The sequence below is a fragment of the Mesoplodon densirostris genome, chromosome 2, assembly GCF_025265405.1.
Source record: "Mesoplodon densirostris isolate mMesDen1 chromosome 2, mMesDen1 primary haplotype, whole genome shotgun sequence".
Lineage (NCBI taxonomy): Eukaryota > Metazoa > Chordata > Mammalia > Artiodactyla > Ziphiidae > Mesoplodon > Mesoplodon densirostris.
Window position 1 is genome coordinate 167,555,253 of NC_082662.1, and position 144,179 is coordinate 167,699,431.

A 144,179-nucleotide genomic window follows, 5' to 3' on the forward strand; every position below is an offset into this window, starting at 1 on the left:
TAGTTTTCAGAGCACAGGTCTTTTACTTCCTTAGGTAGGTTTATTCCTAGGTATTTTATTCATTTTGATGTTATGGTAAATGGGATTTTTCCCTTAATTTTTGATTTTTCATTGTTAGTATATAGAAATGCAACAGATTTCTGTGTGTTACATTTGTATCCTTCAACTTTATCAAATTCATTGATGAGCTCTAGTAGTTTTCCGATAGCATCTTTAGAATTTTCTATGTATAGTATGTCATCTACAAACAATGACAGTTTTACTTCTTTTCCAATTTGGATTCCTTTTATTTCTTTTTCTTCTCTGATTGCCATGGTTAGGACTTCCAAATCTATGTTGAATAAATGGGGAGACAGTGGACAGCCTTGTCTTGTTCCTGATCTTGGAATGCTTTCTGCTTTTCACCATTGAGAATGATGTTAGCTGTGAGTTTGTCATATATGGCCTCTTATGTTGAGGTTTGTTCCCTCTATGCCCACTTTCTGGAGAGTTTTTATAGTAAATGGGAGTTGAATTTTGTCATAAGCTTTTCCTGCATGTATTAAGATGATCATATGGTTTTTATTCTTCAGCGTGTTAATATGGTGTATCACACTGATTGATTTGTGGATATTGAAGAATCCTTGCATTCCTGGGATAAATCTCACTTGATCATGGTGTATGATCCTTTTAATATATTGTTGGATTCAATTTGCTAGTATTTTGTTGAGGATTTTTGCATATATTGTTCATCAGTGATATTGGCCTGTAATTTTCTTTTTTTGTGGTATCTTTGTCTGGTTTTGGTATCAGGGTGATGGTGGCCTCATAGAATGAGCTTGGAAGTGTTCTTTACTCTGCCATTTTTTGGAAGTTTCAGAAAGTTGTTAACTCTTCTCTAAATGTTTGATAGAATTCACCTGTGAAGCCATCTGGTCCTGGAATTTTGTTTGTTGGCAGTTTTTAAATCACAGTTTCAATTTCAGTGCTTGTGATTGGTCTGTTCATATTTTCTATTTCTTTCTGGTTCAGTCTTGGAAGGTTGTACCTTTCTAAGAATTTGTCCCTTTCTTCTAGGTTGTCCATTTTACTGGCATGTAGTTGCTTATAGTAGTTGCTTATGATCTTTTGTATTTCTGTGATGTCCACTGTAACTTCTCCTTTTTCATTTCTAATTTTATTGATTTGAGCCCTCTCTCTTTTTTTCTTGATGAGTCTGGTCGAAGGTTTATCAATTCTGTTTACCTTTTCAAAGAACCAGCTTTTAGTTTCATTGACCTTTTCTATTGTTTTCTTCCTATTTCTGCTCTCATCTTTATGATTTCTTTCCTTCTATGCACTTTGGACTTTGTTCTTCTTTCTCTAGTTGCTTTAGGTGTAAGATTAGGTTGTTTATTTAAAGGACTGTTATCTTTCTCGTACAAAGAACTCTCAAAACTCAACAATAGGGCTTCCATGGTGGCGCAGTGGTTGAGAGTCCGCCTGCCGATGCAGGGGACACGGGTTCGTGCCCCGATCCCGGAAGATCCCACATGCCACGGAGCGGCTGGGCCCGCGAGCCATGGCCGCGGAGCCTGTGTGTCCGGAGCCTGTGCTCCGCAACGGGAGAGGCCACAGCAGTGAGAGGCCCGCGTACAGCAAAAAAAAAAAAAAAAAACTCAACAATAAAAAAATGAACCCAATTTAAAATATGTTCAAAAGACCTTGAGAGACACATAACACACTTTAAAATTAGATTGTCTCTTTATTGTTGAGTTGTAAAAGTTCTTTATATACTCTGTACACTAGACCTTGCTAGATAAATGTAAATTTGGGGTTGGCCAAAAAGTTTGGGTTTTCTGGTAACATCTCATGGAAAAACCCAAATGAACTTTTTGGCCAACCCAATATTTTCTTCCATTCTGTGGATTGTCCTTTTACTTTCTTAATAATGTCCTTTAACACACACAAGGACACTTTTTCTGGACTTAATTTTGATTTAGTCCAATTTATATATATTTTCTTTGGTTACTTGTGTTTTCGGTGTCCTATTAAGAAACCATCGCCTCGGGCTTCCCTGGTGGCGCAGTGGTTGGGAGTCCGCCTGCCGATGCAGGGGACATGGGTTCGTGCCCCGGTGTGGGTGGATCCCACGTGCCGTGGAGCGGCTGGGCCCGTGAGCCATGGCCGCTTGGCCTGCGCGTCCGGGGCCTGTGCTCCGCAATGGGAGAGGCCACCACAGTGAGAGGCCCGCGTAACACACACACACACACACACACAAAAGAAACCATCGCCTCATCCAGTCATGAAGATTTACTCATATTTTCTTCTAGGAGTTGTATATAGTTTTAGCTCTTACATTTAGGTCTTTCATCCATTTTGAGTTAATTTTTGTGAATGGTTAAGGTCCAAATTCACACTTTTGAATGTAGATATCCAGTTGTCCCAGTACCATTTGTTGAAAAGACTATCATTTCCCCCATTGAATGGTTTTGGCACTTTTAAATTAAGTTAAAAGTCAATTGATATAGATGGTTTATTTCTGGATTTTCAATTCTATTCCATTGATCTATGTGTCTACTACTTTTAGTACTGCATTAATTGTTTACTGCCCCTATGAAACTGAGTTTCTCGAAGGCAGGGGCAACATCTTTAGTCTTAGTATTTTTAACCCAGCTGTCAGTAAAGCCTTAAAATATGCTCACTAAACAAAGTTAATCATTTAGTTTTGAGGAAAGGAATGGGAATGAAGTTCATAAGAAAGGTGGGCTCCTTTACTCATGGAATACTTTATCATTTGATGTGGAAATGAAATTCTGGCATACCTTCTCCATTACTTCCAATGACAATTATTCTAACATGTACTGAACACTTTTCTCATACAGAAATATGGGCACCACAAAGTTTGTGATTGGGTTAAAGATGATAGGTCATGAACTCAACAGTAATTAAAAGCTGTAAGTATTGTCAGATAACACAAAGAAAATGCTACTGGAGTTGCAGCAGAAATCACCTTCAACCAGAATATGTTATCATTCATCAGGTCTTCTTGAAGGGTAGTTATTACTTTTGAATTTACTGCCAAAAGAATTTTGAAAATACAGGACACAGGAGTTTGAGAAGACAGCCATTTGAATTTTACTACTAATATAGTTTAGAGTTTTAATTATCTCTGAAGGGAAAGACCAGTTATTCTTCTAAAATAAAGACGTGGGGCCTACTGAATTGTTTTGGTTTGACATATTATAATATACCTCAAAAGTACAGCACAACCAGCAAAATTTTTAAAATACAAGTTGAATGATTAACACCAGATTAAAGTCATATGGCACAGCACAAGTCTTAGGTACCGGAGGCCATAGCTCTGAATTATAATTTTAGGCTTTCCCTCCACTTTTAAAAAAAATAGATTTATTTTATTCATTTATTTTTGGCTGCATTGGGTCTTCGCTGCTGCACATGGGCTTTCTCTAGTTACGGCAAGCAGGGGCTACTCTTCCTTGCAGTGTGCAGGCTTCTCATTGCAGTGGCTTCTCTTGCTGCTGAGCACAGGCTCTAGGTGCACGGGCTTCAGTAGTTGTAGCACGCAGGCTCAGTAGTTGTGGTTCACGGGCTTAGCTGCTCCACAGCACATGGGATCTTCCTGGGCCAGGGTTTGAACTTGTGTCCCCTGCATTGGCAGGTGGATTCTTTACCACTGCGCCACCAGGGAAGCCCTTTCCCTCCACTTTTGAAGCCAACCCAATTACTGTCATAGTGATTTTGAAGAAAGATAAAATGGTCTCAAAGCTTATATGTAAGATTTAAAAACAATCTGCTAGTAGAAAATGCAGTAAATAAACTTACATTCAATGAGCTATTCTTTGTTTAAAGATCTGATTATCAGAAATAGATGAACAGGAGGTTAAAGTGTGGATATGGGTAACATGGTCTTTGGAGTCAGACCTGATTAACAATTCCTCCAGAAAGTAACTATACGGCCTGAATCTGAGTTCTGTATGTGTCTGTAAAATGGAGGTACCTCCTTCCTCAGAGTGGTTATTAAGGATTTTACAAGATGATGTGTATGTGTGTGTATCCACAAATTAGGTACTCAGTAGTTAGTAAAGGAGAGTATGGGTATTAAGATAAACCAGAGTCCTACGACAGACACCAAGTGATTCTCTAGGGTTTTGAGCCAAACAGACCTAAATTGGAATGCTATCTCTTCCACTGCCATGTATGGTCTTACTGTGGTTCCAAGTAAAAAGCGTTACTACAGCTCTTCTCCTACTCCAGGGCTATATAACAGCATGAGTGGCGAACATGAGCCAGTTTAAGTCAGTCACAAACAGGGCACATACTTGACTCAATATACATCTGCTTAGTATATGCAAAGAGCTTTTTGGTCAAGTGGACCTGGAATCTGGTCACTATCTAGCCATGTTATTTGGGGAAAATTACATAATCTCTTTTTGGCTTCTCATCCTTCAAATGACTTTTGCCAAAGTCAGCATATTTCAAAGACTAAGTAGCAAAACTTTATTTTTGTTAAAGGCTGATTTTCTTAGATATTTGCAATGAAAATAGCTGCAGGTCTCAAGGGTACAGTTCCACATTTCCATACTGGAAAGAAATAGATTAAAACTATTTTAAAACCTTTCATAACAAATACTTAATACTTTTATTGTGGAGAAAAGATACCAAAATATAACATTCCCAAAAGCACAACTCTGAAAAAGCTAGTTTTATTCTTATAGGACTCAGAACTTTAATGGCATTCCCATAATACAGTCAGAAAGTAGAACAAGCCCTCAAGAAAAAAGCAAAAATGCCAAGATCTTCTCCAACCACAATTATTTTTAATCTATGAAACAGAATTTCCTTACAAATTAAGTAGTTTTTATAGTAGTGACATTTATTGTTGATATGATCTGTTTAATATGACTGTAGTCAGAAGGGAAGTCGGGTCCGTTGTTCTTCCAGAAACTGAAAAAAGTATCATCATTAAGATAAGGAAAAGAAAGATTTGTATCCATCTTTTTGGGACATGTAAGGTGAGAGTGAAGTCTCACAGTTGGAGAATTCGTGGATATTGCTGGAGGAATTGGAGATGCTCTCTGGTAAGCGGGTAATCCCTCTTCCCTGAACACTGCTGTTTTGGCCAGAAATTTTCACCCCAGATGGGGAGTCACCTAGGATATTAAAAATACAAGAAAAGAAATATAGCAATTTTATAGTCTTAGAGATTCCCTCAACTGACTCATCCTACTGCAGGCCTTTTCACTAAGCTATGATTAAACGGATCGTCAATAGGTGAGATAGTTCTTAGAGTAAAGGCAAAAAGGCTGAACAAGAATATTCTTTTTAAGTCCTGGAAACCTTAATTGAAGTTCTTCAGGGACCACGTGAAATTTCATGTCACTAGCTTTTTTAAACTTTCCCATTTCCCCCAAAGACACCCTCATATCAAAACTATAAAACTACAGCTGCTACAAAAGTAACAGGTTTTATTTTAAATGCCCTGAACAAAATTCTGAAGAATAAATTAAATTTTATCAAAGTGATACAAAAATCTACATATCCAAATTAAGTGCTTATGCCAAGTAAAACTCCCAATTCAACAAGATTTTTATACCCTAAAGCCAACTTAGATCATCTGTTTTAAGTATCATACCCCAGGATCGTAAGAAGACCCTAAACTCTTTGAGGTGCCTTCTTATTAAATATAAGATGCTTACCAGTGTTTGATCTCTGTTCCTGATTAGAAGAGCTGAAATGAGAGAATCCTGGACTCTGAACCCTTAGCTTCTGTAAGTAACAACAACAACAACAACAAAGACCAGGGGACAACATATTTCTTATTATTGGATCATCTACTTCAAATTACTCTTTAAATACAAACTAACACCCCCTTTTCCAATGTCTAATCAACTTGTGAAGAGCGCTGCTGTGAAGGGGAGCAGAGGGCAATCTCTGAGGGGAAATTACAGGGTCAAGAAAGGGTTGGTTTTTTAAAAAAAAAATACATGAGATTATAGCAGGTTTCCTGATAAGAATGACTCAGAACAGAGAGAAACCCTGATGAAATTATTAGAGCCATGTCCTTAGGTAGGTAAGAGAATGAGATCTAATAGAGAAATATAAGGATTGGTCTTAGAAACACAGACAATTCATGCATTATTAGAGTATATGGTAGATGCAATGGTAGGAATATATGGAAAACCTCGATTGCTTCTATTTTCTCAGAGAAGGAGGGGATACAAGCATCAGCTAGAACAAGGATGAAGGAAGAGGTGATGGAAGTTTGAAGTGAGAGAAGGTGAGAAATAACTATCTAGGAGAGTGGGAGATTAATCAAACTAGAGAAATGGACAATGCCAGGCAAGGTTAAGGGCTCACCTGAGGTTGGTGGTGATGAATATTTAATAACACCAGTCAGTATGGTAGTCTCTTTTCAGCCTCGGTTAGCTTCAAATGTGTAACAGAGTAGGTGAAGAGTTGATTTAATCAGGGTTAGTGTTTGTCAACCAACTATGAAGAAGAATGAAGGGCCAGTGGAGTTCATAGTGCAAGTGAGTGAAACTAATGGAGCAAGGACTCTAACCTGGGAAGGAAGGAGGTGAAGGGCAAGGTGGGGAGAGGAGACACAAGGCTGAAGCACCTGTCTATGTGTGAATGGTACCCCTGGAGTTGTGCCATGCAGTGACCCTGTGAAGGAGGGCAGAACAGTGGAGGCATACAATGAATTGAAGGTCCCAGGAGAGATCAAAGAACTGTTGGCACTGTTGTACCAGAGAAAGACAGTGGTAGTCAGAGAGTAGGATGCTTGAAATTGAGATTATGGGGAGATGCCATTGGGGCCTAGAATATGATCACGGGAGTGGATACTTGATGTATGGCAGGGGACAGGATCACTGGAGAAGGGCAAATCAAGGAACTGAAATGTCAGGCAGCTGGAAGGATCATCTATGGGGAAACTGAAATCAAGAATTCTGCCAGGAATATTGTTTGATCTCCTGGCTCAGTGTTGCTCTAAGGATGAGGATGACCAACTCAGGGGCCTATTGACTCCAAGAAGGGGTTATCAGGTACTACAGCCTGAATGGCATGTGATTCAAAGCCTAGGGATTTTAGGGAGAAGGCAGAAAGAAGTCTAGAGGCCACAAACTTAAACAAGGACAACTACTTCAAATCTAAGCCCGTGATAAATGAGGAAAAAAAAAAAAGTGTTGCTAACAGGGAAGCAGTATCTTTAGAGGACAGCCAAGTTTTAGTTACAACCAAGGAGGAAAACAGACCTTCCCAGGAGGAGGTTGAAGACATGAGATTTTGCTGATAACTGAGATTGAGAAGACCCACAAAGTTTTTCAGGAGTTGGGGAAGGCTGAAAAACAGAATCAGCTTAACAAGATGAGTGTGGGAGATGAGCAAGGATCTAGGTATCCTGAGCTTCCATAGTGACTGATGTGAACAATGAAAAGAGGGGTAGTGAGACTAAATCTGGTAGTCTCAACACAGATGGTGACGATGGGGCTGAGGCAGTGTTTCCCATCCTGGGTACTACTGACATGTTAGGCTAAATAATACTTTGTTCAGGGGGCTGTCTGTACACAGTCAGGTGTTAGCAGGCTTACTGGTATCTACCTGCCCGCTGTATGCCAGCAGCACCCCCTCCCCAGCTGTGACAACCAAAAATGTATCCAAGTGTTGCCACATGTCCCCTGAAGGACACAAAATAGGTCCTAGTGGAGAACCACTGGGTTAAGGGTTAACAGTAGACAGGAGAGAGAAGAGTCTTGCCCAGAGATTATAGGGAGAGCTCTCTTTTTTATTTTTAAAATTATCATGGAGTAAGACAGACTTCTTTGGTGTGTACATTTCTACGAGTTTTAACAAATGAAGAGATTCGTGAAACCACCATTGCAATCAGGATACAGAGCCATCCTATCACCTCAAAAACTTCCTATCCCTTTACAGTCATACCCTCCTCCCCTAACCCCTGGGAACCACTGATATGTTCATCATTATCATTTGTATTTAACAATGTCATATAAACGGAATCATACATTACATAACCTTTTGAGACTGCTGCTTTTGCTAAGCGTAAGTAATGCCTTTGAGATTGATCCTAATAGTTGTTTTATCAATAGTTCATTCCATTTTGGGGTTCCCTTTTCACTATTCTATTAACTATTTAAAAATAGAACATAGTAGATAATAAATGTTACTAAGTCAGAGATCTTAGTACTCTCATATACTGCTGCATTTAATCCTACGATGACTACTAGACCTTATTATTATTCTTGTTCTACAGATAAGGAATCAGCACAGAAAGTTCAAGAGAGTCACACAGCCTATCTCTAGCAGAGCCTGAAGTGAAATTTAGGAATTCTAACTTGAGAGCCCATACTCTTAATTGCTATGCTCTCAGTAGTGTAGAGAGGCCTACTAGTAAGTAAATACCAAGGAGGGAAGAGGGGTGGTAGGGAAATTAGATAGCCTCTAATCAAATCCTGAATTAGGTCTTATATTTAAAATATCTACTTCAAAAATGTGTATCACATAATTTTTGGAATAAATGTTTGGATGTGTTTTGTATAAACACTAATGCTAATTTTAATTTTCTTTGTTAAGTACAGTAGGAAAATATACAAGGAAGAAAAAGGATTTTTTGTAAGATCCAACTGGATTAAAAACTGACATTCCATGAAGGATCAAAAAAAATTTTTCACAGAAGAGAGAACCAAACAAAGGCCTGATCTTGAGAGACTAGCAGCCCTGAAAAGTCAGCTCCTTACCTGGTAACGCCCTGCATCCAATACAACCATTTTGGGTGTCACACTATTGCTGGCCTCATAATCTTGAAGTGGTACATGAGCCACTGTGAGCTGGATTCCAAAGAGAGTGGCCAGAGAATTACTGATGCAGTAGCTTTAAAAAGGAATTTAAAATGCTTATTATCAGAATCTTATCTAATTCATTCTAAAAGCATTCACATTTAAAAAATTTCTGAAAAAGCATGTGAGATGTTGTAAATTGGGAAAAAAGAAATTTAGAGATTTGGAGAAAAAATGGGAATAGGTAGCAGTACATATCATAAAACGAGTCATTACTGGTAAGCAATACTTGGATTACCAAATAAACTTTCAGATTCATTATAAGTGAATGGGAATGAGGGTAAAGAGCAACAGAATTCTCAAACATTTCAGGCAGGGGGAGGCAACACCAGCAATAGGGCTAAAACTCAGAAACACGTACTCATCCTCAGAACCAACTATCATCAGCTGTGTAAAGGGACTACCAGAGCTTCCCCAGAGCTGAGGCTGCAGGTACTTTCCCTACAAAACGAGGAGAAAAGGGTCTATATTTTTGGAGCACCTTCACAAGGAAGTGCTGTTCTTAATGACAGTAGGGAACTTTGCTTTCCTACAGGAATCCTAGAAGAAAACATTTTCAGTAAGTGCTTCTGAAGGCTCAAACTGCTCAGGTGGTAACCGCCAGACAAGTAGTGACATGGGCAGAAGAATACAAGTAACATGATTTAAAAAAAACCTGCTTTAAAAGACAGTTGTGGAAATAGAGGTAAACAGGGATGCACCCTGAATGCCGAAGCAACAACAAGCCAAGTTGCAAAGAATTCAGTGCAGAACAGAGCATTAGGAAGAAACTCCTTTCTCCAACTTACGCAATTTTCTTGCAAACAGCTAAAGCACAGAGGAGAATATCATTTTCTTCATGCCACTTGCACCTGTACGGAAAAAAAAAAAGACTTTAATATCCTCATCTAACTGAAGCAGCACTGCTTATGGGTTTTTATGTGCCAGATTTCTACCTTAGTGTCAGTTTCTTAAATGATTTCAACTATTACTCAAAGATTAAGGTTTCTAATTTAACATACAAAAAGATTTTTTAAAAAACAAGTTTTTAATGTTACCTCCTCTGATGCAAATTCATGATGCATTGCAAACACACAGCTATAACAGATTTTACCTTGAAAATCTATATATAGATTTATATATATATAGAAAATCTATATATAGACTATAGTTAACATATACTCATTAAACACACATTTACTGAGGATATACTACTTACCAGGCACTGTCCTAGGCATTAGGGATACAGTACAGAATGAAACACAAACTCTTATGCACACAAAACTTACTTTTTAATGGGGAAATCAGATCAAAAGACATGTAGGTATAATAACATAGTAAGTTAGGTGAGTTCTAAGAAGGAAAAAAACAATAAAAAGACATGAAATGCAAGAGAAGGGTGACATTTTAGATAAGGTAGGCAGGAAAGGTGTCACTGAGGAGTGGATGTTGAGGTGAAGACCTCAAGAGGGGATGTTGGAGAGGAAATGACCAACAACATACTTTCATGATGAGAGCCACTATAAACCTGTATATCTTTCCCCTGAGTGCATAAGTTATTCGAGACTCAGAACAGCACTACCTGCATAATAGAAACCTTCCCTAAACTTAGCAAAAATTTTCACTTAGAAATTATAAACATGCTAAACAGTAAGTGTAAAAAGTCCATTATCTGCACTTGTTATTTAACTGAATGGAAGGCTATCTAAAAATAAGATTAAGAATTTCCCACTGCTTTTACAAAAAGTGATTCAATAAATATGATTAATGAAACTAACTCTAAAATGAAGGCTTAAGTTAAAACTAAACCTAAATCAAGGCACTGGTCCCTCCCACTGGGAGGCCTGCACAAGCCTCTTAGACCAGCCTCACCCACCAGGGGGCAGACACCAGAAGCAAGAGGAGCTACAATCCTGCAGCCTGTGGGACTACAAACACAGAAAGTTACACAAAATGAGATGGCAAAGAAATATGTTCCAGAGGAAGGAACAAGATAAAACCTCAGAACAACAACTAAGTGAAGTGGAAATAGGCAGTCTACCTGAAAAAGAATTCAGAGTAATGATAGCAAAGACAGTCCAAGATCTCAGAAAAAAAATGGAGGCACAGACCAAGAAGATACAAGAAATGTTTTAACAAAGAGCTAGAAGATAAACAGAGCTGAACAATAACTGAAATGAAAAATACACTAGATGAAATAAATAGCAGAATAAATGAAGTAGAATGGATAAGTGAGCGGGGAAGACAGAATGGTGGAAATCACTGCTGTGAAACAGGATAAAGAATAAAAAGAATGGGCTTCCCTGGTGGCGCAGTGGTTGAGAGTCCGCCTGCCGATGCAGGGGACACAGGTTCGTGCCCCAGTCTGGGAAGATCCCACATGCCGCGGAGCGGCTGGGCCCGTGAGCCATGGCCGCTGAGCCTGTGCGTCCAGAGCCTGTGCTCCGCGACGGGAGAGGCCACAACAGTGAGAGGCCCGCGTACAGCCAAAAAAAAAAAAAAAAAAAAAAAAGAATAAAAAGAAATGAGGACAGTTTAAGAGACCTCTGGGACAACATTAAATGCACCAATGTTTACATTATAGGAGTCTAGAATGAGAAAAAATTTGCAGAGATAATAACTGAAAACTTCCCTAACGTGGGAAAAGAAACAGTCACCTAGTCCAGGAAGTGCAGAGAGTCCCAGGCAGGATAAACCCAAGGAGGAGCATGCTGAGACATAGTAATAGAACTGACGAAAATTAAAGATGAAAAGATGCTCAACATCACAAATCAGAGAAATGCAAATAAAAACTACAATGAGGTACCACCTCATGCCAGTCAGAATGGCCACCATTAAAATGTCTACAAACAGTTAAATGCTGGAGAGGGTGTGGAGAAAAGGGAACCTTCCTACAGTTGGTGGTAATGTAAGTTGGTGTAGCCACGGTGGAAAACAGTATAGGATGTTCCTCACAAAACTAAAAATAGAATTACCACATGATCCAGCAATCCAACTCCTATATCCAGACAAAATTACAATTCAAAAAGATACATGTGGGCTTCCCTGGTGGCGCAGTGGTTGAGAGTCCGCCTGCCGATGCAGGGGACGCGGGTTCGTGCCCCGATCCCGGAAGATCCCACATGCCGCGGAGCGGCTGGGCCCGCGAGCCATGGCCGCGGAGCCTGTGTGTCCGGAGCCTGTGCTCCGCAACGGGAGAGGCCACAGCAGTGAGAGGCCCGCGTACAGCAAAAAAAAAAAAAAAAAAAAAAGACACATGTACCCCTGTGTTCAGAGCAGCACTATTCACAACAGCCAAGACATGGAAACAACCTAAATGTCCATCAACAGATGAATGGATAAAGAAGATATGGTACATAAATACAATGGAATACTACTCAGCTATAAAAAAGAACGAAATAATGTCATTTGCAGCAACATGGATAGACCTAGAGATTATCATACTAAGTGAAGTAAGTCAGAAAGAGAAAGACGAATACCATATGATATCCCTTATAGGTGGAATCTAAAATATGACACAAATGAACCTATCTATGAAACAGAAAAAATATCAGGGACATAGAAAATAGACTGGTGGTTGCCAAGGGGGAGGAGGGTTGGAGAAGGTAGGAGTGGGAGTTTTGGATTAGCAGATGCAAACTGGTGTATACATAGAATGGGTAAACAACAAGGTCCTACTGGATAGCACAGGGAACTATATTCAACATCCTGTGATAAACCATAATGGAAAAGAATGTGAAAAAGAATGTGTGTGTGTGTGTGTGTGTGTGTATGTATAAAACTGAGTCACTGCTGCACAGCAGTAATTGACACAACACTGTAATTCAACTTTACTTCAATGAAAAATAAATTACAGTGCTTAAAAAAAAAAGCAACAAGGGCAAAGCAACAAATAACATAATCCCCATAAGGTTATCAACTGATTTTTCAGCAGAACTCGCAGGCCAGAAGGGAGTGGCACGATATATTTAAAGTGATGAAAGGGAAAAGCCTGCAACCAAGAATACTCTACCCAGCAAGGCTCTCATTCAGATTCGATGGCAAAATCAAAAGCTTTACAGACAAGCAAAAGCAAATAAGAGAATTCAGCACTACGAAACTAGCTTTACAAATAAATGCTAAAGGAACTTCTCTAGGCAGAAAAGACCACAACTGGAAACAAGAAAATTACAAATGGGAAAGCTCACCAGTAAAGGTACACAAACATACAGTAAAGGTAGGAAATCATTCACACACAAATATGATATCAAAACCAGTAACTGTGAGAAGAGTACAAATGCAGGATATTGGAAATGCATTTGCAATAAGGGACGAGCAACTTAAAACAATTGTGTATATATATACATACTGCTATTTCAAAACCTCACGGTAACCACAAACCAAAAGTCTACAATAGATATACACACAAAAAAGAAAAAGGAATCCAAACATAACACTAAACATAGTCATCAAATCACAAGAGAAGAAAAAGAGGAAGGGAAGAAAAAAGACCTACAAACACAAATCCAAAACAACAAAATGGCAACAAAAACATACATATCAGTTATTACGTTAAATATAAATGGATTAAATGCTCCAACCAAAAGACAGACTGGAGGAATGGATACGACAACAAGACCTATATATATGCTGTCTACAAGAGACCCACTTCAGATCTAGGGACACATACAGACTCAAAGTGAGAGGATGGGAAAAGGTATCCCATGCAAATGGAAATCAAAAGAAATCTGGAGTAGCAATACTCATATCAGACAAAATAGACTTTAAAGACTGTTACAACAGACAAAGGAGGACACTACATAATGATCAAAGGATCAATCCAAGAAGAGGATTTAACAACTGTAAAAATATATGCAGCCAACATAGGAGAACCTTGATGTAGCAGCCATAAAAGATGAAATTGACAGTAACACAATTAACAGTGGGGGATTTTAACACCTCACTTACATCAATGGATGGATCATCCAGACAGAAAAATCAATAACGAAAGACAGGCCTTAAATGTCACATTAGGCCAAATGGATTTAACTGATATTTATAGAGCATTCCATCCAAAAGCAGCAGAACACACATTCTTCTCAAGTGCACATGGAACATTCTCCAGAACAGATCACATGCTGGGCCACAAAGCAAGCTTGGGTAAAGTTAAGAAAATTGAAATCATATCAAGCATCTTTTCCAACCACAACACTAGGAGATTAGAAATCAACTACAAGAAAAAAACCTGTAAAACAACAAAAACACACAGAGGCTAAACAATATGCTACTGAACAACAAATGGATCACTGAAGAAATCAAAGAGGAAATCAAAAAATACCTAGAGACAAATAAAAACAAAAACAGGATGATCAAAAACCTATGGGACACCACAAAAGCAGTTCTAAGAGGGAAGTTTATAGCAATACAATCTTACCTCAGGAAATAAGAGAAATCTCAAATAAACAACCTTAACTTACACCTAAAGCAACTAGAGAAAGAAGAACAAACAAAAGCCAAAGTTAGTAGAAGGAAAGAAATCATAAAGATCAGAGCAGAAATAAATAGAGACCAAAAAAAAAAAAAACCCAGAAAAGATCAATGAAACTAAAAGTTGGTTCTTTGAAAAGATAAACAGAATTGATATGTCTTTAGCTAGACTCAAAAAGAAAAAAAGGGAGATGGCTCAAGTCAATAAAATTAGAAATGAAAAAGGAAAAGTTACAGTGGACACCACAGAAATACAAAGGATCATAAGAGACTACTACAAGCAACAGTATGCCAATAAAATGGATAACCGAGAAGAAATGGACAAATTCCGAAGAAAGATATAACCTTCCAAGACTAACTAGAATAGAAAATATGAACAGATCAATCACAAGCACTGAAATTGAAACTGTGATTTAAAAACTGCCAACAAACAAAAGTCCAGGACCAGACGGCTTCACAGGTGAATTCTATCTAACATTTAGAGAAGAGTTAACACCTACCCTTCTGAAACTGTTCCAAAAAATGGCAGAGAAAGGAACACTCCTAAACTCATTCTATGAGGCCACCATCACCCTTATACCAAAACCAGACAAAGATACCACAAAAAAAGAAAATTACAGGCCAATATCATTGATGAACATAGGTGCAAAAATCCTCAACAAAATACTAGCAAACTGAATCCAACAACACATTAAAGGGATCATACACCATGATCAAGTGGGGTTTATCTCAGGGACACAAAGATTCTTCAATATCCACAAATCAATAAGTGTGATATACCACATTAACAAACTGAAGAAAAACCATATGATCATCTCAACAGATGAAGAAAAAGCTTTTGACAAAATTCAACACCCATTTATGATAAAAACTCTCTAGAAAGTGGGCACAGAGAGATACCTCAACATAATAAAGGCCATATATGACAAACTCACAGCTAACATCATTCTCAATGGTGACAAACTGAAAGCATTCCCTCTAAGATCAGGAACAGGACAAGGCTGTCCACTGTCTCCGCTTTTATTCAACATAGATTTGGAAGTCCTAACCACAGCAATCAGAAGAAATAAAAGGAATCCAAAAATGGATTAATTATAAAATTAATACACAGAAATCTGTTGCACTTCTATATACTAACAATGAAAAATCAGAAAGAAATTAAGGAAACAATCCCATTTTCCATCACATCAAAAAAAGAATAAAATATCTAGGAATAAATCTACCTAAGGAGGCAAAAGACCTGTACTCTGAAAACTGTAAGACACTGATGAAAGAAATCAAAGATGACATGAACAGATGGAAAGATATACCATGTTCTTGGACTGGGAGAATCAATATTGTGAAAATGACTACACTACCCAAGGCAGTCTACAGATTCAATGCAATCCCTATCAAATTACTAATGGCAGATCTAGAACAAAAGATTTAAAATTTGTACAGAAACACAAAAGACCCTGAATAGCCAAAGCAATCTTGAGAGATGAAATGGAGCTGGAGGAATCAGGCTCCCTGATCTCAGACTATACTACAAAGCTATAGTCATCAAAACACTGCTGGCAAAAAGACAGACTTATAGATCAATGGAACAGGAAAGAAAGCTCAGAAGTAAACCCACACACCTATGATCTATTAACCTACGACAAAGAAGGCAAGAACATGTAATGGAGAAAAGACAGTCTCTTCAATAAGTGGTGCTGGGAAAACTGGACAACTACATGTAAAGGAATGAAATTAGAACATTCTCTAACACCATACACAAAAATAAATTCAAAATGGATTAAAGACCTCAATGTAAGACTGTATACTATAAAAGTCTTAGAGGAAAACATAGGCAGAACACTCTTTGACATAAGTTGCAGCAATATTTTTTTGGATCCATCTCCTAGAGTAATGAAAATAGAAACAAAATAAACAAATGGGACCTAATTAAACTTAAAAGCTTTTGCACAGCAAAGGAAACCATAAACAAAACAAAAAGACAACCCACAGTATGGGAGAAAATATTTGAAAATGAAGTGATCAACAAGGGATTAATCTCCAAAATATACAAACAGCTCATGCAGCTCTGTGAAAAAAGCAAACAACCCAATCAAAAAATGGACAGAAGATCTAAAGAGACATTTCTCTAAAGAAGACATACAGATGGCCAAAAAGCACATGAAAAGATGCTCAACACCACTAATTATTAGAGAAACGCAAATCAAAACTATAAGGTATCACCTCACCCTCGTCAGAATGGCCATCATCAGAAAGTTTACGAACAATAAATGCTGGACAGGGTGTGGAGAAAAGGGAACCCTCCTACACTGTTGGTGGGAATGTAAATTGGTACAACCACTATGGAGAAGAATATGGAGGTTCCTTAAAAAACTAAAATTAGAGCTCTCATATGATCCAGCAATCCCACTCCTGGGCATATATCCAGAGAAAACCATATTTCGAAAAGATACATGCACCCCAATGTTCACTGCAGCACTATTTCCAATACCCAAGACATGGAAGCCACCTAAATGTCCACCGACAGAGGAATGGATAAAGAGGATGTGATACACATATAGAATGGAATATTAGCCATAAAGAATGAAATAATGCCATTTGCAGCCACATGGATGAACCTAGAGATATCATACTAAGTAAATAAGCCCGGCAGAAAGACAAATATATGATATTGCTTATATGTGGAATCTAAAAAAATTGATACAAATGAACTTATCTACAAAACAGAAACAGACTCATAGACTTAGAAAACAAACTTATGGTTACCAAAGGGCAAAGGTGGCGGGGGGGGGGGATAAATCAGGAGGCTGGGATTAACATTTATACATTACTATATGTAAAATATATAATCAATGAGGACATACAGGGAACTCTATTCAGTACTCTGTAATAACCTATATGGGAAATAGAATCTGAAAAAGAATAGATATATGTATAACTGAATCACTTTGCTATACATCTGAAACTAACTCAACATTTTAAGTAAACTGTACTCCAATAAAAAAACAAACAAACAAAAAATCTAAGTCCTTACATGCCCACATGAAATCAAGTAATTTTAAATTTCCAGTTAGTTTTGCTCCTTGTTCAGAACTTAATCCCCAAGAGTACCTACTTCATACACACATTTTCCATTGGAGATCATATTTTAAATGAAAGCAGTTAAAAAACTAACAATGTATCACAGTATTAAAACAAACTACAACAACAACAACAAAAAACCCATTCAAGTCTGACTCCAGGGAAAAACGTCTCCAAATCTAGTTATACTATTAAAAATGACGTTATTTGGATGTGTTTTCATTTATACTTATTGGTCCTCTTCCTCCAATCATCCCAAAATATGAGTGTATTTTCTAGCAAAGGAAGATTCATATTCTAAAAATCTAACGATTATCAGAACAGCTCTGTGCACTCTGTTACGCTATTATGCAGCCTGAAATATAGCTTCAACTTGAATGCATTTCCAACGTTTCTTTTATGAAATTCCACTCCAAAGTAGAAACATAAGGTTGTAAGTGAATATGTCTGCTAAGTTCGCAACTTACTCCCAAAGTTTCACCACCACCTCATTCACTAAAATAATGTGCAGCACAAAGGTCTTTTACACGCTTTTCCTCTTGACTTCCAAAGGTCTCAGTGATCTCTTTTCCTCTTATTTCCGGGTTAAGTTTCTTCTCCTTTTCAAGGATAACCCTGCCTTTCCCTTTCTCAGGAACCACTGTCATCCGACAGTTACAGATGCTCTTTGCTCTAGTCAAACTGACTCACTGTTTTTTTCTTAAACCGTCTCTATGCTTTCATTCCCGAGTCACTGTTTTGGCCATTTTCTTCTCTTGGAGAGGTCCTTCCTTCAACCCAAATCTCTGCTCACAGGGACAGAGGAGATGCTCAATAAATATTCGTTGATTAAATAAAAGCTGCCTTGTTTCAGTCAGCAGGTCACAGTGAATTAATCCAAGGACAATTATGACAGGAAGCAACAAGGAGAATGGGGTATCTATAAAGCTTATACTCCAGCCTTCAAAGTAACATGACAGGGGTATCTATAAAGGTTATAGTCTAGCCTTCAAAGTAACATGACAGTCATTAACAGCCTGCTTATTTAAGATTCTGATACTTTTTGTGTAACTGTATTCTATTTCACCAATATAAAACCCACCCATTTCTCCTAGAGCTAGAGACAACATTTACCAAAAATTTATTACAAACTTTAATATCCTTTAAGTAGAAGTTTAAGAGCAGTGTTTGAAAAGAGTCCTATCTGCTTATATTAACTAACAGATTCTAACAACAGTTCCTATTGTCCGCTACAACCAAAACTCCCTTGTAAAATACTATATATTGGAATCTTACAATATTATGAAGCTCAGGAAAAGGTAGACCCATCCTTTCCAAAGCAGTTATTATTAAAGTTCTTAAAGTACTATGTAACAGGTTCTATCTTTAATAAAATTCCATGGCACAGACCTCCAAAAATGTCTTAACACCAAAGCTACTCTACCCTTGTTGCAGTCTATACGTACTCTGAGACTCAACACCATTTCTTCTATTCTAAAACATGATTTTTTCACATTTTAACTGAATGCATTTATTGGACTGCATCATACAATTTAAGGTATTCTACAACTGCTATTGGTCAGTCTAGAAATAGCTGCCATTGCCTAAACATGTACAAATTTATTATTTTTTAAAGCAGTGGTATGTAGTATTTTATTTTTATTTTTGTTTTTATTGCAGTATAGTTGATTTACAATATTATGTTAGTTTCAGGTATACAGCTTAGTGATTCAATATTTTTGCAGATTATATTCCATTACAGGTTATTACTAGATAATGGTACAATTCCCTGTGCTCTACAGTATACCCTTGTTGTTCATCTATTACATATATATTAGTTTGTATCTGTTAATCCCATATCCCTAAATTTGTCCCTCCCTCCACCCTCGTCCTTTTGGTAACCACTAGTTTGTTTTCTATATCTGTGAATCTGTTTCTGTTCTGCATATATCTTTGAGTATTATTCTGGATAACCAAACAACTGTAATCCTTCAACATTTTAGTCAATAAACCATTGAGAAAGTATTGGTTTGTCTCTGAAACCTTCTACTGGTATCATCTGATAAGATCAAGAAAGAACCAGCATCAAAACTTGCAGAAAAGGTGTCTGTCAGTGGCTCAGGAGAAAATCCAGAGACAATAGTACAATTCCCTTTTAAGAAACGCCACATCACCACCCTGGATGGCACAGAGACAACAATGTATGAAAACATGGACAATGAATGATTTTGAATGTGAAATTTTAGGAATACTTTAGCCAGTAGCTGAGGCAATGGTACATAAATCCAAATATCCTAACACATCATCCATAAACTTTTAAGCCTAACAAGATTAAACAAAACAAAGTATATACCCGCAGCATAACTAAGAGAAGCATAACTACAAGACTACAAGACTCAATTACCAAAAGAAAATCCTTACTTTCCAATGGAGTCATTTCTCAAGTTCACACCCAAGCCTCTATATAGCTTTATAGAGAGGGTGGAGCCCAGAGAACATGGGGGAAGAGAGAGAAGGGAAATCGAGAGCCCAAGATTAAATTACAACCATTCCCACAATGAGATGGTTGATAAATATTTAGAATCCTGGTAGATCAGGGCACTGGCTACAGGAAACTGACTTAAAAGTGCCTGAAGACTCTAAAAGGCAGCCTGGAAGGCATTGTTTCTGGGCAGCAGAGGGCAAGAGGAAGGGAAGGAGTCCTTTAGAGACTGTGTGAAGGGGGAAAAAAGCACAGAGGGGGAAACTTAGGATTCTCCAGGACAAAGAAAGCAGGAAAAAAATGGAAAGACCCACAACCACACCGCCACCACTCTGAAAGCATTCAAAGAAACCATACTTTGCAACACTGACAGAAGAGGAAGCACTTGAACTACAGATCTCAAACCACCCCAAATAAGCAGCCCTGTCCAAGAAATGCAAACGAACAACAGAAAGCCACTGCAAGAGGTAAACAGAAAATGAGAATCACTATAGTTGATAACTCTCCCCATCCCCGACCCCCCCAAAAAAACATGGAGATGAAAATTATAAAACAACACTAAAACATAACACTCTACATTGTTATTAATATATGAATTAAATATCCTTAAACAAAAATTCTGAAGATACGAAAACATGGCCTGAATAAGAAACTTCAAAACTAAGAACAGAAAGAAGAAAAGAGTTGACAAAACTCAGGAAAGAAATAAAAATCATATAGGAAAAGAACTGAATTACAAACTGCTTAAGGAAGAACAGATTCAAATGAGAAGTTAATAAGGGAAACTGAAGAAAACAGAAAACTACCATGAGAATAAGAGAATAAAGAAAGAAGAAATAAGGGTCAGAAAAAGTGACCATAAATAATGAAAGGTAAAGAAGACCAATCATACATATATTGGACACCCTTAAGAAAAATTAAATGGAATAGAATATTAAACTACAATCTAAGAAAAATCTCCAGAAATTAGACCTGATTCTGCATACTAAAAGGGCCTGCCAAACACCTGGGAAAACTGACCTGCAGTAATATACTCAGAGAAACATTCCAGTAAAACTATTAGACTTTAAAGATGAAAAACCATTCTTAAGGTCTCCAGGCAAAAAGAGCAAAAAAACTTAAAAGATCAAGAGAATTAAATGAACAGACTTCTAAAAAGCAACATAAAGCAAAACAACAATGCAGCTGTACTTTCTAGAAACTCAAGGAAATAAAATGTAAAGCAACAGAAAAAATTTTAAACATGCAAGAACAGAGTTCCTGCCATTCCCAAGAGCCCTTGATCAATCTACTAGATCAAGATTCAGCAAACTTTTTCTGTAAAGGCATCAAATAACACAGCCACTTATAGCTGTAGGAGATATAATGAGACATACACGGAAACAGTAGTAATGAGACTTCACAGCACTGTCAATATAACACAGACCAAGTAGACAAAATATAAAGAGATAAGGCAATTTAAACATAATAATGTAGCGCTTACGGATACTTGTCAAATGTTGCACCCTGATAAACACATATTCTTCTCACATACCCACAAAACATTCACAAAAATTGATTATATATTTAGTTACCAAAACAAAACACTAGTAACACTAGTAACTTCCATAAGGTAGAAATATTATAAACAATACTTTGATCACAATGCAAAGATGCTAGAATTTACTAACAAAAACCAAAAAGGCTTTCCATCTGGACATTTAAAAGCCTCATATTAACTCATGGGTTAAAGAGAGCTGAAACTACAGAATTTTTTTTAAAAATGACAAAATACTATGTCAACAACTTATGGGATGCACTGCAAGACATGTTTAAGAGAAAATTCACTCTACTAAACACTTACCAATTTAAAAAAAAACCCAAATTAACTAAATACCGAGCCCAAAAATCTAAAAAGAAGAACCACAAAGTACCAAGAATATATAAGCAGAAATGAATGAGGAACAGAAAATTAGCAGATCTAATAAACTGTTGTTTTGAAAAAATAGACAATACACTACGCTAGCATGATTTAGGGGAAAAAAGTAGAAGCACAAATATATAAGAAACAATGAGATAAATAACCAGTGAAATAAGGAATTTTAAAAAATATAAAAGACTACTTAGTTTGCAGACTTAATTTTAAACAAATTTGGAAACGTATATAAAATGCATAATTTCCTAAGGAATTACAGATTACCAAAATTGATTGCATTAAAGTTAGAAAGCCTAATCAAATCAATTTTCATAGAAGAAACAGAGACATTTTTGTGGGAACTGCCTCACAAAAATTCACCAGTCCCAGATAGGCACAATCTGTGTGAGAAAAATTTTAAAACAGACTTGAAAGGCCCAAAAGCAGATCTGAACAATGGAAAGACACCTCTTGTCTTTGGACAGAATTCAACATTATATAAAGATTTCAGTTTTCCAAGTTAATTTATAAAGTTAATGCAATCCAAGGAACTTTATGGAGCTAGACTGAAGATACTTCTGAATATACTTTGTTTGAACTATGCTAATACATTCCACATTCAAAATATAATAAAACCAACAAAGATGGGCAAAACCAAAAATGGAATAAAACAAGCAAACAGACAACTATATTTCAAATGAATAAATTAACCACACTGAAGGAGAAAAAAAGAACCAACTCCAGTAACTTCTGAACAAAGTATTTTGACTACCTTCAGACTAAAACAACTGAAAGAAGATTCTAAACTGTTAATATGCCTTTTTTAAAAAGTGGTATCACTTAATTCTAAAACAACTTAATGCATTCTAGGACTGGACAAACAAAAATGTTGAGCACCAGGTTTTTCCACTCAGAAGGGCAATACAAAAATGGAAAACTGGAAAACTCTATGGTTTTAAATTCTAATTGTAGGTTCAGCACAAACTCATGGTGAGATAAAGACAGGGGGAGAGAGAGAGGAAGGAGCAGGCTGGTGAGCCTAGCTGCATAAAAATATTTATGAAAAGTATGTATACACATATTTACTAGCTCTTTACACCAAGGGGAACTAGAATCAATGACAGTCTAATAGGAATGAACACCCAGCACCCAGATTCTATCTCCTAAATGCACACACTTCCACTAAAAGGGATCAAGGCTCCTTGGAGAAATGGCTAATTCAAAGCTGAAGCAGGGAAAAGTACAAGATGAACCTGAAATATATGGAGCTGGAAAGCAAAGAAGCACTCAAAGAATGAGGCAGCAATGTAAAAAACAACAACAACAACAAAACCCAAACAAAGAGATGACTGCTTTGAAGGGACTTCCACTGGCCATAAAGGAAACAACCTGAGCATAAAAATAAGTTAATAAGAGATTATGGCCCACTGAATAAGATATAGGAATACATGAGTCCATACTCATAAATAAATGAAAAAAAGTCAGCAAAGAGGAAAAGCTCCTTACAGTAGAATGCTAACTAATAAATGTAGAAGCAAAAATCAGATTAGAAAACCATCATTTCACAAATATAGTAATAATCGACCCAGGCAAAAATCATCAATGGATGCTAAAACGAGCAGATTAAAGTTTGAGGAATAGATTATCTACCAAATCTCAAAGAATCTCCCAACGGAATATTAATTATAAGGTAAAAAAGAGTAACTTTTCAATAGAGAAATTTGGCAGACACTATCTTAAGCAAATGATCAAAGTTGTCAGTAATGAGACTGACATCAGATGCCTCCAGATGTGACACACTGAGAAGACACATAACTTTTGTGGTACTCCTGCTAAAAATATATAACCTCAATCTAATCATGTGGAAATACAGGCAAACTCAAACTGAGAAACATTTTGCAAAGTAATGGGCCTGTACTCTTCAAAAAGGTCAAGATCATGAAAGTCAAAGACTGAGGAACTATTCCAGATTAAAGGAGCCTAAACAGACATAATAACTAAATGCAACATGTCGTCCTGGCTTGGATCCTCAAGTTTTTCTTTTTGGCTATAGAAGACATTATTAGAACAACTAGCAAAATATGAATACAGCTTTTAGATTAGACAGTAGTACTGTATCAATGGCAATATCCTGTTTTGATAACTGTATTGTGGCAATATACATGATCTTGCTCTTAGGAACAACACATTGATACTCAGGGGTGAAAAGGCATCATGATAGCAACTTGCTCTCAAGAGGCTGAGAAAAAGAAACAGTGTATATATATTTAGAGAAAAAGTTATAAATATATAAAAATATTAACAGTTAGAGAATCTGAGAATGGTGTATACAACTTCCCTGTACTAGAGTCTTGCAACTTTTCTGTAAAACTAAAATTATTTCAAAGTAAAAAAATAGTTTCAATTTATTTCACATCTTTTTTTTTTTTTTTTTTTTTTTTTTTTGCAGTACACAGGCCTCTCACTGTTGTGGCCTCTCCGGTTGTGGAGCACAGGCTCCAGACGCGCAGGCTCAGCGGCCATGGCTCACGGGCCATATGGGATCTTCCCGGACTGGGGCACGAACCCGTGTCCCCTGCATCGGCAGGCAGACTCTCAACCACTGCGCCACCAGCGAAGCCCCATTTCACATTTATATTTCTTATAACTCCAAGAATTCCGTGTAATAAAATGTCTATACAAATAAATACAAAATATTCTTTCATCAGTACAGAAATTCTAACTGATAAAGCACTGTCAGTTTATTTGGTAGTTTTTTTGTTTTTATTGATAGACAAAGTAACAATGTACCTTACAATCAATTAAATCTTATATTCAAGGAAATACAATGATTCCAAAGTTTCATAGGAAAATATTGTTTAAAAAGGCAAAAACTAATCAGTTCAGAAAAAAGTCAGCATCATTATCACAAAATCACTATAAATACCTTGTGTTGCTAGAATAATCCCACATGGCCACATCTAGGAAGCTCCGAACCCAGGTCTTAGAGGGCTCCTTGAGAAATTTTTGCTGGTAGATCCCTACTACAAGATCCTCTACAGTGAGAAGTTCTAGATCTTGCCTGATTTCTTCCATTGGTAAACAGAAACACACATACAATTAGTAAGTTTAGGTACACAGAACATGTACATCAAAATGGAAGCACAGATATTAAAATGCATTTGAGCAGCGACCCAGTTTAACTTACCTGATGACTTCTCCATATGCTTCAAACACCAGTTGACTCTGGCTCTATCATCAGACTGGAAGGGAAAAAAAATTTACTTATTTTCTCCTATCTTCTGTTACTTTTAATTAATGTCGTCCTTTCAAACTGGGGGAAGGGGAGGGAGGAGGGGTAAGGATGGTGAGAAGGGAGAGACTGAAGAGTCTGTGACAACTAAACAAGAACTGTAAAACAGAGCAACATATTCTAGAAAATACTGCTAATAATAACCAGTTATGTTCATAAAACAATGTTAATATACTTTATGAACAGCAAGTGAGACTTAGGGTAAGCAAATGAAGAAACCAATGTTCAGAAAAAGATAAATAAGGTGATTTGTGTTCATGGTGACACTAATATACAATAAGGTTAAAACCCAATTCTATGACACCTAGCCTAGAAGAACTTAGACAAAACAAAGAATAAAGACTACAAAAAGAAGATCAAGGGACTGCTACAAAAACAATTTTGAACAAACAATTCTCTTGCCTAGGAGGATAGGTGTACAGACTAGAAATCCATCCTTCAGAGTAAAAACAATTGAAGATATTTCAGAAGGAGGAACTAAAAACATGAGATCGACCAAAGCTGAAATACATTCAGTTTTTGCAGTCTTCAAAATCCCTCCAATACCAGAGAGATTTAGACGAAAAAGCATTATACCTAATTACATTCAAAATAAGAATGAGCATATATATTTTAACACACAGCTAATACATAGGCAAAAGTTATTCCTTTGGGTATCTTTGATGGATCTTTTGGTTTCTAAGTAATGACTTAAAAGAAATTCTTATGTTGAAATTACCTTGCAGTAGACAGGTGGCCAGTTCCCTGGATTTGGATGAATGAATCTATAAAGGTTTTGTAACACCATTGCTTGGTCATGCCCAGATTCAAAGTTTGAAATAGGAATCTTGTGAGTAGAATCACCTGAAGGAAATAAAAAGTAGGTAGGAGTTAAAAATCTGACTAAGACAAATATTATGGAGTAGGTATAGAAGTAAGGGTACAGGAAGGGAGTAGTGGGTAACATATTTAAGCACTTGTACCAAGCCTGCTTATGGTTAGGTACTTTACATATTTTATCCCATAATCTTATGAGGTAGATAATATACACATATTAGAGAAGAGATAACTGAGAAACACAGAAGTTAGCAGTAAGTTAATAGTTGGGTGAACAGTGGAGTCAGGACTCAAACCGAGGTTTGTTAAGTGAAAGAGCCTATATAGTGTTTTCACTATTCCTATGTGGCCTTTCATGAATCTGGTTTATTAATAAGGCTGGAGACCTTGATAGTAATAACTGCTTTTTAAAAGACTGTACAATGAATACTTCTACTTCCAGTAAAACATGGACCAAGTAATTCAGACCAAACTTCCCACAAAAATTTAGGATGTCAAGAGCACCTGCGGTAGCAAGGAATTATTAGATCAAGATGCAAAATATTATAAAATCCAGAGAGGTAGTCTAGCTCTGGGGGCAGTTTTCCCCCTGGAGTAATTTGCTAATTCCAGAAGAGGAAGTTTAATGGCTGAGAGTGTGCTTCTGACAGCTTTGGGGGCCTGGTTTGTGAGACCCCAGGTGTCTAGAAAAAGGAAACATAAATCCTCTCTGGAGGAAGAAAACATCACTATAAACCTCATTCAATCATTTTTTCCCAAATAGTCTATGTGAATAACCAGGTAAAGAAAAAAAATGAGAACCAAAACAAAGTTAATAGAGATCCAAAGGTAGTCCAGATGAAGTTACTGGACACAGATTTTTTTTTTTTTGCAGTACGCGGGCCTCTCACTGTTGTGATGCCTCTCCTGTTGCAGAGTACAGGCTCCGGACGTGCAGGCTCAGAAGCCACGGCCCACAGGCCCAGCTGCTCGGTGGCACGCGGGATCCTCCCGGACCGGGGCACGAACCCATGTCCCCCGCATCGGCAGGCGGACTCCCAATGACTGCGCCACCAGGGAAGCCCTGGACACAGATTTTAAATAATCATAGTCAATTTAAAAAATTCATAATCAAATTATGAATTTCAGCATAAAACTGGAAACTATAAAAAAGAATGCTCAGAACTCCCTGGTGGTCCAGTGGTTAGGACTTGGCATTTTCACTGCTGGAGCCCTGGGTTCGATCCCTAGTCAGGGAACTAAGATTCCACAAGCTGCAATGTGCAGCCAAAAAAAATGCAACAAGAGTTCAATTTCTGATAATGACTGACTAGGGAAAGCTGAACATATGAAACGCCTGCTTGAAAGCACTGCAGAGATATAAATGTAGTGAGGAATTATGGGCCCAAAATCTTAGAAAGGATGAAATCCTAGAGAGCTGAATCTGGCAGTTGAGTTTGTTGGTAATTTGGCCATTTATCAACTCTAGAAGAGGAGATATAAAGGCTGAGAAATTTTCAACAGATCTTGAGCTACGAAGAATTAAAAATATTACTCCAATATTACCTGTGTATATAAAAATTTATAAATTAAAAAATATTCAATTGTCTTCTGGTCTCCACTATTTATGCTGTGAAGTCAATTATAAATTTTACTGATGATTCTTTGGTGGTAATATGTCCACCTTCCTCCTTTTTTTTAAGTAAAGACCAACTAGAAAGAGACTGACTCTCATAAGTCTGAACCCAATTTTAAATTATCTCAATATCTGAAATTAGATTAAAGCAACCTGAGATGGATAGTTACTCCAGATTTCTGAAAGAAACAATCATAAATCTTTGGAGAGGAGTAACAAGTTTTCATATGTACTGTTCAGCACTCAAAAATGACCAGATATGTTAAGACAACTGAAAACTTGACTGAACATCAAGATACCCGGCAGACTATAAAAATACATCCAAAAAAACGATCCCTGTAAAAGGGTTATCAGACAAAAAACTTTAAAATAATGAGGCTTATTATGTTCAAGGAAATGAAAAAAATACTGATAACTTCAACAGAACCATAAAAAAGAAACAAATGTTAACTCAAAAATTGAAAACACATTCCTCAACCCATTTTAGGATGGCAAAATAGCCTTGATAATAAAACTGGTTAAGATTAACCTCGGGCTTTAACACGAATGCACAAATCCTAAAACAAAATATTAGCAAACCAAATCCAGCAGTTTATTTAAGAGTCATACAGTGATGATGCTGGATTTGTTCCTGAAATGTAAGGTTGGTTTATGATTAGCAAATCACTATATAGACAAGAGACACAAATCATCTGAGATCCAGAAAGAGTATTCATTAAAATGTGCAACTGATATCTCTAGTGAAACTGGAAACGGAAGGGAATTTCTTTATCCTAATAAAGAATACATACCAAAACTAAGAAAAAGAGAAAAGAACACTACAGAACACTCATTGGTAAAAGATTAAAAACTAGAGCTCATAACCAGCACACTAAGACAGAACAAGTTTTAAATTTTTTAAGTAAAAGGTACAGATTAGAAGAGTCATTTCACGGATGTAAGGAAATCTGCTTAAAAAACTCAAGAGTTTAGCAAAGGTGGGATAAAACCAAAACACAAAAGTAAACAATTAGAAAATATAATTTTGAGCTATCCTGTATAATAGCAAGAAAAATGATAAGCTATAACTAATAACATTAAGATTCTGGAGAAAATTATATAAGACTTTATTATAAATGACTACACATCTAAAAAGTAAAAGAGTAGCCCCATATTAACATAAAGAATCAATATCATGAAGCTGTCAGTTCTCCACAAAATGATCAAAAGATTTAAAGATGATTCAAAATACTGAGATTAGTTTCTCTGGACAGAGGATAAGATGGCAAAGTAGAGGGACCTGAGCTCACCTCCTCCCACAAAAACACCCAAAATCACAACTAAATGCTGAACAACCAGCAACAAAGGACTAGAACTGATCAGAAAAAAATATTCTACTTCCAAAGACAAAGAGGAAGCCACAACAAGATGGTAGGAGGGATGTATTCACGATATAATCAAATCCCATACCTTCCAGGTGGGTGAAGCACAAACTGGAAAATAATGATATTGCAGAGGTTCTCCCACAGAAATGAGAGTTCTGAGCCTCATGTCAGGCTCCTCAGTCTGGGGGTCTGATATTGGGAGAAGGAGCTCCAGAGCATTTGGCTTTGAAGGCTAGCGGGGCTTGATCACAAGAGCTCCACAGAGCTGGGGGAAGCAGAAACTCCCCTCTTGGAGGGCACACACAAGGTATCATGTGCACCAGGACCCAGGGCAAAAAGCAGCGACTTCACAGGAGCCTGGGCCTGACCTCCCTGCTGGTCCTGGAGGACCTCCTGGGGAGGGGGGGCAGCTGTGGCTCACTGCAGGAACAAGGGCACTGGTGGCAGAGGTGTTGGGGAGTGCCCATTGGTGTCAGCTGTCCTGGAGGCCACCATTCTGACACCAAGACCTGGCCCCACCCATCAGTCCGAAGGCTCCAGTGCTGGGATGCCTCAGGCCAAAAAAACTAACAGGGCAGGAACACAACTCCACCCATCAGCAGGCAAGCTGCTTAAAGTCTTCCTGAGCCCAGAGCTGCCTCTAAACACACCCCTTGACACAGCCCTGCCCACCAGAGGGATAAGACCCAGCTCCACACACCAGTGGGCAGGCACCAATCCCTCCCACCAGGAAGCATGTACAAGACTCTTAGACTAGCCTCACCTACCACGGGGAAGACACCAGAAGAGGAACCACAAACCTGAAGCCTATGGGGCCGTAAACACAGAAAGTCAGACAAAATTGAGATGGCAGAAGAATATGTTCCAGATGAAGGAACAAGATAAAAACTCCAGAAGAACAACTAAGTGAAGTGGAGATAGGCAATCTACCTGAAAAGGAATTGAGTGTAATGATAGTAAAAATGATCCAAGATCTCAGAAAAAGAATGGAGATACAGACCAAGAAGACAGGAGAAATGCTCAACAAAGAGCTAGAAAATATAAAGAACAAACAGAGTGGAACAATACAATAACTGAAATGAAAAATACACTGGGAAGAATCAACAGCAGAATAAATGAGGCAAAATAATAGATAAGTGAGCTGGAAGACAGAATAGTAGAAATCCATGCCATGGAACAGAATAAAGAAAAAAAGAATGAAAAGAAATGAAAACAGTTTAAGAGACCTCTGGGACAACATTAAATGCACAAACATTCGCGTGACTGGGGTCCCAGAAGGAGAAGAGAGAGAGAAAGGACCTGAGAAAACATTTGAAGAGATAGTAGCTGAAAAATTCCCTAACATGGGAAAGGGAACAGTCACCCAAGTCCAGGAAGTGCAGAGAGTACCATATAGCATAAATCCAAGGAGGAATGTGCCGAGACACATGTTAATCAATTTGACAAAAATTAAAGACAAAAAGAAAATATTAAAAGCAACAAGGGAAAAGCAACAAATAACATACAAGAAAATCCCCATAAAGTTATCATCTGATTGTTCAGCTGAAATTCTGCAAGCCAGAAGGGAGTGACATAATATACTTAAAGCGATGAAAGGGAAAAACCTACAACCAAAAATACTCTACCCAGCAAGGTTCTCATTCAAATTTGACATAGAAATCAAAAGCTTTACAGACAAGCAAAAGTTGACAGAATTCAGCACCACCAAACCTGCTGTACAACAAATGCTAAAGGAACTTCTCTAGGCAGAAAAGACCACTTCCAGAAACAAGAAAATTACAAATGGGTAATCTCACCAGTAAAGGTAAATATACAATAAAAGTAGGAAATCATCCACCTACAAATATGGTATCAAAACCAGAAATCCTGACATGAGGAGAGTACAAACACAGGACACTGGAAATGCATTTGAAACTGAGAGACCAGCAGCTTAAAACAACCTTGTATTTATATAAACTGCTATATCAAAACCTCATAGTAACCTCAAACCAAAAATCTACAATAGATGTATACACAAAAAAGAAAAAATCAAACACAACACTAAAGATAGTCATCAAATCACAAGAGAACAAAAGAGAAAGGTTAGAAAAAAGACCTACAGAAACAAATCCAAAACAACTAACAAAATGGCAATAAGACCATACAAAAGGGTAATTACCTTAAATGTAAATGGATCAAATGTTCCAACCAAAAGACACACTCTGGCTGAATGGATACAAAAACAAGACCTATATATATATAGCCTACAAGAGACCCAATTCGGATCTAGGGACACATACAGACTGAAAGTGGTGAGAGGATGGAAAAAGGTATTCCATGCAAAAGGAAATCAAAGGAAAGCTGGAGTAACAATACTCATATCAGACAAAATAGACTTCAAAATAAAGACTGTTACAAGAGACAAAGAAGGACACTACATAATGATCAAAGGATCAATCCAAGAAGATTTAACAATTATAAATATATATGCAGCCAACACAGGAGTGCTTTGATACATAAGGCAAATGCTAACAGCCATAAAAGGAGAAATTGACAGTAACACAATTAAGAGTGAGGAACTTTAACTCCCCACTTAAATCTATGAATAGATTATCCAGACTAAAAATCAGTAAGGAAACACAGGCCTTAAATGACACATTAGACCAGAAAGACTTAATTGATGTTTATAGAGCATTCCATCCCAAAGCAGCACAATACTCATTCTTCTCAAGTGCACATGGAACATTCTCCAGGATAGATCACATGCTGGGCCACAAAGCAAGCTTGGGTAAAGTTAAGAAAACTGAAATCATATCAAGCATCTTTTCCAACCACAACACTAGGATATTAAAAAAAAATCAACTACAAGAAAAAAAAACTGTAAAAACCAAAAACACTCAGAGGCTAAGCAATATGCCACTAAACAACCAATGGATCACCGAGGAAATCAAAATATACCTAGAGGCAAATGAAAATGAAAGCATGACTATCCAAAACCTATGGGACTCAGCAAAAGCAGTTCTAAGAGGTAAGTTGACAGCAATACAACCTTACATCAGGAAACAAGAAAAATCTCATATAAACAACCCAACCTTATACCTAAAGCAACTAAAGGAAAAAGAACAAACAAAACCCAAAGTTAGCAGAAGGAAAGAAATCATAAAGATGAGAGCAGAAATACATGAAAGAGAGACAAAGCAAACAACAGAAAAGATCAATGAAACCAAAAGCTGGTTCTTTGAAAAGGTAAACAAAATTGATAAGCCTTTAGCTGGGCTCAAATCAATAAAATTAGAAATGAAAAAGAAGTTACAACAGACACCAAAGAAATAAAAAGGATCATAAGAGACTACTACAAGCAAGGGTATGCCAATAAAATGGACAACCTAGAAGAAAGGGACAAATTCTTAGAAAGGTACAATCTCCCAAAACTGAACCAGGAAAAATAGAAAATATGAACAGACCAATCACAAGTACTGAAATTGAAACTGTGATTTAAAAACTCACAACAAACAAAAGTCCAGGACCAGATGGCTTCACAGGTGAATTCTATCAAACATTTAGGGAAGAGTTAACACCTATCCTTCTGAAACTCTTCCAAACAATGGCAGGGGAAGGCATACTTCCAAACACATTCTATGAGGCCACCATCACCCTGATAACAAAACCAGACAAAGATACCACAAAAAAAGAAAATTACAGGCCAATATTACTGATGATCATAGACGCAAAAATCCTCAGCAAAATAGTAGCAAACCAAATCTAACAATACATTAAAAGGATAATACCCCATGATCACGTGGGATTTATCCCAGGGATGCAAGGATTTTTCAATATCCACAAATCAATCAGTGTGATACACCACATTAACAAATTGAAGAAGAAAAACCACATGATCATCTCAATAGATACAGAAAAAAACTTCTGACAAAATCCAACACCATTTATGATAAAAACTCTCCAAGAAGTGGGCATAGAGGGAACATAACAAACTCAACATCATACTCAATGGTGAAAACATGAAAGCATTTCCTCTAAGATCAGGTACAAGGCGAGGAGGTCGACTCTCCCCACTTTTATTCAACATAATTTGGAAGTCCTAGTCACAGCAATCAGAGAAGAAAAAGAAAGGAATCCAAATTGGAAAAGAGGTAGTACAACTGTCACTGTTCGCAGATAACATGATACTATACATAAGAAATCCTAAAGATGCTATGAGAAAACTAATAGTGCTCATCAATTCGGTAAGGTTGCAGGATACAAAATTAATACACAAAATCTTTTGCATTTCTATACACTAACAACAAAAGATCAGAAAGTGAAATTAAGGAAACAACCCCATTTACCATTACATCAAAAAGAATAAAATACCTAGGAATAAGTATACCTAAGGAATCAAAAGACCTGTATGTACTCTGAAAACTATAAGACATTGATGAAAGAAATCGAAGATGAAAAACAAACAGATGGAAAGATATACTGTGTTCGTGGACTAGAAGAATCAATATTGTCAAAATGACTATACTACCAAAGGTAGTCTACAGATTCAGTGCAATCCCTATCAAATTACCAACGGCAGATCTAGAACAAAAGATTTGAAATTTGTACAGAAACACAAAAGACCCTGAATAGCCAAAGCAATCTTGAGATATGAAACGGAGCTGGAGGAATCAGGCTCCCTGAACTCAGACTATACTACAAAGCTATAGTCATCAAAACACTATGGTGCTGGCAAAAGACAGACTTATAGCTCAATGGAACAGGATAGAAAGCCCAGAAATAAACCCACACACCTATGATCAATTAATCTACGACAAAGAAGGCAAGAATATATAATGGAGAAAAGACAGTCTCTTCAATAAGTGGTGCTGGGAAAACTGGACAACTACATGTAAAGGAATGAAATTAGAACAATTCTCTAACACCATACACAAAAATAAACTAAAAATGGATTAAAAACCTCAATGTAAGACTGGACACCATAAAAGTCTTAGAGGAAAACATAGGCAGAACACTCTTTGACATAAGTTGCAGCAATATCTTTTTGGATCCACCTTCTAAGAGTAATGAAAATAAAAATAATAAATAAATGAGACCGAATTAAACGTAAAAGCTTTTGCACAGCAAAGGAAACCATAAACAAAACAAAAAGACAACCCACAGAATGGGAGAAAACATTTCCAAATGAGGCGACCAACAAGGCATTAATCTCCCAAATCTACGAACAGCTCATGCAGCTCAATATCAAAAATATAAACAACCCAATCAAAAAATGGGTAGAACCCCGAATAGCCAAAGCAAACTTGAGAACGAAAAATGGAGCTGGAGGAATCAGGCTCCCTGACTTCAGACTATACTACAGAGCTACAGTAATCAAGGCAGTATGATACTAGCACAAACACAAAAATACAGATCAGTGGAACAGGATAGAAAGCCCAGAGATAAACCCACACACATATGGACACCTTATCTTTGATAAAGGAGGCAAGAATATACAGTGGAGAAAAGACAGCCTCTTCAATAAGTGGTGCTGGGAAAACTGGACAGCTACATGAAAAAGGATGAAATTAGAACACTCCCTAACATCATGCAGAAAAATAAACTCAAAATGGATTAAAGACCTAAATGTAAGGCCAGAGACTATCAAACTCTTAGAGGAAAATATCGGCAGAACCCTCTATGACATAAATCACAGCAAGATCCTCTTTGACCCACCTCCTAGAGAAATGGAAATAAAAACAAAAATAAACAAATGGGACCCTAATGAAACTTAAAAGCTTTTGCAAAGCAAAGGAAACCATAAACAGGACCAAAAGACAACCCTCAGAATCGAAAAAAATATTTGCAAATGAAGCAACTGACAAAGGATTAATCTCCAAAATTTACAAGCAGCTCATGCACTCAATAAAAAAACAAACAACCCAATCCAAAAATAGGCAGAAGACTGAAACAGACATTTCTCCAAAGAAGATATACAGATTGCCAACAAACACATGAAAGAATGCTCAACATCATTAATCATTAGAGAAATGCAAATCAAAACTACAATGAGATATCATCTCACACCAGTCAGAATGGCCATCATCAAAAAAAATCTAGAAACAATAAATGCTGGAGAGGGTGTGGAGAAAAGGGAACACTCTTGCACTGTTGGTGGGAATGCAAAGTGATACAGCCACTATGGAGAACAGTATGGAGGTTCCTTAAAAAACTAAAAATAGAATTACCATACAACCCAGCAATCCCACTACTGGGCATATACCCTGAGAAAACCATAATTCAAAAAGAGTCATGTACCAAAATGTTCATTGCAGCTCTATTTACAATAGCCAGGACATGGAAGCAACCTAAGTGTCCAACAGATGAGTGGATAAAGAAGATGTGGCACATATATACAATGGAATATTACTCAGCCATAAAAAGAAACGAAATTGAGTTATTTGTAGTGAGGTGGATGGACCTAGAGTCTGTCATACAGAGTGAAGTAAGTCAGAAAGAGAAAACCAAATACCGTATGTTAACACATACATATGGAATCTAAGAAAAAAAAAAAGGTCATGAAGAACCTAGGGGTAAGATTGGAATAAAGAGACAGACCTACTAGAGAATGGACTTGAGGATATGGGGAGGGGGAAGGGTAAGCTGGGACAAAGTGAGAGAGTGGCATGGACATATATACACTACCAAACGTAAAATAGATAGCTAGTGGGAAGCAGCCACATAGCACAGGGAGATCAGCTCGGTGGTTTGTGACCACCTAGAGGGGTGGGATAGAGAGGGTGGGAAGAGATATGGGAACATATGTGTATGTATAACTGATTCACTTTGCTATAAAGCAGAAACTAACACACCATTGTAAAGCAATTATACTCCAATAGAGATGTTAAAAAAAATATGGGTAGAAGGTCTAAAGATGTATTTCTCCAAAGAAGACATACAGATGGCCAAAAAGCACGTGAAAAGATGCTCAACATCACTATTAGAGAAATGTAAACCAAAACTACAGTGAGTTATCACCTCACACTCGTCAGAATGGCCATCATCAAAAAGTTTACAAACAATAAATGCTGGAGAGGGTGGAGAAAAGGGAACCCTCCTACACTGTTGCTGGGAATGTAAACTGGTACAACCATTATGGAGAAGAGTGTGAAGGTTCCTTAAAAAACTAAAAATAGAGCTGCCGTATGATCCAGCAATTGCACTCCTGGGCATATATCCAGAGAAAACCATATTTCAAAAAGATACATGCACCCCAATGTTCATTGCAGCACTATTTCGAATAGCCAAGACAATGGAAGCAACCTAAATATTCATCGAAAGAGCAATGGATAAAGATGTGGTACACATATACAATGGAATATACTCAGCCATAAAAAAGAATAATATAATGCCATTTGCAGCAACATGGATGGACCTAGAGATTATACTCAGTGAAGTAAGCTAAAGACAAATATCATATGATATTGCTTACATGTTGAATCTAAAAAGGAAAAATGATACAAATGAACTTACTTACAAAAAGATTCATAGACTTAGAAAACAAATTTATGGTTACCAAAGGGGAAAGGTGGTGGGGAGGGATAAATTAGGAGTTTGGGATTAACATATACATGCTACTATACATAAAATTGATAATTAACAAGGATCTACTGTATAGCACAGGGAACTCTACTCAATACTCTGTAATAACCTATATGGGAAAAGAATCTGAAGAAGAGTAGACATGTATAACTAAATCAGTTTTCTGTATACTTGAAACTAACACAATGTTGTAAATCAACTATATTCCAACATAAAATAAAAATTAAAGCAGCAGCTGTGGTATATATATATGCATAGGACTACTACTCAGCCACAGAAAAGAACACAATTCTGCCATGTGTAGCAACGTGGATGGACCTGGAGGGCACTATGCTTAGTGAAGAAGCCAGACAGAGAGAGATCAATACTGCATGACATCGCTTATATGTGGATCTAAAAAAACAAACTAGTGAATATAGCATAAAAGAAGCAAACTCATACATATAAAGAACAAACCAGTGGCTACCAGTGGGAGAGGTGCAATATAGGGGTGGGGGAGTGGGAGGTACAAAGTACTGGGTGTAAGACAGGATCAAGAATGTATTGTACACCATGGAGAATATAGCCAATATTCTGTAGTATCTGTAAGTGGATCTTTAAATCTTTAAAATTGCATAAAAATCAAAAATTTAAAAATATAAAAATACATATACACCCCCTTAAAAAAAAACCAAATCCTGAGATTAGAATTCTGTGATTCCAAATCCTGAGATTCTAAATCTCAACAAGCTTTCTGTGAAGCATGACAAACTGATTCTGAATTGTATGTGGAAAAGCAAAAAGTCAAGAATAACCATAGTATTCCAAAAGAACAAAGTCAAGTAAATATGATCAAAATATCGTGTTTAACATATCACATGGGCACCAAAAAACAAGCAGGTCGATAGAACAGAAGATATCAGAAAGACTCATGCATAAAATGAAACGTGATATGATACAGGTGGCACTACATATGGGGAAAATTTGATTATTCAATAAATTATGCTGAGACAACTGATTATCCACATGTGAAAAAAACGGAACTGAATCTCTTCCTCACATCATACATAAGTCAATTCCAGGTGGAATAAGAACTTGGAACTATAGAAGAAAATAAATATATCTTCATGGCCTTCAAGTAGAAGGGAAATCTTAAATAAGACCAAAAAACCCCACAACCATGATGGAAAAGATACATGTACTGAACTAAAAATAAAAACTTCTGTTCATTAAAATACACCATAAAGAGAGTAAAAAAAGGCAAGGCACAAACTGCAAATAGGTATCTGCACACAATTAAAACAATCAATAAAAACATATATTATAAACTTCCATAAACCAATAAAGATGAAAAACAACCCAATGGAGAAATGGGGAAAAGACATTGCTGAGTTAAAAAAAAATACAAGAAATATACACAATATGTTATATAAAAGTTCAAGCAGAATTAAATACACCATTTAAATATGTATTTATCATAAAATTATTCCTAAAACAAAGGAAATAACACAAAATTCAGAACAGTGGTTCTCTTAAGAGGGAGGATGAAATCAGGGGGAAATACAGGGGTTCAATGACAACAGCAATGTGCTATTTCTTCAGCTGACTGATCAGCAGGTGCACTGCTGATCATTAATATTCTTTCCACCTTAAGTGAATGTTATGATGTTTTTGTGTGTGTATGAAGCTTCATTTTAAAAGCTGATAGACCTTTTGTACAGGAAGCTGAAAGCAGTTTCTAAGGCTTTGCTCCTTTTAAAGCAGAGCTTCTCTCTCAAAAATCATTAGTGAAATAGATAGAAGTAGAGTTCCTCTGGGGAAGTGTGGGAGAATGAGATAGGCCCAAACCTCCTACCCGCTCCCCACTCCAACACACACATACAGAACCTGCACTCCCCTTCAGAGGAACATACGGGTTGGGGGGGGGGGGAAGTCTGTACCAAAATCTCTTCCAATCTTGAAATTCTTCGATATTATGTGCTAAACCATAATGCCCACGAAGCCTTCGCTTGATTTCACTTGTAGGTACTTCTTAAAAGGCCAGATAGCACAGAAGCATCTGAAACATCTACATGCACATTCTTTAACTTCTAATCAAATTGTAACCACATCAAATTGTAATTGTTTCAGTGTGTTACTGTATGAAACACGGTCTTTTCCTAAATATCAGCTTGATTACACTAGCCTGGGCATTTTTAGTTATTATGTCAACATAGCTGTCACTCTAATACACTCATTTGTCTTATTTAATTGGCACATTTCTCAGGGTTATCAAATTGGCAATTTAAGACACGCTTAAATTGGTGAGCTCCAAGGCTCTTAGGTTTCCTGAATGAAAAACATTGTGCTCAGTTTTAATGAATCTGAAAAAAAACTCAAGAAAACATTCCTGGAGTCCTTAATAGGTTTGTTTCTAAGAACCACACTTTCTCTACAAATTGTGAAATTTTTTGTTCTAGTTCTGTGAAAGATGCCATTGGTAGTTTGATAGGGATTGCACTGAATCTGTAGATTGCTTTGGGTAGTATAGTCATTTTCACAACGTTGATTCTTCCAATCCAAGAACATGGTATATCTCTCCATCTGTTTGTATCATCCTTAATTTCTTTCATCAGTGTCTTATAGTTTTCTGCATACAGGTCTTTTGTCTCCTTAGGTAGGTTTATTCCTAGGTATTTTATTCTTTTTGTTCCAATGGTAAATGGGAGGATGCTCAACATCACTAACCATTAGAGAAATGCAAATCAAAACTATAACGAGGTATCACCTCACACCAGTCAGAATGGCCATCATCAAAAAATCTATAAACAGTAAATGCTGGAGAGGGTGTGGCAAAAAGGGAACCCTCTTGCACTGCTGGTGGGAATGTAAACTGATACAGCCACTATGGAGAACAGTATGGAGGTTCCTTAAAAAAGTAAAAATGGAACTACCGTACGACCCAGCAATCCCACTCCTGGGCATATACCCTGAGAAAACCATAATTCAAAAAGAGTCATGTACCACAATGTTCATTGCAGCTCTATTTACAATAGCCGGGACATGGAAGCAACCTAAGTGTCCATCGACAGATGAATGGATAAAGAAGATGTGGCACATATATACAATGGAATATTACTCAGCCATAAAAAGAAATGAAATTATTTGTAGTGAGGTGGATGGACCTAGAGTCTGTCATATAGAGTGAAGTAAGTCAGAAAGAGAAAAACAAATACCATATGCTAACACATATATATGGAAGCTAAAAAAAAGGAAAAAAGGTTCTGAAGAACCTAGCAGGACAGGAATAAAGACGCAGATGTAGAGAATGGAATTCAGGACATGGGGAGGGGGAAGGGTAAGCTGGGATGAAGTGAGAGAGTGGCATGGACATATATACACTACCAAATGTAAAATAGATAGCTAGTGGGAAGCAGCCACATAGCACAGGGAGATCAGCTCGGTGCTTTGTGACCACCTAGAGGGCTGGGATAGGGAGGGAGGGAGGGAGACACAAGAGGGAGGATATATGGGGTATATGTATAGCTGATTCACTTTGTTATAAAGCAGAAACTAACACACCATTGTAAAGCAATTATACCCCAATACAGATGTTAAGAAAAAAAGAACCACACTTTCTGTTAATCAGTTAATTTGGAAAGACTGTAAAAATAAGCCTTTAAAAATGATTTTTTAAAAATTTAATCAGAAACAAAATAAACAGTAAAGGGACATTCTCACAAATGAGTGTCTGGCACATAGGGATTCCAATGCACTCATGAGATGAACAAACCAGAAAAAGAACTTGAGTAAAATTGTGAAATTAATTCTCCAGGTAAGTTCCTATTTTTGGTTTTTATCACTACTTATTTTGTCAAATAACCTCAGACAATGTAACACTTGAGATTAGCTAGGTTCACACCTCAAAGTTACAACAGAATTTTTATTCTATAGTTTTTTTTCATTCAAAGCTACAAACTTACTAAAAAAAAAATTGCCTTAAACTCCTTGTTCCAAGGCCTACAGCCCTGATCCCAGGCAAACAAAAAAGGACTAGTACAGGGGCTTCCCTGGTGGCGCAGTGGTTGAGAGTCCGCCTGCTGATGCAGGGGACATGGGTTCGTGCCCCGGTCTGGGAAGATCCCACATGCCGCGGAGCGGCTGAGCCCGTGAGCCATGGCCGCTAAGCCTGCGCGTCCAGAGCCTGTGCTCCGCAACGGGAGAGGCCACAACAGTGAGAGGCCGGCATACCACACACAAAAAAAAAAAAAAAAAAAAAAAAAAGGACTAGTACATATTTTTCACTAAGACTGGAAAAAACTCAAAGGACATAACCAAAAATGAGTTTAAAATATTCTCTGCATTTATAAAGAACAATATTATAAGTATTACAAAACAGCTGCTTGTTATGGCAGATTTGGAAAACTTATTTCTAATTTCAAACCCTTCTACCAGCTAATTGCCTATATTTTTAAGAAAAAAAACCTGACATTTTGAATAAAACTTAAAAAGCAAACCTATTATCATGATTTTCATTTTAATCAAATAAGAAACTGGTTAAAATCTAGTTTCTAGAAAAGAGTACAAGAGCTTAGACATACACAGTCACATCCTTTGGTTGCAAAATACTTAAAATAGAAACCCGTTTTCCTCATCTGAAAAATTAATTCATAGCTGTTTTGCTGTTTAACATTCTGTTAGTTTTGAAGTATCAACTTTTTATCCCTTAATTTTGAATGGATATTCCTGTGAATGGCCCTAAATCTAGGTAACCTGATACCTGTTAAAAGACCTACCTATGCACCTGGCCAGTAAAAGCCGCTGATCTTCAAGCCAAAGGATATAAGCAGAAAAAAGAAGAAAATAAAAACAATCGCCATAAAGGGAAAAGGATATTATCCTTTCATTCTATATAATTTTTAAGTTTTTAAGGATTACATACACCATCTACCACTTCTATGAAGATTCTCTAGCAGTAATTTAGGTTATTCTTCCCCCCAATCAATGTTTTATGTGTCTGTTTAAAGCAGCGTTTTAACCAGGTACGCATATATTCAATGCCTATATTCTACCCCATTACTTTATACTTACTTGCAGCCTGACAATGAAACCGAAATCCTCGTGGAATTTCACCTGTAATACAAAATATTTTATTGAGAGAAGCAGAAATATGGAAGCTCTCTGGTTGTGCTACAGTAATATTTCACAGGATAACCAAATCATAACAGAGGTACTTGTTACTGCTATGTGAAATTACAGAAGATTAAACCCTCCTAAGGGAGTTTTTTCCTAACCAAAGGTATTATGACTATCAAATAATCTTGGTATATTGTCTAAGCTACTTTAAAAAGCAAGTTATCCCTCAGAGAGAAAGAAATACTAGGTAAAGAAAATTTGTGCTTAAGGAATCTTAGCCAGGGGTCCACGAAGAGGCCACAGGGATTCATGAGGCCCTTGATATAGCAAGGTATTTACGTATTTCTCGGAGGAAAAAAGTCTCCAAATTCTATTTTTTAATGTTTTACACCCGTACAGAAAAAAAGTAGTTTTTTGAAATGTCCTAAGCAGCAACTCTCCTAAGTGTAGGTAGGAAAATTTTTCTTGTTATCTCAAAACAAGGAAAAGTACTGGACTGTCCTAATGAACTTTAGTGCAACTGATAAAACTGAAGATGAAATTCTTCTTTTCCCAACCTCTTCTCCTTTACTCTTCTCCCTACACATTCTTCCCACTTACCTTTAAAGGTATAGTGCTCCCTTAACTACCATCTACCAACTTGGGAATTGAATCAAATCCTATGTCTTCATTACTAATTGCTTTTGATGGGGTGGAGTAGTAGGAAGAAAAAATAGTGAGAATACCCGAGAGCCTATTAAATACTAGGCTATTTCCATACCTTCTCATGTATTCCTTAGAACAGGCCTCCAATAGGCATTATCCCCAACCTATAGACGAGCTAATAGGCTCAGAAAGGATAAGTACTTTGCTCAAGGTTATAAGGCAATAGCAAGTTAAAAACTAGTGACTGTGGAGGTGAAGGATGGGGTAAAGAAAGAAAAGAGCAAAGGTATAAGAAGCTTTCAGGAAATTCTAAGATGTAAGACCACAAATAAGCAAATAGCAGTCTTCACATTTTTCAAGCATTCTATCCACCCAACTCTAATGCTTACTTGAGGTTAAAAGACTAAACCAAAGGGCTTCCCTGGTGGCTTGGTGGTTGAGAGTCCGCCTGCTGATGCAGGGGACGCGGGTTCGTGCCCCGGTCCGGGAAAATCCCACATGCCGCGGAGCGGCTAGGCCCGTGAGCCATGGCCACTGAGCCTGTGCGTCCAGAGCCTGTGCCCCGCAACGGGAGAGGCCACAGCAGTGAGAGGCCCGCGTACCGCAAAAAAAAAAAAAAAAAAAGACTAAACCAAAAACTCTGTGTCAACACTTAGTTCTAAAGTTTTTCATCCAATTACTATGAAGTCCTGTGTTACATTTTAAGAACTTACCTACACAACAGCTTTTAATAAAAATACTATTATCAAATATGGTCAATATAAAAAACATAACTTTTAAAGATCTAGAATCTACTCTAATTGGCCACTTACCAGGATTTATAAAGCTGTGGAAATCTGCCATAATACCTTCTTGGAGAGAGTATTTAACACAGCCTATTTCACAAGGGAGGAAGCGCTGTTCACAGTGAGGAGGTAGCTCGCCATGGCTAAAAATGTTCAAAAAATAAAAAATGCCTCCAAGGAGAGCTTAAAAAAAAATAATAAAAAAGACAACATGAACAGATGAGCATTTCGCATTTACCCCTTTGACAAAACCAAAAGTTTTAGAACCTTTCTCCTTGTGTTCCTATATCCCTAAATGAGCTGGAAAAGAGAAAATAAATCAGCTATACCAGGTAAATTAATGTTTTTATAATTACACTCATCAAGGATTAAAGTAATAACCACTCTTTGCATGAAGTAACAAAATTATTCAAACTTGCAGCCAGCTCTACGTAATTTAGCTGTACATAAGCCCTGAATCTCAGGAATGACTTAAGAAAAGCTGTGACCCATACTCAAAAAATATAAGGGCTAGGGAAATAAAACCAAGTACAATCAGTGTAGAAAAACTCTATGGACAATTCAGTTCACTCTTTACTTTTTACCAATATACACAAGACCACTTACAAATTCTCTAAAGGAAGAAAGAAATGTGAGAATGTAAGGAGGTCTTATTTACCAGGATTGGCCACACTTAAGACTGCTGAAGATTAAATTTTTAACAAAGAACACATTTAATAAAAAACAGCCGGAAGGAATAGCAAGGACTCTGATTAGCTGTGTTTTTATCTAGGCTAGCTCAATTTATCTTTACCTTTGTAACAAGTGTATGTAAGTGTCTAGCTATAAACACTTAAATCCAAAAAAGTATGTTTAATAACATATGAAGTGGTAGAAAACAAGAGACCAGATTTTTGCAAAAAAAAAAAAAAAAAAAATCTCCAGTGTTACTTCAACGAAAGCACATTACCCGATCTTTTACAACTTTAGTGCCATCATGTTCAAACACCTGTAGTCAATTACTTTGAAATGCAGAATCAAAATGAACAGAACACGTTTACTGATCATAGTATAGTATAGTATCATAGTATTTTAAACACCCAAATTTATCTAAGCATACATTTTAGTATTACTCTACCTTGATCACTTTTTAGAGACAAGCCTGACATATCCAGGGGTGAAACATTCTGCTTTGGTACAAGCATGCCTGGACTCCTCAGTGGGGTGGAAACAGGTTTCTAAAGAAAAAGGTAATCATTGACCACATACTTAAACTCTCGCTGGGCACTTTTACCATATATTTAAATTTAGCAAAATAACTACAAAACAACCCACAGATTACTTTGGTAACCTCTCCAGGCCAATAAACCCAATGAGTATATGAATAAATAATCGTCAATAAAACCAACACCCAAAGGCAGACAATGGCAAAAATCTATAAATATTTTGTATCAAAAGGCTGAGTGGTAAATAACCACTCCAATTACTGCTGAAAGCCATTTGCCCACTACTGATAATCTAAACTAATCCTACTGGGTCACACAGTCCAGTGGCCAAAAAAATATCATTTCCCAGGACTTCCCTGGTGGTGCGGTGGTTAAGAATCCACCTGCCAATGCAGGGGACACGGGTTTGAGCCCTAGTCCGGGAAGACCCCACATGCCGCGGAGCAACTAAGCCCTTGCGCCACCACTACTGCAGCCCGCGTGCCTAGAGCCCGTGCTCCGCAACAAGAGAAGCCACTGCAATGGGAAGCCTGCGCACCACAACAAAGAGTAGGCTCCGCTCACCGCAACTAGAGAAAGCCTGCACACAGCAACAAAGACCCAATGCAGCCAATAAATAAATAAATTTCTTTTTTAAAAAATCATTTCCCAAAGTACTCTAATATTATTTGTTCTTCACTCAAAGTAAAAACCAGACTGTGCTGACTCCAAGTCTCAATGACTTATACATACAACATGGCTTTCATTTTGAGGGGAGATGTCTTAAGACACTGTAGTGAGAAGAAAAAAAAAATTATGGCTCACAAGTACAAATTCAACTGATAAGAGCTTCTACTCAAACATAAAGCCACAAAATAAAAATCTCTCAAACCTAAAACAAGCAAAACTCTCTCGAATTTCAATCCAATATTAACAGTTTATAATAAGAATAGAATTTTTGCTATGTAAGAATGGGAAGGTGGCTTCCCCGGTGGCGCAGTGGTTGAGGGTCCGCCTGCCGATGCAGGGGACGCGGGTTCGTGCCCCGGTCTGGGAGGATCCCACATGCCGCGGAGCGGCTGGGCCCGTGAGCCATGGCCGCTGAGCCTGCGCGTCCGGAGCCTGTGCTCCGCAACGGGAGAGGCCACAGCGGCGAGAGGCCCGCGTACCGCAAAAAAAAAAAAAAAAAAAAAAAAAAAAAAAAGGAAGAATTCAGAGGGAGGGGGGAAATTCCACAATTACCTTGCCTTTTCTTGATATGAATCAGCAACAAATTTTATTTAGTGCTTTAACATCCTGCTACACAGAAATTAACCCAAATAAACTTTATACAACTCTTACCTGTAAGACACAAACATTCACCAACATCCACAAATCTTGTTATCTCCATACTTTAAACACAGGAACTGGCGTCGTTCCAGGTGTCATTCAAAAAGAGAGAGGGGACCAAACTACTTGCAAACATTTGAAAAGGGGTTCTTAAATCATAAAGGAGTTAAAAGAGACCCTTAGAGGTCATCTAGTACAAACCCTAAATATCAACGCTCCCTTTGCTGATCACGATCTACTGGGTGCAGGTTTTCTAATGGGATTTTCCCTGGCCTTCATCATCAAATGATACCAAGGTGTGCCCTAGTACCGGAGCCTAATAGGTTTGTTTTTTTTTTTTTTTTTTTTTTTGCGGTACGCGGGCCTCTCGCCGCTGTGACCTCTCCCGTTGCGGAGCACAGGCTCCGGACGCGCAGGCTCAGCGGCCATGGCTCACGGGCCCAGACGCTCCGCGGCATGTGGGATCTTCCCGGACCGGGGCACGAACCCGCGTCCCCTGCATCGGCAGGCGGCTTCTCAACCACTGCGCCACCAGGGAAGCGCCTGCTAGTTTTTAGCAGGCATTCTCTGACATGAGTAAAAAAATGAAAAGCTTCTTTGCACTCACCCAAATCACCCAGTCGTCTACCACTGACATTCACCCATTCACTCATCCAGCATTTACTGAGCATGCCTATGTGCCAGGCAGGTGACTGCTCTTCTCTGGCTAAATTTACCTGATTCTCCGAAGGCCCAGAGTTCTTCCCCTGGGCAGCCCTCCACTTTCGAGCCATTTCTGCATATTTCTTCTTTTCTTCCTCCCTCAGGAGCTTGAGGAGATAGAAGGGGGAGACAAGCAGCAGCAGTGAGGACCTACTGCCCAGGGCCCCGCCTGTAGATGCCTGCACATTCCAGGGAGACGGAAGCGGCGACGGTTGCCCTGAGCCGCGGACGGGCGGGGGTGGGGGAGTGGGGGGTGTCTCTCCCCCTCCAGCAGGGGCCCAGGGGGTCACTGGCCTCCTCGAGTCTTGTTTCCCTCCCATTTGCTCAACTGCCCGACCCCGGGCTCACTGGCCTCCAGCCTTACCGCCCAGTCATTGGAACAATAGGGGATGGCATCAGTGACGCAAGCCACAGGAAGGCCTCTCCGCCGTAGTTCGGGGATCTTCTCCTGCACGAAGAAATAGTAGGGATTGCGACTGGCCCTGCGGTTAGCCATGGTGAGCGCGGTACAGGCCTCGAAGCGGGCCAGAGACAATACCACCCTCAGCCGCCCTCGTCCGGCTCACGCTCTGAGTAACCGAGGCGGACGCCTGCGCGCGCAGGTCCGCAGCTCTCAGCCAATCAGGGCACGGTGCGCAGGCGCATTGGCCTCGCCAGGAGAAAAACAGCCCGAGACGGTAAGATTTCCCCCTCTTGCGGCCGTGGGGGCGGGTAGCGGGGGGAGACGTCACAGGTGAGGAGTATTCTGATAGTCTGGGATGAGTCGTTGGCGGAGGTATTATCACATGGAAGCAATTTCAGTGTATTATTGCGTAACATCCATCAAAATAGGTAGAGAGAAAGAGGACCAGCAAGTGCTTCAGCTTCTTCTGTTTTACAACTGTAAGGGGCCAAATCCGTGCTGAGAATTGTGAAAGGTATTGGGTGGGGGGAACAGAGTGAGGAACACGACTAAAGATCTTTTCCCTCAAGAAGTTTACAATCTAAGGGTGAGGGAGGCGGGTAAGATGACGAAAACCACCAGTATGATTTGATTTGGTTTTTCCCCATTCTTAAATGACATTATTGTTTCAAAGAACATGGTTTTTAAAAACGCAGTTTTTCTTAAGTGTTTGGAAGGAAACATACAGTAAGAGGCTGAGATCTTAAATATGTCTTTGAATAAAGTTTTATAGATTTCCTCATAAAGGTCTGGTTTCTTTATTTTTTGGTTGTTTTATTCCTAGAATATATTTGGAACTATTATATGTATTTCTTTTTTCCATTGTTTTCTAATTAGTTAATGCTGATGTGTAGAGAAGGTATTGATTTGAGTGTTAATCTTGTGTATTTAGTCACCCTGCTGAACTCTCAAATTGGTTCAAATAGTGCCAATCGATTTTCTTGGATTTTCTAGTAATATGTACTTCCCACAGAAATTCCTATCTGTGTTCAGTTTATTGAGTATGTGTATACATGTTGTATGTATATGTTTTAAAATCAAAAACAGGAGTTGAAATTTTATTAAATGCTTTTTGTTCATCTTTTCAGATGACCATATGGTTTTATCCTTTAATTGGTTACCTCAATAAATGATATTGCTAGATTTTTCTAATTTTAAAGCATCCTACCATTCCTATTACTATAACCTCTTCTTGATCATGCTTGGCATTGCTTATTTTTTAAAGCATACTTAATGTGGGATTTTTGCTTCCTTGATTGAAGTGATATTAAATTACAGATTTTTTTCATGATATCCATACAAAATATTGGTATCAGCGTTGTAATAGCCTCATAAAATGAACTGCTATCTTTTTCTCTGTTCACTTTGAACAACAGATGGAATTATCTATTCCTGAACAGTTTGGTAGAACTTCACTAGTAAAACTCTTTGATCATAGTATATCTTTGGAGGGTGGGGTTGACCTTTGATTACCATTTCAATACTTTATATGGTTATTAGTCTTTTCAGGTTTCCTACCTTTCCTTCAACCAATTTTGGTAATTCATTACTTTTTATAAAATTGTCTATTTCATTTAGGTTTTCATTTATATTGCTGTAAAATGTTGGCAAGAATGTGACACAACTAGAATTTTCATACAGTGGCAGTTTCTTACAAAGTTACACATACATTTATCATAGGACCAAGAACTTCCACTCATTTAGGAGAAATGAAAAAATATATCCCCTTGGAAATGAATTTCATAGCAGCTCTATTTATAAGAGCCCCAAACTGGACAACCCAAGTGTTCACTAAGAGATGAACTGATTTAAAAATTGTGGTATATCCATAGTAGACTGCTATTCAGGAATGAAATGCAATGAACTATTGATATTCAACATGGATGAATTTCAAGATAATTTTGTTGAATGAAAAAAGGCATACATAAAAGGATAGATACTGTATGATTCCACTTATACAAAACTCAAGAAAAGGTAAAACTATCATTTAGAAATCAGATCAGCAGTTACCTAGGGCCAAGAGGTAGACAAAGGGGATTGACTGAGAACTGACAAGAGAACTCTTGGGTTGTCAGAAATATTCTATACCTTGATTGTGGTGGTAGTAGTTACAGGTGGCATATAGTTGTCAAAACTCCTCAAATAATACATTTAAAAGGTGTGCATTTTATTGTGTGTAAATTATACTTCAATAAAGTTGATTTAAAAAACAAAATTTATTGGCATAAAATATTTGCTTGTAATTTAAAATATACATAATTCCTAATGTTATTTATACCTTGTCTTTTTTTCCTCTTAATACTTGCCAAAGTTTATTTTATTGATCTTAAAAAAAACAACTTTGGGTTTTATTGATGAACTTTACAGTTTTCCTATTCCTTTTTATTTCTGCTTTAAGTTTACAGAGTCCCTCTTTCTATTCCTTCAGGCTAGTTTGTGGTTCTTTTTCTAGTTTCTTGAATAAAAAGCTTCATTCAAGTATTTTCTATTTCTATTTACTATCTTTCTAGTTTTCTTATTTTTCCTTTTTCTGCTTTCGTTGGATTGATCAGTTAGTTTTTGCTCTACTTCCTCTTCATTGGCTTCAAGTTATGCATTCTATTTTGCTTCATTCAGTAGCTACCCATATTTTTAAGACACTTGTTTTATTTTTTTATTTTTTTTAAGACACTTGTTTTAAAACATATTTTTATAACAACTTATACAGTTAATAGGTACCCATTACCTATTAGACAAATAGACCCAAATAGACAAGAAGCTTAGAGAGCTATTGCTTCCCCTCACTTAGTATCCCAACCCACTGCTCCACCACCCCATTGCCATCTCCCATGTTATTATCTGGGATTTTAGTTCCAGACTGCTTTTTTATACCAATGTTGAGACATGATGGAAGTACAGTAAGTTAAATACATATATCTAAAGCATACAACTTGATGAGCTTTAACATATGTGTACAGCTGTGAAACCATCACCACCATCAAGATAATGAACATATCTACCCCCAAAAGTTTCCTCACTACCCCCCTTAGGCTGCTTGAAGTTGCCCCATAGTTCACTAATATTCTATTCATTTTTTTCCCTTCAGTCTTTGTTCTTTGCATTTCATTTTGCATTTTCTACTGCTATTTCTTCATGTTTACTAATCTTTTCGTCTGCAGTGTCTGATTTGTTACTAATCCCATCCAGTGTATTTTTTGTATCAAATCATTTAGTTTTCATCTTCAGAATTTGATTTAACTCGTTTTTATATCTTCTGTATTTCTACTTAATGTGGTCTACCTGTCCTCTACCTTTAACATGGAATGTAGTTATAATAAGGAATATAGTTATAATAACTACTAAATATCTTTGCCTATTCATTTCATCATCTGTGTCATTTCTGGGTCTGTTTCTACTGTTTGATTTTCCTCCTTATTATGGGTTGTATTTTGTCCTGCTTCTCTGTAAGCTTGGCAATGTTTGGTTGGATGACGGTTGTAAATTTTACCCTGTTGAATGCTGCATATTTTTGTATTCTTATAAATATTCTTGTGCTTTGTGTAATTTGGAAACAATTTTAGTCTAGTTTTTCCTCCTTTTGAGGTTCGCTTTTATGCTTTGTTATTCGGAATCAGAGCAACCTTTAGGACTAATTTTCTCCTCTGCTGATATAACACCCTTCTGAGTACTCTTCCTGACAACCCATGAATTTGGAGGTTTTTCCACTTTGGCTAATGGAAACACAGACTATTTCTAGCCCTGTGTGAATTTCAAGGATTGTTCCTTCTAATCCTTTCACGTTGTTCTTTCCCTGGCACTGTATAGTTTCCTCCCACACATGCACTGATCAGTATTCAGGAGCTCCAAGGGAGATCCTCAGCAGATTTCCAGAGCTTTTTCTTCGCACTGCTCTCTCTGGTACTCTGCCCTGTAAACTCTAGCCACCCTGGCCTACCAGACACCCAACACCATCTCCTTAACCCAGGGAGACCACAGGACTCTGCCTAGGTTACCCCTCTTGATGCTGCATTCTGGATCCTCTCTCTAGGCAGCAACCTGGGGCAATCACAGGGCTCACCCTGTTTCTGTTCTTTCAAGGATTACTCATCTCCGCTTCCTGATGTCCAGTATCTGAAAACATTGTTTCATATATTTTAACCAGTTCTTTAGTTGTTTCAGGCTGCTGGATAAATTCATTTCCTGTTACTCCATCTTGGCCAAGATCGCTTTATCTTATTTTAAAAATTCAAAATAATATTTGGATTTAACTGTTAAACGTTTAAATAGGTGATCGGAGGCAAACCTCTCTGAGGAGGTGCCGTTTAAAATGAGAAAGGATGCAAAGGTATGGAGCTAGTCATGCGAAGAGCTGAAAGAAGAGCATTCCAGACAGAGGGAACAGCACATGAAAAGGCCTCACGCAATAAAGAATTTGTTGAATCCTCAGAACAAATGGAAGACTAGTTGGTGTTGCTGAAGTGTATCCAGTCAGGTGGAGAGTGGTGCATGCTGAGGATAGAGTGACCAGCAGAGATTTGGGCATGGCCAGTGGCAGGGGTTCAAGTATTACTCTAAGGACGTGGGTGGTCATTTAAGGGATTTTTTTAAAGTGTCATTATACAGTTTACAGTTTAAGAAGGTCACTCTTGATGCTAGTCTGAAAACAGGTTCAAATCAGCAAGAATGTTCACGAGGAGATGAGTTAGGAGGCTTCTTCAGGAGTCCACGTGAGATGATGATGACCTAGAACAGAGACACGGAGCAGACATGGAGAGGTGAGGACGGTTTCAATTGTACTTTGTGGAAAAACAGAACTAGCTGATGGATTGGCTGCAGAAGTAAGAGAAAGGGAGGAATCCTAGGGTTTCGACTCGGGTAACCCAGTGGCAAGTGGTGTCCTTTTGTAAAATAGCAAGGACTGTGCTAGTGCCAAAGGGGGTCCAACGCTCCTCATAATTCTATTACCTGATCCTCTCCTTCTTTGATACAATTGATTTTTTTTCCAGTTTTACTTAAGTAAAGTCCTATGTAAACAGAACAGTTTTTCCCTTTTTCCAACCACATTGATCTTCCTATTCAGAAATTCTAGAGGGGGGGCAGGTTTTTGTTGGGGGTATGCGTGGCAGGGGCCAGGGGGATCAAGAATCCAGTTATGGACATGCTAATTTTGAAATGCCTATTATACAGTCAAGTGGAGATGTCAAGCAGGCAATCGGCTAAGTCTGGAGTTCTGGGCTAGAGATAGAATTTGGAAGTAAGCCACATAAAGCTGGTACTTAAATTCATGGAAATAGATGCGATTGCTTAGGCTGAGAGTGAAGACAGAAAAAAGGATCCAGGATGGAGTCCTGAGGAACACCAGCATTTAGAAGTCAGTTAGGAAAAGAAAACCCAGTAAAGGTAAGGAAGAAGGAATGTCTGAGGAAGGAGGGAGAAAACCACGGAAACTAAGAGCAGAGTTTCTAAGAGGAAGTGCTTCATTCATTTAATAAATATTAAAAAGAGTCTGCTGAGTGCTAGGCTCTATTTCAGGCACAATAATAAGTGGAACAGAACAAACCTAATAATGAGGAAGGCAGACAATAAAGAAATAAACAACTATGTATATAATAAGATGTGTGAACATCTTATTGGACAATAAGTCCAATGAAGAAAGATAATACAGGATAAGGGAATAGGGACTGATGGAGGGGACAATTTTAGGGTGGTCAGAAGAGCCTCTATTTGAAGAAATGAAATTTAAGCAAACACTGGACGTGAGGAAGCAAACCATGAAGATGTCAGGCAAAGAGCGTTCCAGACCAAGGGAGCAGAAAGTGCAAAAACTCCAACGTGGGCACACGTCAGGGGTGTTGAAGGAATAGCAAAGAAAGTCTGTGGCTGGAGTGAAGTGAGCAAGGGGGAGAGCAGAGAGGATATTGCAGAGGGAGCTTGGGCCAAATCATACAGGGCTTATAAGGTCACTGTGAGGATTTTTGATTTCAACCTAAAGGGGTGAGAAGCCATTGGAAATTTGGATGGCTTCTACTTTTTCTTTTTAAATATTAAGTATGAGGTGTGATTTTCAGCTGAGTGTTATGAAACCACCCCAAAAGAAACAGCATTTTAGGAAAATGTTTTTCCTCATGCTATTTTTGTCCTGATGCTAGTTTAAATTAAGGCCCTGACAGTACGGTTAAAGTGCATCCTCCAACACGTGCTAATAATAATAGTAATAATAGCTAACATTCATTGAAAGCTACCGTGTCAGACTCCCTGCTAAACACTGCACAGCGTAATCTCATCTCTCCTCTTCATAACAACCCTATGAAAGAGATTCAATGATCATCCCCATTTTGCAGAGTGAGAAATTGAGGCTCAGAGTGGTAAAGTGCCTTCCCCAGGCCACACAGCCCATGAGCGGCCCTGACCTCTGTGAGATCCTTGCTTCTTTAACATACGTATTCCAAGTTGTTCATTATAGGTGCTCAAGGATGTTTATTACACGGTGCTTTGCCAAAGCAAAAAGGGGAATTTCCAAGTTCCCCATCATCTCTAGATATTGCCTGAATGCACACCACATTCTTGAGTAACTCACCCTGGAGTCTGGTTGATTCCTTGGCTTGCTCAGTCTATACACACGCAACTTGTTGTCAGGTCATGTGGATTCTACTTCTTGTGTCTCCCTGTAATGTCTCTCTTACATACTATTTGCTTCTCATTCCTGCCACGCTATAGCTTAGTTCTGGTACTTGTTCCTTCTTGGGCTCTTGTGATGAGCTCTCCCATGGAAGAGGCCTCTTGCCTGTTGTCTCTCTTTCCACCAGTACATCCTACATCCTGTGGCCACAATAACTTGGCTGAAATACAGGTCTGATCTTGTTCTTCTGCTTAGATATCTTTATGGGTGGTCCATTGCCTGCAGAGTTCAGTCCAGACCTGATAGCCTGGATCACCTTGGTCCGACCTCAGCCAACTTTTCCAGCCTCATTGCTGACTCATATTCCTGGCAGCTGGCCCCACTCTCATCTCGGCCCGTTGCTTATGCATCTGCACTACCTCCTACTCCATTTCTGCTTTTAGAAATTCTGCCCAGATCATGTTTAAGACTTAGCTCAGGGGTCACCTTTTCATGAAGACATCTCTGACCAGCACTCCAGACGGGTAACTGACCCCTCTCCCTTTGTTTCCAAACCATACCTAGAACATGTCCTAATATGGGCCCTGTCACACTATCACATTTAAAGGCCATGTGTCTGTCTCTCCCCCACCCCAACACACACAAACACACAAACACACACACACACACACACACACACACACGGCTACAACTCAACTGTAAGCTCTTTGACAGAAGAGGCTGTGACTCATTCATCTTTGAATTCCTACTCATCTTGAATTTCTAGACAGCACAGTATCTAAAATACAGTAGGTGCTCAGTGAATGTGTATGGAATAAATAAATGAATGCATTCAAGAGAGAGAGAAGATGAGGAAAAGGGAAGAAGGCCCTGGAACAGGTTGTAATTAATTAGGCAGAAATACATATTGATCACCTCTGTGTATAGGGCACCCACTCAGAATCGGGTAGGAGTACAGAATTAACGATTCAAGAGAGAGCCTCACCCCACAACTCCAACACAAAGGTCAAGGCTGCCGTTCTTTTCTTTCTTTCTTTTTTTTTTTTTTTTTTTTTTTGCGGCACGCGGGCCTCTCACTGTTGTGGCCTCTCCCGTTGCGGAGCACAGGCTCCGGACACGCAGGCTCAGCGGCCATGGCTCATGGGCCCAGCCGCTCCGCGGCATGTGGGATCCTCCCGGGCCGGGCACGAACCCGCACCCCCTGCATCAGCAGGCAGACTCTCAACCACTGTGCCACCAGGGAAGCCCAAGGCTGCCGTTCTTTAACACTAGCTTTCCAGGGCCCGCAAATGACCCTTCCGTTGCTAGAGCTGCTTCCCCTCATGCTGTTCAGTGTTCTGACTCTGTTGTTCTAGCTGCCTTACCTGCCTGTTTTCTGGGGGTGAGGTCATTGGATGACATTCTGGCTCACTTCCCTCTCTTGGGCTCTGTCTTTGACCCATGCCAGGGGAGAAGGCCTCTAGGAGAATGCTTAGGGCTGAGAAGCAATCTTCTGGCTTAATCGCCAAGACCTAGGACCCAAAGCCTGGATAAAATACAGAAAGACAGGCCCCCTTCATCATTCCCCCTTTGGGCTAAAGGATGCTGCTTGATCACTGGAATCTGCTCTGCTGCTAATCTGGGGGGCTGTTGATGCTGTGCTGGTTTCCTAAGGAGGCTAACACTGAAACAAAAACAAAAGCGGAGACTGGAGATAGGGCTCCTGAAAGAGAAGTGGCTTTACTTCATCTTTGGCTCTGTAACTCACAGAGAAATTATAGGTTGAACTGTCAGTCACTAAGGGCTCCCAGGGCTTCAACTGCTCATAATTAACTTGATTAACAGCTCATGATTGAGACAATGAGTGCAGGTGTACATTTGGGGGCTTTGTATCTGGCTAAAAATACAGGCCTGACAAAACACCCATCACACCTTCTTGGTGACTCTCTCCTTCCTCCAGGGATGTCCCAGAGACTGAGTAAATTGTGGCACAGCTGTATCTTTTGTCCAAGCAACTCTTTCTGCATTGTAGAACTATTAGAGCATGTAGAAAATGTAAAGAAGAAACTATAAATGAATGTCCTACCTGAGATAACCATTATTACTCTTTTGTTGTTTCCATGATCTCTTTTAAATACCTTTTCCATATTTGAGACCATGCCCTAAATATAGGTTGATGTTCTGCTCTTTTTGTCTGCACATTATCCTTGGATAGACCTCTGTGGGGAAAGCATAGAGAGCTAGCTCAGGTGGGAGCCGCCCACCGTTGGTGGGGTCTGGCCTCAGCACGGGGCAAGCAGACATCACGGAATTCTGCCCCCAATGCACCACCGCAGTTTGATTTGAAGCCTGAGACTGCACGTTCTTGCGTTAAATCTGCTTCAAGTATGTGAAATTTTCAGTACGTGCTCCCAATCTTTTACTTATTATATACTTACCACTGTTCTTGGCAGTGCAGCTTTTTAAAATTCTTTGGCATCATGTGCTTTATATTTGCATTTCCTTTCTTTAAAGCATTTTCTTAATGAAACAATTTATTCTGCAATATGAAACAGCTTCCAGATTGAAAATGTTTCCAGTTTCCAGTACAGGGTGCCTAGAGTCGCCAGTATTTGTTTGTTTGTTTATTTATTTTAGTTTATCACTTTAATTTAGATTTTTTTAAAAATTATAATTCATTGCAGGTGGTTTTGAAGATATGGGGGATGAGGAACATTAACAAACTGAAAAGGTAGCACAAGGGAAGGAAAGAGGAACAAAACTTAGTTGAGAAACATGGTATCTGTTTTAAAGTCACACCTCATAGATTTCCTCCTGGAAGAACAGATCAGAGAGAAGTAGAAATGTGATGTTATCTGTGTGCTTTAAAAAGATCTACGTTCAGCAGAATTCATGTGCATGCATGCCTATGTGCCTGCAATGAAATCATGTTTTAAAGAGGATTCAGCTGCATTATATTTATAACTATGTGGTTGCTACCAGCTACCAGCCTGTCTCCTTGCGGTGGTTCACTTCTCTTTTCTCCATGTCCTAATTCTGTCCTAAAGGGTGCAACTTTGGCACAGCCGCCTGTCAGTCCACACCCACTCCCCATCATATACAATTCCAGCTGTGGCTTCCTGGGGATCCTGGTCTGGTCCCACACAGGCCTATATTCTGACATTTTGTCTCTGGTTGCAGCAGAAAGTTTGAGGTGCTGGGGATCCGGACCCTTCCCTTGGCGGTGAAAAAGTCATCTCTATGGGGGTCCTGTCCTGTTTGGCCAGGATAAACAGACAACTGGAGCTTAACCAGATCTGAATCTGAGGCTCATGTGCAAACATCAACTCAACAGCCTCCCAGAAAAACAAAAAAGTGATTAAGTAATGCTTCTTAAACATTAGTGAGCTTCAGAAGAATGTGAGGAAGGCAGTTAAAATGCAGATTTCCAGGTCCCACCCAGAATTTCTGATCTCGTCGTTTGTAGTAGAGACTGGTAATCTGCATTTAAGCAAACACTTTTATGTGATTCTGATGCCGAAATTCAAAAACCACACTTGGAAGGGCACCAGGGTTCTGGTGTCATATCCTGCTACCTTCACCAATACAGCAAAATAATACCATTGTCCCACCCTCCTCCTACCTCCATCCTTTAGGCTGCATGTTTTGAATCACCAGGTGTACCCTTAAAGTTCCTCTTAACCCTCCATCACCTTGGTAATAACGTGCATTAGGGAGGGGTACACACCATGATTTAGTCCAGTTTAGCATCTCCTTAGGGATGGCCCAGGCTCCACCCACTCAGGAAGATGCTGATCAACTATCTCTCTAGCTAGAAGATAGACATGCAGGGTGCTACACAGAAAATACATTCCCTGGATGGTGGACAAGTCCCCTGCATTCTATGATTCACTCTGGCACAAGCTTTTCCCCAAGTGCCCTGACTCCTTGCTGACATACAAACTCCAAGCACACATTCAAAGCTCACTTCTGTGGGCTCTCACTTTCCACTTTCCATGCACATCCAGGTTCCCTTAGCTCAGTCCATCCCCCATTTCCAATTTCTCAACTCTAATGTCCAAGTTTTGCATAAAATACCATCGTTATATATGCTTAAATACTAAACACTGTTCAAACTCTTTTATGCTCTGTGTGCATGGGCACATATGCATATACACACACACATAGTAAATGTGTGTAAATAATTTGTAGATGATACAAATACATCATCATATCAACTCTCTGGTCTAGATGTCAGTTTTATAGTGCAAAGGGAATATGCTTTGGGCCAAAAGATCTCAGTTCAAATCCTACCTTTGCCACCTGCTAGCTACCTGATCTTAAGAAGATAATTAAATTCTCTGGGCCTGAGTTTCCTCATTAGGATTAACCGAGAAAGCTTGTGAAACATCTAGGACTGTGTCTAGAACCTAATAGGAAACCCACAAATGTTAGGTATCTCCTTTATTTCGATTTTCCCCTTCCTTTCTTCCTTCCTCCCTCCCTCCCTTCCTTCCTTCCTTCCTTCCTTCCTTCCTTCCTTCCTTCCTTTCTTCCTTCCTTCCCTCCCTCCTTCCTTCCTTCTTTTGTATATGAAAGAAAATAATCCTCCAAATTTGTCTCACACAGCATATTAGTCAGGGTTCTTAATTGCAAGCTTCAGAAATCATCTCTGGCCAAAATAAGCAAAGAGAGAATTTACAAGAGGATATGGGGCGGCTCACAGAATTGCCAGGAAGGCTGAAGAGCCAGGCGTAGAAAGTGAGCTGGAACCCAGAGAGGCTACACAACCAAGAGCACAGCCAAAACCCACACATCACAGTAGTCTGATGGCCTGACCTCTGCCATGGCTGGCCTGTGAACACTGGACACCAGCTGCCCACCTCAGCAGCAAAACTGATTCTCCGCTGTCTCTGCTTCTTGCCTCATGTGCTCCAGGTTCAAAAAGCTCGGAGTGAGAGGGTCCCCGGTTGGGGAGACTGCTCTAGACTTTTTGGCTTCCATAGTTGGGATTCCTTGAAAATAAGAAGGGAATTGCGATGTCAGGCAGCCATGAAAGACCAGAGTCAATTCTCACCATTTCTGATGTTCACATCTCATCCCCGTTTCACATATACGTTCATTCATTCCTAAGCATGTAGAGTCTCTCTCCAGGAACTCTCCTCAAGCCTAGAGCCACTCTGTTTTCAGAGGAATTTTCTACCTTTCTGCCTTGTCTCCTTTCTTTCCTCTGCCCAGAATTCCCCCTGCCCTGTCCCCTTTCCACCCCCAATCCCTCAATAGCACAAATCTTGCCCATTCTGCAAATACCAATTGAGACGTTACCCCTTCTTTACTGTGGTGTTGCCCACTCTCCTCCACTCCCCACTAAACTGCTCCTTCCTTCATGTTCTGAGGGCCCTTTCTCCAGATCTCCATCATCGCACTTGCTCTGTTTTACTACCAGTATGTGTTTTGTGTTCAATGTGCTGATCTTCCTCCCTCTCTGGGCCCCAAGATGAGGCCCCTTAATGGCAGGAAGTCTGTCTTCCTCATCTTTGTAGCCTTGGTTCTTAGCACCTAGTAGATGCTTAATATGTTCGTGAACATACACATTTCTCGGTTGTCTCGAAACACATACATTTAGAATCCTTTCCTACACACACAAGATCCTTTTAAGAAATGGAGTAATCCATGTTAATGCGCCCTGCAAACTGTAAAGTGTTGTACAAATGCGCCTGATTTTAGCCAAAAGGCCGAGAAGCGATTAAATGTTGGACAAATGTGAGCCGTATAATTGTTCATTTCATTCTAGTTTTACATATTTTCTGTTAAAGAGCTGCATGCCCTTATCTCATACTGCTTTAACCTCGTAATGTTTTAACAGAAAGTTTCGACGCGGGATTCCCGCCTACCTTTTCCAATTCTGCTGAGCCCCTCGGTTCCTTGCACTGTCAAAAAGGGAACCGAACGGAGGGGCAGGGGGGTCAACGAAAGCGCACACCCTTGCCGATAAGTTATGCCAAGTCCCCGCAGGTCCCCCTGTCCCAGTTCAGAATGGCCCTGGCCACGTGAGTACCCAGACTCCCCCTCCTCGAGTCCCCAACCCCGCTTCTGGCTCGGGTCCCGATCGCTGGCTTCGCTGGGAGCAGCCGCGCTGATCGCTCCCGGCTCCGCTCAGCCCGCCCTGCCGCCTGCCCCGCGCCCCCTCTCCCCCCTGTACTTTGTCACTCAGCGCTGACCTGCGGGCCGCAGGGGCGTGCACGTGACCGAGAAACTTTGGTAGCCCCGGGGCGGCTGGCGGCGGGGCCGGGAGCCGGCGGCCGAGCTCCCCCGCGCGGCGCGCTCTGCGGCCGGAAGGCGCTCGGTGGGCCAAGCTGCCTGGGCGTGCGGGTGCGCCAGCCCGCGGGGAAGGCGCCGCCGAGCGCCGCGCGGACCCCGGGAGCCCGCGGCAGCGCGCGTGCCGCCGGCGGCGCGGTCAGCCCGGGGCCCCGCCTGCGCGGCCCGGGCGGCGGCGCCCAGGGACGCCGGGGGCCCGCTCGCGCCCGCCGTCGCCTCCGCCGCTCGGTTACCTCGATCCTCCCGTCTCTGTCGCTTCCCACTTCCCTCACTCCTTAATCTGGATGGGAAGTTGGGGAAAATGGACAGGGTCTTGCTGGCGTGGGTTGCTCTCTTCTGGCTAACAGGTAAGAGGCGTTTTCTACCGAGACGGATAACTTTATATGTATTCCGGTACTGGTACTGTTCTAACCCTAGCCCACCGCACCGCACCCCCAGTTACCCCCCATTGTGCTTAAAGCTGCTTAGCAGGCTGGTGGTAAGTGGGGGGAGGGGTGTGTGTGTGTGTGTGTGTGTGTGTGTGTGTGTGTGTGTGTGTGTGTTAGAATGATGGGGGAGGCGGGGAGAAACCCGGTATCAAGTGAGCTGGATCGAGATGCAGGTGTTTTGACTCATTCGAGATATGAGATTGTTCTTTCCGGTGTGCATTTCTCCTTCCATACAACGGTTCTTCCTCGGTCTTATCTTGAGTTTGTAATGCTGTGAGTCCTGGGAAAAGCCTGGTTGGGAAAAAAAAAAATGAAAGCTCGGAGGAAACTGATTAAGAGAACTGGTTTTCTGGGGGTTGGAAGTAAAGGAGTGTCTTCTTAATTCCTTCCCTAGAGAAGCCGGGAGCCCCAGGGGCATTCTTCAGTAGCTCCCAGGTGTGCAGGGGAGCGGGGATGAGGAAGGACATGGGGATGGAGGCTTGATTGGTTGTGGAGTTGAGGGCCCCACTCGCATTTGGTACCATTTGGGGAGTGGTCCCATAGAAGAGAAGAGCCTTCCTCCGCCCATAAACAGGTGGGAACACCCTCTAATAAAGATAATTTGCAGGGATATTCAGAATGTAGGGCCTTGCCTTAGCATTAGAGTCACCTCCTCTAGCTGAGACCTCCCTGTTTCCCCCTCCCTTTTGGTGAACTTTCTCCCCACCCTCCTGGGGTCTGGAACGGCTCTGGTTCCCAGCACGTGTTCCCACAGGATGATCTGTGAGGTTGAGAGATAGGTGGCCAGGCTGAATGGGCAGCCCTGAGAGATTCACAGAGCAGCCCTGCCTGGGGTGGAGGTGGAGGGGTTAGGAAGGCTTGGGTAGTCTGGACTGGGTCTGAGGCAACGATTCAAAGCAAGGTGGAACCAAGGGATGGAGGAGAGGAACAAGGGAGCAGAGAAGTGGTGAAGACAAGATGGGGTAGTGAAAGGCAGGAGAGAAAATGGAAAATAGCACCAAGAACAAAGTTGTGTCCCCTCTGGGAGCACTGAAGACTGGGAAAAATCAAGTCAGTAGGAAAAGAGGAACAAGATAAAAATATCTAAGGCAAGTGATTGAAAGAGGGTAAAATACATTTAAGAAGAAAGACAAAACCACTGTCCCTTAGCTTCAGAAGAAGATTATAGATTGCCTCAGTTTTTTTTTTTTTTTCTATTGCTAATGAAGGGTCCCTAACACTGGCTCTTGCCCGCTGCGGGGTTTAGGTTTGGGGAGGGGTCCCTCAGCAGAGTTAGCCTCTTCTCTTGGCTGCTGTGAGTTCATTCCTCCCACATTATTCAAATATGAATCATCTCTAATTTCAGGGATTGCCTGATCCATGCCTCCCCACTCCCCTGGCTTCTCAGTGCCTTCCACTTCCACCCTCACTGATTCTGAATGTCCTTAATTTGCCTCTACTTCTCAGTTATCATATTTGAGGGGAACTTTGGCCTGGAACCTTTATCACCGCCTCCCTGAAGTCAGCTAGGCATCTGGGGAGGGGTCCCCAAGTCAGAGGTGCTCTTCCAGACACCCTGGGGAATACCCAAAAAGAACTCTCTAGGGATTTGCAGGGCATGGGGCAGAAGGGGAACATATAGCCCTTGCTAGATGGCTGACAGCTTTTCATGAAATGGTCCCTGGGACCATCTAATTCAGTCCTCTCAGTTTATACAGATGGAGGCCCAGAGAGGCTATGTGCACACATCAAGTTTGTGTTGGAGCCAGCGCTAGACCCAGTCCTCCCAAACCCCGGGCCAGTCCTGTTTGCACTCTCCTGAGCTCCCTCTCTGAGCTTTGTGGGGTGTGTGGGGGGGGGGTTGTTTTTGTCTTGAGGGGAGGTGCTGCTTCATCTGGTCTGTGCCTTCTCCCATCCGCACCTGGAGAGGTTGCTCCTGCCTGGAAGCAGGCAACAGGTTAGTTATCAGGGCCATCCCAGCTGTCAGAGAGCTGGGACTTCCAGGCTCTGCAAGTAAGCCTGGCTCCAGAGATCCCACTGGCATCCCCTGGTCCCAGTCCCCCCCCCCCCCCACCGCATCCCACTGTGGACAAGCCTCAGCCTCAGCAAAGTGAAGCAGCTAACAATGGCGGCTGGGGAGAGGGAGGGAGGGAAGACAGAGGAGCAGTCAAGGATGAGATGGATTCAGACTCATTGTTCACAGAGCAACCAGGAGACAGAAAGGTAAGACATTTTAGTCCAGCCCAATCAATGAATTCTGTCTTGAGGGGGTGGTGGAAGGGGAGGGAGAAAGGAAAGGACACATTAAAAATGAGTCAGAGAGCCAGGGAAAAAAACCACATTCATTCTCCCTCTCCCTCCCTTTCTCTCTCTTCTCTCTTTATCTCTTCCTCTCCTCCCCTTCCCCCCCACCCCCCCTAGTTTCTCTCTTTTCATGCAGGCTGAGCAATTTCTAATCAACACTTCAGGCTTTTTTCCTCAGACTCTAGCAGCTCCTTCCTCGTCTTTCATTACCAAAATTCTGTATTTTTTTCTGCTGTATATTTAGCCTCATGATTTCTCATTGTCATTGTGATGCTGCTTCCTGTAATAAATTGTTTTGTTGTTGTCCTTGTCGTTTTGCACAAAACAAAATGCTTACCAGCTGCTATTTTAGCAACAGGTGCCATCTAGCAATAGACTTGAGGAGGGTTAACTCTGTCTTTGTTCTTGAATGTGGATGGCGTTTCAGCCCTTCCTGGCAGCAGAGGCTGCAAGAAACGCCAGAGCTGTGGCGACACTCTGGGAGCAGGCAGTTCGTTTTACTGGAGACTCTTTTGGGTCTCTCTGTGACGAAGAGTGCTTGTTCTATTAGCATTTCTTTTGGTACCCTTTTGGTTGTATTCATTCATTTTTTCATCCTTTCTCCAAGTCTGTACTAAATTCCTGTGGTTTCTAAGTATTATGATAGGTGCTGAGAATAAAGAGAGAAAAGACATAGTCCTTGCCCTCAAAGAGTTGTCAGTCTACTCAGTGACTCAAATGAGTTTTTAGGTGATTTTGATATGGAGGTAAGAGGTCCTATGATAGGAGCCATGAGAGCCGCACAGCGGCTACGAGAGCACGGATGAGGCATACGTGCCTGAAACCTGGGATGGGAGTGGAGCAGCTCGGAAACAAACTCCCAAAGAGGTGATGGCTGAGTTAATACATTTATTCATGCACAGTCAGCTGCTGAGTTACCGTCACATCCAGGCATTGTGTTGGGGTTAATAAGACAGCCCTGCCTTCAAGGAGCTTACAGTTTGACGGTGGAGACTCCAGTGGTGGAAGGGTACAGTTATGGAGTACCCCGTACAAAGGCCATGATAGAGATCTGCACTGACTGGTGTGGGTGCCTCATGGTGGCTTCTGACCCAGCCTGCAGCAGGCAGGGAGGTATCCAGACACAGTGGCTGGTTTGGTTTGCATTCAGGTAGATGCCTGGTGACCATGAGAGGATGGGCTTGAGTATGGAGGGTTAAAGTGTAATTAGCCCTGGAGAAGAAAGAGTTGCTTTTAGAGATTCCTGACACCTTAATTTCCATTATCTCCTTTCCGATCCTTTATACTTTTCAATTTTTCTCCCTCCTCTGTTCTACTTTCCTCCATGGAAGAGACCTTTTTCATACTGGAGCATCTTCTCTCAGCATCTTGTCACAGCCCTCTCCATGTCCCACCATGCTCAGCCTGGGTGCTTCTCTCTGAACTAGGAGAGGGGGGTTGTTTCAGTATCCCCATTACTCTTTAGATTTTAGACTCATGATTCTGCTAAATGTCTAGTTTATACAGATTTAGGTATTAGTTCTAGTAGTCCTAGTGCAACACTATGCTAGTACCATGCTGTGGTCTTAGTTCAAGTGCTTAGTACAGCGTTAGTAGTATTAGTACCAGGACTTAGTTAGTGGAAAGAACCCTGACCTGGGATTTGAGGATGGGGTTCCAGTCCCATCTTCTTCACAAAGTAACTGTATATCCATGGGATCTGGGTCTTATGATCAGTTTTTTTATTTTTGGCATGTAATTTTATTTTATTTTTTCATTGAGATATAATTGACATGTAACATTATATTAGTTTCAGGTGTACAACATGAGTCCATGTTTGTATATATTATGAAATGCTCACAACAATAAGTAGTTAAACATCCATCACCATTTATAGTTACAAACTTTTTTCCTGTGATAACTTTCAACATTTATTCTGTTAGCCACTTTCAAATATTCAACACAGTATTATTAACTATAGTCATCATGCTGTACATTATATCCTCAGGACTTATTTATTTTATAACTGGAAGCTTGTACACTTTGACCCCCTTCACCCACCCACCACCTCTGGCAACCACCAATCTGTTCTCTGTATCTATGAGCTCAGTTTTTTGTTTTTGTTTGTAAAGTTTACATGTATAAGTGAGATCATACAGTATTTGTCTTTCTGACTTATTTCACTTAACGTAATGACCTCAAGGTCCATCCATGTTGTCACAAATGGCAAGATTTTATTCTTTTTTATGGCTGAATAATAGTCCATTGTGTGTACATGTATATAAATATAAATTTTATATATATATACACACACACATATAAAAAATATACATGGCACCTTCTTTATCCATTCATGAAGCTATGGACACTTAGGTTGTTTCCATATCTTGGCTATTGTAAATAAAGCTGCAGTGAACATGGGGTTGCATGTATTATAATCTTTTGAATGAGGTCACGTCTTAGGTCACTTTCAGCTCTCAGATTCTATGGTTCTGAACTTTTCTCCATTTAATTTTGATGAGTTGGAAATCAAACTTACAAAGCAATAGATCCTTAGTGAGGAGCCATGGAGGGAGCCCCATTTGTCTTCAGCCTTTCCCTGACCACTAATGATTGGAATGAAAAATGGCAGCTGGGAAGGGAGAGCTCTTGTTAGCATTTTCAGAGGAACAAGTGGAGTAGCACTGAGTGCTTGGTGGACAGCATAGGGTCTACTCTGAACAATTAAATGTAGTCATACTGGGGACTGCTGAAGCAAGGAAAGTGCTTTGGGCCAGATGAGATGAATCGTACTCTAGCCAACATGGCCCTAGAACGTCCCTTCTAGTCTCATCTTTTTGTTCCCGGACACACTCACCTCTTCACCCCTTCCAACTATTTTAGCTCTTATATCAACTTACTGCCAATCAGGAATATAAAGAAGGGTATGATCTGATTGTTGCTCTTGCTTATTTAGATACTGTAATGCTTTCTTTTCTATGTGTTAAATGGCTTTCATGGACATTATCCCTTTTGATCCTTCTAAGTAAGTAAGGCTGATATTACCTACCTATACATAAAAGGGAGTAAATGACTGGTCTAAGTCTATGGTATCTTATTGATTATAATAAGAAATAGTGTCACTGACTTACATATGACTTGATTGTTTCAAATGCCTGAATCCAAGAGAAACATTATTTTCTGGTTAAGGTGGGTAAAACTGGGACTCCTGATTTAAAGGAACATACATGGTGTCTATTATGGGGCATTGGGGAGTGAGGCTCAGAGTTCATAGAACTCAGGGAAATATGACAGGGAGAAGTGATAAAGAATAGCATTTAGTATTTCTAATTAAATCCTAAAATCTACAGGAAAAGAGTGAATGAGGAGTGCTCTAGTGATGAGGCACAGGAGAGCAGTAGATGTGACCCTGTGACAGCAGAGACTGCTGGCATGTCAGAGCCCCTCTGGGACTAGGGGCTGGTACTGTGCATCCAGGAGCTCCACAGGATGTGACTGTGGCATATGTAGGCTTAAAATCTTGGTCTTCAAGACAGCTTTTGGCTTCCTGAGGATGAAAGAAGGCATTTTGGATAACCAGAATTCTTTATGGGCCAAGAAACAAGGAAGAACTCAGAAGAAGAACATGCTGCTTCCCTGTTCTCCTACAGCAGCTAGAGCCCTGCAGGAAGTGGTTCTCTAAAATAGGAGTAGAACCTTCACATTCACCTGGGATCCTGTATCGTCGCTCCTCCTTTGCCCTTGGCGTATCAGGGGGCTGCTGGGGGAGAGGGATGAGGCTCAAACTGACCTGGATTTGAATACTAACCTAATAGTTTACCTTATTTTCTTTAGCTTTAAAGTGGAGAAGCTAACTTATAGGGTTGTTGTGATAATTAAAATGAAATTATGTACAACTCCTAGCACAATATTTGGCAAATAGTAAGCTCTCAATACTTATGAACCCCAAATAGGAATATTAGTCAGCATTTTGATGCAGCAACAAGCAACTCCATAATCTCAACAGCTCACAACACCAAACATTTAGTCGCTCATGTTATATGAGAGCTGCAGTCAGTTGCAGGTCAACTGTAGCCAATTGGTGGACTTGGCTCAGTTCCAAATGTCTTCTTATTCCAAGGCCCAGGATGAAGGAGCAGCCACTATCTAGGCATGCTGTTCTCATGGTGGAGGACTCAAGGTGGGTAGGGGGAGGGCACAGAGCCAAACCACACAAATGCCTTTTAAGCTTCTGCTTGGACAAGTCTTATGGCACATATACTCACATTCCATTGGCCAAAGCATGTCACATGGCCAAGCCTCTAGTCATTGGAGTAGTAAGTGTACTCTACCTACAGGGAACAATCTAAGAGTGAGGAGGGAAAACTAACTGGGAACAAATAATACAATCCATCAACTGCGTTAAATCATTCAACAAATGTATTGAGTACCTACTAGGTAGCAGACTTTTTAAAAGCCTGAAGGAGAGAGCTTGTTATTAATGGCAGAGAGATGACTAAATAGGAACTTCTGGGGCAAGGTGATGTGATTCTCTATGGTAATATGACTGTAATAAGAGCAAGAAGAAGCTTCTACAGGAAGTGATAGCTGAGGAAGTCCGGAAAGATAAGTAGGAGTTACTAGAGAAAGAGTGGGACGGAGGGAAGGGAAATTTACAGAGGAAACAGCATGTGCAAAAGCCAACAATCAAAAGAGGACATGATGTTTTTCAAAAAGTACAAATATTTAGGGCCTCCCTGGTGGCGCAAGTGGTTGAGAGTCCGCCTGCCGATGCAGGGGATACGGGTTCGTGCCCCGGTCTGGGAGGATCCCATATGCCGCGGAGCGGCTGGGCCCGTGAGCCATGGCCGCTGAGCCTGCGCGTCCGGAGCCTGCGCGTCCGGAGCCTGTGCTCCGCAACGGGGGAGGCCACAACAGTGAGAGGCCCGCATGCCGCAAAAAAAAAAAAAAAAAAGTACAAATATTTTAGTATGGCTGGAGAATTTAGTGGTGCAGGAGGAATGGAAGAGAGTGGCTCCATCTGAAATGAACCCTTGTGCTTCTGAATGCCTAGAGGGAGTCTTTAAAAGGGTGAGAGTAAAGGAGTGCTGTGATCAGATGTGCATTTTAGAAATATCATTTGCACCTCAGTGTGAAGGGTAGATTAGACATAGGCAGACTTGCAGCAAAAACCAGCTAGAAGACCCTTGCAGAAAGAGAAGCAAGATATGATGAGATCCTGAAATCTTGTGGTGTGGTGGAGATGAGAGAAGTGGACAGAGTGACCAGAGATGGAGGAAGTAGTCCATAGTCCTGGGTTGGTTGGATGTGGAGGCTGAAAGACAGGAGTGTCAAAGATGCCTCCAGGTACCTGGCTTGGGTCTGCTGGGGATGCCATTTGTGGACATGAACTAATATAGGAGGAGAAACGTTTAAGGGAGGGAGAGACAGGTTCAGTTTTTTTCATTAGGTTAGTTAGAGTATAGCCTAAGATGCTATAACAAAAAGACCCTAAAGTACAGTAACTCATACAAAACTGGTTTTTTTCTCTCTCTCCTGTAACAGTAGAGATCTAGTGGGACTGAGTCTACCATTCCCCACATTTGGCTCCCAAGACTGCTCCAGTGATAGTTACTCTTCAGCAAGTAGAAGCAAGGAAAGCAGAGGGTCAGGGCAAGTAGTTTATTTTTAGAGAGGTGACATGGAAATTACACACATCACTTCTCCTCGCATACCTATATCCTGAATCTAGTCCCACGGCCACAATTAGCTGTAAGGGAGGCTAGGAAATGTAGTATGTAGCTGGCTTGGCTGGCCAGATTAAAACCTGGGAAGTTCTGTTACTAAAAGAAGGGGGCAGTTAGCATCTCCATCTATAGAATGATGAGTTTGGGGTGCTTGTATAACATCCAGATGGAGAATGAAGTTATATATTTGGGTCTGGAGCTTGGGTGAGAGATCTAAACTGGAAATGCAGGTAACAAGTTGATAAAAGTGGCGAAGAGCTTTCATACAGGAGCTTTCTCTGTCCAAATGGCTGATCCATCCTAGAAGTCTGACCCACCTGAATGCATCAGGACAGCTTCCAAAGTACCTCGGCCCTGCAGGGTAGAGACTGACCTCTTTTAGTACTGCTTTAGTCGTACTGGAACAGCATGTGGGCCAGCTAGACATTACCCATGAGCTCATTTCAGATCTCTGGAAGACGAGGCAATCAGACAGAAAGGAGATATGCTTCTTGCTTTCATCTGCGCAGTGGTGGCAGAGAATGGGAAAGCATGGCTCCATGGGACACACAGAACATATGCTTAATGAACGGCAAGCTCTGTGTGCACAAGCACTAGAGTTATTGGCAGCAAATAATAACTAGGCCATGAGCAATGCCCACCTGGGTGAGGGCAGCACCAGTGTTTACTTTAACCCCATGGAAAGGGGGGAGATACTGATGCCTTTTAGGAGTCTTGGGGAGAAAACATGCAAGAATGCTGTCATATTTTTTATTATCTCAAAATAGTACATCTGGTCACCCTAACCCTAAAATGGATCAAGCCATTAGGTACTATGGTAGCAAACAAGAGAAACTGATTCTGTCCAATTTAAGCAGGAAAGAAACTTATTGAAAGGAAATTGAGTAACTTACAGGACTAATAGGCAAGCTGGAGAACTAGGCTTAGAAAATAGCCAAACAGCAAGGAAATGTCTACTCTTCTTGGTAAAGGCTTTTTTATTTTATTATTTAACCCAACTATATCAAGAAGATGAATGGTTTCTACTTCTGGGGGAAAAAAGGTTCAAGCTGTGTTTTGTCTTTAAAAATTGAGCCTGTGGGTCATCATTTCTCAAAATGGTTTGCTTCCCATGCTGACATTGCTACTAAGGGATGGACACGCCATGGACCAAACCTAGTGGAGATGCTCGGACACTCCTTATTCATCTCTTACACTTAGAACACCTGCCCATTAATTGTTCCTAAAACAATGTCCTAGGAAATTGGGACAGTATGTTAAAAATGTGAGGACAAAAAGATGAATTTCTTAAAGATCTAGCTTAAAGGCAGGAAAAGGAAGATGTGTATTGTCATACTGAATGAAGAAAAAACTTAGGAGTCTGAAAGCCAAGATATGCTGGTGAATGGGCAATTCTGAGGTCAAATCCCACTTCTGGGAGTTCAAGAGTTAAGGGATGGGTGAGCTTGATACAAAATTTCTAAAGATGCCTGTCTGTGGTGATGATAATTTTCCATGATCTTTAGCAGCAATCTTTGTTTCTCTAAAATGGGGCTGTGCTTATAGATCTGCCTCTCAAAGATGCTGGCAGGAATAGCTTACAACTAGTGGGAAAAAGGAACTTGCTTTGAAAAAAATGAAAGTACTAAAATAAGAACGGCATTTCTGTAGATACTGCTTTTGTTATCCTTGCAGGAACACAATTCGTCATGTATAGAATCCTTTTCTTTACATGAGAATTGGGGCAGGAACTTATTTTGCCACATGCAGTGAGGCATTGTCTGCACTTGGAGCTGATCCTCCCTGGCCTGGTGACTTGGTACCCCTGGTGACTAGCTGAGATGGGAGCTGATGCTCTGAGCTGTCACTCATCACTCTACTTTTAGGCAGCTTTCCTAGTTATTGACCAGAATCCATTCTCTGCACTGAGGACCACCTGCTAAGAAAGGCCCTTCAGATTCACTTGTTCATTTGTTCATTCCACATATTCATTCCCTAAAATAGCGCTTGCTGTATACTGAGGATACAGAATCAACCAATCCTGGTCCTTGCCCTCAGGGACCTTAGAGTTAGAAACCAAGTTTATGTTGAATTTCTCAAGCTCAGAGACTGGTCTTTTAAATCTATGTTCCCAGAATGTAACATTGTATTCTAAAACATGTTTTTGAATGAATTTGTATTAGATAGCCAAGGGCAGTTCCAGGCATTCAAAGATATTCTTATTAGCCTGTATAGACTCCAGCATAAGAAGTACTAGGTTTTTGGCATCTGACAGGTGGTAACATAGAAAAACAAAAAAAAATCTATAAGAGGTGGCACCCAAGTTCAGGATACTAACCTAGCCCCAGGGCAGATCTATTGGGAATCGGAGTCAGAGGGAGGGTGTTCCCAGGCCAAATCTCAGTGTCCCTGGGGAACTGTCAATGTTGGTCCTCATCCAAATTAGCTACTATCTCTGAAGGGCCTGATCTGGGGTAGGAGTGGGTGTCCCATGAGAGGTAGTTTCTGAAGTTGGGTGGATAGCAAGATTATAGTTTCAGTTATGGATCAGTCGTGTGTGAGGATATAGGAAACAAAACCTAATCCTCAGGAGAAGGGCTTATATTAGGGCCCAGGCAAGCAGACTGGAACTCAGGGCAAGGCTTTTGTACCAGTGGATTGCAAATCAGGTGGAAACACAGTCTCACATAAACACGGGCTGAGGGAAAGACATGTGGCTCAGTGGGTGTAGGAACCCCTGCCCTCGCCCAGAACCCAGGGTTAGGGCCAGAAGAGCAATTCTAGACCTTACCCTCCAGTGGGAATGGGGTTCCTAATAGGTTTGGCCTGGGCAGGCTTGGGACCTGGGTGGCATTCATCCTACATTTTGATGCTTCTAGAGCTAACGCAGGGATTGGCATCTTCAGCTTTCTCTCTAACTCTTCACGTTTATGGTCCTCAAAGATCCAATAAACTGACATTTCCTCGAAATTCCTAGATCTGTCCTCCCTAGCTATCCAGATCTATCCTTAGCTTAGACTCCCAAGGTTTCCATTATACCTGCATATGTATTTATCTCTGTGTATGTGTACACACACTCAGGGTACCCTCTGTTTCCAGCTTCCAGGAGCAGCAACAGCTACATTTATTGAGTGCTTACTGTATACCAGTGTTATCCTAAGTGCTTAGAGTAAAATCTTTGTGTGTGTGTGTGTGTGTGTGTGGTACGTGGGCCTCTCACTGTTGTGGCCTCTCCCATTGCGGGGCACAGGCTCTGGACGCGCAGGCTCAGTGGCCATGGCTCACGGGCCCAGCCGCTCTGCGGCATGTGGGATCTTCCCGGACCGGGGCACGAACCCGTGTCCCCTGCATCGGCAGGCGGACTCCCAACCACTGCGCCACCAGGGAAGCCCAGGATAAAATCTTATTTAACCCTCAAACAGCTCCATAAGATAGTTACTATTATTCTGGTTTTACCAGTAAGGAAACTGAAACTCCTAAGACTTGAGTAATTTGCCTTATGTCATGCAGCTAGGAAGTGGTAGGGCTTGGATTCTAAATTAGGACTCACTCTAAAATCCATGCCTTTAATTATCATGCTGTAAAAAGGCAGATGTTTCTGAAAACGTATTCTTTATTCTTTGGAACATGAACTTATGTGTGTGTCATAGAAGCTGTGAATTGACTAACCTCTATTAATAATTAAGGGAGTGCAGAATTTTAAAAAATAATAATTAAGGGAGCTGAATGGCTTGGTCAAGTAGCTAATCCATTAACAGGGAACAGAGCTGAGGAGGAGGTTACTCTTAGTAATCATCTAATGAAGAAAACCCATACTTAACTCTCTCAAAAAAACCAAAAACAGCCCTCCCCACCCCCCAACACTTTTGTGCTTCACCTGCCTCCTTTGCTGGTTTCATTTATCTTGGAATGCTAAGGAAATGTGATTTCCCAAGAAGAGCCTGCATAGGTAGTAGAGAAGAAAGGTGGTTGGTCAACTACCAAGCCTTGTGCTGGGAACAACGCCTGTGATTGGTTATCCAGTCTCCACTACTGCTAACTGAAGACACTTCAACTCTCTGTCCCATTTTGTTACCTGGAAAACTGGAGTGTGAATAAGGTTTTGAAGAAGAATTACAAGGTTAAAAATGAATGCAATAGAATTTAAGGAGAAACTATTAAAAAAAAAAAGCCTTTTCCTCATCCTGGTGTGTGAGTTAGAAAGAGTGGAATCAGCCACACCAACATTTGGGGGTGGTGAAGGGACGCAGTGGAGCCTGGGAACTAGGGTTCTTTTCTAGGAATTATTTGCCCCTCAATGGGGCTGATCTACATAATTTGGCTGTAATCAAACCCATTAGTGGTGGACATTCATCGAGATTCAGGAGCCTTAGAATGGGAGGCGAGGCCAAAGGCAGGAAAGGTGAGGTAGGATTTGCATTTGAGATCTCCCCTCTACTGGTCATGGTCAAGGTTCTCTGTTATAGAGTTCACTCTCTGCGGGCGCCCAGAGAGAGAGAGAAGGTTTGTTAACAACTCTGTTGAGTAAGGAATATGAGGCTCATTTTACGGGTGGGTATTGCTTAAGAGGCTTCATTAAGGTCTCACCATTAGTACAATGGCCAGATGAGATTCAAAGCCCTATCTTTTGATGCCAGTGCTCTCTTCCTATACTATGCTGTTTATGAGTCAATTAACCAGTTTTCTCTGCAAAGTCCTAGAAATTCCCATGTTAATAGTCATTCATTTGCTCACCCATTCCTTCATTTATTCCATAGTAGCTATCGAGCACTTAGGTTCGAAACACTAAATCTCAAATATTCTGTTGCATTCTCTTCCCAATTCCATAGAATGCAGAATCCTTTTCTTCCTAACAGTAATTAGAACCTAGTTTTCACAGTGCTTTCATGGAAGGGAGACACTGGTCTGGAACTCAGAAGTAGGTACAAATATGGTATCTTGCCCTTGTTAAGAGAGCTTCTATAAAGACAGGTTCATGAATAAGTGCATGTTTGAGCTGTGAGAGTGAGTTTGCTTTGTGGGATGTCATTGGGACCATGGGCAATAGTGAAGAACAGTAGGCTTCCCCTGGAAACTAGCCCTTTCTTGTATGTCTCAAGTCCACCTGCAACTCTAGGGTGAAACTCTTTGCCTCAAGCTACCTGAAGCTGGCTTGGCAGCCTCCTGGATTCAACTCTGAACCTCTTTATCATGCCTTTCTATTCATATTCCTTTTTTCTGCCTCTCATTATTATTCTACTTCTGCTTCTAACCTCAGATCAAGCTAGAAACTCTTAACTCTCCCATTCACCTGAAGAAGTTATGTTCTCTTTGCCTGGAATTTCTAGATCTTACCATTAAGTTCATAGAAGCCCTTTGCCTCTCAAACACTCCCCTGGGCTTTCATTCACTGAAATTTCCCTCTCTTGCTTGGACACCAAGCCTCAAACTGATCTTTTAAAACACTTAAACTTCTCATCTGCTTTTTAGTCTCCCCCCACCCTGTTTTGCATTACCCTTCAAAGCTTTTGAACTTAGTCTACTGCTTTTGATCCAAAATTCTCCATTCCTCTCAAAGCCTTCTTTTCCCCTTAATCTCTGTCTCATTTGCTTGCTTGCCAGCTGGAAGGGAAGTCACTTCCTCCTAAAGTCATATGTCCTGGCTTCACTGTCCTCATTTATCAAATAGCTGTTGAGTATCTATGGGTTTCACCCAGGACAGCAAGATAAGACACATTCCTTACCTGACCCGACAAGTCTGATGGAGGCATGAAAATAAGTACAAACTTATTACAAAATTATTATAGTAAATGTCTAGAGAATGCTGGGGATACTGATGGCACAAAGGAGGAAGTGACAAATGGATCGACTGGTCACAGAAGACTTGACAAGAAGCCTTTGAATTGGTTTTGAAAGATGGAAAAGAGTTTCTCAGGAAGAGAAGTGAGGAAAAAGCATTCCATAAACAAGAAATAGCACATGCCAAGATCTAGAGGTGTGATATACCACGTCCCACTTGGGGGAACCATTAGTTTGGTATCATCGGAGGTTGGTGCTCAAATGGAGGTGCTGCAAGACGTGAGGCAGAGGAGAAATAGTTGATGGGGCACCTTAAGTGCCTTGCCGAGAACTTTGGGTTTTATCCTGAAGGCCATGGAGGATGAGTGAAGGGTTTTAAGAAGGAGAGCCATTAACAGTCAGATTTAGAAAGATAACCTGAACTTATAGCAAGGAGAATGGACTGCCTGTGGGCAACTGCCAGCAGGGAGACCAGACGAGAGATTATTGCAAAATTATAAGCAAGAAATGAGGAGAGCGTACACACAAGCAATGGTAGTGGGGTTAAAGAAGGGGAAGGAAATATTAAAGATGTTAAGAGGTCAAGTTGACATGACTTTGTGACCAGTTGGATACTGGGAGTGAAGGCAGGTTTCTGGACAAGGCAACCAGGTAGATATTGATGCTATTCATTGTGATGGAGAAAACAAGGGGAGAGACAGGTTAGGGAGGTCAGGTGGAAAGGCACACCTATGATACGTGAGGTGAGGTCCAGGATACTGATACCATTCGGACATGTTCATTCTATTTTGCAGCCGTAGCTGGAGGCCTTCAGGTCACAGTGCCCGACAAGAAGAAGGTGGCCATGCTCTTCCAGCCCACTGTGCTTCGCTGCCACTTCTCCACGTCTTCCCATCAGCCTGCAGTCGTGCAGTGGAAATTCAAGTCCTACTGCCAGGATCGCATGGGGGAATCCTTGGGCATGTCCTCTCCCCGGGCCCAATCTCTCAGCAAAAGAAACCTGGAATGGGACCCCTACTTGGATTGTTTGGACAGTAGGAGGACTGTTCGAGTGGTAGCTTCCAAACAGGGCTCGACCGTGACCCTGGGAGATTTCTACAGGGGCAGAGAGATCACAATTGTTCATGGTAATAATGTCTCTGGTTTGAATCTAGGAGAGATTGGTTCCATTCTTCCCAGATACAAGAGAATGTCAGCCTTGCACCCTTTCAGTCCCTCAAGACTTTGATTTTATGGGGGATGGGAGTATCAAGAAACCTAGCAAATTGCTTTAATGGGATGGCATGGAGAGGAAGGATGGAGGGTTGTAATATCAAGAGAAGACAGAGATGAGCTTTGGAAATAGTCTTTCATGAGCCTGACCTCCAGTCTGAGGGATTTATTATCAGAACTGAATTGAAATGGGTTCTAGTGAAAGCTTTCTCAGTCAAATACCTCGCACCTTGACACCAGCCTTTATTGCCCTTTCCTTAACTCAGAAAGCAGACTTCCCTAAGAAGTTCCTCTGCTGGGAGAAGGGATGTATGTGTACAAGTTGCAGAACCAGGTAGATGCCATGGCCCAAGCCTCAGGTAGTTTTACAACAGTTCCACCTTTTTTTCCTGCTCCCTAAAGCTTTGGGCAAGGAAAAGTTCCAAATTTTGAAGAACTCCTGTGAACCCAGCTCATTTCCAGGAGTCCAGGTTAATTTTGGAATTTACTTGGCTTTCAAGGGCCTCTGCAGGCCTGGTTGAAAGCAGTCTTCTATTCCAGAAACCAGACTGGAACTAGACCAGTTTCTGGGGGTGCTCTAATTCTCTCCCCTTAGGGATGCTAGCTTTTCTTATTGTTTCGTTGTTTGTTTTAAATAAAGCCAACATCTCGTCAAACACCATCCAGGGAAAGAAATAGAACACTACAGACACCCAGAAGGGCTGCCCCCCCCCGCCCCCCCGTTGTTTAGTGTTTTCCTTCAGAGGACAGAGTTTAGGACCCGGTCCTTCTCTTTGTGATAACAGATGCAGACCTTCAAATTGGAAAACTCATGTGGGGAGACAGTGGACTCTATTACTGTATCATCACCACCCCTGATGACCTGGAGGGCAAGAATGAGGACTCGGTGGAACTGCTGGTGTTGGGTAAGTGACAACCCTCAGTAACATTTTCATCTTAGACTGCTTGCACTGTTCCCTCTTCTCGCTTCTCCTCCCTGCTTGTGTCAGCAGGTTGCATGCACAGGCTTTACCTTTGGTGCACAGACAAACCAGTTTTAGAAATATGTTCTTTATGAGCAGTAGTTGTATTTATTATATTTTGTTCCTTGGTGTCTATGGCCCACTTTTTACCATTTTCCTGAATGTTTCTTCTGCTTTCTTAGTTTTTTCCCCTCCTTTCCACTTGCACCTTTAACCCTGATTTCTCTCTGCTCTTATTCTTTACATATGCTAATGATTGAGGAAAATGCCAGAGGCCTTTGAAGCAGGGTAGAGACAGCTGAGAGATAAGAATTCGCTGGTGTGCTAGGATCTCCTGAGACAAAGGAATCTTTTCCCATTCAATTATCTCCACTTAAGACAATCCTAAGGAAAGATGGCTGTAAACTTTTAATAATAAAAGGTGCTCAGTGAAAAGAGCTATGGGGGAGACGTAATAGTGTTTAATTGGAAGGCAAATTTCTTGAAACCTAAAAGTGTCCAAGTTATTCGCAAAGCAAATATAACCTAATCCTTATTAATATTAATTTCTTCATAAATGAAAACTCATTACTTTTGGCTACTTTTCTCTTTTGTGGACTGGAGGAATATCAGCGGGAGATGACCTCCTTGTATGAAACTGAAAATTGAGCACGTATTTCGTGCTCTATAAATGTTGGCTGGACAAGAAAATTAGAATAAAACATACAGAAATTAAGAAAAGAAACAACATTAATTGTAGCATAAAAGGTAAATCCTTGAAGTCATTTTACATTTTTTTGTAGCTTCCAAGAAACCAGGTCTTAACAATTTGGGGGGAATATTTAAGGTGCTTTCTTTTAGAAGCAAATGAGGTTGAAGGTTAATTTTTACCCTCTGTGGGAAACTCAGTGCCCCAGGAGAAAATGGAATTTGCTTAAGATTTTTAGTTTTACTCTATCATGACTTTGGCAAATCAACTGTACTGCTTGCCTTAATTTTATAGTTTACAAAATGGATTAAGGTAATAATTATTTATTAATGATTAACCCTTTAATTAATAATAATTAGCCCTTTTTAGACAGTTAAATTAATTTCAAATACATGTTTACTCAAATACATGAGTCCAGTATATGAAGCTTAACTGCTGTGATCTGTAAAAGAATGGGAAATATGACATATATTCAAAAGGAAATAAAAATGTAAAAGGTTTATATTGACATTGTAAAAGACTACAGGGCAACCAGATTCAGGATCTGTTGTGACTCTGTAGGGAATAAAAAGATAAATTTCTGCCTAATAACACAACTCTAATGGCTAAGTTTGAAGGAACAAGTGGCTCACTGAGCCTGCAATTAGCTAATTGTGAACACAGTTATTTGGCCAGTGCAACCATTTGCAGCAAAGTAATTGCCTGTGCAGGAAAAGGAGGCCAGGTAAAAGCCACTTTAAATAATTTGGTCCCAGATCTGCAAATGTGGGGAAATAAATAGAGTGAAAGCCTTGTCATCTGAGGATGTGCTGAAGTGTATGAAGGGCATTGCTCTGGATCAAAACATACAAAGCACCTTGGGCAAAGGTGCTATCCTCAGGACCACAAGGTGGGCGGAGGGAAGACTCAGATGACAATGGTCAACAGTGATGGAAGAAAAGATAGGAACAGAAATCAGTGTTACCCTAAAAAGAACCATAAAGGGAAAGTGGGGATGCTGCAAATCAGCTCATCACAGTAGAAGCAGCATATCTGTGAGATAAACAGATACATACTAGGGGTCTTGGGGAGGAGAAACATGTAATTCTGCTATATTCCATATTAATTAGAAATTTATTATTCTAAATAATTAGAAATGTTCAAAGCATGGTAAATTTGCCATGCTAGTTGTGTTCGTTAATTAAAGGGGTTAGTTTGAAATCTATGAGGATTTTCTGGGTGCAGGAAGTACTGTATTTACCAAATGCAACATTCTGAGTCTTCTTGGTCTTGACACCCCTTTATGGAATTTTTCAAAGTACTGTCACAGTTTCAAAAATGCTAATTATTTGGTGGTTTTATCCTGCAGGCCCATTTGTTAGGTATGCTTTCTATGTGAGACTGGGAGAGCAACCTGATTTCTGAAGTCATCCTCAAGGAGATTAAGACCTCAGTGGGAAGATAACTGAGTCCACAGTTTGCTAATTACAACCTCCATAAGCCAATGAACTTAATATGAGGAATGGTAGGAGGAATTGGCAGGATTTGGTCTAGTGAAAGAGGACTTGGGAAAGGGAGCATGGGAAGTGTCTCCAGACATCTGAAGTGAAATTGTATAGAAGAGAGATTGGAAACCTACTCTGTCTGTGTGGTTAGGTAAAACTCGAACCAGGAGCGGAAGTTACAAAGGGAGCGAGTCCATCTCAGGATAAAGAAAGAACTGTTAACAATCAGAGAGACATCTAAAGATACAATCAGTGTTCTTAGGAGTAGTAATTTCTGTATCCTTAAGAAGGTGGAAGATTTTTTATGAGTTATTATATCAGGCATTTATGTATAGGAAAGGGTGTTCAACTCAGTTATTTTTGAGTTTTCTTTCAATTTTAAAATTCTTGGTTTAAAAAGTAGATGAATGTGAATGATGTGACTACCTTGATAAATGAGAAAATGACCTCCCAGTAATTCAGTCCTCATGACAGAGATAAAAGAGTTACAGGTTGGTTACAAGAACATACAGGGTGGTGCTCACTCACAGGAAGCCAGCAGGAATGAACTGTGGTCTTTTGCAGAAGGTCAGGGTTAAAAGGACTAATTCCACAAGAAGGAGAATAAACTTTTGATGAAGGCTTGAAGGAGCTGAAACTTGAGCTCTTCCTCAAGGATGATCAGGACATGGGGAGTAGAAAGCTGGTTGGAATTTCAAATGACCAATTAGTAAGGAAAGCTCGTTCAAGGGATAAATCAGAGGCAAAGTTAGGAAGAATTTTGTTTTCTCATTATACTCACAAAGGTAAAGATGAGAAAGTTGATGGAGCAAGATCATGAAGTGTCTTATGTGTCAGACTAAGAAGTTTGCACGTCATCTGAAGACTTTGGGGAACCAGTAAAGAAACCATAACAGAGGAATGAAATTAGATCTCAGGGTCAAAACAATAATTAGCAGCAGGGTGGACAGTGCATTAGAGAGGAGTGCTAGAACAGAGGGATGGGTTATGGGGAGGTGCAGCAGCACGGGTGAAAGGGTATGAGATTCTGAAGCAGAGTAATGAGAACAAACAACACAGAAACATTTCTAAGATGGAAGTGTTGGATCTTGGTGACTAATGCATTAAAAAAAAATGAGAGAGAGGGATGAGTCAAAAGGACACCATGGTTTCTAGCTAGCTGGGTAGCCAACTGTTCCGTCAACCGGGAGAGAGGCCACAGTTTGGAAAGCAGGTTGGAGAGGCAGGAGAATGAATTTGGTTAAAAAAAAAAAAAAAGGTACAAATGAACTTATTTACAAAACAGAAATAGTCACAGATGCAGAAAACATGTGGAATATGAGAGGCCTGTGGGACACCAAGGTGGAGATGTCTTGCTGACAATTGGAAATATAGGTCTGGAACTCAGTGGAGAAACTAGGATTAGAGATAATAGATTTGAGAGTCATGAATGAGAGTCACAACCATGGAAGACTAGATGAGTTACCCAAGAAGATTATATAAAATGAAAAGGGTCAAGGACAGAACCTTATCAGTCTTATATTCTAGTTTGACTTCATGTGAGTGGCCACACGGGTACTGCATGTGTATTTGTCTTGATTTCCCCTATGACATCGGACGCTTCTCACTAGCACTGGAACGTGAGCTCTTCAGGGGCAAGAACCAGTTCTCATTCATCTTTCTATCTGCAATGCTTAGCAGAGTGTCTAGAATAAAGAAGCTTGAATGACTGTTTTTTTTAAATGATAAATGGGCAGAATCTGTAAGTAATATTTACTTTGTGCCTCTTAAATGTTAATCAGTGCTGAGTATATATTTGTTGACTTATGAAGTATTTATATAATAAATGTCTACAGTCTCAAGTGATATATAACATGGTTTAATCTCATCGGTCATGATTCTTTATCTGGGTATTTTAATTTTTACTAGTGACAGAACCATCCGGGACTATGGTTGAAAGCAACAGAAGTAGACTTTGGCTAACCTAAGCAGGAAAGGAATTCATTGGAAGGATATCAAAATTGAAAGAAAGGCTGGAAAATCAGTCTCCAAAAAGGATAATATATTAGGGTAACACTTACTAGCTTCTGTAAAAATAACCCCTAAATCTCAGTGACTTGCCACCACAGAAGTTCATTACGTCATCTTGTCATAGTCAGATGTGGGTTAGGAGGCTTTTACCTGGGGAGCTCCCTTCCAAGTATGGTGTAGGGGTCTAGGCTTCTCCATTGTTTTAGTTTGCTGTATTGGAGAACTTTGCTCCTGGCTGCACAGAAAGAAAAAGTAAGGAAGGTCATTCATGGGGGACTTTTTAAGGGTCAGGTCTGTCAGTGACATGGGTTACTTCTCCTGTTATTTTGTGTCCAGGAAGAAAGTAAAAATGTTTTGATGAACACAGCACCATTCCTGCCCCACCAGAGATGCTCCAGGGTCTATGTAGCAAGAATTAATAGACAATGTATTTAGGGCTCCATGGACATTAAAAAAATCAACTCATCTCTTTTTTTCTGATCTTACATTTTCTCACTCAAGAATCAGTCTCAGGAGAGAGAGTCCAGCTGGTCCAGTTGGGTAGGTGTCCACTGCTTAGCATTAGGAGATTAGAGGCTCTTGGTGGCTAGTCCATCAAGATACGGAGAAGAATTAATTCCCCAAAGTAAACCGGGGCACTGTTACAAAAAAAAGGGAGAATGGATGTGAGGTGCCCCAAAAAGCAATAAATATCCACCAAAGTGATGCCATTACTACATCTACTACTAACATTAATGTACACTGATAATAATTTGACTTCACAAAATTTTTCTATTATAACCTTGTAATGTAGGAGAGCAGGCATTATTTCCCTTGTTTTCCAAATGAAGAAATTAATGTTCAGGTTTTGTAATTATTATCCCCTTCAAAAAAAAGTGTCTTTGATCAAACCCAAGTGTTTTGATTCCCAGCCTCATCTCTTTCCACGATACCACACGACCTGTCTATATTAAGAAGCTATAGAATGCTCCCCTGCATAAGTCATGTTTTTAAAAATGTTGTTGCTGCTTTAGGCCATAGGTAAAGGTTTTTACTTGTCCCAGATCTGCTTTAGTATCTCATTTCATTTCTCAGTGAAACCTATAACCAATGCCTGTAACCACTAACCTGGGCCCTCACTTCCAAGACATAGCTGTTTTTGTCCAGATTGTGTACTTCCCCACTGGGCGTGACCCACCTTCTTTTCCCCATACATCTGAACCATCTACAAATCGCTTCAGATGCTTCTTTCAGAGGTTTCAGAAATATCCAGAGATGTGATTCAGAGAAATGGGAGGATAACTGCTGATTCAACACTAAATGCAAACACTATACTGAAAACTCTTTAGTCTCTTTTTGATGATTCAGAAGGTAGAGTCATTCTGAAGCTGGAAATGCACATGGTGTTTAGGGTGCTCTGAGATGACAGTGACAGGTACCTTAGAAATATTTAGACAGATGTCTGGGATCGTAGGGCCATACCAGAAGACAGTCACAGAAGGTGGAAGTGTCCAGAAATCTGCCACCCTGAGATTAGACATTGGTCTAGGATCAGTGGCGGGAACAGTCTGTTTATAACCTGGAACCATGCCACTGTTTGGATAGGAATAAAGTTCCCTCGGTCAGCTCCAGCTGGCAGGAAAAGGACTTCACCATTCAGGAAGGCTCAAGTAGGGAAGTTGTTGTTTTAAAATCTGAAAGCAGCTCGCCTTGTTCTTATTTCTTTCTATGCACAATATAAGGGCCTGACCCCTTCTTTCTGATGTGTCATGTGGTAGCTTGTTTTTTAAGGGCCAAGTAGATAAAGGAGGGCAAGGGCCCCAGTGGAAATATGGCTGGATGAACACTTGTGCCTCTGGACCGAGAAAAGAATAACAGGACATGAGCCACGAGTGTTCAGAATTAGAGCTAAGAAAGACTTTCCTAATGGTAAATAACAAGTTTTGGAAATTATGGTTGGTTGAAGGAGATTATAGAGACTCCCTCTCTGATGAGCTTTCAACATGGAACAGGTTCTCTTGTCCAAAATATTAGGATAAACAAGATGGCTTTAGCATTCTTTCTATAATTTTGCCTTTATCTAAAAGATCCACAGATTGCAGAATTAATTCTCTGTATAGGGTGAAGCCCGAAATACTGCTGTCCTGTTTTGTTGTTTTTTTTTTTTTTTTTTGCAGTATGCGGGCCTCTCACTGCTGTGGCCCCTCCCGTTGCGAAGCACAGGCTCCGAACACGCAGGCTCAGCGGCCACGGCCCACGGGCCCAGCCGCTCCGCGGCATGTAGGATCCTCCCGGACCGGGGCATGAACCCGTGTCCCCTGCGCATTGGCAGGCGGACTCTCAACCACTGCGCCACCAGCGAAGCCCCCTGTTTTGTTTTAATATTGTTTCTGTTTTAGAAAAAATGATACGTTTATTATAAAAATTTCAAACCAAATGGAAAAAGAAGAAAATCCCTCTTCAAACTCTCACCATCAGAGCTTAACTATTGTGTTCTTCAGAACTCTTTTAATTGCAAGGGATAGATTCTCAAAGTGGCTTAGGGGACCTTTTTGGCTCAGGTAACCAATAAGTCCAAGGGTATTCCTAGCTTCAAGCATGGCTGTGTTCAGATTATGTTTTACAGAATCTCTATCTCCTCTGTGTTAGCTGCATTCTTGGGCAGGCTGTCTCCAAACCTGGCCCCTAGCAGGTCTTTAACACCTTTGCTCTCAGGAGGATAAACTGCCTCTCTCCACAGTGTCAGCAAACATCCTGTTGTTGGGGGGTGGCGTGTAGGGTACCACCAGCCCCAAATGAACCATATGAATTGAAGGCAAAAGGGTAAAGGACTAGCTTCCTAAAGAGAAGTTGGACATTTGTTTCCAAATGAAGAAGAAAAGAATGCCAGGCAGGCAAAAACACACACTGTTAATATTTTGTGGAATTCATCAATTTCTGCTTCTTTTTAGGCCAAATGCCATGCTATTTCAGGAGGCCAGAAATAGGCTTGCTCCCAGCAGGTCCTTGTGAGTAGGCGCTAAGTTGGGATTGATTATTCCCTGTGAAGAATAATGCCACAGAATGTGAAGGTAATGCCACAGAATGACCTTTGTTTTCCTGTCGTGCTTCTATTTTTCCTTCCATTTCCTCCCGTGACTTATCCAGAAGTAAACATATATTACCCAGACAAGAGGTGGAGAAACAGGCATGCATTCATTTTTTAAAAATCACATTATTCACAATACTGTGCCTGAAAGTGTTATTCCGGTCTAAAATTAACCTTTCTGCCCATTAATATTAAAAAGCCATTAAGAACATAATAAGAAATCAGGGAGTTCTTGGGAGGGGACATCTCGGGATTTGTGATGGGCTTTAGGGATTTTTGATGGAAGTCTGCTTCCGTGGCTGTGCAGGAATACTCAGGCACTCACCCCCATGTCATTGCTGCCTTGGTTTGAATCCTGTCCTACCCCCACCCCCAGGTGGAGTTCTGGCTGTTTAGAAAGGCTACTTGTTGCCAAGACTCCCCTCCTCTTCCTCTTTACCAGCCCTAGCCTGTGCTGCTAACCAGGAGATCTGCCGATTAAAAGGGCTTCAGCTCAGAGAGTTCCCATGGCAACAGCCTCCTCCTCGGAGGTCTTTGTTGCCTGCTCAAACTTTGATCTCTGAGAGTGGCTGCTGCTGTTTCTCTCAAAGATTTACAAACAGAGGAAGAGGGGGAAAGAATTGGAGGAGAAGAAAGAGAAGTTGACTCCTGGCAAAAGGGAGAGAAGGAATTAATTACCGAGTCACACTCTAGCCATAAATCTGGGGGTTACTCCTTTGGAATATCTTTCAACTTGGGCTGTGCCCACATTTTCCTTTGCAGACTTGATTATACTTCAGATGTCTTGGCTTCACATGAAAGACGTCAAGGGGAGTTGATTCCTCTAGGAGGACGGACCTACCCTATCTATCTTCAGATTTCCTGAAGAGCTGAGATAACTGCACTGCCGCCCACGAAAGGGGGGACACAAAACTTATAATGGGAGGGAGCTTTTTAGGCCTCAGCCCCGCTGGCTTTTCTCCCAGCCCTCTCCTAGCTCTGGCCTACTCTGCCCTGAGCTTACCTAGATGCCTCTATTGGTTTTGGTTTTGAGAAGAACCAGAAAACTGTTGAAGGGGTGGAGGAGAAGGCGGAGGCAGAAAAGTCAACCAGGCATCAACTGGCATCTGATTCTGGTTAATGGCTGCCAAAAATGAGCTTTCTACCATCTGAGCAGTGGAGTGGGGTTTGGGGTTGCTCCAAAGACTAGGGATCATGCCTTTTACCCTCTGCAGGAAGCCTCTTCTGGCCTTCAGACCTCTCCACAGCATAATCACAACCTTGCTGTTTGACAGGCACCATGTGATAGAGTCAGTTTTGCTTCAAGCGTGATTTGTATTTGAATTATGATTTAACTTTTAACCAATCTCTTTTGCACACCATGTCCCTAGCACAGTGAGGATACAAAATTTTAAAATGGCACTGTTTTGTCCCTATGAAAATTACTGTCTTTTGGTAAAGATAAGCGTTATATTTCTGAAGCAATGAGAGAACAATACAAGAAAAGATTAAAACTATATTTGAGGGCTTCCCTGGTGGCGCAGTGGTTGAGAGTCCACCTGCCGATGCAGGGGACGCGGGTTCGTGTCCCGGTCCAGGAAGATCCCACATGCCGCGGAGCGGCTGGGGCCCGTGAGCCATGGTCGCTGAGCGTGCGCATCCGGAGCCTGTGCTCCGCAACAGGAGAGGCCACAACAGTGAGAGGCCTGCGTACCGCAAAAAAACCCACAAAACTATATTTGATATTAAATATCTAGGCTACTAATTCTCAAGAGGGGCCTCTTTGGATCCCCCCAGGAGATACTTGGCAATGTCTGGAAACATTGTGGTTGTCCCGTCTTGTGGGGTACCATGGCATCTAGTGGATAGAGACCAAGGAGGCTGTTGAATATCCTACAACACACAGGGCAGCCCTCCTACCCCCAACAAAGGATTATCTGGCCCCAAACATGAATAGTGCCAAGGTTGCAAAACCCTGATCTTGACCAAAGGTCAATCTGGACACTGGATAAGGTCCACCGTGAAGAGCACGGGTTTTGGGGTCAGATATCTGTGGACTCAGTGCAGCAATATAACCTCCAGTAAGTCAGTGTTGACGAGTCTCGGTTTCCTCATCTGTAAAAATGGGGGAGGGAAAATGAAAGTCACATGGAAGACCTAGTATGAGGATTAAATAACACAGACTAGGAACTCAGTAAATGTCAGTTCCCTTCTCCTACCGTTTCCTATACCCCACATCTCATTGCCAGGATGTCATCCCTAATTTGAGGGAACCCTCTTTAGGGAATTCTGTGTTCCGGGACTCCTCCTAGAGAGCTGATTTTCTTTTAGCCCATTCCATGGGCAGAGGCTTTAATGAGCCATCTGTTAACTGGCAATCCTATTACTAATAGATTCATGTTTTCTCAGTGACATCTGTGCAGTGCCTTGCGAGTGGTGACCCTAATCAGGCCTGTGGGAATCTTCCTGCTAGTGGGTTTCAGGGTGTTCTGTCCAGCATGCTGACTTTTGGTTGCTATGTTTTGGTAGCTGTTGGAAGCCCCCGTTTCTCAGTTAATTACAGGGTGTTTACTACCTAACCTAAATACAAGGATTAGGTCACAGAGGCCATTTGATGAAGTCTGGAAGGGTTTGGGGAACATCTAAGACTTGGATTAGGATCTGGATGGGCCTGGAAAGACTTTTGATAGTGTGACCTTATCATTTATTGTCCAAATTAGAATACTCTTGAGAGTGAAAAGGGGAGACTTTTAATAATTTATGTCAAGACAACAGGCATACTGGTATGATGGTCACCCCATCTTTAGAGCTGATCACCTGGAAAGTTCTTTTTTTGATTGAAGAGAACAGAAGATCCAGAGGAGCTGGGATCAAATTAGTTTCAGCTCACCTTCACCTGCTGCACCCTGGATGTTAGCTGGCATTCTAATTACGGGGACCTAGGGATGTGCACATCTCCACTCATTGACTAGAAGCAAAGGGGCCCAGCAAAGAGGTGGTGGTTTGCAGTAACAGTTGTTCACTGAAAAACGTGTGCTGAGATTTCTGACGGGTAAACGATGTCCTTTAGGGTTCTTCACTGCCCTGGGTTGTGAAGAGAACAAACGAGGTGCTGAAGGCGCCGTTTGCCCTCCCCTCACCCCCAGCCACCCAGTCCCGCTCTGCGACTGCTTCCCCCCTCCCGGCCCCCGCTCCCTCGAAGCCTTTATCCCGCCTCACTATTTTTGCTTCACTTGTTGCTCATCACTGTGGGAGGAAACTCGGCCTTCAATTAGTGAGCATTCCTGAAGCCCGCGGTTGCCGTGGTTACCCAGGCGGGAGCTGGAGCAGCTGGGTCAGCCCGCCGGCCGCATTGTAGTCGACAGAGCCGGGAGGCGGCAAAAATGCGAAGCCGGTGCGCGGGAGGGAGGGGACGGGCCCCGCCGAGGGGAGGCCCTGGAGCCCCGCGGGAGAGCGGGTGTCGCCGAAAATCGGCTCAGCCCTGGAAAGAAAGAATGGCAGCCCTTGAAAGCCGGTCAGGAGACACAGCCATGGCATTTTTCTCCAAAAGCCAGCTGCCGCTATTCAAGTGCGCAGGTTTGAGTTCACACGGTGCAGAGCCTCAGAATTTGCTCTGGGAAACGCTCCATGCTCAAGCCCCTCACACCGAGAGGGGGCTGGCCACGGAGGAAAGGGCAGGGACTCTGACAATCCGAGACCTACCAAGCTGTGTGCCCCTCCGTGTCTGCCGTGGACCACCTGGGCTTTTTGGGTTAAGGAAACTAGCCGTTCTTGATATCTTTGCATCTGAAGTGTCTGTACTGATGGTCTGATGGTTGGAGCAGAGGGAGCTCAGGAAATCACACCGGGCACCAAGAAACTCAGTTTCCTCCCTCCATTAAATCCCACCCTGCTCCATATCATTGTGGAATCAAATCTAACTGTCTTAGTCATTTCATCTCAGGCCAAGTTGAGCACGTTATATTACTAATAACACTTTGCATCCACTCACTCTTGAGGGCTAGGGGGTTGGATCACTATAGCACTTTGCAAAGGCAGAGTGCTTTGCAATCATTTTTATTATTGTTTATTAGTTTATAGCAGCATGGTGAATGCCTTTTAATTAGCTCATACTGTGTTATGATGTACTCAGTAGTCATTTTCTGGTCACAGCTTTAAAAGGTGCTGAAATGGTTAACCATCTCCAACACTCCTATATCCAGACATTATACTTTAATTATGTAAGTAGAGCAGTAATGCCACACAAATGTCTGTGTTGCTCACTGCAGATACTAGGAGATTAGAAATGCTGCACATGTCTAACATTTCTAAATTAAGAATAAGCAAAGCTTGAGGGGGAGTGAGATACTGGGGAAAAAAGATAGGGATGGGGGTGAGTAGACCCAGGTTCTACTCCTGGTTTATTAGTCAGCTGTGTGACTTTGGGTAAGATTCTTAAGCTCTCTGAGCCTCAGGTTACTGAAAACATGGAGTGGGTTATGGATTAGATGACCTCCGAGATCCTTTCTGGTAATACAATCTGATTTTAGAATTCTGTGTGAATAGAAGTCAGTGCCTTAGGCCAAGCTTATAATCACTGCTGAAAAGCCTGAAGCATTTATTAACAGTTAATTGTAGATGGTCTGATACTACTCATTTTGTGGAGAGAATTCACTGTAAGAATTATTCACTATAAAGTGAGCTAAAACGAAAGGGACAAAGAAAAGAAACACACATGAAATGCTTAAGTACATAGTTTACATATAAAAGAAAGGGAGGCTATATCCACATTTGTGATGGATAATCATAATCTTTATTTATTGAATGCATGGTTGCCATGGGAATATAGAATAAAAACAGGGATGTGTGTGCCCTTGGGAAATTTCCAATTTGGGGGGTTTCCAAACAGCCATAGAAACAACTTTACACTTAAAAGGGCCAGAGAAAAACATCTGCTCTCCTCAAAGGTTTAGGAAAGAAACCTTTTAGAGGGTTAGGATCTGAGAGATCAGGGGTGGATACAGTACATCCCTGAAAATGGATCCAGGGTGTCTTAGGAAAGCCTGGAAGTGGGATGAAGCCCAGATGTCCATTAAGCAGAAGGGAGAAGAAGGGAACCTCAAGAAGCTGGGGAAGAAAACCATTCTAGATCATCCTGAACACAAGGTTCATTTGTATGATACATTGGCAAAACTGAAAAGGACTCCAAGTTAGTACGTTTCAAAGAAATGAATGGAGGGCCTCCCTGGTGGCGCAGTGGTTGAGAGTCCGCCTGCTGATGCAGGGGATACGGGTTCGTGCCCCGGTCTGGGAGGATCCCATATGCCGCGGAGCGGCTGGGCCCGTGAGCCATGGCCGCTGGGCCTGCGCTCCGCAACGGGAGAGGCCACAACAGTGAGAGGCCCGCATACCGCAAAAAAAAAAAAAAAAAAAAAAGAAAGAAATGAATGGAGATAACTGTGCTGTCGGCAGTGTTGACATCACAAGGACAAAGGAAGTATTGTTTTCCCTTTTCATAAGGTCCAATGCATTAGATAATGTGTCTTTTGTCATCAAATAATTGAGTAGCAGATCTAGGATCTGAAAACAAGTTTGTCCTACATCTAGAACTTGGACTAATGATCAGAGCTTGGATTTAAGTTTTAAGACTAGAGACAAAAACCAATTTGGGGTGCATATTGTATCTCTCTGTAATGGCTGCCTTGAAAATACCCTAGCCTTGTGGCTTTCAGCTTGTGGGGGTGGAACGAGGTGGCGCTTCAATCCTCTGAGATGGCAAGATGGCATTGGGGGATATTCCAGTGAGTAGAGGATGCTCCTGGCATTGAGCCCTGAGTCCAGGGTTTGCTAAACATTCTCCATTACATAGAATAGTGCTGAATGAATGAATGGTTCCTTCATACGCTCATTAAGAGTCCATTTGAGCTGGATAAAAGGTACTAACGAGCAGTAAATCAGAAGTCCAGCCAGAAGCCCAGCATAGAAAACAATGGGGATTTACTATGGGGAAAAGTTCAAGGTCCTGACGGGTGAGGTGCCTCCTCATGCCACGCTGTTGGGAAGGCAGAGGGGTTTCCATCCTGCTAGTGGAGGCACATGTAAAGGAATCACGGCAGCTGAGAGACAAGTGCTCTCGTGAAACCGGGAACATGGAGGAGATGCAGCCTCGCAGGGCAGTATTCTTACACGGCCCTGTCGGAACATATTTCAGAGTCTTGTAGGCTGTGTGTGGTAAGAATGTGAGTGAAGCAGAAGATTGAGAAGTTCATTAGCTGGTTATCTTAGTAAAGAAGGTAAGTACATCCTGCATTGAGGGCGTGACCGGCCAAGGAAAGGGTACCAGAACCTTGGGGAAATGTCACCGGGACATGGTTTGTTGTGAAATATGTGAAGATAATGCCATGGGTAGGAGAGGAGTGGGAAACCAGGCAAGGACTGTGTCTCTGGGGGAAGGCCTCATGACTGGGGGAACCTGATGTCAAAAATGCAAAAAAAAAAAAAAAAAAAAAAAGAGCTAATGAAATCAGGGGATTTGGCAGGAAGAAAGTCCTTTGACCTTGGTAAGTCATGTGACCCAGAAGCAGAGAAGTAAAGCCGAATTCTTAGCCTCACACTGCTGGACAAGCTGCGTGGGCGAGCCTGAGGCTTTCAAGCATAGGGGTCAAGTCTTGTTCCTCTCTGCGTCTCCACCAGGCACAATATACATTTCTTTGTTGAATGAATGAATTGGAGACATTCCAGAAGTGAACTTGTTCTCAGGAATATGTACTGAGAGTTCAGTTGGGGATAACTTCAAGGTGTCCGTGGCAGAAAACAGCTGAAACAGGGAATTATATAGGTAAAATCTGTAAGTTGTTTTATTCAAAGTGATTGTTTCCGCCCTCATCATTCAACCCAAAATACATGAATGTTTTGGGCTATGATGTTTGTGACGGTATGGAATGATACTGACACTTGCATGTGTGCATGTACAAACTAGTAGTATGCCTGATTCATTTGGTCTATTCATGTGGAAATTTCTTAAAAGTAATAGATTCTGCAAGGTTTGGGGAAAACTCTTTGAAGTGCTTACGTGAAAACTGTACTTCCTACTCATAGTTGGAGCTGGGGTTTGAAAAGAGTAAATGCGGCTTTCTATTTGCTGGGTCTGTTTTCCATCCTTTTCTTAGACATTAAAGTGACTTGTAATTGCCACTCTAACTGAATCCTGGAAGAATGACAGTGATTCACAAGTGTTGGTAAAGTGCTGCTGAAATCTGGAATGTATTTACTGCAATTGTTTGGACTCTAACATCAGACCTTCATTGGATGTGACAGAATAGAGTAGAATAGGAAGAAAAGTTAGAGCATTTCTAACTGGCAACAGCATTTTTTAGGAATTGTTAAGCAAGAAGCTGGAAGCAAAGTGACTTTTAGAAATATAGGATTCCAGCATAAATTCACTTTTTAAAATGCCTTCAGCTCCAGGAAAATATAGGTCATGGTATAAAAGCCAGAGAGCTTTGCTGTCTCTCTCCCTCTCTACCATTGACATAACATAGTGGTATAATCTGCTGTCCCCAAACTCCTACTATGTTCTGAATTCTGAAGACATTTAATTTTACCCACTTTACTGCCAAAGTCTGTCACCCACACCACCCTGGGGCTAACACTACACGGGTGCATTATGGGAAGGCTTCACCATCTTCTGAAGTGTCAGCTGTTGGCTGTTGCTTCAGGGAGAATGAGAAGCTTGATGTATGTCTTTCTGATGGAGTGACAAGCTTTGTGAATCTCCTGTCCATGTTTCTTATTTTAACTTTTTCAATTACACGTGTAAAAAAAAAATCTAAAAAATGAAAGCCCCTTCATTGTTCTTCCATGATGCCCATTCCAGTGCCCCAGAAATAAGGGCTAACAATTTGGTGTGTCATACTGTTGCTTTCAGATTTTAATTTGAACACAGGTGCCTAGAGCTTATACTCACTAGCATTCTGTGTGCAGAAGTAGTGTCAGAACACCATCAAGGTGTTGTTCTAAACAGCATGTGGGGAAATCCAGCTTTTGTGTTTTATCTATCATAATTATATCTCTGTATATATACCCCGCAGTGGTTGCAAGCACATGACCCCTGGGTTCTATACAGTCCCAAAACATATTTTGTATGGCTTGTCCAGTGATTTTTAAAAATCTATGAAGCAGTTGCCAACATTTGAAAATCAGGATATTTCACATAAAAATCTGGGGTCTGGCTAACCTTGAAAAATAGGAAGATTTGCAACCCTGAAGACACATTTCTGTGAGGCAACAATTGGCTAGAGGTGCGTAGAAGCAGTCCCTACAGACACAATATGCCATTTGCCACACGCCCAGCTGCTCCCAGTTGTATTACATTTGACCAGCGGCACTTGTTTGCATTAGCTACTGGTCCGTATAAATACATGGAATTGAGTTTGCAACTCTGATCACTGAGTATCAGATTTGAGAACTGAAAATGTTATGGATAGGATGACCATATAAATAGTTGTCCAAATTAGAACACTTTGGAATTAAAAGGGGTGCTATTAATAATTACACCAGGACAACAGGCATAAACCAGGACTGTCCCAGACAAACCAAGATGTATGGTCTCCCTATTTATGGACCTCTTCATTCAACTGCTTCATTTGACTAATGAGAAAATTGAGTCCTAGAAAGAGGAAGTAATCTGTCCATAGTGGTCACCAAGTAAACTAATGTCAAAGCTGCCTTCAGTACCCTGACTCCCAGTCCACTGCTTACTCCAGTAGAATATGCTCTACATAATATGTGTGAGTACCATATCCTCCTTGAGTATATGGATTTTTTTATAGTTACTTATTATCACATAGCTAATTTCCTGTGAGAAATTGTATGCAAATCGATAGCTTATATCATCAATAACATTTCTGTTATGAATGTAATTAATGATTTGGGCTACAGCACATATAGGGATGTTTAAAACAGTGGTAGGCTTGAGAACTAGAGAGTAAACACAATAAAAGCTTCTCATTTTACTACATACAATAAGATATATTTAGAAGTACTAATTGTCCATATTAAAAAAAAAACACCATTAAGTAAGCATCTGATAACTGCTTTGCTAAAAGCACAGTATATTGACTTTTTTTTTTAATATTGACTTCTTGATCATTGGCTGTTGGCTGTAATTAATACTAATTACGCCTTTAAGAGATGTCCAAGATCCCAAATCCTTGACCACCTGTCTATTGCCTTGTTGAGCTTCCAAGAGATATTTGTACAGAGAACATTCCATGTGAGACCAATGCATGCTCTTAATCACTTGCTTGGACTTTGGCCCCAAATCCCTGTCTGGTCGCCTATCCTAGGGAAATGGACTAGACCACGTGTGAGCCTTGGGGAACCTCCTAACCTTTCATGTTGGCTTAGGCCAAAGGCTAGCCCATCTCTCCTTCAAGATGCCCTTTTCCAGTGACCTACTTGGCGCCCACTTGTCTTTCCAAGAGACTCACCAAACCACTCTTGCAAGCACCAAAACCACTCTTACCGTGTCAGCTGCACAAGATGGAAGACAGAAAGAAGGAAACCCTTCTTGCCAAAACCTAAAACAGAGCTAACTTCAGGACTTCCCTGGCGGTCCAGTGGTTAAGACTGTGAGCTTCTACTGCAGGGGGCACGGGTTTGATCCCTGGTTGGGAAACTAAGATCCCACATGCTGCATGGCGTGGCCAAAAAAATAACTAAATAAAAAATAAAACAGAGTTAACCTAGTGGCCCACTCCATGCTTTCTTTTCCTTGGAACGTACTCTGGTACTGATTAACTTTTCAAATGTGGGACCATTACCCATGCAGGAGACATGACTGGGACACATTTTACCACACTGGCCGTGTATAGTTGAGGAGAGCCAAGAAAAATAAAGTGAGCAAAGAGCCCTTTTATCTGACTCCCTAACACCTTGCCCCTGCTGCAGCGTCCTCTCCTAGTGCCTTGGAAGAACTTTTTCTTTGACTTTTGTCAGAGCTGCTTTTCTATGGGGTGATTTGATAGAGGAGAGGATCAGTGACCAACTATGACCTTTAGACTCAAAATATAAACCACACACATGGGTAACTTTTTCTCTAATGCACCTCAACAAACTTCAACAGGAAAAGTTGTTTTCTAATGAACCGGAGACCAGACCCCTAGAGGTGTGTTTTCTAATGGTGATGTGTGGCTACAGAGCCTTTGAAGTATTAATATTTTGGCTACATTGGTACAAGTAAAAATATTATGAAGGTAATTTCATCTTTTTTTAAAAAAAACTATTTTAATGTGATTACTAGAAAAGCTAAAATTACTGGTCGCTCACATTATATTTCTACTGGACAGAGCTGTTCTAGAAGCATGTCATGCCCATAAGTGAAGTAAGATTCAGTTGCAGGCTTAGGAACCATAGTGACCTTTTGCCATCACAAGCCTCAAAGGAAGCGAGTTTGCTAGTTGTTTCCCAGTGCAACTTGTTTCTTAGCAAGGCTGCACTGTGATAGAGAGAACCTGGTACAGGGCAGAAGTCCTATTACAGCCTTTATATTTACGTGGATATGAGAACATGATGGAAGCATTCAGCACTTCTTTCTATATAAACCAGGCTAGTTTTTAAAAGGACTAACCTCCTCCCCAACCTCTTCCAGTGTGTTGTTTCCTGCACAGCTCTTTGCTTCTCCGAGCCCCGAGGGGCACCTGTTCTGACACCAGCCCTTAAGCTTCTGTGCCATATCACGCAGAAGGCACTTGGGTCCATACCATGCCAACTGTGGGTGCCATATGGAAAAGCCTTACCATATACATATGTACAGAGTATTTCTGAAGCCAGAAGGAGTGTCGAAGAGTGTATAACTGATCTAGCTTTATCATTTCCTTGCCTTTGAAAACTTTAATCATTGAAATATCTTTAGGCTATAAATAGAATCATGTAGGGAGATAATTCTGAGTTAAAACCAAATATGTACTTTTGTTTTTATATGGACATGGGACTGTGTATGGATGTATGAAAATGTAGGTTGAACGTTTGGATACAGACGGGTTTGACTTTCCAATAATATACGTGGAGTAGGATGTATAAATGAATGGAGATGGTATATGTCAGTCTGCTCAAGCAGGTTTTTTCATATTTGAAGCAGAGATTTCCTCCTTCTATAATAGTTGGAGAGAAATTTCTATTTCTGCTTCTGCCTGGTTTAGGTGCAAAGTTCTTAGATGGCTGGCAAAGATTGATGGAGAAGGTCATTCTCTTGACTGAGCCCAGCCTTGGTGATGTGCGTCTCATGACACAGACAGCATGGATCAATGGCCCCATGTAGGGATGGTGCTAACTGGAGCTAGGCTTCAGGCTGTGTTTTTCCTCTGGAGTAACCTCTTTACTTCTTCTTTTCCTTCCACTTCTTTTAGGCAGGACAGGGCTGCTTGCTGATCTCTTGCCCAGTTTTGCTGTGGAGATTATGCCAGGTATTCAGTCATTTAACTCTGTATTTGCTTAATTTGCTATCCCTCCATCTGTCTTGCTTCTGCATTAGTTTCTAATGGCTCCTTTAGTTTATTTGTACATTTGTCTATATATGTCTGTGGTATTTTCCAGGATGAAATTAAGCCCATTGGAAGAGCCTTCAAATTGTATTTCTTCTGTTACTGGGCCCTAAAAGAATAATGGTAATTAAAACTAGGCTGAGATGGGGACCCAGTCCTCCAGTGTCAGGTATGCAGGCCTTTTCGCAATCTCAGTATCTCAGCTGCACCCAGAGAGCTTTAAGTACCCTTAACGAGTGGTTATTAATCTGCATTCCTTATTCCCTAAGTTTTATGTTGACCCATTCATTAGTGTACAACCATGTTACTCTGAATTGCCTTTTCTAACTTTATCAAAACATTTTTTCAAACTTTATGAAAGCTATGCACCCCCTCCTCCCTTGAAAAGTCCACATTTAGAGATCTACATTGCTTTGTATACAATTTCAGGGGCTTCTTGGCCCCCTAAGTCCCTGGGGTCCATGGACCCTATGTCAAGGACACCTGCACTGAATGTACACCTCTGTCTTTTTATGTAGCTTCTGTTGAACATACCAGCTAGACAAGCCAACATCAGTTTGATGCTGCACTATAGCCCATCATGGAAGGAGGATTAGAGAGAAACAAGAATGAACTATGGGAGAGAACATATCCAAAGGCCGGGAATAGGAAAGGATATGAGTCAGCCTTGCTTTGGATAGCTTCTGCCAAAGGGTTAAGAGCTGCTTAATAATTGAGAGCAAAAGAGGGAAACAAAATAATCCTGGCGATTGGTTTTGACTTGATTCAGGTTTTAAGAAGCATCCAGAGTCTTCACAGTTGAGCTTCACTAATTATTCTTCCGTGAATTCTCCTGATCCTTTCCCATTAGCTGGCCAACCCAAATACAGACATTCTTTTTACTGATGTTGATCCCAAGGACGCAAATAGATATTTCTTTGTAATCCACCTTATCCAGAGTTCCATCAATTTGTACGCATTTGCTCATCACGAAGAAACAAGGTTACACTGCATTGCTTCCTACTAGATGTTATATCCCACAGTCCCAAGGAAAAGTTACTGTATTTTTCATATCTGGTCCTGGTCTCCTGAATTTCTCTCCCTTTTGACTCCAAGAATCCTTTCATGGATAACATTCTTTGTTTCTCCAAGGTAGCCTTCCAATCTTTTATCCTTAACTGCCTGACCCAAGTTGTAGCCACCATACCACACATCTCATCTAATCCTCAGGGCCCATATCTATCTCAGGCCGCATTGTGTTATTATGTTAGTGCTAAGGCACAGGCCAAAGCCCTCAACTATCTACTGTCCTCCGCAAGAATGCTCTCCAGAACATTCTAGCTGGGTACAAGGCCTTCTCACTTCCTGAATAGAGGGTGACCTGGTTATTTTGAATGTATTTCTGAATGGGTGAGTGAGGAGGACCATTCAGGAAACGTAAGTTGTTTGTTTCCTCTCTGAGGAAATTATGTTCTAAACAAAGGTCAAATAACTTCATCATTATCACAAAACCCTTTATGTAACCAAAATATCCTATTCTCAAGCTCCAACTAAATGTTCCATTTCACTGAAGGAATATTTAATAACTAAAATTCAAACAAAACGTGTACTTGAAGTTGATTGCAAAGGGATTTTTGGGAGATGGTTTTCAATCAAAATGAATTGCTTTAATCTTTTGCTTTGAAAGGAAATCATGGCTCATCCCAGGCCCCCAGTGGGACATTGGATCCTATAGCCAAGTCCCAAAAGCATGACATCAGGTCACTCCAGGGCCACAGTCATTTTTATCTAAGCGAGGTGGATTTGTTTCCTTTCTCTTAATCTCTTGGATGGGCAAATGAATTAAATGCACGTTCAGCCTCTGGCAGAGCAGGGAAAATAGCAGACGTTAACAAACATGGTCAGATATACACATGAGCGCCTTCCCAGTCATCACGGTCCTGAGCCACTTTCGTCCGTGGTTATGCTGGCTGTGTAGCATGGTCAACTGGAGTGTGATCAAACCATTCTTGGGGAACAGGGACAGTATCTTCTCTTCGGAGCCTATGTCTCTAGTTTTCTTTAGCAAAGGGTTTTGGTCTCAGCCCTGATGCTGAGTACAGGAAAGATGTTAAGAGGCAGTCAGTAGGGAAAGCGGATGAATACACAAGGGACATGGACCACCTAAATATGTTCTGATTTAGACCCTATAGACATAGAGAACTTTTTCTCGGGACTTACACTTTTAGGGACAAGATTAACTTGGCTACAAAACATACGAATTCACAGAACCCACCATTTCATAGCTCAGGAAGCAAAGTTCCCCTCTACCTAGCCAGGGATCTCTGCTCTTGTCCCATACGTGTTCTGACACTACAGTTGGTAAGGTAAGCCCTTTTTCCAGGAAGGGGCCCTAAAACTCCCCCATCACTTTGTACTTGTCCTTATGTGTGCTCAGTATGACCCCGGTAACCTTCCTTGCTCTCCACGCCCCAGCCCTGGGAGGGTCTGCACTTCTCACTCTCAGAGTTCCTCCTTAGTCTGGGGGCTCTGTGCCCTGTTACGAGATACTGTCTTCCCCCAGGTCCCTCCCACTCACTCATCTCACAGGGAGACACTGACGAGAGGTGCCTGTCCCGGCAGGGGGCCGCGTCGAGTGTGGGTTTCTCTGTGCGTCCTTCCAGAGTGGGTGTTTGTTGGCCTGGTGATCCTGGGAGTCTTCCTCTTCTTCGTCCTGGTGGGGATCTGCTGGTGCCAATGCTGCCCTCACAGCTGCTGTTGCTACATCCGCTGCCCGTGTTGCCCAGATTCCTGCTGCTGCCCGCAGGCCTGTGAGTAAAGTGATGAGTGTGGAGATGTAGAGTGATCAAAAGAAATGTCACCTTTCCATCAGACAGCTACCTGCCCTGAGCGCCTTCTCCACCGCCCTTCCTTCCACCCCAAAAGCGATCGTTCCAGACTCTCCTCTGCTGGGAGCCCCCAGCTTCCCGAGATGACCATTCTTGTTTGCCTTCTCACCTACAGGCACCTCTCCATGCTTCTGATTTACACCTATCACCCCTGCATTTGGAATCCTCACTGACACTATTGCTGAAAGGAAGGGCAGGTTCAGGATGGTGAGGTTGTGGGGTAAGGCTTTTGCCCTCTCCTCGGGCATCCAAACTAGAGCAAACCTTCTCTGGTCATGCCTTGTGCGTGCAGAGAACTCCTCTTTTCTACCAACAGCGTGTGCAAACCACAGCCTTTGGGTCCCGTCGAGACACCGATGGGTTGTATTTACTCCTATGACAAAATGGTCCACAAAGGAACTAGTCCTCCTTTGGGGATTCACAGTTTTACCTCCCTGGCCAAGCCCATATAGGCAGTAAGTTTGGCACCCTGCCATAAACATCTGGAAGGACACAATGTGTATCTTTCATATCCTTAGGAACACAACCGTTTCCACGCAAAGGAGTCAGATTGTTTGCTCTGCGTTTGAGCTCATAGAGCGGGGCCGTGTGTCAGCACATAGCTGGCTTTGCCTCTCTACAAGAGGTTAGGAGCCTCCTGGAAGCAGCTCTGGGCAGCCCCAGTGCTCGGCCTCCTCCAGAGGGGCTGAGGCAGCCTACAGCAACATGGTTAAGAGTGGGCTGCTTCTGTCACAGGGGAGGATGCTGTGACAGCTCCCAGCGCTGCTAAATTACTCAGTTGCCAGGTACTACTAAACACTGTAATCCCTTATGTCATCGCTGGAGGAGTCCAAGAGAGTGCGGGAGAGGGGTTCCGATGAATCAATTCAGGACTAGTAGAACACACACACACACGCCCGCGCATACATCCAGGAGCTCCCTTAAGCACACCCTCAGGAATGTTTGGTGTGAGGGTTGTGGAGGGTGGGATGATGTAATCTCTCTTGCTCTTCATCTCCCTCCACAGTGTATGAAGCAGGGAAAGCAGCAAAGGCCGGGTACCCCCCCTCTGTCTCCGGTGTCCCCGGCCCTTACTCCATCCCCTCTGTCCCCTTGGGAGGAGCCCCCGCATCTGGCGTGCTGATGGACAAGCCGCATCCGCCTCCTCTGGCACCAAGTGACTCCACTGGAGGAAGCCACAGTGGTAAATCTCGTTCCCGACTGCCCTGCCCCATGCTCCTGTCCGGCTTCCACTCTGGTTCCTTGCTGATGAGAACCATCAGTTCGGTGACGCTTCTTTGGACAATGATGATCTCCATTCTGGAAGTGGGAGCCTGCCAGCTGTATCAGATATCTCCTGGAATGCATGCCAGGCTTTCCAAGGGCTGCAGGACATAGCTGCCCCTTGCTTTCTTCCCAGGTTCCTCAATAACTAAAATTATAAGAAAAAGAGGCAAGGTGTACCCCTTGCATGTTGATCATTCAATGAATAAATAGTTCTCTCTTCCCTCCCTAGTGCTCAGGACTCTACCATGTACTATGAGGAACGCTCAGAAGTGTAGGACAAGGTTTGTCTAACAAGCAGTGTGGCCCAACCAGGGAAAGAAAATGGACCTTTAGTGGGACAATTAGGTGCTAAAGCGTATGGTACTGGGAGTTCAAAGGAGAAAGAGCTGGGATGGTTACAAAGTCTTCAGGGAAGAGGGGAGATAAGAGGTGGGCCTAGAGGAATGAGAAGGATTAGGAAAGCAGAGACACACACAGGCCAGCATGGTGGAAGCCCAGAGCTACAAGAACACAGTGTGTGTATCTGACAGTGTCTAGCTTGTCTGTCTGACTGGAAGACAGTGGAAAAATATGGCGGATCCAGATTAGGGAGGGCCTTGAAACCCCTCCCAGAAGAGCTGGGGCTTGGTGCCGTAGCAAATGAGATCCACTGCAGGCAGGTTCCTGAGTGGAGAGGTGACATGTTGACAAAGCAAGTGGTAAGTAGGAGAGAGTAGAATCAGGGACCTTGAGCTGAGGTGTGACTGAAGTGGGACATGTGAGTGTCTGGATTATGATGGAGACAATGGGCATTGAAATGAGTGGATGAATCTGAGAGATGCTTTGAAAGAGCGAGCAGTTAGATGTTAGGAGGCTTCAAAATGAGCCCAGTTGTCTAGTGGTGCATCTTCTAGACAGAAATGAGATAACTGGTAAGGAGAGTTTATCTGGATGAAGATTAGCCCCTTTGAGGGCATGATGAATTCGAGGTTGTAGGCAGGGGTAGAGGAGTATAGAGACATTACAATGTAGCCTTCCTGGAGGCATCTGAACAGGACTACAGAGTAGTAAAGGTTAGAACTGTGCATGTAGTATGTTTAGGAGGTGATTTTTATTTATTTATTTATTTTTATTATTATTTTTTTTTTTGCGGTACGCGGGCCTCTCACTCACGTGGCCTCTCCCGTTGCGGAGCACAGGCTCCGGACGCGCAGGCTCAGCGGCCATGGCTCACGGGCCCAGCCGCTCCGCGGCATGTGGGATCCTCCCGGACCGGGGCACGAACCCGCGTCCCCTGCATCGGCAGGCGGACTCTCAACCACTGCGCCACCAGGGAAGTCCTAGGAGGTGATTTTTAAATCCCTAGGTGTAAGTGAGCCACTAGGGTTGATGAAACAGACATTTCTCCCCTGGAGGTATCTGGACGGCCTTCAGTGGGGAGCAGTTCATTTAATGAACTGTCAATGCTCCACCCTGGAAGGAGTGGATATCCTCTGTGAGTAACTGGTATTTGTGTTTCTTCTCTCTCAGGAACTATTAGCAGGATTCTGACGTCTGAGACTGGGAATGAGTCACAGACTGAGAAGTAAAAGTTAATGATCAAGGACACACAGGGTATTAGAGAGATAAAGACAATACAGTCCATTTCCCCGAAGGATGGAGTGGGCAAAAGAGGCATTAATAGGACTTGTCTCATGCTCTGTTTGCAGCTTGCCTTTTCCCCCCCCAATCTTCTGTCTCCTTCCTTCCCATCAGAACCCTTTCCCTCTTACTTTTGATTGAATGGATTCTCATAATAAAATGACTCTTATTCATAGAATGGCAAATGCTTCTTCTCTCCTGTTTTCAACCTGTTTCCAGTTCCTGCTTTTGCATGCAGTTCAGTCCTTTTGGCTCCATCCTGCCATACTAACCAACTGCAATTAGAAGTGGCTTAAAAAATAGGGAAAAAAATGATTTCACATAGCAGGAAATTCCAAGGTAAGGTGGTTCTGGGGTTGGTTAATGGAACAGTTCAGGTGGCATCACTGAAGGACCTAGTTCCTTCTATCTTGTGTTCTGGCATCCCGAGTGCATCATCTGTCCTCCCGGGCTGGCTCCCCTCCAGATTCCATAATGACTGCCACAGTCCCAGATACTAAATGCATTCAGAGATGGAAAAGTTATGCTCCTTCCTTGTGCTCCTTTTCTCAAGAGTGAGGAAAACTTTTCCAGAAGCCTCTTCCCCTTCCAGCAGACTTCTCCTTGTAATTTGATTGGCAAGAATTGTGTCCTGTCTCCATTCCTAAACCAGATTGGCTCGGACCAACCAAGACTCATCTCTTAGGCCAAAACACCTATTCACCTTGGAAATGAACAAAGTCAGGATTCTGTTAGCAGGGGGAAAGGGGAGAATGCACAACCAGTGCTGACCAAGCTAGTCTGGCTCATGTTATCATTTTCTGGCTCGTTGAGTCAGGAGTGAGTTCTTCATGATCCTCACTGGGCACATTTCTGTACTCATGGTCCCATGGCCAGAATTACTGATGGCCTTTGGCTATTTCTCCTTTAAGAAAAATGGCTTAAGCCACTGCTCCATGTAGATTGTTCTTTAAAGAATGTTAGAAGTGTTAAGAAATGCTGATTTATAAAGATGTAAATTTAGCCTATTTTTTTATTTTTATGCTACTTCAATTTTAGGGTAATCATCTAGCAACAGTAATTTTTCAGATTACATTTGTACACAGTACTCTTTTGAACACTCTGTGTAGTTGAAAAGGCATCTTTGATGAGCTACGTATAGTATAGCCAGTTAGTTACCGAATGGGCAAGAGATACAAGGCACCCTGATTCCTTCTCCCATTCTTCATAGCAGTTACCTGCTATGTTTGTTTGTTACCTCTGTTACAAAAAAAGATGACTGTCTCCTCCTGTCCTGCTCTGGAGCCATCCCCTTCAGCTTTGTCAAGGTTCTCTCTTTGCTGAATCTCCATACCCCACCCCATGCCCACCTCACGTCTTTAGCCTTTCCTTCCTATCAGCATTCAAAACACACTCAGATCTCTCCCATTAAAATACAACAATTTGCAAAAACCCTATAGTCCTCTGATGCTACTTCCCTATCCACTTTACCCTCTTCATGGCCAAACTCCTTGATAGAGTTTTGAATCTTTAATGTCTCCATTTCCTCTCCTCAACTAACTCCTGTCTTGCTATTGCTTTCACCACTCCAAAGACCAGCGCTTGCCAAGATCACCTTATTGCTAACTCTAATGGATGCTTCTCAAAGCTTGCCCCCTTGACTTCTCAAAAGCACTTGCCACCCCTGACAACACACTCATATTTCTTTGCCCTCCTCAACACTGTACTCTATAGTTTTTCCTACCATTTTCACTATATGCTGGCTGTTCTTTCTCTACACATCCCCCAGATGCTGGTGTTCCTGTTTGTGCAGGGTCCTCTCTCTGGGAAATCATATCTAGTCCATGGCCTCAGTCATCATCTATATGCTGATGACTGCCAGTCTTTATCTCCATCCTCCTGTTCCTCAGTCCCATATATCCACCTGCCTTCTGGACATATCCACCTTCATGTACTACAGGTACTTCCAGCTCAACATCTATCTAGGAAATGGAATTAATCTGCTGTTTCTCAACCTCAAACCAACTCCTACATTTCTTATTTTCAGTGGATGGCACTGTTATCTACTTAGTAGCCCAAATCAGAAGCAGGGACTTGATCCTTATCTCTTCCTCTCCCTCACTTCTCTCATCCAACTGGTCACCAAGTCCTTCAGATTGGACCTCAAAATAACCTTGAATTGGTCCATCTCTACTCAACTATCCTAGTCATTGCCACCATCATCTCCCACCTTGATTAATGCAATTATCTTTTCCCTTGCTTGAATCCATTTTATTTTCACATCTACCTGGTCTCCACTCATCCTTCTTGCAAAAGAATTGAGTAGGCAAGTAGGGTTCTGAAATGTCATTTTTCAAACTAATAAGGATGTGTGTCTATATATATGCCTACTGTATGTATACAGAGAATATGCAAATTTTAAGCATCACTTCTCCCACAACTGAGCTGCTGTCACCCTGGGGGTGGAATCTGGCAGCTGTTCCATTATCCATAAACAGCCTTCCTTAGCTTATTAAGATAGGACAGGAAGAACAAGGCTATATCCATGGATATCTGCCTTACAGACTTCTTTTGCAAGTTTTACAAATTGGATTTGGCTTTAAAGGGGAAATCAGCTGAAAAATAGTTGAGCCTTAATTGGGTCAGAAGTATCAACTCAAATCTTTTAACAATAAGAATTTTTGAAATTATAGTTTGGCATCAAAATGAATATCCCAATAGTCCCTCTCCAGTAAAAATCAAAGTTGGCAAGGCTAATAAATGAGAGGAGCTGAAGTATGAAAATCCACACCAACCAAAGGACTTGGACCAGACTGAACTTCAAAAGAGAAATAAATCATCCATCGACCCTACACTGAAATATCACCAGGAAAAAAGTCATTTTCCAAAAAAATGCTGGTCTTTGGCCAATAATGTAGGACATTTCTTATAAAAATATCACCACACATCAGAGAGTTCTCTGATCTTCAGACAAATTACAGATAAAAATGGGCTTGACACCATTCTATTTGTTTTCAGATCAAGAAAAATTTAATGAATGCATACAAATTTTCTCCCAAGGAGTTTACGGTCCAGCAGAGTGGTTTCTGGGGGCTTGTAAATGGAAATCAAATGGGTGAAAAATAGAAAGGAGCATATGATAAGACTGTTCTCTGATGCCAGCTCAGAGAAGGAAAAGTCTCATCTGCTTGGAGAGATCAAGAAAGGTTTTCTGTGCTCCTGAGCATATACGTGACACAGAGCCAGGTTCTACCATGATGAGAGAATTAGTTATAGTGTGCCACCCATCGAATATACAGCTTTCAATTAAAAAAAGGAAAACCAACACCTCTTAAAGGGAGAAGTGCCTAGCTTTTTAGCTACTGAAACCAAACGGATGATGCCTCTAAAGTCTAAACATCAGTACTCTGCCTCTGTCCTTTTTGACAAAGTAGAGGGATTAAGATTTCTGAAGTCATGAGCTGGTGTGACTGAGAAATCAAAGCTGAAAGTATCTAGTACAGTGGTATCTCTTTATAATGCCAGTACTGAAAGGCGAAGCTGCCGTTGTCATTTGAGGCTGTGAATAGTTACTGTAACTTTTCAGGGGCATGATAACTTACGCATACATGATCAAATCTGCCTCATAATGAGGAGTGCAATTTGTTATAATGACACAGAAAGCAGTCTAAGCGCCGGTCCAAGTTGCAGTTAAGGGAGCAGTTTCCAGCTGTTGCTCAGGATGGCAGCGATCTCTCATTGCCAGGGGACAGCTGGTACATTGTTCCCTATAGCAATACTCTTCCCCCCTTTATCTCAGTATTACTGAATGTTTGCCATACAGTGCTTCACATATTAAGAACACCTAGATAAAGCCACAGCTGCAGGTAGAGTAGACCCTTCCCTAATGCCTATAAACATGCTCATTTTCTTTACTAAAAAATAATCATCAATAAAACAACAAATCTTACCTAAACCTTGCTGCTCCCTCAAGCTACCATTCAAGCCTTCCCCTTCCTGGTGAAAATTCTCCAACAAACCCATCACATGGCCTTTGCTGCCTTATTTTGTAATTCTTTGTAATTTTTTATTCCTGATTTTCATTCATTCATTCATACAAACACATGTGTTTTGAGTGTCTGCAATGTGTCAGGTTCTATTCTAGGTGCTCAGGATGCAGAGATAAACAGAGAGAACTGGTCCTTGACCTCAGGAAGTTTACAATCTAGACAGGGAAACTACTGAAAATACTCTTTCTAAAGAAAGCATTAACCCTACCCCCAGCCCCAGGCTGGCACCAAGTCAGCTCAAGCAAACATTTAAGTGCATACTATGTATAGAACACCATCCTGGGCTTTACACTGAGCTAGAATGATAAGCATTCTTTTGCCTCAAGAATCTTTGGGAAGATTAGACATTTATACAAATCATTTGAAACCAATGAGACTATATTAAGGGCCATGATGAAAGTTCAAGGTAAATCATTTGTAAGTTAGGAGTGGGATAGAGAGAGAAGGGAAAGAACTTTTCTAGCTAGAGAAAAAGAAAGCCTTTTGGATGAGGTGGCATTTGAGCTGCCCCTAATGATTACAGAGAACTCAAAGTGCTCCACTGATTTGGTCTTTGTTGTCTCCTTTCTTTTTTCTTTTTCTTTTTGGTTTCTATATTTGTCTTTTCCCTATGAGATTATTTAAAAGGTGAAAAGTATTAGCTGTAGCTTACAGACATGAAAACTGAGTCCTGGATAGGTCACCACTTATATGAGGTCCCTCAGTAAATCCAGCGGCATGCCTACAAGATGCCCAGTTCCCCATTTCCCAGCCCTGTGTTTCATCCATCAGACATAACTGCCTCAGAACAGACATAGCAGTTCTGTGGGATAATTGCATTTTAAGTGAACTGTCTGTACTACATAAACACCTCTGCAGAGATGGAAGAGTGTGTAGCTTGATAAATAAAATCATTTCTGCTAATAATTGCTTCTGCGTAGGGATTATGGATCTAACCTCCAGGAGAAGGTGTACTAAAAAGCGTGTGCTGAGATTCGTTAATTTTTTTTTAAGTAATTCCACAATTGGAGCTGAATGTGGACTGCCCATCCTGTTCTCATATAGAAAACCAGTGCACCTGCAAATGGATGTGTGGGCGTCTTCCCAGTCTTCAATGCCAGGGCTGTGATTAGAGTCTGTGGAAGATGATATTTTAATCTTCCATGTACGTGCTTGTGTGGGGGGCTCTGTCCACAGCCAGGGTAACATGACCAGAGTGCAGAAAGCAGGATTTACTCCAGAGGTGCATGCAGTCATATGGTTTCTTTATGGTATTTGCCCTACTCTGGGAACAGAGAATATTGGAGGTGGGTCATTTGCTTCCATCCCACTGTACAGTCCTGACGGGCTGTAAGGTAGGACCGTGCCTCAGGTGACACTGCCTATGGCACACCTAAGAACATTTTCTACTCTGGGCTCTTCCTTTTTGTCTTCCCCTCCTATCTCTCCATACTGTCTCTGCTCCTAGACTCCAGAGAGGCAAGATGCCCAGTATGGTTGGGCTTCAGTCAGACTGCAAGGTTCCAGTCCCAGAACTACCACTTATTCCTGAGCAAGTTATAAAACCTCTCTGAGCCAAAGTGTCCTCAACCATGAAATGTGGCTACTAACAGTTAACTTCCTTACGTAGTTGTGAGGAATCAATGTCCATGTAGAGCATTTAGCACAGTACCTCGCACATTTCAGTGCCCAGTTAAGTGTTGTCTATTACCCTTATTGTTCTGTTCCCATCCCATTCCTTTCACTCTTTCTTGTTTTCTCTTTCTCTTATCTGTGAAGATTGGACCTGCCCGCGTCTGGTCACCCTTGGGGCTGGTATTGGACTCGACTGATGCTTCAGTGACATGGGGCTTCAACAGCCTTTGTCCCTGACAATATGAGGGATGGGAATGTAGGAGATGGTATTATCTCTCATGCTTTAGTTTTGTTTTTTATTAAGCCCTGAAAATAACACCTGCCTGTAACCACCTAGCAGCAGGTTGAATTAATCATGTCAAAAATATGGTAATCCCTTTCCTAAGAGGAAAATGCTAAAGAGATAATAATGGAACCATAATTAGTAATCCATGTATTTTGCATTTTATTTTGTATTAATGTGTATAAAGCCTATAATCTAATATTAGCTCTTATGCGTCACCTAGTCATGGAATTTTTGCACAATCTCCCAAGCAACTAGAGGCTTTTAGGCCACCTGTGTCAAGGTCCCTGACGTTTGGGTATCTTTTTTAAAGCTACGTGTGCTTCCAGCAGGTGAAGGTATGATCCTCAGACTGTAGAGTGATCTGCGGCCCTAGTCTAGAAAGTGGTCTTTTTCTAGTGTGAGTGTCCTCCCCCAAACTTTGAGAAGATGAGCTTTAAGTAGAGCTGTAAGAGGTCAGGAGGTAGGAAGCAGAGGTTAACAAATGACTAAAAATATACTGTAATAGAATTTTGTTGTTGACCTGCCAATCCTCCATTCTAATGGAACCATCTGATAAAGGGGATCTCGTGTATGGTTCCATATATAGAACTACAGGTTACTATTTCTGGGTGATTTCAAAAAGAGTTGTTATTAGTGGGACCCATGTTTTCTACTTGGTAAAATAAATGGAAGCTGCCTTCTCCTGATTTTTTTCACCTCACCTTCTTGTCTGTTTCTCAACAGTTCGCAAAGGTTACCGGATCCAAGCTGACAAAGAGAGAGACTCCATGAAGGTCCTATACTATGTCGAGAAGGAGCTGGCTCAGTTTGATCCAGCCAGAAGGATGAGAGGCAGATGTGAGCATCTGTTAGTTTTACGTGATCTGTGCATCGTGCTAAAGGGGATTTGGGGGTGACCATACGTGGGCAGGCCTGAGCTTTCAGGGTCAGAACTAGTAGGGGTGTTGGTGATACCACCCTAAAGAAAGTAGCTCTGAGTACATAGAGGAAAGAAAAAAGGGATTCAGGTATGAAGACGAGAGCAATCCCAGGGAACTATATTCAATATCCTGTAATAAACCATAATAGAATTAAAAAAAAAAAAAGAATAGAGCAATCATGTACCATCTTGGTTCCTGCTGTGTCTCTCCATGGGGCAGTCAGTACTGCTGGGGCCATGCAATCCTGGGGTTGGAAATATTTTATTAAAACAGCCTTTCTCTACTACTCCCTTTAAAGTATATTCAAAATAATGACTTAGGATGTGGAAGCTTGAGTGTCAGTTTTTTCCAACATGAAAGACCCTAGCATTGAATGACAGTCCAGCTGCCCGACTTGCCGTATCAGTGAAAGTGAAAGAGCAAGTCTGCCAAAGAAACCTCGTAAAAAAGAGGCCTACATTCCTTTGAGATGCCCAGCAGCAGAGGCTGAGGGGCAAGCAAAGAGACTGCCCCCCTAGTCAAAAGAAGGTTTTAATTACTGAGTCTGTAGGTGTCAGGGCCCCAACCCTTAACTCACCCACAGCCCTTGGAGACTTTGCAGCTGACACAGCTGATTCTTGATTTGGATTCCAAATTACCATCCATCATGAGAGGCAGCGCAGGGCAGGGCTGACACGGACAGGCTAATTATCAGAGGGTGCTGGCAGGCCTGGGAGTGAGGCCACTACGTTTCTCTCTTTGAACCCTCCTCGCCTTGGAATCAACGAGAGACTTGATGGCATTGTTGGGGAAACAGTCCCAGACTAGAGGAGCTTTATTCAGATTAAAGACAACATATTCCTCCCAGTTTGCAATTCTAATTTCATCCTGTCTGAGCTGCATCCATTGCTGCCTCCACCCACCACACTGGTTATAAAAAGACCATCTCCAGATTGGAATGTCAGGAATGCAGATGTCACTGCACTTGGCAAGCTAGTTGTAACAGTGTTGTCATGGATCCCTGTAAGGGGACAGAGACAGAGATAGTCAGAGATCAAGGAGAAAGAGCCCATGGAGGAAATCTGTGAATCTCACACACACAGAAAAAGTGAAAAACGGAGGTTGAAAATAAAGGGTGGATCCCAGTTTAGGTGATGTCTTCTGTCTGCCTGGATTAAAGTGGTCTCCAAGGGCTGGCTGGCCATAAGGTAATGACCAAGGAATCTTAGAGTCCAAGGGATGGCCTGGGTCGATAGATGAGGAAACAGAAGCCGAGAGGGTTGAAGTGATAGGATCAGGACTAGAACCCAGCTCTTCTGATTCCCGTCCTGTGCCCTTACGTTAAACTAGAAACTTTGGAGCCAACTGTGGATGGTGCCATAGCTGCAGCGGCAGTTTCTAGTCAAAGACCACAGCCTTCTAACTCACAGGACTTTAGGATGTTGGAGCTGGAAGAGACTGAGGCTGTTGAATCTACCTCCCTCATTTTACGGAAGAGGCAAGGGAGGCAGAGAGGGAAAGTAACCAGTGCCAGTGCTCAGTGTCGGGGCCAGAACTGGAGCCCGGCACTCCTGTACCTGCAGGTTGACATTACCATAACTGCAGAGAGATGAAGTAGGAATCTAGTTCTCTTTAGTTTGAGAGCTTCTATTCCTGAAGAGTAAAGTAAACCCTGGGGTGGATCATGGACACAGGACACTCTTGAAGATCTCATCATAAAATGAGTCTCTTAGTTTCAGGTGCGGCAAGGGAGTAATAGATTCTGTAAGAAATAGGAGTTTCAGGGTCAGGCCCATGAATTTCCCAGCCAGTGTGATCCTCATTCGCCTGCCCCTTGTAAACAGGGGGTGGCTCTTAGGATATTTCAGTCTGGAATCAGCAAACTACAGCTCCCAGGGCACACACATATGTTCCACCTCCTGTTTTTGCAAGTAAATTTTCTTGGAACACAGCCATGCCAATCCACTTCTGTATTACTTATGACTCCTTTCATGTTGCAGTGGCAGAGTTGAATAGTTGTGACAGTATGGCTTGCAAAGCCTACAATATTTACTATCTGGCCCTTTACAGAAAAAGTTTGCCTATCCTGCTCTAGAGTTCCATTATTAGGTGTCTGTGAAGTGGGGAATGTTGATGTTCATATTCACTGTGGCAGAAATTTTAGAGCAGCATACAGCCCGGACTATCCATCATATGAATGGTGAAACAAAGCTAGCCCTTAGTATCTGGAGAAATGAAAACTGTCCATTATTCCCTGAAGTTTAAGGAAAGGTCTGAATAAATAATGTCACTTTTCAATAAGCACACTTGGTGCATTTTAAGGCTCTCTTCTGTATGGTTCCTGGGAGATTGGAGTCTGCTAGGATCATAAGAAAAGAACGGCTCTAGATTTGATTAATCAATAGGATCTGAGTTGTTTTCCTTTAAAATAGGCACAGACTGGTCCATTCTCCTTACGGGGCAGGAAAGGCTTATAATTAGATTCTAATTCAAAACCAGCTGATCACATGACCGAACTGAACGGCATTCCTGGTCAGCCTTGTGTCCTGGTAAAACACGACAAGGAGGCTGTGTTTATGCTGTGGGGGGAGACCCTCCCTTCCCTTCATGGGTGGGAACCAGCAAAAATTCTCTGCTCCTCTAAGGGCCATTGGGGATATAGGGAGGAGACGAGGTAGAGGGGAAACTGAGACACACATTTGTGCTTCCCACATCTGATCTCGGTTTACCTCTTGCTCAGCAGCCAGGCCCTACACCTTATAAATGTTGATTTTGATAACAGTTTGAAGTTCAAAGGATTTTTGGAAAACGAATGGATTCAGTTACATTACAAATAGATTCGCTAGATTTATTTTTTTAAATAATGTGAAATTCAACCCATTTCAAAGTTTTATAAATAAATAGTTTCTTTTTTCTTTTTTTTCTTTCCAGACCGTGACTCTCTGGTCCTTATTCACAAGTGCTTCTGTCAAAAGCTACTTAGGCCACCCTAGGAAATGAGAAGGCTGTGACCATCCCCTCCCTCTTTACATTTTTGGGCTAGGACCAGAGTATAAGTGGAGGCCCAGAAGCCCTAAGTGCAGCCCAACCTTCCCCTTTCCTTTCCGCACCTCCAAACAGCTGCCCTGGCCACCCATGGCCCCATACTCTTTGGGGGAGTGGAAGAGGTCTACTCAAGGCCCTGGAAATGGACTTGGTATTGTTTGGGGAAGATAGTCTAGGTTCCTGGATGAACATCCAGAAGGGGGGTGGATGGCCACTAGGTGTGTACACCCCCTTGGCCCTGTGGACTCCTCACTCTGTGGGGAGGGGCACAACTGCAGGAAGCTGGAATGGGGTGCCTCTAAAGCGGGGGTGTAGCACTGACTCCGAAGGCCCCATCTGGGGACTCAGCCAACAGTAGGGAAGATCCTGTGGTCTGTGGCTTCTCTCTCTTTTTGCCCCTTTTGCCTCATGCCTGGGATCATCATGGCTCATCACCAAATTAAACAACAAGAAGAAAAACATTTGAGCAAGGAGGCTGATGTATTAGGAGGAGACCAGCTGTAGAGAGCCCAAGTTCTGGGAAGCCTGCCTTGGGTGGAACAATAACAATTGTTTTCCTATTCCAAGAACAGAGCATGTAGGAAGCCTCCCTCTCTGTAGGCAAGTGGGCTTCTAGCTGGAGCCAGTTCCTGCTGAGCTAAGAACACAAATACCACTAGTTCAGGTCTACAACCCACCCTGGACAGGATTGAGGCCCTCGGGTGGGAGTTTCCCAAAGCCTCTAGTCTCAGCCGTTAACCGAGTTCCCATTCTGTTCTATGGGTAGGAAGCTCTGTCATGCCTGGGTTTTTGTCCCTGCAGATAACAACACCATCTCGGAACTCAGCTCCCTGCATGAGGAAGACAGCAGTTTCCGCCAGTCTTACCATCAGATGCGAAGCAAACAGTTCCCTGTGTCTGGGGACTTGGAAAGCAATCCTGACTACTGGTCAGGTGTCATGCGAGGCAGCAACGGGGCAAGCCGGGGGCCCTCGGCCATGGAGTATAACAAAGAGGATCTGGAGAGCTTCAGGCACAGGTGAAGATGGCTGTGGCAGGGCAACGCTGGTGCTGGGCGTGAGGGGGCAGGAGCTGGGAGGCAGGGTGCATCTGAGGCTGCTGCGATCCAACAGCATCTCTGTCTGCCCTTCTAGGTTATCCTGCCACGTCTCTCTGTTGAACATCCCTTTCCCACATTTATTAAGCAAGGGAACACTTGGGACACCATGTGCAGAAGTAATCACTCAAGGCTCTCTGAAGAGGGTACTCTGGCCCCCTTAATGAACCTTGCTAACATTTCTCTGCTCTTCTCATGTTTTATCCTATAACCTCTAAAAAACCCCACCCATCACCTCCATCATTTTTTTTTTTTTTTTTTTTTTTTTTTGCGGTACGCGGGCCTCTCACTGCTGTGGCCTCTCCCGTTGCGGAGCACAGGCTCCGGACGCGCAGGCTCAGCGGCCATGGCTCACGGGCCCAGCCGCTCCGCGGCATGTGGGATCTTCCTGGACCGGGGCACGAACCCGTGTGCCCTACATCGGCAGGCGGACTCTCAACCACTGCGCCACCAGGGAAGCCCACCTCCGTCATTTTTGATCATTTGTTTTGTGAAAGGTCAAATGCCAAACGTGTTATACTGTTGCATTTGAGTCTCATAATTCTAAAAGGGAGGTACCATTTTAAGTTGGAGAAACTGAAACTTACAAATGCTAAGGAATTTACCCTGGGTCACATGGCCAATGAATGCGGGGCGGCCAAGTTGTCTGTCCAGTTTTGTGTAGCCAGTGCCCACTGGATAGCACCTTCCCCACTCACCTATCCTGTATCTTGAGGGGCAGTAGATATTGCTTTTCTCTCAGAGAACCAACTGCAGGCTCCCTCTTGCCTGCCACCCCAAGAGGTAACTTGCCCTCGGCTCTGAGGAAGGAAAAGGCCTCTGTTTGTCACCAAATATTACAGGGACTCCGTGGGCCACCGCTGTGTGTACTGCAGGCCCGCATCACCCACGCTGGCTTTGAGGGTGTGAGGAGTGAGTCAGGAGGCTGTCAACCAGAGGTCACATCATAAGGGCCAAAAGAAAGCCCAACGTGTGTTTCAGCACCGTGTAGATCACGAAGTATTTTTATCCACACAATCCCATCTTGATCCTTAACACTAACACTCGAGATGGGCGTGGCCGCCTTGAGCTTGTTGTTTGTTGATTCTGAGGCGTGAGAGATGCCCAAGGTGATTCCTCCAGCCAGGAGCGGAGCCGTGGTTCGGACCTCGGCCTCCTGACAGAGGCCCCAGACACGACAGGGGCCCTTAGATCCCCGCTCAAGCTCCCTGCCTCGCGCACGGCTTACCTGGACTGACCAGCGCCTCCTCTGCCCGCAGCCAGCAGCGCTCCAAATCCGAGATGCTGTCGCGGAAGAACTTCGCCACCGGGGTACCGGCCATCTCCATGGACGAGCTGGCGGCCTTCGCTGACTCCTACGGCCCGCGGTCCCGCAGGGCGGACGGCAACAACCACGAGGCCCGGGGCGGGAGCCGCTTCGAGCGCTCAGAGGCGCGGGCGCACGGGGGCTTCTACCAGGACGGCTCGCTGGAGGAGTACTACGGGCAGCGGAGCCGCAGCCGGGAGCCCCTGACCGACGCGGACCGCGGCTGGTCCTACAGCCCCCCGCGCCGGCGGCCGCCCGACGACGCACACCTGCCCCGCCTGGTGAGCCGCACGCCGGGCGCCGCGCCCAAGTACGACCACTCGTTCCGGGGCGCCGGAGTGGAGCGGCAGGCGCTGCCCGAGGGCGCCAGCCGCGGCGGCAGCCTCGAGACGCCGTCCAAGCGGAGCGCGCAGCTCGGCCCGCGCAGCGCCTCCTACTACGCCTGGTCGCCGCCGTCCACCTACAAGGAGGAAACGCCGCAGGGCGAAGAGGAGGACGCGCCCGACGACTCGCTGCCTCCCTACAGCGAGCGCGAGCTCAGCCGGGGCCCGTCCTACCGCGGCCGTGACCTGCCCTACCACAGCAACTCGGAGAAGAAGAGGAAGAAGGAACCCGCCAAGAAGACGGTGAGGCCCAGGCAGCCTCCACGGGGTCTGGGCGGGGAGTCAGCGGGCACGATCCCTGTCCAGGAGCCGCGGGGCTGGGGAGGAGGGAGAGCTGAGAAGGAGGGCCCTGCCCCAGATGCCTAGTGGGGCCCAGGTGGAGGGAGTGGGTCCTCCTGCTTGGGGAACGCAGGTGTCAGGCTGGTTTGTTCCCCGCTTCCCTCTATCCAGGACCAGGTGAAGTAAGTGAGTGTGGGCCCCTGGAGCATTGAAAAAAGGCAGAAGTAGCAGGTGCGTAGGTGTAGAGTATTCGAGGGCATTAATGACGAGCTTTCAGAAGCTTCAGGGTTTTTAGCATCAGGGTTTCTAGGGGTCATTACTACCACAGGCCTTTAGGTGGGCTTCTGAGGTCTGCGTGCTAGACGATCTATGCTCTATGCATGCTTAGATGTGCCTTCCTCTCCCTCCCTTATCCCCTTTAGGGTGAGGGTTTTTAACTTGCATCAAATGCCCCAAAGAGTCCACATTCCCGAGGTTAGTAGCCATGGGTGATCATGAAGGACAGCTCACTTCTTTTTTCCTTTGACGTTTTATTGAGTGTAAACTATCCTATGCCCTGTATATGTGAAGGAAATCTTTCAGTCCCTGCCCAGCTAATTGTCTCTTCTGTAAATGGCCTTATTTAGACTTTGTTTTCTTTCTAAACGCCAAGAGCAGCCTGTTCCATCCCTCAGCCCCCAAATGTGACTTCAGAGGTTGTTGGGGGACAGTCACAGATGTGGGTTTCCAAGGTGCCTTTGTACTCCAGAGGCCACTCTCCAAGCCCGGATGCTTATGCCCCCTCCTCAGTTACCCCGCCTCTCCCGCCATTTTGTTTTTCATGATTCCAAGCTGGACATTTTCTTTAGTGTGTAGTATGGGGAGAGAACATGAACAGAAAAAGGTTCTGGCATGATTATGAACCCCTCCAAAACAAAAACTGTGATGACCAAAAGTACTGTGTGAAGGGAAGGAACTTTCAAGTGATATCAGGTTTATGGTACACCATCTGCACTAACTGTTGTGGAACTGTAAACATTTTAGTTATCCTTAAAGGGGTGAGAAGTTATTCTGTGGCCATGGGACTAAGTTTCATGAGATGTGTGTTGTCTTCAGCACCAGTTAAGGCTTAGGGACAGTAGTCACAAGCCTAATGAAATGCCCTAAAAGTCAGGGTGTGCTAGGCTCGGAACAGGTGTGGACTCTGCCCAGGGAACCATCTGTTGTGTCGGGTTGGGTTTCTTTAATCAGGCTCTTCCTGCTCTTCCCCCCAGAGTGACTTTCCGACCAGGATGTCTCTTGTGGTCTGATGTTTGTTTTCAAGACAACTCTCTCGATGACTAGAAATCAGAAGCAGAAAACGGGAACAAGACACAAATCCAAGAAGCAGCAGGCCCGGGACCTTCTCTGGCCACCACCTTGGAAGATTTGTTGATCTTTGCTTTGGCAAGGGATGGGGGGGGGGCAGCCTTTAAGGGAGGCTGATTGCAAACCTCAGTGCCCATCTAACCAGTTTGAGAAACGTATCAAGAAAACAACTACGTGTGAGCACATTCCCACACATGGAGTTTCTCACCCACAGAGTTCATCCTGCCCGACCTCCTTCCTTAGCCAAACCAGGATTCCTTTTCCAATTCTGAAAGGGAGTTAGCTCTGGACTGCTAACTTCCAGATAATGCCTATACCTACAGTCTGCTTTTCTATACCTCCTGTGCTGTGCTTAGAGACAGAATTGATTACTCCTGTTAGAAGGGGTTCACTGACAGAGGAAGATAGCTTCAGACAAAGTATACCTTTTAGCCCCATTACCTCCCAGTCACTAGTCAATGACTCTTGTTACACTGAAATCAGGCCTGTGGTGAGCTCAGCGACAGTGACCTGTGGGACAATCACAGAAATGACTTCAGTGTACTGTTCTGAATGACAGTTCCTGAGTGGCTGGAGCAAAGCAAGAGCTGTTGAAGTGGTATTTCTTCTTCCATCCTGAGAACATGAACTGCTTTTTCTCTTTTGGCACAGCGACGTCTGAGTCTTGGACATCAAGGGCTCTACCTGTCCTCCCCTCTCCTGGACTCACCACAGGTTTTGGTGCCACACGCAGAGCCCTGCCTCCCTCTGCACTCTGATTAGTTTGTCATCAGGTGCCTTTTGATAAATGATTAAAATATACACATGAAAGAGAAGAGGGAGAAAAAGAGGAGAAGACAGTGATGCAAAATAGAGAAGAATGAGAAGGAATCTAAGAAGAAAAGAATATATTGTCTCATTATAATTTGAATATGGGCCACTTCCCCCACAGACTCCCCTGGATCTTCTGTGTGTTTTATACTTCGTTTACCGTGAGTTGTTCCTGCCATCCCAGCTTCGTCATTCCAGGACACCTGAGGGTGGGACCCTGGCCTCACCAGGCTGCCACTCTGGATGCTCTTGGGAGATGAGAGAGATTATCCTTCCTTTCTCAGGAAGGAGCACTTCCTACGCCCACCCTTGCCTAAATGATAGATTTTGCCTAAATCCCAAAGCTAGATCTCTCTGGATTTTGTAATTTGTATAGATTGTGAAAAATGGCCACTCTTCCCTTCTCATCAAGAGGTGCAGTCTGTTTCTCAACCCCTTGAATCTGGGACTGGCCATGTGATTTGACTTGGCCAGTGGCCCAATAACAGATGTGACACAAGCAGAGACTTGACAAGTTCTTGTGCATGGGGCTTGTCCTCTCTTGCTGCTCTTGGGAAACTTGCAGTCACCACCAGGTGAATGAGCCTGGGCTAGCGTGCTGCATGATGAGAGAAAGGGGCCCAGTTACCCCCATCACCCTAACTGGCAGCCTATCAACTCTCAACTGATTGCAAACACAGGAGGAAGCCCAGCCAAGACCAACAGAAGAACTGCCTACCTGAGCCCAGCCCAAATTGCTGATTCCTACTCAAGGCATGAGAAGTTGGTGCACTCTTTAAATGTTCATTTCTCTTCAAGGAAAAACTGGCTTTTTCTTCTTGTCTGAATGTTTAGCCCTAAAACCCTGACTCCATCTAACCTTAGGTATCTCTCAGTCTCCACTTTCTTTGACAGACCTTTGTCAAAGCTTTTCATCCCACACTGTTATGGTGGGATACATGGTTGGGTCAAATCACTGGAGGACAATGATGCTTGGCGCTATCCCTCTGCTCCCAGCAGCGGTCCATCTATCTATGGATCCATGGACAACCTCTGAAAAAGTCTTCTTCTTCAGCATCTCCTTGGTCTCTCCAGAACTGTCTGACTGGAGCTAGGCCCTTTTCTCAGAGTACCATTCCTCTGGTATCCATTTAATTCATGGCATTTCCAAACCAGTCCTATGTGTGCAATGAAATAAAGAAGTGGCTAGGTGAGGGTCAGAAGGATGAGTTGTTATCATTGCCTGCGGGAGAACTGGGCTGCCAAAAGACTTCACAGTGGCCTTGGCCTGTGTGAGTGGAACCAGGAGAACAGTTCAGCCCAGTGCTGGCACTTCCAAGGGCTGGAAGACACAAGCCATAACCCTGGTGCTGAGTTTTAGACTTGCTGGTGTCCCTGGCCTCTGAAAGCTTTAGGCCTAGTCTGTCTTTTTGGGCCCCGATTCCGATGGAAAAGATGATTAAAACATCGTTTCTTAGTCACCAGCTTTGGATTTCAACTTGCTCAGGCAATTTTAGAGAATCTTGGGTAGCTGCAGTAGCTATTATCTCATTATACTGAGCACTGTGTCAGGCTATTCACCACCAAAGAGCCCCATAGCACCAGCTGCAGAGACCAAAAATACTGCTTTTATTAGGGGCATGTATGATTTTGGTGAAGGTTGAAGGGAGCCATGGGAAAGAATTATTAAAATTGGAAACCTGCAGTCCCCAGACAACAGAACTACAGACAGACAATAAAAAATACAAAGGTGATAACAGGTTACTGAAATAACCTGGGGAGATGGGACCAGGTTGTCCTCTGAAGGGCTGCATAAATCATTCGGACCTCCAGGCCTCCAGTCGAGAGAGAAAACAGTCATTTCTGGGTATGTGGACAGGAGATAAGGTTGACTGGACAAGTAGAGGCAAAGCTGGCCATCCTCGGCACCCCAGCTTTTCTCAACACATCCTTCTGTTTCTTCTCCCCTAAATAGTCTGTCCTGCATAGGAAGTGCTTATACATGTGAGCTTCCTTTCTAGGTGTTATTGGGGGTACAAGATAAGACTTGTGTAAGACTTGGTCTCTGTCCATGGGACCCTGCCATTGAATAGGGGGAATAAGACATGCCCAAGAAAGAACTGGGAGATTTTATGCATATAATATGAAATATTGCTATGGATAAATTACAACAAACCCAGAGAATTAAAGGTTTTTAATTTAAATGGGTATATTTTGATATTTGTGTTGTGTGTGTTTGTCCATCCATCCTATTTAAAGATATGCTCAGTGATCTGAAAAGCCAATATTAAAAGGTCTGAGCTGAAAGAGGTGAGTTAGGATGGGGAGGGTTGAAAAGCAGAGGCCCCAGTGGGATGACGCGTGAGAGTGTTTGCCTGTGAGTCACAGCTGAGTCAGGGACGTGTTGGATGAGGGGGCATGGATGCAGGTGGCAGGTAGATGAACTTCTCTAGGCCATGCAGAGGCTTATGAGGAAGCTGGGGACATTTGCTGGACCTAGTGCTCATGGGGGAGCTCTCCAGGGGTTCAGCTCTGCAGCCATGAGTGTTGCTGTCCACCTCCACTAATGCAGAGAATGTCTTGCAGAGATGATGGCCACATCTCCATTCTCTGCACCTGGCACGGGACTGTGCAAACTGGGCATGAGAAGTGGCTGCCACTCTAGCCCACGGCTATCCACGCTGAAAAGACCTAGCCACATCTGTAAATATTTCTAAATAGTCTGAAAGACTTCCTATAGGTAATCTGATGAGACCTTAGGCAGCCTTTGAGAGAGGCTAAGGTCACAGATAGTGTTGTAACTCACCCCCTCTTTTCTTTATAGATGGAGAAATAAGCCATCGCTGCCATTAGTGAAGTCAAAACCCTAATTGGGTCTTTTCTGTTGGATCAGTGTTTCCCCAGATTGCCTAACCATATGAATTACTTGATTGCTGTTGAAAATGTATTGTTGGGCCCTGCCTGGGAGATTGACGGGGTGGGTCTGGGGCTAGGATTTGTACTTTTAACACATATTTCAGGAGAGTCCTATGATCACTTGTATTGGGGAAATCTTACACTAGATCATACCTCATCATGTGCCCGAAAACACTTGGTCGTGAGGCTTCCTCAGGCTTCGAAATTTTTTCTTCAAATGTCCTGGTGAGGTCGCTCGTTCTCCCTTGGGGCTGGCAGTGGCGAACCTCCCAGCAGTCTGGCTACGATGGCGGTGACTGGTTCGCCAGGGTCCAGGGGTAGGAGAACGGTGTGAGGCAGAGAGAAAGGAGGGCTGGGAGCACGCCCCAGAAGGCTATTTCAGTTGTTCCCAGTCCTAGGATAGAGATCCTGTTGTGACCATCTCAGATCTGAGAACAAGAATTACAGGTAGTTTTCTCATTCCCTTGATGTCATTCTGAGCAAAACTTAGATCATGAAGAGAAAGAAAAGAGACCATTGGGGAACTGGCAAAAAGAAATCACTTTTTGAAGCATTCAAATCTTCAGCCTGGCTGGTCAACACCTACCTCCGCCTTTAGACCCAAAGTGGGATGGGCAAAAACAATAAATTCTATGTTATATATCCTTCCAGCATCAGATTTAAATGCTGCCACAATCTTACAGGGGTTTGAAATTGATTTATAAGATGTACAGATCCAGATTCACCAAAATAGGGGCCAGGTACTTAAAGAAAAATGTGCCTAGTTTTTTCCCACCAGTATCCTTCCTCTCTTCACCTGGGAAGCCGCTCCGTGAACCTCCAAGTAAGGGGCTTTTAACAACAGAGATGAGCAAGGATAGTGTGGAGCTGCTTTAAGCAGCAGCATGAGCTTTAGCACTGCCTGAGGGTAGTAAGAATAAAGTTTGTATTATTTTTCTGGTATATCGCTGTTTACAGACCACTTTCACATGCATTGTCGCATTTGATCCTCACAGTGACCCCTGTGGTAGAGGCAGGGTGGACGTGGTGGTCCCATCAGACAATGTAAAACTGAGGCTGAAAAAGGCTAAGTGATTTGCCTATAGTCAAGTCAGTTTTAAAATCATAGAGCCAGGCCTTCTGACCGTCTGTCAAGGGTTCTTTCCAATTCCTAGAATACCATGGAGTGGAATCAGCCCAGCATCTGGGGAGAAGAGTCCTGGATGCAGTGCTCACTCATGGCATCACCAGGGTGAAGCTCTGGAGACAGGCACTGTGGCTGCTTCATCCTCCTAAGCACTGGTCCCCAAATACTGCTCTAAGAGGGAGTCAGCTCTACTCAAGGAGACTTTCATTTTCATTAGCCATGCTGGAGGGGAAAAGGCTTTGATAAAAATGTGCTCCCGATGTTAGAGTCCTTCCTGAAGAGGAACTTCTGAGCCAAACTACAAATTCATCTAGACTCAGAATTCTGGGGCTTGGGGGTGACCTGCCTGGAATGAACTATCTGGCATCTTCACTGCCTTTGGGGATTTTAGGTAGAACTAACAGGGGCCAGATATAGAGGGAGCCAATACAGCAGTTTAGTTAATAGTTACGTTAGGGTTTCTTGGTGAGGCTGGATACAGGTCCATGTCGTCTGGCTCATTTCTTCTAGAGAGGCTAGAAGAGTTACAAACTTGCCTCTTACCTTGGCTTTCAGCAAAGCCACTCTATTAGCAAAGGTATTGGGCACTATCCAATGAGAATTTTCCTGCGGGAATAAAGGAAAAGGGAATGGAAGGAACAAGAGGACGAAGAAAGGTCAGAAAGCTGCTTCATGAGCGTCACCTGCCCAGTTCTTTTTGTGCCTTGTCTGTGGCATCAAAACTGAAATATTTGTATCACTGTTGTCCGTGACTTTTCTTCAGTGTCCAACATACTAAGTGAATTTGTAACGTTTAAAGTAAATAAAGCATTTTCACCTACATTGGTTATGAAGAACTCATGATTTAGCACAACTATGCTTAATCATGATCTGACATTAAATGACCTCAGCAGAGGAAAAAATAGTCATACAATACATGAGCTCCTCATGTTGTTTTAAGCACTGTAATGGGGAATGAATACCGTGGGACTAGAGGCAAGTACTGACAGAGTGTCATGTATGTTTTTATAGATTTTAATAAGCTACGGCCCGGATACATTCTGTGGCCACTCTCACCACTCTCCACAGACTGTCTGACACTCAGGAGTTGAGGAGTGGGAAAGAAGATTGGACAACGGGATGGTTCTTAGCTCATTTTCAAGAAGGGTCCAAGCATTTGCCTGCTAGAAATGGCACTTGGGGAAGGGAGGAAGGAAACTATTTGTGGGAAGACATTTTAAGTTCTGAAGAGATTTGAAAAATTCCACAGCATCATAATTTAGAGAAGGCAACTTAAAACTTTTGTTAGCAAAGGAAGTGATAAGTACCCCCAGAGAACAATTAATCCTCTCTTCTTGGCCAGGCCCTCTCAAGGGACTTCCAGACTTTAGGGTTCTGGTTGAATGGAAAATTTGTCCTTGCTTGAAGCATCTGGACTCAATTTTCTTCTTTTAATGGTTAACTTTAAAATGTTCACATGTAGATTTAATTTAAAGTTAGACACTAAAACAGTTTAACTCTGATTACCTCCTCTGAACTTTCTGCGATTTTATCCATTGCTTTAATTCTATCTTGCTTTTCAGCTTTTATAAAATACGGTGTTTGACTTATAAAGTGTTTGTTTAGAATCACCTACATGTTTTTTCTACACATCTTTTCTTCCTGCATTTCAGATCTGCTTTTGAAAATGTCTCCATTCTATCCGAAGGAGGTTTTCTTTAGTGATGGTCCATTGGTAGGATACTCTATCAGTTTGTATTTGTTTCAAACAAAATCTTTACTTCATTTTTGCTCTTGAAAGATAATTTTACTGAGTACACAATTTTAAATCAATAGTTATTTTCTCTTGGCACACTGAAGATATTATTCCACTCCCTTCTGCTTTTGTTGTTGCTTTTGAGAAGCCAGTCACCAATCTAATTATCCTTCCTTTGCAAGCAATCTGTCTTGTCTCTCTGGCTATTTTTAAGATTTTCTTCTTTTTTCTAGTGTGTGGGTTTTTTTTTTTTTTTTTTTTTCTGCTTAATCAACATGTGACCAGTTGTGGATTTCTTTTTACTTATTCACATTGGGATTTGTTGTGCTACCTGAATCTGTGGATTTTTCATTAATTATGGAAAACTCTCAGCTATTAACATGTCAAATATTTCTTCTCCTCTTTAAACTCTTTTGAGAATTCCAATTGAATGTATGTTAGACCTTTTCATTCTGTTCTACATATTGCTTAAATCTATCTTTTGTATTTTTCATCTCTATCTTTCTGTGGTCTCTTCTGGGTAATTCCTTCAAGTTTATCTTCCACTTCATGACTTTTCTCTTTAGTTTCCCCTAATCTCCTTCCTTTGAGTTTCAATTTCAATTAACAAATTTTTATAAATTTTTCATTTATAAAAATTCAATTTTAATTCTTTTTCAAATCTGCACAGTCATTGACAATAGTGTTTTGCTCCTTACTGTTGTATACAATTCCCTCTTATTTCTTTGAATATATTAAATGTACTAACTTTATACCCAATAATTCTAATATCTGCAGTCTTTGTGGGTCTAATTTTGAAGTTTGTTACTTCTGCTAACTCTCACTCATGGTTTCTTGTTTCCTTATATGTTTTGTAGTTTTTGATTGTGAATTCATGTTTGGTAAAATGTCATATTGTATTGATGCTAGTCAAGAAAGACCTTTCTTCCTCCTTACCTGTCCTCATTCTCTCCATAATAACTCCACATCTACATACATATACACAGCAACCCTGGAGGGTCCAAGAAGAATAAGTGATTGAGGGAAGAAGCAGTGGAAGTGCTTAGTGGGGAAAATCTAGAAGGTACATGCATTTCTCTCTAATGCAAGCTTCTAGAGTAAAATGAGCCTACAATAGGGGAGAGCAAGAAACTTTAACTTTACAAATTGTCCAGTTTGATCATTATAAAAGAATTATTATTTTAATTATGGAAGTAAGACTATTTGGGCGAGTTAAAAGTGAACAGAATGCCATGTATTATTCAAGAGTAACCAAAGAAATTATGGATCTAGATTTCATTCAAGAAGCAAGGAAGGAGTAGACCCATAGGATGGATTAGAATTAGGCAGTTGTGGGGAAAAATCAACTATTTTACATTTTAACCCTGCTGATTTCTGTTTGCTTAATGTAAAAGTCATATTTTTATATACATTCAATTCAAGAAATAAAGAAGTAGGCTGATTTCAGTCTCTGAAAAAAATCTTGGTAGAGACATCCTAATAATACTCATCACACCATTTAGGTGAAAGTTACATTTCTGCTGAATTGGTATTAAGCATTTCCTGAATGTTCATCAGGTGACCTGAAATGACTCACCAAATATGGCAGGAGGTGTAGAGGTAGCTAGCAAGTTGCTCAGAGAAGGGGAGTGAGTTAGCCTGACACGCCATCTAGTGGCACACATATAAAGGAACGCCTCTAGTGCTAACTTTCCAGGACTCAAGGTATTGAAGTGTGCCTCACAGTGTCTAAGAGTTGTATCCTTAAAAAGTTGTGTATGGGGGCTTCCCTGCTGGCGCAGTGCTTGAGAGTCCACCTGCCCATGAAGGGGACATGGGTTCGTGCCCCGGTCTGGGAAGATCCCACATGCCGCGGAGAATCTGGGCCCATGAGCCATGGCCAAAAAAAAGTTGTGCATGAATTTACTTATGGAAAATCAAATTAAGTGCATTAGGAGTTCTTTATTTGGAAGTGGTGAGTCCTTCTGTATGTTTTGCAAGTTTAGATCTTTCCATGTTATAGTTTCAGGGTAGACTTCTGTGGGTACCACTTGGGGAAAACCTCATGTTTCTTGCTTGGTACGAAGTGGAAATGAAGCACATTCCTCCCTTGATTTAAAGCTATTTTAATGTGTTCTTTTTTAACACCATTGAAATATAAGTACTGAAGTCAGCTCAGACTCAGATGCTACAGAATTGCAGTGAAGTCAGTTTCTCATTAACAAGCAAAAATTATGTCACTGAACTGTGCAACCAAAGGATTTAAACCGTCCATTCCCTGGCCTTTGACTGTAAAAAGATGAATCAATCTCTCTCTCTCTTTCTCTCTCTCTCTCTCTCTCATTCTCGCTCTCACTCTTTCGCTCCATCTCTAAAAAAAACAAGCAGGGAAGATTCCATAGTCTCTTACATTAAAACACTTTTTATAAAAAACAATCCTTGCTCTCAAGAGCTGTTTTCTTATGTTTTTTTTACATATATTGTGCTGCAACCCAGCACCAATGTATTCTTGGCTTGTTTTGTTTTTTCCTGAGATGTTCAGTCTCCAGTAGGGCAAAGCCAGAGAGAGAGATATGCCAACTTCTTTTTTTTTTTTTTTTTTTTTTTCCCGGTATGCGGACCTCTCACTGTTGTGGCCTCTCCTGTTGCGGAGCACAGGCTCCGGACGCGCAGGCTCAGCAGCCATAGCTCACACCAACTTCTTTTTAGCACTGTTCTTACAAAAGCCCTTTGCTCAGCTGAATGGAATTCACTTATAATGGACATTAGTACCATCCCCTCTCTCCCATAGCCTCTTGGTGTTGCTGCAGTGGTTCAGGCAACTGGCTTTTCTTACTCCTTCATGCCAGAGAGACAGCCACTGAAGTTCCAGCTGAAGTTGCTTTCTTTTTGCAGCATTATTAGTCAAAAATCTTTTGGTTACAAATGACAGAAGCCCAGCTCAAGCTAGCTTAAGAAAAAAAAGGAAGAGATGGAGGTTGTGTATCAGAAAGATCCTGGGATAGATCATGGGATGGAAGAAGAGCTGTAGGAACTGAGGGAAAATCTGGGTTGTGATGTATTCAGATTCTCTCCCTGTCTATCACTCACATCTGTTTATCTTTTTATATCAACATTTTTCTCCCATTGAGGACAGACCTTCTGTACAAGGCAGGAATATAGTCACTAGCAGTCCAAGAGTCACAATTTTCCAGCTCACATGGCCCCAGATAGGTGAAGGGTCTTACCCGTGGGAACAATCTTGGGGAAAGGCTGTGACTGACCCATACTGAGTCATGTGCCCATCTTTGAGCTCATCCTTGTGGCCAGAGAGATGGCAAATCCGTTTATGACTAGAAGGATGAGACTCAGTGATGGACTGGATAGTGGGATAAGAACATTTCTCCAAAGGAGGGAGGGAGGTGTTATGAATAGAAGTAGGAAAAGGGATTCTGGGCAGACAGAATACCATAACAATGGGCATCCACTACTGCATGCTGGAATATTCTTCTCCTACAGTCACAGGGCCTTGAACACCCCTCCGGTGTAATATCCCTATCCAGGGCATTAGGGGGCTGTTTTCTTTGCAATTCAGTGAAAATTCTCACCAGAGCCTTCCACATACTGGTGTATCTCCTTGCTTACACTCTGCTCATTCTAAGTTGAGAAATCTGTCTCTGCGTCACTGCCTTAGTTAAGACTTTTCATCTCTTTCCTGGGTTAGTCTAATATCCCCCTTTCTTCTCTCCCACCTCCAGTGTTGTCCCCTAATAATTCACCTTCTACTTTGTTGTCAGAAGTTCTAGCTAGTTTCAAAAGAAACACTTGGTGTTCGGCAAAGTGCCTTCTCCTTTCCTCTCCAAGCTCTACAGAACTGGGGACTTCTAGCCTCCCTATCCACCTCTTTATTTTTTTCTGTACTAGCAGGAGAGGAGAACTAACTGGATTCCTGAGAATCCCTGCAGCTCACCGGGCCACATTTCACATGTAAACGTGAGTCTTCACGGACCCCACGCTCTCTTTTCTGGTCCCACTTCCTCTTTCATTTCCTGTCTCAGGGTGGCCAGCACCTCTGTGCTTACTTCCCTCATGGGAGGGGGCAGTTGGGTAGAGTCATCACTAGGCATCTTGGCCTCAGACCAAAGCTGCATTCTCTCACAAGGTTACTGGAAACCCTGCAATTAGGGAGATATTTATCCCCCGGAGCCCTCATTTGACTTGTACTCTTTGTGTACATGTATGTGGCACTGGTCATGGGAAAACAAGGCTGTGGCCCCCCAAACCTCTAATGGTACAGAGGACATTTGTTGACCAAAAAATATTTGTACATGCTCTAGAAAGTTTATTGATGTATGTATCTGTACCTATAATTTTTATGTTAGATTATGTGACTTTAAATATATCTTTTCAAAAAAATTCATTAATTCTTCTAGGCAACCAGTATCTCATACCCATCTGACCATAGATTTACACTTTCCATTCCAGCATTTGACACAGAAACTCAAACAAAATACTGAACAAGTTTTAACAAATTTAGAGCAGCAGTTTCTTGAGGGGAAAATATCCATTTATTAAGAGATATTCTCTCAAAGAAAAGCAAACACCATGTCCAAGGCCTCCGCCTGAGGAGAACTTAGAGAGCGCCCATAGAGATTCTTCAGATTTAAATAACTCAATACAACGAGGGTGGATTTTCACAATGATCCAAACTCTCGTCCTTCAGATCAGGCCTTGGGGCGTTTTCAAAAGGAAACCTCTTCTCCAGGCATTTGAGGGCTCTTGTGTCCTCTTTCAGTGCTTCAGAAGGAAAAGTCTTCAAGAGCTGGCAAACAGTTCTTCATCACAGCAGATGCATCTCTCATTCCAAGAAACTTATCAACACAATTTTTTTGCTCTCAAGGAAATTTGAAACCAAATAAAATATTTTAAGTTCTTGACTTATGGAGACCTGGGGTTTTTTTTTTGTTGTTTTGTTTTGTTTCTCACAAAGCTGCCAAATGCTCCTCAGAGCATTAGAAAGAAAGTATTAGAAAGAAAAAAGTCTACCTAAAGACTCTCACTGTAAGAACTGTAAAGGATAAAAGGGAACTACTTAACTCTGGCTTGTGGTAGAAGGCACCCTGACAGTAGGCAGTGCTGACCCACACAGAGGGCTGGGTGCTGGGGCACTGGGCTGTGTGCCATGAACTGGGTGGTTGCTGGAGCCCCTGGATCCAGGCAAAAATTTTAGCAGCACATAGATCAAGAGTGAGAGCTGAACACTCTCACACAAGCTATATCACACCTTGATAATGACCCTCAGTTACGAAATTCCAGATGTGTAAATATTTCCTAATCAGAAAACTGAAATAGATAAATAAATATTTCCTAATCAGAAAACTGAAATTACGATACCTGGCAAGGCCAAAGTCTGACTTTGTCACACCCTGCTTAAAACTTCTCTGGCTCGCCACAGCCTTCTTGACACAAGGTCAAGTGCCTTAGAAAGTACACAAGGCTCTCTGTGGTCCAACCTCTTCCTGCCATTGCAGCTTCACTGCCGATTTCTACTTCAACTTCTCTGTTTTCTTTTTCTTTGCTGTGCTCTCATGCAGAATCATAAGGAGCACGTGAATACACTGTGTTGTTTTGCATCTTTGTGCCTTTATTGCAGAATGCCTTCCTCACCCTCTTTGGGCACCTCCTTACACATGTTTTAAGATTCAGTTTGGATGTCACATCCTCTAGGAATCCCTGCTCCCACCAGGCTGAGCTAAAAGCCCCAGTTCCCTGCTTCCCCGGCAGTGTTCATCCTGTCGCTGCATTCAACGTGAATTCAAAAGAATCCCTTTTTGTGTCTGTCCACCCACTGAAATGCAAGTACTTTGAAAGTATGCTTTTTTTTTTTTTTTTGTCTCCTTCAGATCACTATGGTGCGTGGTACACAAAAAGTTCTCCATCATTAGCTGAACTAAACCAAAGTGGGATCATGTTATGATATTCTGAAAGCTCTGATCACAGGAAGGCTGGAGAGCAGTCACTCCCATGCTGGTTGAATATGCCCAAACCCTTCCATATCCAGGTCATGCTCAGCCAGGACAGATGACCTCAGTCACCTTGAGGCTTTCCTCCTAGCCATACGCTAAAGCAGGGGTTGGAAAACTTTTGAAAGGGACTTACCAAAATACTGGTCCCTTTCTCAGTGACAGGTAAGCCTAGAGGGGTTTGGAGGGCAGGAGATGGGGATTGTGTTCACCTATAAGCCATGGGCGAGAGGCCAGAGATTTTGGAGGTAGAAACACTTGAGACCCTATACTGGCTGCCAACCTCAGCTGTTCACTCCGAGGATTTATATCCATAGAGGGTTTTGATGCTGTTGTGACTGAAACATGAAAGAAGTTACCAGTCTCTAGGCCACAAGCTGTTTGTGTGTGTTTTCATCAGCACCTAGACCAGCCATGACTATCCCCAAGCTCCTGAGAACCATGAGGATTATAAGCTATGTATCCAAGACAGAGATATCAGGATTGGACAACTCAGTGGGGCCTGGAAGACATCCTGTCCAGGTAGTGGGGGAGATGGAGCACTGAGCTACTAGAGAAATCTACTCAATCTCTGACCGCCTCTGGGGCTGCTCTCTTCCTCTCCACCATATCGGAGCCTCAGTTTCTTTTAGTCTAAAAGGCAACAAATCAATGTGATAGGTAGAAAATATCAATGTTATGAGCACCTCTTAACCTCTTTCTCTCTCAGTGTATACCATATCGGGAACAGCCAGCTCAGCATCTGCAAGCTGTGATATAAAACAAGGTAATGAGTGAAGGCAGAGCCCAGAGGATCCTGGTCTGGCTCAGTGGATTCACATGGAATGAGCAGAGTGTGGGAGAGAAAAGGGTGAAAGATAACGGTCAAGATGAGCTAGGAGATTTTGGAGAGGGGGAAGGAGATTTGGGGTGTAGGATCTTGAGGGAGATATGAAAAGAATATTTTAAAGATTTTATTATTTTATTTGTTATGAATGAAATCCCTTCTGGCATTTTTGAGGAACTTTAGTATGTGTTAAACTGGTTATAACAGAATTTTCAAATCTCCCTTCTTAGCAAGATCTCTGTCTTGTCATCTAGCACAAAGGGATTTTTTGGTGGCTTCTTTGAGGAGGTGTTTCCATGTTTAGCATGAAAACCAGGGGAAGAAAGGACAAGATGCCCTATTGTGTAAGTGAAGGATGGAGGACTGATGGTTTTGGAGATGAGCTCCAGAGAACAGCCCCTGGATCCCCAGCAATCTCCCCACATTGCAAAGCCTCTCCCTGACTCCTGTCCTCGGCCCTGGCTGTCTGGAATATTACTTCCTATTTCATACAATTTTAGATTGTTCCATGGCATGTTTATGTACATTGTTATCTGATTCATAACAAATCTGTGAGGAAAGCATAACAGGCATTTTCCCCTCTATTTTATAGATGGGAAAATGAGATCACAAAGAGGGGAATGACTTTTTGAGGCAATTTTTAAAAAGACAACAGACACTGGAACTAGCAACCAGGTATCTTGAAGCCTGGTTCATTAATCCCCATGACACTTAATTCTTTTTTTTTAAATTTCTCATTACTTTTTTTTCCACATCTTTATTGGAGTATAATTGCTTTACAATGGTGTGTTAGTTTCTGCTTTATAACAAAGTGAATCAGCTATACATACACATATATCCCCATATCCCCGCCCTTTTGTATCTCCCTCCCTCCCACCCTACCTATCCCACCCCTCTAGGTGGTCACAAAGCACAGAGCTGATCTCCCTGTGCTATGTGGCTGCTTCTCACTAGCTATATATTTTACATTTGGCATTGTATATATGTCCATGCCACTCTCTCACTTCATCCCAGTTTACCCTTCCCCCTCCCCATGGCCTCAAGTCCATTCTCTACATCTGCATCTTTATTCCTGTCCTGTCCCTAGGTACTTCAGAACCTTTTTTTTTTTTTTTAGATTCTATATACATGTGTTAGCATATGGTATTTGTTTTTCTCTTTCTGAATTACCTCACTCTGTATGACAGACTCTAGGTCCATCCACCTCACTACAAATAACTCAATTTCGTTTCTTTTTATGGCTGAGTAATATTCCATTGTATATATGTGCCACATCTTCTTTATCCATTCATCTGTCAATGGACACTTAGTTTGCTTCCATGACCTGGCTATTGTAAATAGAGCTCCAGTGAACATTGTGGCACATGACTCTTTTTGAATTATGGTTTTCTCAGGGTATATGCCCAGGAGTGGGATTGCTGGGTCATATGGTAGTTCTACTTTTAGCTTTTTAAGGAACCTCCATACTGTTCTCCATAGTGGCTGTGTCAATTTACATTCCCACCAAGAGTGCAAGAGGGTTCCCTTTTCTCCACACCCTCTCCAGCATTTATTGTTCGTAGATTTTTTGATGATGGCCATTCTGACTGGTGTGAGGTGATACCTCATTGTAGTTTTGATTTGCGTTTCTCTAATGATTAGTGACGTTGAGCATTCTTTCATGTGCTTGTTGGCAATATGTATGTCTTCTTTGGAGAAATGTCTATTTTGGTCTTCTGCCCATTTTTGGACTGGGTTGTTTGTTTTTTTGATATTGAGCTGCATGGGCCACTTATAAATTTTGGAGATTAATCCTTTGTCAGTTGCTTCATTTGCATATATTTTCTCCCATTCTGAAGGATGTCTTTTTGTCTTGTTTATGGTTTCATTTGCTGTGCAAAAGCTTTTAAGTTTCATTAGGTCCCATTTGTTTATTTTTGTTTTTATTTCCATTTCTCTAGGAGGTGGGTCAAAAAGGGTCTTGCTCTGATTTATGTCATAGAGTGTTCTGCCTATGTTTTCCTCTAAGAGTTTTATAGTGTCTGGCCTTACATTTAGGTCTTTAATCCATTTTGAGTTTATTTTTGCCCATGACACTTAATTCTTGCTTCGTAAACAAGTGTAGAGATTGTGGAAGCACATATTAAAGGGGAAGTGCAGTGAAAAAGCAACATAAATTAAAGGATCTGGGAACATTGAGTGTCCATTAACCCAGGGCTGGAGGCTGATGGCCAGCTCACATGGGATGCTGGGAAGTACTTACAGACCCACTGGCAGTGAACAATGCAGAATTAAATCCCAAGAGAGGTCTATAGACTGGGACAATGGGCCATGTCTAATAGAATAAATTTAAGAGGAATAAATGCAAAGCCTTAAATTTTGATCTAAATGATAATTGCACAGGATGAGATGGGGAGAAATTGCTTAGGATCCTTTTATCTTTTTACTCAATTTGTTTTAAAAAGCATTTGTTGGTCACTCATCATGTCTACATGATGTTCTTGACCAAATAACTTCAGTAAACAAGAACCAGACCAATAAAGCCCTATTCTGCTGGAGCTCTGATTCCAGCAAGACAGACAGCCAGTATGGAGATAAAGAAATGATTTCATAAAAGTATCAGTGTAATGAATAAAATAAAGCAGAGTTACAGACATGAATTATTAAGAGGTAGGACAATAGTAGAAAGGTGGTCAGAGAAGGCCTCTCTAAGGAGGAGACATTTTCAAGCTGTTACCTGGAGGATAAGAAGGAACCTAGATTGTGAGGATCACTGGGCAGCGTTCTAGGCAAAGGGAAAGCAAGTGCAAGGGGATGTAGGTAGGAAGGATTTCAGGATGTTTGAAGGACAGAAAGGAAGCCACTGTGGCTCAGATTAGTGAACTAGGAAGGAAGCAGGAGATGATGCTGGAGTGCCTGCAAGGGCCAGGTTATGTAGGCTTTGAAAGCCACAGTAAGCATGGCACACTGCTAATCATCCTTCCAAAATCTATTCTCCTTTTCCTCCTGGGTAAAAGACTTTAATCTGGACACCTAGCCAGACAGAGTTTCCCAGCCTTCTTTTTGTGAGGTGCAGCCATGCCACCAATGTTATTGCCAAAGGAATATGAGCAGAGGAGATGTGTGCAACACCCACCCCGCTTGATTGAAAGGAAAATGCTTATCTTTAACTTCCTCTCTTTTTCCTTCCCTTGCGTGACCAGCCATGTAAATAAGGACAATACGCTTGCTTAAGGGAGGGTGGAGAAAGAAGATGGAAGGAATCTGGGTCTCTGAAGGACCTCATGGAGCAGAATTGTCTTTCACTCTTATGTGAAAGAGAAATAAACTTCTGTCTTATTTAAGTCACTGTATTTGAGATTTTTTAAATAGTGATGTAGTCTTTACTGTAACTAAATCAATGAGATATTTGGATTTTTTTTCAAAGTGAGAAACCATTAGAAAGTTTCAAACAATGAATAACATGAACTATGTTTCCAAAAGATCATTCTGACTTCTGCATGGATAAGAGGTTATAGGAAGGTCAAGGTGGGAGGAGGGGAAACAGTTAGAAAGCTATTGTAGATTTTATATGAGAGATAACAGACTAAGATGGTGGCATTGGAGATGGAGGTATAGGATGGGTTATGAATATATTCTGGAGGTTAGCTTGCTGCTTTATTAAATTTTGGAGGTGGTGCAGGAAAAGAAAAAAACAAATATGATTCCTAAGTCTCTGACTTGAATAACTGATGAGAGAGTGATAGGATTTCCTATGGTGGAGAAGATTAAAGTACAGGGTAGGATGGGATGCTTTGGTAGCAAAAAAAACAAAAACCAAGAAAACAAAAACAAAAAAAAAACCTTGACACAAACTGGCAAAAATAATAAGCAAATTTATTAGCTTACAAAATGTAAAACAAGCTATAATGTTTGGGTGTTTCAATGGCTTAAGTATGTTATCAATGGCCTCTTTCTAACTTTCATCTTTGCCATCCAAGTTTAAGCTTCATCCTAAAGCTAATTCTCTTTGGGGTCAGCAACTGGGACAATGTGTTTCTTTGCTCATAACCAACAGGAATGGAGAGAGGAACCATTCCTCTAAGCGTATAGTACAGGTCCTTCCTGCTAGCCTGAATTTGCTGACTTAGGTCTGCCATGTTCTGATTGGTTTAAATGAATAAGGACCAGAGTTGGAGCCACTGGCATCTGAGTCATGACTGATACATGGAGAGTAGTGAGTGACACCTGGGAAAACTCAAGTTCTTTTGGGAAAGACAGGAGGAAGGATTGATTAAGAGTTTATGTGTGTGAGCTTTAGCTCTTTGTTTCTTTCTCCCCATCTGTGAAGTGGGAGAAAAATATAACTGCAGCCTTAGCAGACAGAGGAGGAGAGATTTTTGTGAAGAAAACTAGAACAAAATTCTCATTTGCACCAAGAGGGAAGGCTTGTTCTAATATCAAAGGACCCATAGGGTAAAACTGCTGCATGGATAATATAATGTGAATATCAGTGACTTCGTTTTTAAGTTTTTTAAATAGAAGTATAGTTGATTTACAATATTGTGTTAGTTTCAGGTGTACATCAAAGTGAGTCAGTTTTATTTATATATATTTACATATATTTTTATATATTTCAGATTATTTTCCATTATAGGTTATTATAAGACATTGAATATAGCTCCCTGTGCTATACAGTAGACCCTTGTTGTTTATCCATTGTATTTTATATATAGTAGTGTATGCCTGTTAATCCCAAACTCCTAATTTATCCCTCTACCACCCTTCCCATTTGGTGATCATAAGATTGTTTTCTATGACAGTGCCTTTATTTGGATGATACAATAAACTGAGACTGATGAGTCCAAGCACCCCTAGGGGAGAGCCAGAGCAGAAGACAGCAAAAGAAGACTCTTGCTGGGGGCTTCCCTGGTGGCGCAGTGGTTGAGAGTCCACCTGCCGATGCAGGAGACACGGGTTCGTGCCCCGGTCCGGGAAGATCCCACATGCCACAGAGCAGCTGGGCCCGTGAGCCATGGCCGCTGGGCCTGCACGTCCAGAGCCTGTGCTCCGCAAAAGGAAAGGCCACAACAGTGAGAGGCCCGAGTACCGCAAAAAAAAAAAAAAAGAAGAAGACTCTTGCTGGTCCTCATTTTCTGTGTCTTTGAAACCCAGTGTTTTGGTCTAGAAAATGATCATAAAGGATTCTAAAACTGTCTCTCTTTTGTGAGTCAAGCCTCTGGTATTTTCAGAAACCAGGCCTTGAATACGAAAAACAAACTGTGACTGTGCCGTAAGGGGCAAAAGCAGCCTTAGTCCAGGATGAGGGAGGTCAGGGAAGAGAACCAGCAAGAATAATGTGGTATCAAAAGCCACACCTGCTGTCCAGGGAGACTGATTCTGGGTGGGCAGCTTTCTTGCTTGTGAGTCTATGAGTAAGAAACTTGTTCAAAAGGTGCTCCCCATTAACCATGGAGAGGAACTGTCTGAAGAAGTTCTTGGTTAAATTTTATGATAATCCCGGAGCACCCAGTGACTATAAGATTGATGTGGGTCGGGGAAGGGGGCAGGAGTTATCCCAATCATAGGTGTGGCCACCAAGAATCTAAGTAACCAGGGGACATGAAGCACCTGGGCACTACCCAAATAGTTTGCATCAGACACATAGATAGAGTCTGAACCCCCATTAGCCCCAGATTGTACCCCCCAAGCCATCCACTCCGATTGCTAAGGATGGAAGGTGGCCAAATAGATCAGACAAAGCTATGAAGCTATCAGTGCTTCATGTCTGATTTTGAATCTTCTTTGGGTGTGCTCCACCTATCTTCTTCTGTTTCTTTAGGAAGAGTTTGGTGTATTGCATTCTAAAAATCAGAGTTAAGAGTTACTACAAAGGCAGAATAAAGAAGGCAGGAAAACAGAAAAGAAGCAATCTCTACATTACCCTTAGAGATAAACTGGGCGTTTTAACATAGGAGTAACGGTAATTTACACTAGCCACACCACCCCAAAAACAAAAGGCCTGCCCTTTAACCTAGTTTTCCTACCTGTGTTGATGGGCTCACCAATCCCAGTTAGTTAACCTGAGTCCTAGAAGATCATCACAGACTTCTCTCAGCCTTCTATTCCAGCACAGGGGTGAAATGTCCAGTTGCCAGAGTCAGACTTCTTGGGTTCAAATCCCATGTTTGCTATTTTCCAGCTCTGTGGATTTAGGCAAGTCATGGAGTCTTTCTGAGGCTTGGTTTCCCCATTTTTGAATGAGCATAAGAACACCGTCTGCTTCATAGAATAGCACAGGCTGTGACACATAGCAAGAACAAAATAAATGTTAGAGTATGTTATGATGAGCCAATCAGTTACGGAGTCCTGTCGATCATACCTTTTAAATATCTCTTGTATTTATCCTCCACGGCCATCTTAAAGTGTGTGCAATGCAATGAGTTGAAAGGTTTATTTGTGGTGGGTGGGCTGCTTGTCATGAAAGGAGAAATTAGAGAGGGAAATACACTCTCAGTGGGAAGTGCAGGAAGGGGCAGACATGGACAGCCCTGGCTTTTTGGAGGGGGTGATGGGAGAGACAGCAGTGGGGTGGAGGGTATGAAAGGACAGCAATCAAGAGAAGAGAAGCTGAGAGGCTAGCACGAGTGTGGAGCTTGGGTGAAAAAGATGTCTAAAGAGAATTTTTAAAGATTTTTTTTCTGTGATGCTCCACACAAACATCTGTATTGTAAGTTCAAAAAAACTTAATAAAGATTTACATTATTATTCAAATCATTTGGAGTCAGATCTGGATTTTTTTTTTTAACTTTACACAGTCCAAAGATGGTCTTGGGAGTTCCGTGGTGGCCTAGTGGTTAGGATTCAGCACTTTCACTGCAGAGGCATGGGTTCAATCCCTGGTCAGGGAACCATCCCACGTGCCACACAGTACGGCCAAAATACAAAAAGAAAGAAGGCAGGTCGGGGGGAGAAAGAAAGAAAGAAAGAAGGAAAGAAAGCAAGCAAGGAAGGAAGGAAGGGTGGGAGGGAGGGAGGGAGGAAGGAAGATACTTAAAAACAAACAAACAAACAAACAAAAAAAGATGGTCCTTAACTGACCCAGTTTTACTTGGACCATGCACAGTGCCCAGATGGAACACACTGAGGGTGTTCTGAGCAGCACAGGACCAACATCTTCCCTGTGGAGACCAGACTTCTGCCTGTACAGCCCATGACCACAGGGACTTCAGTGGCACTCCCGGCACACTACTGACACCTTGTCAACCAAAATCCTTCAAGATTTCCCACATACACTATTAGCTTTGTTCTCCATAATTCACTTTTCACATGGAGGCTTCCAAAAATCTATTCCAGTCATACAGGCCTCCTTTCAGTTTCTTGAACCACCTTATTCGTAGCTTTTCTTCATTTTTAATATCTCAGTTTAAACATCCTTTCTTTGGAGAAGCCTTCCCAGTCATCCTGTCTGGTGCCTCTGTCCGTCACCTTATCTCCTTCATGGAATGTAGCATTATCTAATTAGCTTGAGTATTTATTGGTTACTTCTTTATTGTGTCTCTTCTCCAATAGGAGAGAATGTAAGCTTACCTGGAATGTAAGCTCCATGAGGACAGGAATCTTATATTTTGTTCATTTATCACTGTAGTCCGACACCTTGCTGGGAATTGCATCCCAGATAAATATTTGTTTAAAGAATTAATGTAAAAACAGTGAACCATGAGGATGATGTTATTTAAAACACACACACACACACACACACACACACACACAGAGGAGGGTGTTCCCTTTAATTGTCTTATTCTGCCTAGGGATAGAGGACTCAAGTAAAAGACTTAGAGTCAGGGCCTCCCTGGTGGCGCAGTGGTTGAGAGTCCGCCTGCCGATGCAGGGGATACGGGTTTGTGCCCCGGTCTGGGAGGATCCCATATGCCGCGGAGCGGCTGGGCCCGTGAGCCATGGCCGCTGGGCCTGCGCATCCGGAGCCTGTGCTCTGCAACGGGAGAGGCCACAACAGTGAGAGGCCCGCATACCGCAAAAAGAAAAAAAAAAAAAAAAAAAAAAAAGACTTAGAGTCAGAAAATATTAACACTATTGTTAACAGAGATCTCATTTCATAGATGAGAAACCTGAGGCTTATCTTATTTTATAGATAGCTGTCCAGAGCCACACAGCTCGCTAGGGTCTGCAGGGGATTGATTTGTGGATCCCTCAAAATAGTCACAGAACCTGTGAATGTAACCTTATTTAGAAAAAGAATCTCTGCAGATGTAATGAAGTTAAGTATCTCAAGATGAGATTATCCTGGATTATCCTGGTGGGCCCTAAATCCAATGACAAATGTCCTTATAAGAGACAGAAGGGAAGACACAGAAAGATTGAGGTGACAGCCATCTGGAGAAGGAGGCAGAGATTGGAAGTGTGCAGCCAAAACCCAAGGGCCACCTAGAGCAACCAGAAACTGAAGCGTCAAGGAAACGTTCTTCCCTAGAGCCCTCAGAGAGAACACGACCCTGCAGACAGATTGATTTCCAATTTCTGGTCTCCGGAACGGCGAGAGAACAAATTTCTGTTGTTTTAAGCCTTCAAATTTGTGGTAGTGTATAAATGAAGCCACAGGAAACTAATACAAGGGCACAGCAAGGAACTACTAGCCATACTTCTTAACCGGTGCACTTTCCATGAGCTCCTGCTTCCCCAGGGTGACTATGAATAATTACAATATGATCAAGTTCCAAGTGAAAACCCAAACCTTTAGCCCCCAAGTCTAAAGGCACGTTTTAACTCAGGACAAGGTACAGATCTCAAACCCAGGCAAACCCCCAAAAGCTGAAACCCAATGAGGGAATGTCTGAATTCTGAATCCAGGGAAAGTTGTTTTCTTAAGCCACCAAGAGAGGGAAACTTTGGGCTCTAAAAGTGTCCCGCCATCCAGTTAGCCATGGGCAGGCCTTGTTGCTCATGGGACCACATTTCTTCCCAACCTCCATTCCAAGAAATTGTAGCATCGAGAAACTGGGCTCAGTTTGCTCAGGTCCACCCCCAATACACAGTCCATCTCTGCACAACTGTGCTGAGCAAAGGTCCCTCTTTCAAGATTCTTCTCCATATCCTAAGGTAGGAGAATGTGCTCGAGCCAAAAGTGGACAATTTTCTCTGCCAGCTCATTAAAAATGCTGGCCAGCACACCAAGGGTCTTTAACAAGCAGTCAGTGTTTACAAAGGGATTGAAATCTAATTTCTCTTGTATAATAATAGCATTTCACAAAACTCCATGTGAAACTCTCTGAGCAGTGTTTTTCAAACTTTTTTGTGCATTTGAATGACCTGGGTATCTTGTTTAAAATGCAGATTCTAATTCAGTAGATCTTGCTCGGACCTGGATTTCTGCGTTTCTAATAGGCTCCCAGGTCATGTTGTTGCTACCAGGTTCTGAATAGTACAGAGTATCAAGGAATAGAGCCAATCCTTGCATAGTCTTTTGACAAGTGGCTATCTTTGGAACCTCTATGGATTTGTTTTCATTCTGCTTTCGTAGAGCTTGTCTCAAAATAAAATAATTCTTCCTCTTTCCCTAGACCACATGCCCATATTCACAGAAGTGTCAGAGCAAGGGAAAAGGAGGTTGTATATGATATGTAAAGTACATATACATAAATATGAATATATACATATAAAATAATATAGATGTATATGAAACATATATATGAATGAAAGGATATGAAAAGTGCTTTAAAAATCTAGATGTTTGGCATTAATTTAAAAACCCAAAAAGAAGAAATATTTTGTTTTTTAAATCTGGTTTCTTTAATGGACAAAGTCTTGAGGACACAGTAAAAAGACTTACGACTCTTATTGAATGTATTAACCTCTGTCAGCTCTAAGATGAATTTATATTAGGTTACCTCCTCAATTATAATTTACACAGTCACATTATCAAAAGAATTTGGTTAACATGTAAGTGTTCAAAGTCCTTCAGACTGTAAACAAGTATGTCTTTTCATCTTTATATCTTTAACACTAAGCACATACTAGGTGCTCAGATATTTGTTGGGAAGAAAAATGAACGTCTTTGGCATTTAAAAACATGAACTCTCACCATGTTATATTATGCATGAGTGATAAGACAAACTCCACCTGCAAAGGTTCACAGTTGTGCTCTCTGCATCCAGAAGAAAAGGTAGAAAGGGCAAGAGTCATGTAGGCAGATTATCAGATAAAAATCAGTGAGAGAAGAGGATGAACTGTACACAGGGCAGGGGAAGGTGTGCTTAGAGCTACCTGTTTATCCGGCTTCTCCAGATCATTGGCTCAACACTAGGGCAGGAAGGCAGTTCTGGGGGCCAGTACAGGCCAGAGTGGGAAGAGCATGAAGAGGAAGGAATAACTTGGGTGGGGTAGAAAAGACAAAGACACAGGAAGATCTGTAGAGTGGGAGGGAAGTGGATGGAGGAATAAGGAACCTTAGAGGACAACAAAGCAGAAAAATTCCTATTTCAACCTCCTGTCAATGGAGCACCCCCAAATCTTTACCTCCAGCCCAGACTCGCTCCTGGATTCTAACTGCATTGCTTTATAGACATCTCAACCCTGAAGACAATAGACACCTCAAAGGTGACAGGTGTAACACCAAATCCACTTTCCCCTGCTCTGACTCAGACCTGCATCTCCTGTTGAGTTCTTTATATTTTTAATCTGTGGAGTCATCCTTGACTTGTTCTCTTTCACCCTGCCATACAATCCTGACATTAGCTAGACAGGTTACATTTCACAGGCTAAGGGCACATTCTTCCACAAGACTGTCCTCACTTCAGGTGCCAGCCACAAGCTCAGGAGTAACCACTTCACCTGCACTCCTAACCAACTAGCTATAAATTGGAGGGTCTCCCATGACCGCTTCAGGTTTGATCATTTACTAGAACAACTCACAGAATTCAGGAAAGTGTTGTACTTCCAATTATAGTTCATGATAAAAGGATAAAAATCAGGACCAGCTCAAAGAAGAAACCACAGGACAAGGTCCCAAATGTGAAGTTTCTGTGTCCTCAGGATGCATCGCCCTCCCAGCACATCAGTGTGCATCACCAACCGTGAAGCTCACTCAAGCCTCAGTGTCCAGAGTTTTTATTAGGGTTTCATTATAGAGGCATGATTGCTGGAATCATTCGCCATGTGACGAAATCACTCTAATCTCTCTTCCCCTCCCCAAAGTTCTCTTCCCCTCCTCAAAGCCCCAACCTCCTAATCTCATGGCTGGTCTGTCATGTGACCATGGTTGGCATGGCCAGTCCCTATCCTGAAACTCAGTGGCCCACCATGAGTCACCGTATTAGCATAAACTCAGTTGTGGTCCAAGGGGCCCATCATGAATAACAAAGACACTTGGGAAAGTCCAAAGACTTCAAGGTTACCTCTTGGAGACCAAGGGCAAAAGTCAAATTCTTCATTGTACAACACACCCCCACAGCCAATCCATTACTAAGCCATGCCAATTTCCTCCCCTACATATCTTTTCAATTCAGCTCCCCCTTTCCATCTCTACTGCCTCTTTGAGGTCCTTATTGGCTTTCATGTGGACTATAGCAAGAGCCTTCTAACTGGTCACCTTACTTCAAGGTGCGCTCTCCCACCAAGCCATCCTTTGCTCTACTATCAGAACTGTAATTATAAAACCTCAACCCAATCACATTCTTTTCCTGCACAAAAAGTCTCAGTGGCTCCCAACTGCTTACAGCAGCACAGCCCAACAGAAATATAATGTGAGCTTAACACATAAAAGGTTCTGGTAGTCTCATTTTTAAAATGTGAAAAGAAACAGGTGAAGTTAATTTTAGTAATATATTTTATTTAACCAACACATCTAAAATATTATCATTTCAACATGTATTCTATCCATCTATCTACCTATCTATTTTAGACTACTTCCATTTTTAAATTTACATAAATAAAGTGACTGAAACAAAAAATTCTGCCCTTCAGTTGCACAGGCCATATTTCACATACTCAAGAGCCATATATGGTTCGTGGCTATCCTACTGGTCAGCTTCCTGCCCATGATGTAAAAGCCCTTCACGTGCTGCCTCCTGACTGCCTTTCATCCTGTCTCCTCCTACCCACCCCTCCTGCCCCCAGCTGAGGTACCTTTTCCTCTGGCCACACCAAATCACCACCCCAAAACAGACCAAGCTCTTTCCCACTTCACAACTTTGCACACGCTGACCTGTGTCTGATTTGTCTGCCTTAAAACCTCTGTCTCTCCCCTGTGCCAGGAATTGTCACATATATTGTTGAGTATTAAACCCCAATTTTGTCTCCTCTGTGAAGACTTCTCAGACCCTCCAGGCTGAGTCAGTCATGCTCACCTCTGAGCTTCTGTGGTGCTTTAATGCCTCTATTCAAGCAAACCATATTTTCTGCATCAAAGATTGTAACACATGATTTGATACATCAACTGACAACTAAGCAGACTCTTTGAAAATCAAGGATAAATGTTTTTTGGGATTATATACTTATTATGTTATATTGAAATTTTGTTCATACATGCTTGGGTGGTTAGCTCTTCAAGGACACAGACTGCTCCTCCTCACCTTTTTATTTTTGTTGTTGTTGTTGTTGTTGTTGTTGTTGTTTTGCGGTATGCGGGCCTCTCACTGTTGTGGCCTCTCCTGCTGCGGAGCAAAGGCTCCGGATGCGCAGGCTCACCGGCCATGGCTCACGGGCCCAGCCGTTCCGCAGCACGTGGGGTCTTCCCGGACCGGGGCACGAACCCGTGTCCCTGCATCAGCAGGCGGACTCTCAACCACTGCGCCACCAGGGAAGCCCTCCTCCTTCTCACCTTTGTATGCCCAGTTCTAGTTCAGTGCCTGCCAACTGTTGGCTCCTTCCCCACTGGTTAGATTAAACAGGACAGATCTCTCTCCCTGGATACAGCAAATACTCCTGGGGGCAGTAGTATGTAGACCAGTTAGTTATACAACCTGTTGTTCTTCCCCTTAACCTTCACTGAATTTTGCTTAATCAAAGCACTCTTAGAACGTTTGTTCCTATTCAAGTTATACGTCATTGATGACAATGAAAATTGTTACCAATTGTACAAAGGTTTGCAATTTTGACAGAGTTCAAAGACTCAGACTAAAAAGATGAAACAAGCTTGGAAGGAGAGGCATCTTCCAACTAGAGGCTGATCAGGGAAGTTTTCTGGAGTTTCTGAGAGTGCACCTCATATAGGTACTGCTTGATTCAAGATTAACTGTTATATATACTACCAAATGTAAAATAGACAGCTAGTGGGAAGCAGCCACATAGCACAGGGAGATCAGCTCGGTGCTTTGTGACCACCTAGAGGGGTGGGATAGAGAGGGTGAGAGGGAGATGCAAGAGGGAGGGGATGTGGGGATATATGTATATGTATAGCTGATTCACTTTTTATAAAGCAGAAACTAACACACCATTGTAAAGCAATTATACTCCAAAAAAGATGTTTAAAAAATTGAAAAATAATTTTTAAAAGATTAAGTCATTTAAAATATATACCATAGGATAGCTGATTTTGAAATTTGGTAGTTTCTTACAAAACTAAACAGTCTGACCATCATTCCAGTAATCACACTCCTTGGTATTTATCCAGAGGAGTTTACAACTTATGCGCACACAAAAATCTGCACACGGATCCTTGTTGCAATTTTATTCTTAATTGCCAAAACCTTGAGACAACCAGGCTGCCGTTCAGTAGGTGAATGGATAAATAAACTGTGACATATGCATACAATGGAATATTATTCAGCACTAACAAGAAATGAGCTATCAAGCCGTGAAAAGACATGTAGGGATATTAAATGCATATTGCTAAGTGAAAGAAGCCAATCTGAAAAGGCTACATACTGCATGATCCCAAACACATAACATTCTGGAAAAGGCAAAACTGTAGAGACAGTAAAGAGATCAGTGGTTGGCAGGGGCTGGGGCTTAGGGAGGAGTGAGGGAGGAGTGAATGGGCAGAGCATGGAGGATGTTTAAGGCAGTGAAATTATTCTGTTTGATACTATAATGATGGAAGCATGTCCTTATGCATTGGTCAAACCCCATAGAATGTACACCAAGAGTGAACCCTAATGTAAACGTGATAGGAATGAGTCAATGTAGGTTCTTGGATTGTAACTAATGTACCAATCTAAGGCTGGATGTTGATAGTGGGATATGTTGTGTATGTATGGGGGCAAGGGATATGTGGGAACCCTTTGTACTTTCTGCCCAGTTTTGCTGTGAACCTAAAACTGCTCTAAAAATAAAGTCTGTTAAACAAACAAACAACAAACACTCTAGAATGCAGAAAATTCTGTCCATGAGCTTCTATGGTGCTTGAGGAAAAAGCAGCCTTCTACACTCTTCAAGGCTCAGAAGCTTTCCTGAATCTCATGCTGGGTGAGGTACGTACTCACTCCATGGACCACCCCCAACCCATGCCTTTACTTGCTCATCTCCTCGCTAGACTGCAAGACCCTTGAGGGCAGGAACTGTGTTTGATTCAGTGTTGCATCCCCATTGCCTGGTATCTATTAGATGCTTAATGCATGTGTGCAATGAATCAGAGACCGTGGGCAGCTACAGAGCTGCCCTAAAACATGCTTGACTGAAGCCATAGGTCTGGATGCCTCACAACACAGCCCTCTGGGAAAGCACCCTCTGAATCAGCAACACTCTCTCCTGAGAAAATGGGGCAACTGTTTCTGGCGGTACTGTGTTGAGTTCTGCTTGAGAGGCCATCTGAACAAAAAGCTGCTATTTCTGAAAATATCTCAAAAACAGAGAAAGTTAAAGAACCAGGTTGGCCTTCTTAACTGAAAGAAAACTCTCTAGATGAGGAAAATATTACACCAGAAAATGGGAAACTGACTAGGATCTGGCTGACCTGGTTTCAGGCCCAACTCTTTCACTTACTGACTGTGTGAAGGTGGACACATCTGTGAGCCTGGTTCTTTGAGAATAGAACAGGCAAACCCTTGGGTTGGATGAGCCCAAATCTCTCTTTTACCTTTGTGATTTAGTACAGCCCAATAGCAAAGGAAGTACTTTTAGCCTTCATGGTCTATGTCCTCTCTGAAGCAATTTACCAGCTATCCTTGCTATATTTCCATTTGTCAACTTGTTTATAATAATCGTCATTTCATGTATGGTGCTCATATTCTCAGTTTGCCCTCACCCACACCCCACCCTAGATTAAAGGACTCTTTATGCCCTTTTCTGCAGACTGTGTCTTCTGTGGCTCCCTTGCCATTTGAGTTTGGCCAGTGCTTTGCACTGGCCAAGATCAGAGAGCAGGAAAAGGAGGAGACCAGGGTTATTTCTTCCCCATTCCTTCTCTGATATATTAGTTTCCTAAGGTTCTCAAAACAAATGACCACAAACTGTGTGGCTTAAAACATTAGAAATTTCTTCTCTCTCACAGCTCTGGAGGACAGATGTCTGAAATTAAGGTGTCAACAGGGTTAGTTCTTTCTGAGGCTCTTGGGGAGAATGTGTTTCATGCTTTTCTCCTGGCTTCTGGTGGCTGCTGGTGATCCTTGGCATTCCTTGACCTGTAGAAGCACCACTCCAATCTCTGCCTCCATTTTCTTTTCTTTTCTTTTTTTAAATATTATATTGGAACATAGCTCATTAACAGTGTTGTGTTAGTTTCAGGTGTACAGCTAAGTGATTAAGTTATACATATACATGTATCTATTCTTTTTCAGATTCTTTTCCCATTTAGGTTATTACAGAATAGTGAGCAGAGTTCCCTGTGCTATACAGTAGGTCCTTGTTGGTTACCTATTTTAAATAGAGTAGGGTGTACACGTCAATCCTAAACTCCCAAACTATATCTCCCTCCCACCCTTCCCCCCGGTAACCATCATTTTGTTCTCTAAGTCTGTGAGTCTGTTTCTATTTTGTAAATAAGTCCACTTGTATAATTTTTTTAGGTTATGCATATGAGTGATATCACATGTTATTTATCTTTCTCTGTCTGACTGACTTCACTTAGTAGGATAATCTCCAGGTCCATCCATGTCGCTGAAAATGTCTCTGCCTCCATTTTCACGTGGCTCTTTCCTCTGTGTATTTCTGTGTTTCAAATCTCCCTCTCTTATCTCTTATTAGGACACCAGTCACTGGTGTCCATCCTAAATCCAGAATGATCTCATTGTGAGATCCTTGAAAACATTTGAGATCCTTGAAAGACCTTATTTCCAAATAAGGTCACGTTTTTAGGTACAAAGGATTAGGACTTGGAAATATCTTTTGGGGGCTACAGTTTAACC

General features: G+C 41.8%; 2 protein-coding genes across 3 annotated transcripts; one reads left to right on the plus strand and one right to left on the minus strand.

Moving 5' to 3' along the window:
* Positions 1-4,944: 4,944 nt before the first annotated feature.
* On the minus strand, positions 4,945-46,597 carry MAEL (maelstrom spermatogenic transposon silencer). 2 transcript variants are annotated; one of them, XM_060088613.1, is made up of 12 exons: positions 46,466-46,597; positions 46,116-46,208; positions 44,004-44,103; positions 42,914-43,069; positions 41,412-41,453; positions 25,726-25,850; positions 24,903-24,957; positions 24,642-24,783; positions 9,626-9,688; positions 8,739-8,871; positions 5,679-5,748; positions 4,945-5,132 (listed from the first exon to the last, which is right to left on the minus strand). In XM_060088613.1, exons 1-12 carry the CDS (start codon positions 46,595-46,597, stop codon positions 4,945-4,947), a joined length of 1,299 nt encoding a protein of 432 aa, XP_059944596.1. The 2 variants fall into 2 exon arrangements, with proteins under 2 accessions (XP_059944596.1, XP_059944597.1); XM_060088614.1 differs by lacking the exon at positions 46,116-46,208.
* Positions 46,598-62,543: 15,946 nt separating this feature from the next.
* On the plus strand, positions 62,544-114,492 carry ILDR2 (immunoglobulin like domain containing receptor 2). The gene is made up of 11 exons (XM_060078741.1): positions 62,544-62,618; positions 64,991-65,102; positions 74,382-74,717; positions 75,588-75,707; positions 94,380-94,436; positions 97,157-97,303; positions 98,388-98,564; positions 106,919-107,032; positions 110,941-111,157; positions 112,495-113,167; positions 114,457-114,492. The coding sequence occupies exons 1-11, from the start codon at positions 62,544-62,546 to the stop codon at positions 114,490-114,492; spliced, it is 2,064 nt and encodes a 687-aa protein (XP_059934724.1).
* The last annotated feature ends 29,687 nt before the right edge of the window (positions 114,493-144,179 follow it).

Bases quoted from the DNA above. Each gene is read 5' to 3' on its own strand.
- MAEL (XM_060088613.1), bottom strand. From the start codon at position 46,597: ATGGCTAACCGCAGGGCCAGTCGCAATCCCTACTATTTCTTCGTGCAG. The intron at 24,958-25,725 runs GTAATTTCAACA...TTTCCCTTCCAG, and splicing joins GGCCACCTGTCTACTGCAAG to TCTGATGATAGAGCCAGAGT. The intron at 5,133-5,678 runs GTAAGCATCTTA...TTAATATCCTAG, and splicing joins GGAACAGAGATCAAACACTG to GTGACTCCCCATCTGGGGTG.
- ILDR2 (XM_060078741.1), top strand. From the start codon at position 62,544: ATGGCGTTTCAGCCCTTCCTGGCAGCAGAGGCTGCAAGAAACGCCAGA. The intron at 98,565-106,918 runs GTAAATCTCGTT...GTTTCTCAACAG, and splicing joins CACTGGAGGAAGCCACAGTG to TTCGCAAAGGTTACCGGATC. The intron at 113,168-114,456 runs GTGAGGCCCAGG...TCTTCCCCCCAG, and splicing joins AGGAACCCGCCAAGAAGACG to AGTGACTTTCCGACCAGGAT.